This window comes from Semicossyphus pulcher, unplaced genomic scaffold, assembly GCF_022749685.1.
Source record: "Semicossyphus pulcher isolate SPU_LCO1_2020_fin unplaced genomic scaffold, fSemPul1.0.p SCAF_28, whole genome shotgun sequence".
NCBI classification, from domain to species: Eukaryota; Metazoa; Chordata; class Actinopteri; order Labriformes; family Labridae; genus Semicossyphus; species Semicossyphus pulcher.
In genome coordinates this window covers 2,270,502-2,414,680 of record NW_027211702.1, presented here as the reverse complement: position 1 = coordinate 2,414,680, position 144,179 = coordinate 2,270,502, and the positions used below count along the sequence as shown (strand labels likewise).

Sequence of the window (144,179 nt, the reverse complement as noted above, 5' to 3'; positions counted from 1 at the left end):
CTAAGTGAGCATTTGATGCTCTCTGTACTTAGTAGTTTTTCATTCTAGGTGCTACAAACACATTTTGTTCAATACCAAAAAACTACTGATGTTGAGTTTGTGAGCAGAGGATGCAGCGTCTCACTCAGGGGCACTTAAGGCCCTGACACGCCAAGCCGACCTTAAAGAGCCGCGTAAACTGATGCACCGGCTCACATCACCTCAAGTCTTTTGTCTGAAGTTGCACTTAAAGCTGCTAGTGGCTGTCTGACCGCTGACTAGCATGTATGTCTCGCTCCTACGTGAGAGGGAATAACTTCTGAGTAATCTGCACTTACACTCCAAAGAGCATCACAGAGACATCGACCAACGCAACAATGACAAACACAATTTGCTCTGTACGACTGAACATTTTTGTCGTGCGCTCAGAATACAAAATGTGAAATATCTAATTGAAAATAAAGTTTTCGGCGGCAGTGTAAAGTTTCGCAGTGCTCAGGCAATGTCAGCCTGCGGTCTTCAGCTTGTGGAGTGAAGGAAGAGGAAGAAGTGAAAAAACGGGGAGAAACTAAACTACATGGGTGAAGTCCCTGATTAACAGAGCTGAACAACCAGAGCACGAGCTCTTTCACCTCATGTGCAGATATGTGGGAGTAAAGAGAATTGAAAGTTTAACTGGAATCAAGTTTAACTGGGATAACAGTAAAATTTGACTACGTCTTTCTTCTTCGCCTTTAAAAAAGCAGCACATCGGTGCAAGTCAGGTGTGAGTGTCTGCACGAGTCAAGATTTTGATTCTTGATTGAAGATTGATTGGAATGCGTTCCGATTGTTGAATTTGAACTCTCTTTGTATTTCATTCCCTCCAGCCCAGCTTATCTGTGCACGTCTGGAGGAAAAAAAACAACCCAAAGACAACATAAAACAGCTTATTGGTCACCTGCAGGTGCACTTTTGGAGACTCAATGGTCACTGTACCACGGAAATGTAGTTGAACAGAAATGATAAATCCTCTTGCTACCCTGAAGTCACAGGAGTAGCAACATTTTGCCATCCTCGATTGAACAGCCTAACAGTAACGTTTTATTGAGTATGTTTACACACATAAAGCTTTCTGGTTTAGTCATTACATCAAAGAGGAAAATAGTCCAACATTGTTGCCTACATGGAAATTTCACTAATAATTCTGGTTACATGCAGCCTTACAAACTTCAGTAACCCCAGCAAACTGAAGAAAACTGTGGAAGAAAACCAGACAGAGGAGCAAACTGTGCTGTACACATGTCCAAAGAATGTTCCTAAAACCTAAATAATAGCTGCATATCTTTATGCCGTAATCAGAAAATGTTACATTTATAAGTCCTTATTCTGAATATCTCCACAGAATATGCTCTTCACATGCTTTGTTGCTGCACATGTCTGTGTGCTGCTAACTGTCACTGACATGCTTTACAACATGATTATCATTTAAAACCTGTTCATTGATTTTACATCTGTAGTACCTGGTAAATTAGCCTTCTGGCTAATTGTGGCATATTTATAGTAGTGTTTATAATATGCACTGTCTGTGCAAAATACACTGAATAATAAAGACTTAGATCAAATTTGGATTATAATCTGCAAAACATTATAGAGAAATTAGCGTGTAATCACATTTATACAAAGCTGTTAGTGTTTTAAAATGTTTAAATCAAAAATTGGATCGAATTACGACCTTAAAATCACACGACAAAAGTTGTTACTCCCTCCCATTTGACATCAATCCAATATAAGAGATGCTAGCAGGCCCCAACCAGAGCCGACTCAATCAGCAGAAGCACAGCGACGGTTAGCCACAGACACTCAACAACACTCCCGGGACGATTTTCAGTTCAGCATGTCAGGGACAGTCGATAACAAGGGCTGGCACGCTGGTTACCACATGAATCACACCTGCAGCCTTTATTTACAGGACGATCTCTAACCAGTACTCCTCCCAGCTGAGCTGCCCTGTGATCTTCGACCTGCTCCGTCTTTGATCAGGAAAAGGCCTCTGATGCAGGACGAGGCCTCCGGCTCCAGCTTTAACATCCAAGTTCCTTCTTTCTCCGTCCTCTTGATGCCGTCCAGCCATTTCACCTTCATAGGAAGATGTAAAGGGATGGATGATGGCATGTTTGACAGTTCTAACATGCAACGCAGCGTCCACATGTGTGAGAAGAAAAGCACCTGCTTCACACTCTGCCTCTTGAATACACCACACCGGCTTAGCATAAGGGGAATGCCCTCCGCTTCAAAGCTGGGGTGACGTAAGCTAAAAGCCCCTTCTGAGCGTCAAGCGAAAGCCACCAATACAGCAATGCAGCGGTTATCTGTCCTCATTGTTGCTTAATGAACCGTCAATGGAGCAGCTTGGAGCAGCTTATAGACTTCTCATTGTTGCACAGGGGCTCCCGGGGTTCATAGATTCGGCGTTAAGGGTCAGGATTTGCGGAGCTCGAGGCACAATCCTTCGGATATTTCCCAGAGATCTAAAAGCCAGTTAATCAGCTCTCCCTTCATGATCTCCCTGGCTGTTCATCTTCCCATGGACGCGTTCTATCAGTCTTTTTACCACCAGCCTCCTTGCGCTTTCTCTGCCTTTCTTCTGCTGTGTTTGTGTTTGGGATTTGCCCAAGTGGCCCCCAGATCAGTTGACCTGACCCCGGCTTGGCGGAGAATGGTTTCGGGGTCTTAGCAGCAGCCTCTCTTACATTTTAATCACAGCTCTGTGGTCTTCTGTTGCTGCCACACACACAGAAACACACTGAACGTCTTCACTTTCAGGAGAAATGATCAGCGCAGTAGACGTTATGATGCTTCTCTTTAACCTGTACTTTTAAACTGCGGTGCAGATAAACTCATCTCTCGCAGCGCCTCCTGTAATTAAGCCCGCTGTCTTTATTTCTCTTGGATCACCTTGCATTAAAAATTTCCCCCTGGATATCAAGCCCCCCCCCTCCTTCTTTCCAACTGCATCCCCCCTTCCTGCGCAGTTTGTCAGCTGAAGTGATTGCCTCCCTCTCCCGCCCCCTCAGTGGCATTTAGCTATTCTCATTTGCATGTACATGCCCTCGCTGTGCGGCCCATGGGCTGGCGAGATTGATCAACAATGCCGTGTTTTATTACATGTCAGTCGGAAGGCTGGTTCCCACATGCCATGGGTACACATGCAAGTGTGTGTGCCGCTGGGTGTTGTCGGTTGTGACGTGCACGCAACGGGTACATGCTAACAAACAAAACCCACACAGAGCTCATACGTTACCTCCACATTCTGACACTTTACAAACATATATGCATACGTGCACACTTGAGACACGGTTAAAAGGTACTGAAAACACACACATCATCTTGGACTCTGCACCCCGCGGGAGTTGGTGCAGCTGAACATGTATATTCTTGCTCACTGAAGCCTGTGTTTACGGTGGTATTTTAGCGTAGCCTAAGCCTTCATCTCCTCATATTACACGCTGAGCTGACAGATATTAATATGCAAAATAGGAGGATGCTGAACAAAATGCTGATAATTAAGCGAAGATGTTCTGGGTAGAATCGCGCTTAAGAGTGTGCACGTGGGACCGAGCACATGGTAAGCCATATGCCTCCGTGCAGTTAGCGCTATCCTTTGGGGTAGGGGGGTTGGGGCCTGTTTCCACACAGGCACTGTGCAAATGGAGCCTCGGAGACCTGAACTGTATCCTTATCTCACTTTTATAGAGTCATCAGAGGAGAAGGATGCTGTTCTCACTCTGGTTTTGTCGTGGAACAAGACGCTGATGAGCAGCAAGGTCAAAGGTTAGCGGGATCTCCTCACTGACATCATTGGTGTCACTTTATGAATACTGGACCCTGAGATATATTCACAAAGAAGTATCTCCCCTCTCTCAGGTTGGCTGCCTTACCCACCAGCTCCTCCTTCCTTCCTTCCCTCCCCTTCCTTCTTCCCTCCCCTGGCTGATCTCTCCTTCCATCCCCAGAGGGGGTGAGGGAAGTGGGGAGGATTTTCGTGCTGCCGGGGGCGACAGGCTCTCTGTGCCATCCACTTACACAAACGGCAGGATCAGCGCTCCACACAAGAATAATTAGAAGATAATGGGTAGTAATGCGGCCCGATCTGTCCCGATTATCTCCTGGCACCAACCGGCACAGCGCCATCTGGTGCCAGATCTCGGGGCAGCGGCTGCTCTGCCACATGAAAAGAAGGTGGGCTTAGGCTTAATCTCACACCCCATTCTGTTATTGACTGTCTGTATGGTGCTGTATTCAAAAGTGAGGAGAGAGAGAGAGAGTGTGTGTGTGTGTGCATGTGTGTGAGTCTCTGTCTGCCCCTCTGAGATGGTCGATATATATATCAGAGAAAAAGTGCGATTGCATTTATATTACATGTGCGGCTGACAGCCGGTGTTGCTGAGTGTCTTGGTGATCGACAGTAAAGCAGAGTGTTGTTGAGAGCCCAGTGTGAGTTTCTGCAGAGCTGTTACATGGACAAGTGTCTGTCACGCTGGGCTCTTTCTCAGCTTAACTCCCACCCTGCGTCGTCTTAAACAGCCTCTCTCCCACAGCTCTGGGCCAATTCAATATGACAGTCCATTGTACGGCCAGTGTGGCCTGAGGTTTAGTGCGTTAAGGCCCTTTGTGCGTCATGTTTACAGACGCTTTACGTTCTCGGGAGCTTTCAAAAAGCCCTGTCTCACCCCACACCTTTGCACAAACCAAACGGCCTAATTCGCCTAATGCCCGGGCTATTATCAGTATGACTGAACAAAAGTGCACTGCTTTATCAAATTATCCCATCACCTATTTCACACACAGCCAGAGCCATTTAGAAGAAGTTGTGATTTCATGTGGCTGTATGAGGAAAGAGTTGATCTGCATCAGTTCTGCTTCTAAATGACAGACATCAAATGTATGTCTTACTGGTGTTAAAAGTGAAAATATTGACAGACAGACATTAACAGTGAATAACAATATTTTTCTCCATTTAGAAGTCATTAATCAAAAATGTGATTAATGGCTGCTTTTGACTAGGATTAATTAGGATTTTAGTTTTTCCATCAATTTGAAGACATCACCTCTGGCCCTGGGAAAATTTTAGAGACGAAAGATTAACTAATTGTATAAATGATTATCAAGAGTTGCATCAATAAGGGGAAAAAAAGGTTAACTGAGGCCCTGCATGGACAAGATGTTTCTGTTTCTGTGAAACCCCTGACATGGCTTAGAAAATAACATACAACTTGTGTTTCAAATACTGTTGCTGTATTATGAACAGTTTCATATAGAAAGTTATATTATGGAAATGAATTAAACTATGGCAACAATCTATATGTCAAAATATGTTCAATACAACGCAGTATATATCACATTCAGTTATGTAATCTATACTACCATAGCTATCATGCATTGCTGTGTATTAAATAATATTTATACATATATTCATTATAGTTATGTTTTAGATTGTCATTAACTACATTGTTTGTATGAATCATTTTATTATATTGGAATATTGACTAAATTATGTCCATTTAGTGGCTTTTGTTGAGCCTTCAGTCTCATCATATGTTCTCCATTGTCAGACGGCTTAGCCACATGTGTGGACCACCGAGCCAGCAGGGCCAGTAGGGCCCAGGCCCGACCACCTTTTAAATATAAAACATTGCAGCGAAAAATATGTCACCTTATTTAAAACCAAATAATTGTAAATAACTTGTGTGCTTCTCTGTTCTCACGTTCATCATGAGCTGTACGTTTTACAAAGTCGCCAAAATAACACAACTCGCATTTTACTTTTTTCACCCGTGATCTCGTTTCCACAGCAGCAGGCTCGTTGTTAAAGATGTCGCGTGTCGAAATGATCAAAACCGACTAATGAAACGGACACTGCACAGCTGCACTTTAATCTTTAAAAACAGAATAAGAAGGTCAATATTTAACAGAAGATGTCGCACCTCCAGGTTTGGGAAAGACAGAGCGTGAGGGGTGAATGTCCAGTAAGTTAATCAATCGTGTGGGGCCCTACTAATTCTAAATGCTTTCCGCGGTCGGCGGCCACATGTCATGGAATTACACTTTCAAATTTCTTTTTTTTTCGTGAACACTTTTAAGACTTCTCTTTAATGTTAACTTCAAATTGGAATATTATTAAAGAATAAACATTATTGATATGTTTAAATGTTTGGTGTTAAATGACAGTGATGTTACAGCCTTTAACATACTGACAAGCTTGTCAGTATGTTTGTCCAGCAGGTAACCCGGCCGTCTCCAAAAACTGCAAGAAATGTTGTACAACATGAAGAGTTTGGAGGCCAGCAGATACTTTTCTGTAAGATATCAGCTTTCACGTTGCTGTGATGGAGCACAATCTTCTGCAATTTCAATAAATACATGCTGGACAGTTCAGAGTTTACCACCCCACCCCACCTGCCTGCCAGCTCACAATATAATCCTCCCTCCTTCTTTCCACCTTTTCCTTTACTCTCCCACTGTCCTTCTAATTTGCTTTCTATACACAACCATTGCTGTTTATTGAAATGCTAACTCTCTTTATGAGCACCTAATCCCGAGGCAGGGAGGATAATTTATGAAGCATTTACAGGAAGGAGCCCAGCTAATTGGAAGCATGTGTCTGGGTAAGCCTCGCCAATGTACGCATACTGCAGATGAGCAGGCCAGGAATCTCACCGCTTGTAACTCGACATTATAATCATCGGTTCATCTCAAAAATAAGGAATTCTCAAATGGCTCAGCGGAGCTGGCCAGGTCCTGAAGTGTGTCTTATCGAGGTGCCATATGTCAAAGAGGCCAGGCTATCATTGCAGAGAGTCTGGAAAGCTGTCTTTTGTTTGCCTGGACACGTACAGAGGCAACATTCGTCTCCGGCTAACTGGCCCATCAGCAGAGAACTGAGCGGTCGGAGAGGCACTCAGCGCTGCCTCTCAAGACTTGACCCCAGTCTGGCATGTCTAGGAGGAGGTCAAAGGTCGGGTCAAGCCTTTGCCAGCCGAGCTAAGAGGGCTCTGGCCATTTTCATGTCAGGTGACACCTTGATTCTCCATTTTCTGCATCCGTGGCCCTATTCTCTCCAAACCCAGCCTCCCTCCAAACACCCCCATCCTCATTTACATCAGGTCGTTTGTTATGACTTTATGATTATATATGGGGCTTTGTCTGGCTGTGCATGTACCTTCACCACTCCCAGCTGGTCCCCATTAATAACAGGGCCCCGGTGTAGACAGAGCCGGAGAGACGGAGGAGCTTGTTAGCGTCATAGCTGAGCGCAGGGGCTCAGCATGTGAGAGTGGAAGGGCCGACAGGACAGGAGGGAGATGTACAGTACACACACACACACACACACAAACACACACACACAGTCACCTGGAGTATCCTCGTACTCTCCAACCACAAATTTGAAGTACATGACATGATGTCCGGCATTTGTCCTAACAATTGCACAAAGCCATCATGGCATATTTGTGTGAAACTCCATGTGTAAAGGTGTCAGTCTGCTGGTGTGTGTGTGTGTGTGTGTGTTTGTGGGCCATTGGGCATGTGTTGGGGTGAAAGCATAATGAGGCTAACTGGACGGAATGGGCCGCCATGCAGACGGGCTCCATTGTGGGTCCCAAACGGCGGCAGAAGCCCCTAAAATCTGCGTCCCTGATCTACGCTCCAGGAGTCGGTGGGGAATAAAGGCGTGGAAATAGGATTTATTTAGCACGCCTCATCAAAAGGGAATTAGCAGGGTTTGGGGAGGGAAGACGGGGCTCTGTTCAGAGCTAGGATGAATGGCAGGATCATCTCTGTAATCCCAGGCCCCCCCTCCTCTCCTCATGCACCCAAGGAAAAGGAGAGAATCACCCACATTAGCTCTAAAGGTGCCTCCTGTAGCCTCACCCCGAACCTCAAACCAAATATCCTAAAAGGAAAAATCAGTTTGTAAGATCTTGGCAGGTGAGGTTAAAGCGCTGCACCTGGATCCTTTCTTCCTCTCCAGCACCCATCTCTATCTTTTTAATTCTTCTTCTCCCTTCAAAACATGGCCGCGGAGCTGTCAGACTCGATGATAGCGAGGCTGACGGCAGAGAGCTGGCGCGCCAACATGCAACAAACAAGGAGCGAGCGTGTAAACTAAAGCAAACAAAGCCCCTCTCCGCTCCTCCAAAGGCAGGATCCCTCCCACCTGCCACCCTGCGCCGCTGATGAAACATACAGTAACAGAGAACAACCATTAAATGGGCGAGCGGTAAAACCGACTTGTACATTGTGAGGGGGGCTTGTTGTGGCACATCCTGCTCTCAGTCACACACACACACACATACACACAGGCTTGTTCATTATCATCCCTGCTCATGTTTGTGTTTTCCCGACTCCTCAGCCCCAGACATGGCGGCTGGTTGCATTGTGGGGGATTTGTTACCTGAGAAAAGGTGACAGGCTAAAGGGTGCTTGACTGGCAAATCTCTCTCAATGAGGCATTAAACTCAAGTTTTGCTCAAGCTCTGCACAAATCTCATCACCAGTCCTCCCAGTATTTATATAATCAGAGTTGGTGGGGGTATCAGTAATTGACAGGGAGCTCAATTTTCAGGAGTTGGGAGAAATAAGGTGTAACTATGCATTTTGAAAATGTCACAGAACAAAAACACCAGCTGGAGTACTTATTCCTGGTGAGCTGTAAATGTAACCCGGTCAATCTCTTAATTTCTCTGGTTAAAAAAACTACTGAGCCACCAAGGCTTAAATGAGGCTAAAGTCCACACGTTTAGACAAATGAAGTTTTAATTGTGGTAAAATATGCAACAGTATTAATCTACATTTTCTGCTCCCATGGGCTCATCTCACTCCCACTCTGCCTCTACCTCCCTCCCTCCCTCCTCCTTCGCCTCCTCTTCGTCTCAGGAGCAGAGCGGATATAATGGGCTTGGCCAGAATAAGCAATGCTGCCGTGCCTGTATATATCTCGGCGCCTGGGTAATTCCAACTCAGTTTATGTGTCCTCCAGGTTGCGTCGGGCCCCGGCAGACCCATAGCTCCTTTATGTAACACCCAGGAGAATCTGCCCCCTGCACAGGTACAGGCCTGGGAGAAACAAACACCATCAGTAACCTGTCTGCTGTACATGAGGCTGCTGGGCCCACCTTCACCCCTCCTCCTCCAATCCATCCGTCCCCTCTTCTTTCTTCTCCCTCTCTCTCTGCACCCCGCAACCTAATCATCGCCGGCCCCCATTCCCATGATTTATCGCCCCGTGCGCTGCTGAAAACCAATAGATCAGGCTTGCGGCGGGGGGCCCGGGAGGCCGAGTGGGACATGGGATGGGGATGGTTGTAGGGGGGCCAGATGAGAGGGGAGGGGACCTAAAGAAAAACCCACCTATGATGAAGTGCTCTGTGACGCAGAGGAAGAAGCAACAGCAACATTACTGCTCACAGTCGGCGTCCTGCCGTCCCTCTGAGCGCATCGCTCTTTCTTTCCTCACTTCATTTCTGTGCAGCCTCTCTCCTGTGTCCTCCTCTGTGTCTCTGTGATTCTATTCTTTTTTCTTTATGAATACCCTCCTCCCTTGTTCAAGATCTTCCCTGTTATTCTGTACTGAATTGCAACATTAGCACAGGTGTGATTTCTACCATTAGCTTTAAACAGTGGCCTCTGCTCAATGATCTCTGACATGGAGCAAAGAATGAGAGGAAATTGTTTTATTGGCATAGGCCACTCTGTCAGCAGAAGGAGAAGGTGGATGGTTGTTGGTCAGGTCAACAAAGTGTCAACCATTTACCAAGTCACTCTTGTGCTCAACACAAACCAAACCAACACCATAACAGTGATTCAGGCGATTTTGAAAGACTATAGAGAATATAAAGTAATTTCATGTATACACCAATCAGTCACAGCTTTAAAACCACTTAAACAGGAACAAAAAAACATTGTTCATCTCGTACCAATGGCACCTGTGAAAGATTGGGATATGCCTCATACGGCAGCAATGAACAGTCAGATCTTAGAGTCGATGTGTTGAAGGCAGGAATAATAGGCAACACTAAGGATGAGCAATTTTGACAAAGGCCAGTTTATGAAGGCTAATCAAATGTGTCAGAGCATCTTCAAAACGGTAGTCCATGTGTTCCTGGTATGCAGTTTTAAGTACCGATCAAAAGTAGTCCAAGGAAGATCAGCCAAAGGCTTGTTGATGTGCGAGGAGAACGAGAGGCCAGCCCATGTGATTCAGTCCCACTGAATGCTTACAGTACAGAAATTGGTGGCTATGATAGAAAGGTGTAAGAACACAGTTCATGGCAGCTTGCTGTGTTTTCAGGCTTTGCAGCTGCAGACCGGTCAGAGGGCCTATGCTGACCCTTCACTGTCAAAAGCACCTGCGATGGGCACATGAGCTTCAGAACTGGGCCGTGGGGCAATTGAAGAGCGTGGCCTGGTTTGATGAATCGTTTTCTTTTCCATAGTGTGGATGACCCTGTGTGTATGCATGGGTGAAAAGATTGCACAAGGATGCACTCAAGCCTCCGGCACTGCATTATGAAGCTAATGATGGTCCTGATGTTCATGTGGATATTACTCTGACATGGACCACCAACCGTACCTTAATGTTGTAGACCAAGTACTCTACTTTATGGCAGTGGTGTGGTGGCATCTCTCACACTCTGCACAAATGGTTAAGGAAGGTTGTGAGGAAAGGTCTCCACTTTCTGTGAGATGTTATGAAGGTCATTGCAGGTCCCACCTTACAACTTAGAGGACTTAAAGGATCTGCTGCAAATGTCTTGGTCCCAGATACCACAGCACACTTATTGAGGTCTTTTGGAGCCCATGCCTTGATGGGTTAGAGCTGGTTTTGCAATACGAGGGGGACCTACACATTTAAAGCTATGGTGGGTTTTTTTGAGGGTGTTTTTTCTTTGCATTTCTGCTTTCTGATAGAGACAGCTTGAGTTACACAGGAAAGGCAGGGTAGAGAGAATGAGGAGATCACACGCAATGAAGGGCCCTAGTGGGAATCCAACTCCATGTATCAGAGTTCAGCACTGATACATGGGGTGCGCACTCTACCAGGTGAGCTTCCAGGGCGCCCCAGGCAGGTGGTGTTATGTTGTGGCTGATCAGTGTATTTTGTTAAATGAAAAAAGGTCCAAAACATCACGTTTCTAATATTGCATCAATAGTTCACTGCACCTCTTCAGCAAACCTCACAATCCTAAAGTGGACATCACAATAAATCTTTGCCTTGGAAAACGCTTGGCCCTGGTCATGCAGGTATGACCAAAACACTTGACCTTGTGGCCACCTGGCTTCTGCGTTCTACATCGAACACATGGTGTCAGTCCTCGGAGAGTACACTTCATTACAAACATAGATTGGATTATGTCTTCCCAAACAGACTGACCGTGTCCAATCACTCCAGTGTGCCTTTGAATCAAGAGTATTCACCTTATGTCTGGACTGGTGGCTTGGTAAGGCTGAAATAGGCGCACACATACACACACACACACACTCTGACTGGCCCTCCTGGGGACTGGTACATGCGGCTGACAGGGGGAAAAGAGGGGCATAAAAAGAACCGAGGGGGGAGCAGAAAGAAAGAGAAATGTCTTTTAAATGACATCCCCATTGTGAGCCTGAGCAGGACGATGGCACTTTGCAAAACTGCTAACAATGAGCACAGGAGAAATCCCTTATCCTACAGGGGCCCGGCAGCATGCTCACCATTACCATAGTCATTTAAATACAGTAATCTCATTTTCTGCCTCAGCCGAGGGGGCATGCTAAATTTCCCAGTGTGAAGGGAGGAGGGAGGGGTGAGCGTGGCGTCCAGGGCATGCAGGATTAGTGACTTCTTGCAATCCGTGTGCACGTCTGAGTTTGTGTGGTTGTTGTTGTGGCACACTGCAAAAAAATGTACTTTACCAAGTTATTTTTGTCCTTAAAGTCGTATCTGGGTTTGGTAGAATTTTGGTCCTGTCTTATGTAGTTAACACAATCATTCTTAGGGTTGGTCACAAAATTAATTGCTAACATCTGGGAATGTACTGACACAACTTCATTAGACGGATTGTAAACAACCTGCTAGGATAGCCAAGATGATGAAATGAACGCTAACAGTTAAATTATTACCAAAAGAATCTAATTGCAGACTAATATGTGTCTCAAATTTAACCTTTCATAGTTGCCATTATGGTGCAAGTTTTCCTGTGCACAGAGACTATTGCAGATATACTTATAAGGTTTTTTGCTCTCTGATGTTGTAGCAACCAGCTGTTCATTATTGATTATATGTCATTTTCTTAATGTCTTTCATTTCAATTACATTTTTTGATGTTGGAAGCATTCAGGTTTCCATTTGTTGTCTTAGCAGTATTGACAAATCCAGTTTAAGAGCACCTTGAACAAAGACGTGGACTTAATTGGCCCAAATGCAATCCTGAAACTCATCAGCTTCATCTTTTAATTATTGTCTTTAAACAGATATCTGCAGTAGACGGGGTCTTGCAACTCTAAGGGCCCTATCGTACACCCAGTGCAAAGCGTCAATGCTATTTTCCACCTAACGCAGTCAGCATTTTTCACACCCAGTGCCCACCATTATGTGTAAACCATTAGCGCCCATGGGCGTGTTGGTCTTAAAAAGAGGTGTGGTCAGTCCAGCAGCAACAATAAGTATAGAAACATTTACAACTTACCTTTCTTTGATGGTCAGCACACAGAACTTTGATAAACATAAGATCATGTCTGTCTGGAGATTTACATTATTAATGCTGTGCCTCTTGCACAAATGTAAACAGCATAAATGTACGTCCCTCTTCATTTTGGTTTCTGTTGGGCAGTGAGATCGCTTCAGTGGCTTTAACATCAAGCTGCGTGCTTCGACATGTATCGTACAGTGACCTGCGTGTGTTCTGCATGTGCAGGCGCACAATGGCCAGAGTCCAGTTTATGTAAGAAGAATGACGCCTGCCTGCAGGCGCACCTGGCTCTTAAAGGGAATGACAGCTGACACTGTGATTGGTTTGATTCATGTTATGCCGAAAACATGCCTATGAATAATCCAAAGCCAACTTCTTGCACCTCGGTTTGTGCCCAGATTGTGCGCCGTATAACGACCAAAAGTCGGTCGGACATGCCCTATATCACTTAGCGCCATGACTGCGTGTAAATAGGGCCCTAACCGTTCTTATGCAGACAGAAGAGGAAGTCTTGGCTGAGATATCAGAGGCCAGTTATCCAGATATCCGCTGGTTAAAAGGAAGCCATCAACCCATAGCCTGAATTGTCATCAGACTTTTGTCAATTGGGTCAATTTGTCAATTTGTCAATAAGAGTGGACATTTTTTGCAGTACAAGTGCCTTGAAGGGCGCAATGGCCTTAAAAAAGAGGTGGCAAGAAAGAGAGAGAAAAGTGTGTGTGCCTGTGTGTGTGTGTGTGTGTGTGTGTGCGTGTGTGTGGGCGTTGGTCGGGGTTGCGGCAGCAGCTTTGGGGAATATCATATCAGATCGAAGAACAAAAGAGGAGCGAGGGAGAAAAAGCTGTTTCCACATAAGCTGTTCTCATTCTTCTCCGCTTCCGGTCCAGTGGAACAGTTGATGAAGTTTAAATGAAGCAGAATTAGGAGATCAAGCAGACACAGGAGCTGGTGTTGATGGTATCCGTGAGGCCCCCTATCCCCTCCCTGCACCCGGGGAATCGAACTGGGGACAGCTGACCTGGATGAAATCAAGAGAAAGCAAACCACGGAGGGAGGGAGGGAGGGAAAAAAGAGTGAAAGCGAGGAGGAGGAGGAGGGAGCTGAGAGAGATAAGGGGATGAAGTATCTCCTAAATGTGATAATCTCCAATCACCTCTAACATCAATTCTGCCAAGGCCCGGGTTAATGAGCTCACAGCCGATCAAGCGTTATGCACCACCGCCCCCACCTCCCCCCTGACTCCCCCCTTTTCTCTCCCTCGCATCGCTCTCATCATCACTGTTGTTCTTTTGATTTAATCCCTTTTACTTCAGCTGATTTGAGCAAGAGGGGAAAGAGGGATGGAGGAGAGGGAAAAGCCTATTACCCAAGCTCCTCTGCTCTCAACTATCTAAATGCTAACGATGTGAGGGGGCGAGAGAGAGGAGGGGAGGGGAAGGGAGGAGGAAAATGATGATGGGAGGAAGACACCGAGGGGAAATGGGAAAGGGAGAGAGAGCGTGTTGGCAGGAGAGGACAAGACGCAGCAGAGGGGGGCTAATCTGTTGCTGCTCGGGGTCTCGGGGAGCAGTTTGGTTATTTTGAAAGCAGGTTAGCTGAGGAGAAAGCTCCGGCCTCCTGCGCGCTGACCCTCCGTCCCCGGAGGTCAATGCACCTGATCCTGGCTCTTTACTTCAACTTGAGCAGTTTTGACTCCAACATCTCCTGCCTTGTCTGTGCTCATTTTTCCCTGCGTTTCCCTCGTATTGATTAAAACAGGAGAGGAGTGTGTCTGCCTGCTGCAGAGAATTACACGTTGTGGATGTGATTCTCTTTGGTTGGTGTAGTTGGTCGGAAAAGACTGGGGTAAAAGCTGAGGGTCACCTTGAACTGAGAGTAATGTCTGTTTCGATCGTGTTCTCGGCGGAGCACCGAGGGACCGGAGGCACTCTCGGAGAGTTTGGTTATGAGTTTCTCACTCTGCCTCCTGAACAATTGTTTTCTTAGTTAGGCTTCTTGATACAGTACCCAGAGGCCCTAAAAACAACTGAGTAAATATTTGGCAATTGCTCGAGCTGAAATGATGATTATGAGCCAAGGTTTGGCACCAGCGTGTGCGCCACCACAATTCAAACCCACCGAGCTTTAATTGGACTACAAATTCTCCAAAGAGCGCACACGCAATCCACTGTTTGCCTTGTTTAATTTCGCTTTTTGTGAACTTTGCAATTACGCGGCGGTAGGTAGCGTGGCACCTGTGTGTCACGAATTAATTGCCTTGCAAGTTCACAAGGCAGCTCGGCTAATTTACATGGCGATATGAGGGAGGGAAACATGGGCGCAGCGTGCCACTCTTTCAACTGTAACAATCATTTTGATTTGTTTTCACTGCCTGGCACTCAGCATTTCAATTCATCTCGAATACACAAGAACAATGGGAGGAATTTGCTCGAAACATGCGCGCACGCTCGGCTCGTTCACGTCTGCCTGAGAAGCACAGTCACTTATTCTGTGCATAACAAGTCTACCCCTCAGATTCTCCTTCTTCAAGAATCCCATTTGATTTCATATTGGCCAATGAAACAGTGCAGGGTGAGAGGCAAGTGAACAATCAATCTTTGTAATGTGATCCACGGATTGAGCGCGGTGAGTAAATGTTTGCTCAGGCAGCCATCCAAGCCTGCAGTCAAACGAATTCTGCAGAAAAGGAATCTATCCAGGGCAGGCCTCTCTCTTTATCCCTCGCCTGCCCGACAGCAGCAGGGTATCAAGCACATTATATTCCAGCGCTCTGTGCATTTTTCATATAGGCTCGCCTTTTATGTTTTATGTACGCCAGCTCAGGGGAGAACAGCTGTGTGGGCGCCGCATCCTCTGCAAGTTTAGAGGGAGAGAGAGAGAACTCATTTCAGCAGGAGAAGTGGAGCAGAATGCCAAACGCAGCGAGCGCGGTACCTGCGAACAAACAGGAGCTGCAGACCAAGGCCTGCCTCTGCTATTACATTACCATAATACACGGAAACAACACCTCGCATGCTGTTACTGCAGTAATTTGAAAACAGATTGACAGGATTTACAAGTTCTCAGCTTATCTTCGCTCTGACCTCTGTGACCTCAATCTTCACTGTCAACTTTTGGAGTAAAATCATATGCCGGAGGCTTATTCGCAGTTGTTGCAGACTTTCCCAGGATAATCTGGTATTATATATAATAATGGAAATTGATTTTTTTTTTTCATGTTGCATTTGTGTTCTGTGGAACTGAGTGCACACCATAACAAAAAAATATATAGTGTGATTTTATAATTGACCCTTGCTCCTTCATGTAGAGTTGATAAATCCCTCAGGCCTGTTCTGGAACTGTTGGGATTATACAACGCTGTGTGAGATTAGGCCACATTGTGAATTAGTTTATGTTTCATCCATACAAAATTTTGTTTTTAAACATCTGCTTTTTCCTACACTGATCAAGGTTTCAGTGTAAGAAACATAAAACATTACAAGTTGGTAGGTTTTAGGGTCAAACTGAGACAATTGTGATACAGTGGTTATTGATGCAGTTCAGGTTTGGGGCTTTAGAGCTTTATTAATTACTGTAAAATTGTATGAAGACAAAAATGAAATAACAGCTTATTAATTATTTTAGGAAAAAGATTTAGAAAACTACTTAAAGGTTTTTTTTAAAGGTCTATTTGAAAATATTTTGAATTAATTGAATGAACAAGACCCATAAAAGGATATCTTTACATCATACAAAATGAGTGCATCCCTTACTTTGTACAGCATTTAGTTAAGCATTTAGATAGATTTTTAAAAAAAAAATGGATATGTAAATATGACTTAATATTTTATAGTTTTGCCATGAAAATATTGGCCTCAGGAATTAATTTGCAAAAGCATTGGTACTTTATTTATTTAATCGCACCTGTTGAAGTCATCCGATTAGTTAAAATATCCAGTATATTATAAGAAAAAAGCAGACATAAAGCAGCAAGTCAATTATGATGCAAAGTCCTGTTTGGATATAAGGGATTTATATCCATTTCCCTTTAGACTGGTCAAAACAAGTTTAGGTATCCTATAAAGTAACCTCACGGACTCTTCTGTCAGACTGAGCTGAGCCAGAAGGTGATTTTTTTTTTTTTAAGAGGGACACACTGCCACCCAGTGTTACAGGCTGTGAGGCAGGAAGAGACCTTTACTGAATTTGTCCATGGCTGCTTCTCAGGTCTATTAAATTGCATCCGTGCATCCCTCACTTGCGTCTTTCACTTGCATCTTAGAGAGATGCATGGAGAGATGCAAGTAAACCAGGCGAGGAGAGACGTAACGAGGAAATGTGTATTAAGAGACGTCCTTTCCTCTGAAGCGTCACGTGAAGCGACCTACTTCCGTTTCGATCGAGGAGCGAGGAAAATAATAAATAAGAGACTTGAGATTCAGCCCATGCCTGGTACTAGCCACTTCACCTACTCTTTCTCAGCAGTAATGATCCTGTCTGATGTCTGAGGGGAAACAGATTGAGTGATAATGAGAATTATCCACTGCTATGACTGCTTTTGTCTGCTCGGAGAGATTTACTTTTCCTCTACTACATTTTTAACATTAAGCTCCCGGCCTAGAGTTCACATAATAATCTGCATAAATCTGATAAATAAATCTGTCTAGACCTACACACCTAAATGGCGAGGGATCAGTATTTGTGTATGATCCATTAATACACATGGTAACTGTCTGCTTCATTATGTTTTGTTTCACTACCAATGGAGGGCAGCAAAGTTAGACATTTTGAAATTCATCAAAATGTATATAAATTATTTGGGTTTTTTTTTAAGTTTTCCATCTAATGTTTCCTCTTAGGAAGCCTGGGATTTAGCTGAGCAACTATAAAGATATGTTTTTCATGCATGTGCTGTTTGATTTCAGGGCTGTAGGTGTACTTTTTCACCTTCACACATTGTCTATGTTGTTAACAGAGAGCCCAGCTGGAAATGTTTTCTTCTAAGAACGTTTTGAGAATGTAACGTACGATGTTCTGGTAATGTTTTGAGCGGGAAGTTTTTATTTGGTTCCCAGAATGTTGCTTTTTATAGTAGGTTTCTATGTTTTCTGAAAACATTTTCAGAAAGTTGCAATGAGAATGTTCAAATAACATTTCAGGAATGTTTTATAAATCACGTTCTGATAGTTCAGGCCGTTCTAACATCCTGAAAAGATCCTCAGAATGTTGCAGTGAGCATGTTCGACCTTTGTTTTCATGTAACGTTGAGAAAATGTTTTATAAAAGGTGTTCTGACATCCCAGGCCTCAATAACATCCTGAAAATATCTTCAGAATGTTGCAGTTAAAACGTTTTGTCTTAGTTTAAGTTTTAACGTTACAAGAACTTTATTTGAAATGATAAACATCCTTAAAACTTTCTCTTTTAAACATAATTAGAACTTGTTGGTAATGGTAGCCAATGTTATGGGAATGTTCCCTGCTAGCTGGGAGAGCAGTAAAATAATTCAGATCCAGATTTCAGCTCATCTCTGATATCTGAGATTAATGTTGAGTTTTTTGCCAAATTTTGCAAAACATGTCCTCGTTCAATTTTTCAATATCACTGATTGGCCAATAAGAGCTGCCACAACACATGGTCTGATGATCGTATATATGTAAAGTTACACTTACTTAAAAGTTAGTCAAAGCTAATATTCCATTCATAAAATCTGCAGCAAGACTGATTGGGTATTGACAACGTGTTGGGAAATGTTTTATCTCACTACTGCACTAAAACATTGAACATGACAGCAGTTTGTCCTGTGGGGAATAAACAGCTAGAAGCATGGTTTATAAGGTTGTCAGTAAACAGTGACATGGAGAAGGGATGAATTCATAAGTTGCCTGTCTAGTCATTTTATCAATCCACAAAACTTTTCACAGCATCAGCAAGCAGAAAAAATGCATCCACCATGATTTGATTAAGTATTACTTGATACACACCTCTGCACTTAATGATATTGATGCTATTGATGTCGATCACACTTGAAGCTGTTTGTTGGCACTTACTGACTTCGTTCCCCCTTGTCTTGATCGTTGCTTGTGTTGTATTAACTCTCAGATGTACGTTGCTTTGGAAAAAAGCTCCTCCTAAATGAAATTGTAACACTGTTACATTGTAACAAGAACTTATTGTCCATGTATTTATGGATTGATCACAACAGTGTAACAAACCAGAACTCTGGACAATATAAAGACGAATATGTTTCCAATTAATCAATCAATAAACAGAACAATTATCAGGAACTATTTTAAATGAAGATTTTGATATATGTCCATGTAAAAATGCCAAATATCTGATGCTTCAAACTCTGAATATACTGCGTTTATTGTCATTCATTCATAATATCTTTGGATTTTGGACAAAACAAGACATTTGGCTCTTATTCAGTATTGACAAAGCAACGCTCTCTCTCCAGACTAACTTATTAACTTAAAACTTAACTCAGGACTTTCATTGCACCAGGCCAATTCCATTTATTCATTGCTCACTGTCTGCTGATAGTTATACCATAGGCAGGGAACTCAGTGGAACAACCTCAGTGACCTCCAGTGGTCACTTCTACAAGCACTTATCAAACAACAATATACAGAGGATTTTTTTTCTAGAAAATGAAACTTAAAGTGACATTAGTGATGTCAGCCATGCCAGCTGCACTTGAATCAGCACCACATAAATTGTTGTATATGCTCTGAGCCAATCTGTGAACCTGAAATCTTCCAGGTGTTCAATTACAGCCAATCAGACTATTTACATTGTACAGAACTTCAATCAAATTCAATCTAATTATTTTTACATGTGCCATCTGCAGCCAGTTCTCCTGCATGTAGACGTGAAGCGCTGTAATAACCTGTAATGCAATATTGATTGTAATCCTTTGTATCATGACACATTAAACTGGCCTATCTGAACATTTTCAAAGATCTGAGTAGACGACGCAGACTATTTGCCTCATGATTGATTCTTTTGTGCACCTCAGTCCTCATCAGCATGAGGCTGAACCTCCATTATTTGCCAAGAAAAGAAGGAGGGATGAAGAGACGGACAGACAGAGCATGAAGAGAGATAGTTAGGGATGGGCTGAGATAACGAGGATGGCAAAGTACCCTGTAGGATTAGCAAAAAGGGTGGATAATAGGGAGCAAGCGTGACCGCAGATACAGTAGCCTATCAAGTGAGAGTGAAAAATGGGCGAAGGATTGGAAATGAGCGAATCATATGCTGTAACTTATCCTCCCATTACACCATGGACCAAAGACACTTTGGTGCATGGAAGCAGAAAGATCAAACTTCAGGTAGCCGCAGGGAGCTGAGAGAGCGTTTCTCTGCGCTTCAGAGGATCCTCGCCTTACCTAACTGGCCACACTGGCCACCAGTCCTGTACACTGGTCCCAGCTTGGTGCTTTGTCAATTTGCTGTGACTAATCCAGGAGGGGTTTCGCATTTTCTCTCACCCTAATTAAAAGAGGATTAGATGGGATGGAGCTCTGGGCCACTCTAACATGCATAGACACCGTCCCTTCGCTTTTCCCGGGATAATCACACTCACTTGAATCGCCTGGATTTTCTGTGCAGACCACCACCTGAACTCAACCAGAGGGTCCCTCGCTAAAATGGTTGGATAGAAAAAGGAATGGTCCGAAAACTGGTGTGTAGTGATATACACACTCCAAGTGAAGTCATTTCAACATAGTATCTTCTAACATGATAGTAATCTAATCATAAATTCTAATCCTGATGGCTTTATTCCCGTCAGGTGTAGGCCTATTAGAATGTGTGCATGACCTGTAGGGATATCTATGGTTATTAAAATGTCATAGGCCTGTTTATTCTATTTCTGAATATGCCCACTTCTTAAAATGTGCTGCGGTTAGATATTGATTGTAATTATAAGAACAGAAAATTAGCAAAACTGTGTTTTGGTGTCTTCACGTTCCGCTACCTTAAACCTTAATGGACTACACAAATTCTACATCTTATCACAGGTGAATAAATCTGTTTCCATCTCTTCTAGTTAATTCTTTAAAAAGAATGTTAACTAATACAAAATATAAAGTGATCAAATCACATAACTTAAGTGTTAAATAAATGAACAGACACTTCAGCAAGTAAGCATGATAGGCTGCTTCTGGCATGAAAAAGGTGCAATGCAATGCCATAACCTCTTGCCCATTGTCACTTGCATGACTAAGGTACTGTACGTGTATACAAACTATAGGCAAAGCCTTCATATGTGCATCTTACAAAACAGGATGTTTTTCTTTAGCCTAACCACAAGGGAAGTACCCAACAGAAAGGCATGTCCTTCGCTGTTTCTCTAAGTTTTCTCAAACTTGCTGGACAGCTGCATAGAAACAGGCCTAGTTCCAGTTTGCAGGCACAGTGTTTAGAATAACACTAACCCTGAGCATTATTTCAATAAAAATAAACTCACAAGTGGCCTACAAGCTAAAAAAAAATGGACAGACAGAGCTCACAGAAATACATTAGAATTTTAGTTTGGAATGTTCTCCTCAGTTGTTAACTTAGCACTGTGAACTATAAATAGCCTGCTGATATATGCTTGTTTAAAGTGCCGGCTAGTTTAGATGCCAGCTGCCACAGAGAAGGCATTTATATTCCCTCTGCACTGTTGGTATCTAGGGGGGCTTTAAAAGTCTCTGAGGTGCTGACCTCACCCCAGATCTTTGCATAGTGTCTGCTATGGGTGTAGCCTACATTAGGCCTATATTATGAAGCTGACATGCAGCTTATAATGCCAGTCACAGTTTAAATCTGGACAAAACCGGACTGCGGAATTTCTCTTGTGTTTTTCAATGAAGCCTCACATAAGCTCCCATCATTAAGCTGGTTTTGTAAAATATTATAGGCTATTATAGTATTTTTATAACACATACAAGAAATTAAAGAAAATCGTCCTTATATTTTGAAAAAGAATGTTGAATGTTATCTACACCGCTTATTCTGTTCAGGGTCGCAGGGGGGCTGGAGCCTATATCCCAGCTGTCTGGAACAAAGTCAATCTCCCTCAATATATGATCAGCCATGTAATATTGTAGCGTTAAGGGGTAGCAAGATTAATAACTAATTATTAGCAAAAGTATTTAGGTTTACCTTAAATTCAGTGTTGGACGCCACCCAATTTTGACAAAACAGGCAAAACTTATAATAAGTTATTAATGACTTTAGGCTCATGATCTCAGGGTTGCTACGAGGTTCTTGGACATGGTGTACAGTGACTTTACCATTTCATACGCACACAAATCACATGGATCAAGGTCTTCATAAATGAGAGGTTTATCTAACTACTTTTAAGTGGAATATGAATGAAGAAATAAACAGGGACAATGAATACAACGATGAACAATACATGAATGACAACGGACCACATAGTAGATGGTATCTGTGACTGGTTTCTTTGATGTTTTAAAATTAAATGGGATTTAATTACTAATGCATCGTTCAGCAGTTGAGAGTTTAAAAGGGCACCAAGGAAGATTGTGAAGCAATTCAAAAGTAATTCTAATTTTAAAAGATTTTAGGTTTAGGTTTAATGTTAATTAATCCTAGTTAATTTAGCATCAAGCATCAACACATGGGAGATGTAATTGTATCACCTGATGATCATCTGATGGGTGTGGCAGCAGGCTCTCTTTTGGCGCTCGGGCCTTTTCAGGACGGCTTTCGTCCCTCGTGGCCGATTCGGCTTGAATCGAGTTTCTCCATCTCTCTCTCTCTCTCTCTCCGGCTCAGCAGGAAGCTGAATCATCTTCATCTTCACCCCCCTTTCTCTGGCTGGGGTGAAGTCGGTGACAGTTTTGCCAGACATCGTTCGGGAGTGTCTTTTGTGCAAAGTCTCCTTTAAAAGGTTGCTGGATTCAGCTTTTTCAGCACGTTCAGTGCAGCACCGGATCAGCACGGTGATACTGGCGGCGTTCTGCGGCCCAGTACACAATAAGGCCGTTCTTGATGGCTCAGGACTTCAGGAGAGGTTCAGCCTGCATAAACTGAAAGCAGAACCTGGGACAGGCCATGTACTCTTCCCCCCCAGGGGACTCAGAGGAGTCAGGAACAAGAGTAACAGGACAAGAGTAACAGGACAAGAGACAGGACGAAGACCCAACAGGAGAAGAGCAAGAGGAAGTTGCTTGGAGCTTTATAACCTTGGGACCAGAGGGGTCTGGTCTCTGTGGTCCCTCTCTAGCCACACCCATGAGGAGAAGGCTCTGAGATTGAGATCATGTCTTTTAAAGCATTAAAATCAATATTGCCTACTTCACATATTTAATTCTTCCATATTTAAAAGTTGGGCTCTGTCAACTAAAGAACGATACCAAACACTTTATATTAATTGTTGAATAAAACCTGTTGAAAAGGGATTAGATGAACTTGTACTTGTACTTTCTGCACATCACATGAATGGATCAAATGATCTCACTTGTCCGCATGTGGTCTTCCTTTGTTAGCAGACAGACATGAGGAGGAGGTGTGATCAGGATGAGGGGAACTGCAGTTTCAGATTCACATTAAAACAATTTTCACAGTATTAAAATATGTTAGCTCAGCATAACATTACTTTAAGTACATTTCAATTGCATAGGAGAATCAGTCACTTTAGTCCTTATATTCTCTGCAGAAAGGATGTGTCTGCATGAGAGTTATCTTCTCTGGAATGTGAGAAGGGTCGTAAACTTGGGGGATGGTTGGTACCTAAATTGACCATTTGTACCAGCATTCTTCTTACAGACTCTGCATGTGTCTGTTCCAATGATCAGAATACTTTGTAAAAAGATGCAGAATTAAGGTCAAGGCGATTCACGCTACAATATTGTATAATGTGTATTCAAGTATTTCAGTGTTGTTGCTTTTTGTCTGACCACTTCTCGAAATCCTTGTTTTATTGCATATCTTGCATATATATATTGCGTGTGCATATTTTGCACACTGCTTTGCACAAATACTGTGGTATTATATTACTACTAGTAGTGGTCATTGTATTAGCTTTTATACACGTCTGACATTCTTCCTGTGCAAATTAATCCTGCTCAATTATCATTACCTCATTTTAGAGTATAAGCCATCAATACAAAATCTCTAACTCTTCAGAGCACACTATAACTGTTTCTTTTGTTAGTAAATCAATGTGTTTAGGAAACGTACAACCTACAAAAACTTGTGGACGCGGGGATTGGCAAAACAAATAGCTGATTTCACAAGAGTTCTGTAGCAAAGATAGAAATTGAAAAGGACCTCTTTGTACATTTCGCCTACTTTTGGAGGTTGAACCGCGCCCACTTTAACTTGCCTCTGCGTGCCTTTCCCTTCTGCGTCATGTGACCTCTAAGTCAAAATTCAGGGTATCACACGCCCGAAGGAGCAGTTTACAGGGACGCAAATATTCCAGTAAACACAGGGCGATCTTTTCCTTCTGCCACCGTGAGATATCTTTGTTGGCGTTCATTATGGAACACGATAACGAAACAGCTGCAATGAAAGAAGCCAAAAGACGTGAACGTCAAGCAGGTAAAGCTTGCTCACTTCATAACTGTGTTATTACGGAGAGCTTTATCACAGAGAGCAACATAAGTAACGTTATTTATTCAAGGATAGCGAAGCGAGAACAAAGACTAATGCAAAGTTACATTTGACTTGTCCGTTAACGGTAGATAACCTAGAACTGTATGTTTTGACCGGTATGAAAATCCGAAGAAAATGGGAAAGGCGTTGTTAGTGCGCGTTAGCTTTAAGGTTTCGCGCGTTAGCTTAAGGATTAGCCTTTCCCTCTTACAGGCTAACGTTAGTAAACGTTAGTATCCGATAACGTGAAGTAAAGGTTACGTATCAGTCTTAGCAGCAGAAAAGCAGGCTTCATTTAACATTTGCACTCAAAGCCAACGGTTATTTATGCTCTGTATGTTTATTGACAAACCTAGTGTTATTATTGAAATACATCTGGGAAATGCTAACATTCAGTATTTGTAGTAAATTTACCCCTAGTCACAGGGTGGGGTCAGTTTTGTGGCCCTATTGTAATCAGCAACATTGTAATTTTGGAAGGAGCAGTAGCATCAGCAGTAATTCAGGCCTTAGCTTAATTTAACTTAAATAAGCCACATAACTATTTGTACAATTCGTTAGTGCTTAGTTACTGCAACTTTACTTAAGTAATTAATGGCTTTTTATTTTTATTCAATGTTTTTTTTGTATAGGGACAAGTATGAAGCAAGTAAACCGATGCCACATACTACAGCATTTATAGCCTTGGCTAATTTTGCAATGCCGGTCCCTAGATGGGCCTTTAACATACACACAATCAACGACAAATGCACAAAAGACAGTAAAAAAAACAGATTCGACCATAAAACAGATATAACAATAGGGGATACAAAATATCCTACACGAAAACCTACTGTAAAACAGGAAGCACAAAATCATACAAGACTAAGCCTGAGCCCTCTCCAGTTTGAGCTCTGTAGGTAAGGCATTCCACATTGATCCCCTGAACAGAAAAAGCACTTTGTCCAAGTGATAATTTATGAAAGGACACCTTATAATCTCTGTTAGATGCTCCACGTGTTACAGAGCCTGATACTCTCAGCGGAACCACAAGGTCACTGAGCACCTGAGCAGCCTGATACATGTATTTATGGACGAGTTTAAGATTAGTAAATTTAATATAATGTTTTTGACTTCTTACTCCGTCTGTAGGTCTAAGCAAATATGAAACTAAAGGTACGGATCTTCATTCATTAAAGGGTTGCATGCCATTTATCAATTTTTGACTGAAGGCAGGGCAGGTGCTGTGGCTACAGGTGTTATGTCTAACAAAAGCCTAAGAGCAGTTTGTTGTGTCATTACACCTGACTAACCGTGGATGGATTACATCAGCTCTGACGTGTGATTAAATTGGAAATTTACGTTTTTAGCAAGAATGTACTCACTTCAGTATTTGTTAATTAATCCACAGATTAAACTGTTTAATTTATTCCATTGCATGTATTTCTCTTCTTTCCCACAGCTTTGGAGAATGCAGATGTTGATATTGGCTTTTGTGGCAAGCTGTTGATTGCACTTTCTATGATCCTCATGCTGGTTACGCTGCCTATCTCCATATGGATGTGCATTAAGGTCAGCTGATGGTCCTTGACCTTTCCACTTTACAAGCAAAGTGAGCCGGTATATTAGACAAAATTTCAGGGGATGACCTGCTCTGTTTATTCACTGTTTTGTAACTGCATTTTCACAGCAGACTCATTCCCTGTATTTTTTTTAAAGATTTTTTTTTTGTGCTATTGCCATTATTTGATAGGACAGTGAAACTGGACAGGAAATGTGGGGAGGAGAGAGTGGGGTTAGACATGCATCAAAAGGCCACTAGTCTGTGCGAACTAGGGATGGGCATTTCTAGTAATCTCAATATTTGAGTAATCAAATTACCTTACCGTAAATCAACATGATAATAACTAGCTATAATGACAGAAACCATGTTTGAGAAAAATGTATTGGGCGTGTATTTTGATTTTATAGTTTGACCCATGTCCCACCTGTTAACATGGAGGAGGCAGGCTTTATGACCTATACTGCGGCCAGTCAGCAGGGGGCGCTCAAAATTTTTGGCTTCACTTTTAGGGAGCTGTCATGTCGTCCATCTTTTTATACAGCCTATGGGCGTGATGGTGGCTTGTACTCCTGCTCAACAAACGCCATCAGCTCACGGAAGCCTTCTCCTTCCACAAAACTTAACCGGCGCATATCTCCAGTCACCATTTTCGTTATTAGCAGGCTAATCTTCTCCACTCTGGTGTCATCACAACCATGTGTGCTAACAGGGCTAGCAAATTATGTGACACGAATGCCTGTTGTCCGTCTCTGCTGGCTTTTCCTTGTGATTTAAGCGCATGTAGTTAAGCATGGAACTAGTATTTCTATGGTATACAAGTTAAACACCCAATATCTTGCACAGCACATTATCGTTGTCTTTTTTGTTAAAGTACTTCCAGACATCATTTTTCACTTTCACTTTTTAGTCACGGCTGACATGGTGCATATAGCTGAGTTAAACTACTTTAGCCGAAAACAAGGTATGCGCAGGTGCGAGAGTAGTGTGACGTTACTCTAATAAGGACGTCAATGAGTACTAGAGTACTCGAATATTTCGCCCATCCCTAGTGCAAACCCGCGGCCGATGCTTCAAGAGCTGGAGCCTCTGTACATGAGGCGCCTGCTCTACCAACTGAGCTAAACCAGCACACTGCTCATCTCCTATTTTAGGGTTTGTTTATATATTAAACAGCCTTTTAAAAGCCAGTAAACCATTGCTTAGCATTTACTTAGTTACAGATATCATCAATGATCAGAAGAAAGAAAAGATTCATATACAAGCCGCTTATGCTATTTGTCTCTGTACACAGATTGTGAAAGAGTATGAGCGAGCCATTATCTTTCGCCTGGGGCGCATTTTGCGAGGAGGAGCCAAAGGTCCAGGTAAAGCAATGTTTCATTCACCACCATGTTTACTCCATTCCCATCCCCAGATATTTTATTAAAATGTTCTTTATGTTCTTCAACATGTTTTCAGTGTTACTGTATGCACTCATTGATTATCTTGCATTTATCTACATCACTTAGTTAAGACATATTAGTTGTCTTGACATTTGTTTATTAGTCTCAGCTGCTACATTATTCAGAGTCTATCTGAACAAACATAGTCACAACTTGGTTCAAATCCTAGATGATTTCCTTAATTGCAGTTTACCCAACAGCTTACTTTTATTTTGCTTCAACAACTGCTCATTAGCCACGGCGCCACCACAGAAACTTTCCCCAGGGATTAGGGACCTATGGAGGAACTTGGTGCCTTTGCGCCACAGGGACCAGTGTGTGAATTGAGTTCCTGGTCCAGTGACATTATTCCATCCAAAAAAACAACTCGTGCTGGGGGGTGTTACTTTCCAATAGTCAGTCGTGGTTGACCACTTTCAGTGCTGATCATTTCTGATTAGTCAAGTATTTCCGGCATTTAACTTTAGCCACTATTTGTTCACATTTGCAGCTGCGAACCAGGATGTTTGTTTTTTAATCATTTGGCGTTGACAAAATTGAGTTACAGAAGAAATGACAGATGCATCGACAACGACCAGGCCCTTCTGAGCATTTATGCTGAGGATGAAATCCAGCTGGCTTTTTATCAGAAGATGCCCCATTATATTGGGACAATGTTGTTGTAAAGTCATGCACAGAAATCACAGTTGCATTTTCATATGCTAGTTAACTATTTTTTGCGTAATCTTCGCAGATCTTAGACAATGGTTAATATACAGACACTGACCAGTCTATAAAAAAAGAACCTTCCTATACTGTATAATATTTACAGTATATTATTGGACCAGTAAGTTCAAATTTAGGTTCTCTGTTTTTGATAAATGTATAGTCACCTTGTCACCTAAAGCTCATAAACTGTAGGTTACCGCTCTCATTTTGGGTTGAAAACGTTTTTTAATGACATTTGGAGGAGGACTGACTAATATCTCAACCAGTGACTTAAAGTTAGCTGAAACCGCAATAGAAGGATGACGGACATAATACATCTTTTATAAGCTGGGAGGTGCATGCAGAGCACAGAAATGACGCCAGTGTTGGCAAGAGTAGGGGCCTCTTGGTTGTCTATAATTTAGCTTGGAGCACAGATCATAATTTTCCTCACAGTGCATCAGTCATCAGTTTGACCTTATATTCAAGATGATGTCATATTGAGTATGTTAGATGCACAGTATTATTGGGTTTGTGAAGTATCCTGGTTATGTGTTGAGCATGTAAGCACATTTCCTGGTGACAGAATTCTGAATAGACCATTATCCTGATTATAACCCATTAGGTTTGTGATCATTATTTGTTGGTACAGACAATGCGATGATCACAGCACAACTGCAGGCAGACAGCAGAAGCCTGGATATTATTATAATCTTGTCAAGGGCGATGTGAATACGCTTACTGTACTATCCCACCCAATCCAACTACTTAGTGGTACAAATTAAAACTGAACTAAAAATGGAAACATTTCCAGGCTTATAATAACAACAAGAGAATGCCCCAGCTCAGAGTTCAATAGAGATAAGCGCCAATGTATTTAAGTTCACCGAGGCCCCGTTTATGAGGGTCCACAGAGCCATATGTACGCTACTACATATCTGTCTGTTTTACATCTGAATGCCTTCATCGTTCCATACTCCTGATGTGTGGTCTGTTTTGAAAGGCAGCGTATTTGTTTTAGTAAAAAAAATACAGACTCCCATGAGCGATAATTTGCATACATCTCATTACTCACTGTCTCTTTATCTTTGATTTCTTGTTTTACGGGATCTAAAAACCAGGCGGTGTCCTCTCAAAATGCTGAAATGTGACTCCTCAGAGTGCCAGGGGACTCCTGTTTATGACAGGGTGGGGTAATAATAGCTCCCTGCCAGCAAACTTCACATTCATGAGAAGCAGGAGGAGCCAATAGCAAAGTTGAATCCAGCATTTGGTTTCCCGTCATGCCCCTTACCCTCATGCTCAGTCTGGCTCCGTCTCTATCTATAACAGCTGTTATATAATAGTGCCTTAGAACAATTCTCTGTATAGTTAGTCAGAAACACGCTTGTGGGGATAGTTTATCATAAAATGATTGTGTTTGTGGAACATTTTCCATCTGTAAACACGTGTCTTCTGCCATCACTGAAATGTTTATTGATGAACAAAGCTTTTTTTTTTCCATGAGGCTTATGAGTGGAATTTTCCACTGCACCATATGATGGTTTACTGAGTCTATAAGAGCAACCAAGGCCTCTATTGTCTGACAGGAAATATGATTGTCGCTGGAAATGTCATGATAGAAATGGCATGTGGAATGTCTTCATTTCCCCTCCTGAACAGATGGCTGTGATCTCAACGTTTAAATACACAATATCCTGACAGGAAATGCAGCCCACTTGTCTCTAACTGGTGTGGCAGCATTAATGTTTGCTAAATGATTGCACACCTAGCACATGTCTGTTTCACTCAGGCACATGCCTGGTATTGTTTAATGCACTAATCATTGTGACTTGAAACAGGCTTATGAAAGCTGCAAATATCCGCAGCTTTGCCTCGCTGTCAGCACAGCTGCAGTCTTATAAAGAGAGCTTGACTTGGCCCCGTGCCCGACTTTCATTCATCCCGGTGTTTTCAAACATTTGTGTAGAAGCTTCCTCATTATTGTGTTTACAGCAGCTTTAGTCTTTGTTAAAACTATTTGCATTCTTGTGATTCCACAGGGCTGTTCTTCGTCGTGCCGTGCACTGACAGCTTTATTAATGTGGACATGCGCACCATCACCTTCGACATCCCACCGCAAGAGGTATGACACGCACACTTTCAATTAGAGTAAACAAATATTTTGTCACATTCTCTGAAATTCAAAAGACATCAAAATAATTGTGCAGATTCTTTATACAGCACACCAGAAATGCTCTCTTTGGCTAATGGAACAACACAAATCCTGTGAACATTTCCATAGAACAATTAACCCTATATAATTTCCACCTTTTATTTCCTGTTCAATCCCTTTCCTGCTGTCAGGTGTTGACCAAAGACTCTGTGACAGTGAGTGTTGATGGTGTGGTGTACTACCGAGTCCAGAATGCTACTCTGGCCGTGGCCAACATCACTAATGCTGATGCTGCTACCCGGCTGTTGGCCCAGACCACCCTGAGGAATGTCCTGGGTACCAAGAACCTGGCAGAGATCCTGTCTGATCGTGAGGAAATCGCACACAGTATGCAGGTAGAGTACAGTAGCCGCTAATTTAAGCTGACATTGTGTTATTTAAAATTTGCACTGTTCCTACCTTACTTAAATTTAAAATGTACACTCTTTAAACGTAATAGACAGTTTGGAGTAGTTTGCTTTGTTGTCCAGCAGAGGGCATTCTTGAAACACCACTATGTTGTTGAATCAAGCCACAAAATAGTATCACCATAACCAACAATGCACGTCCTGCGATGTGACCATTGCACATGTGCACAACACAATTGCGATGATAAACGATATATCGTTCAGCCCTAACGCTCACAGTACTTCCCTCTAATCCCAAATTCCCATGATTATTCAAAATCAGAATGTTCTAAATATGCTTAAAGACAAAGGCTGGACCCCTGAAAGACAGCACACTAAGGTGTTATGCGATGATGTAGTCAGTCAAAATAAATGTAGGCAATAATACAAGGCTCCAATAACACAGACTGGCTGGTAGAGGAAACAGAATGAAGGATTACAGTGCCACCTTGCCTGCTTAGAGTGAGGTTTGCCTGAACTCAGAGTGAAACCAACAAACTGCTATTAAAATGTGTATCAGATGTAAACCTAGAAAACCTTAGGTAATCCTATGTTAGATGTAGAGCACAGCTGTTGAGTTCAATTACTAATTTATTCATTAAACTTTTATTTCCAGTTTTTAAAAAATATTAAATTCTAATGCACACAGTCAGAAGGTTTGTCAGTGATCAGTCCCTAGTACAATATTCTCACATAGTCTGTATCTGTTCATTATTACGGTATGAATTGTTTGCACACTGATAAGGATAAAGTTGGGGACTGTGTTTATGTGTCACATGAGGTTCTCTCCATAAAATGCAGCATTTAGAGTTCAGTTCCTAAAAGTTCACCATTCCTGCTGAAACATTGTAGTGAAATGGTTCAACCTCTTCTACCTCTTATGTATTGTGCTGGGGTTACAAAAAGGTAAATTGTGCATTGCTGCCATCATCTGGCGCGGAGTGGGGTTGAATTAACAGACTGAACATAAGCAGGGGATTGAATATGTGCAATCACTCAGGAGTCATCCTTCAGGTCAGTTGTAAAACTACCACTGAAGTTAAATGTAGGGATTTTGAATGACAGCACCTGTGAACAAACAGTGATTCCATGCTGCTACATTGAGAGCCTTTATAAAATCACTGTTCAGTATCAGTAGTCGTCTAGTTGTTGACAGCACAAACTAAAACAAAGTGACCTCTATAGACAAATCTTTACAGCACAGAGTATTGTGGCTGTGACGGTGACCACATGACTGCAATACCGTGGTTATGTGACGCCAACCCAGTGACTGTCATCACCGCTTATTTGTTTATGTATTTTAGATATCATAGACCTCTAGCTTGCCTACTTTAAATCCCAGGCTCAATAAATTAACTGACATACATGAAATAAAATGTGCAAAGGTGCAACATTAGCAGTGAAGCACCGTTTTTTCCCTTCACTCAAACGCCACACGTCACATTTACAGGTCACTGTGGCAGCACGGAGAAAACTGTAGAAATTGCATGCGGTCAGGTTTTCAATCAATCAATTTTTATTTATATAGCGCCAAATCATAACCAAAGCTATCTCAAGACACTTTCCAGAAAGGTCTAGACCGTACTCTTTCTTTATGTGAGACCCAACATGAATCCACCCTGAGCGGTACTTAGCAACATTTGGCAAGAGTGATATGGAAAAACTTGCCTTTAACAGGCAGAAACCTCGAGCAGAATCAAACTAATGTTGAACAGCCATGGATGGTCCGAAAAATCGGACAGAGGGAGATGCAGGATAGAGACAAACAGACAGAGCAACAACAACAACAACAACATATGTTGTCGCTGTAACACCAACAACGTTCTTGTTGCAGATAATACAGACTTATGGTTACAATGCCAATAATACTGGTATAAATGTGTAAGACTAGCATAAAAGTATTAAAATAAACTTGTTGAAATGTTTACAGTACTATGATTGGTGATAGTGTTTGCGGTAATGTAAATTTTTTTCAATATTTTCAATCAATATTTTTTCCTCTTTTTTCTTTGCCTTTATACCAACTGTGCTCTAAATGTTATTGGCTTAAATGAGAGATAAACATGCTGTTGAGCTCCATCTGCTGTACCATTTTGAACAATGCAAGAAAGTTTCATTGAGCCTATCTAGAAAACATGGGTTAATATAAAAGAAAATAGCAAAAAAGGTTACAGTGTTAATGAAAAGTTGCTTGTTTCTGTCAAATGCTGACGAGGTGAAATATTTAAATAAATCCTATTTAGAGAAACTTCAGAAAACATGTTGAAATCTCTCTGTCTTCCCAGTCTTCTCTGGACGATGCTACTGATGACTGGGGGATCAAGGTGGAGCGGGTGGAGATCAAAGACGTCAAGCTGCCCCTTCAGCTCCAGAGAGCAATGGCTGCTGAGGCTGAGGCTAGCCGCGAGGCCAGAGCCAAGGTAAGGTTACAGTAATAGATCCGCTCAGACCTCACAACATTATCTATTTGATGTAATTGCTGCTGTTACTGCCTCGAATTGACTAAAAAACACACACACGGCATCACAGAATGTACATATCCCAACATACTCGAGTAATGACACTTAAGAGTGACAAGGAGATCATTTGTTCATCGGCTCTCTTCCCTTCTGTCTTCCTCTCAAGGTGATCGCAGCGGAGGGAGAGATGAATGCTTCCCGGGCGCTGAAGGAGGCCTCCCTGGTGATCGCAGAGTCTCCATCAGCTCTGCAGCTGCGTTACCTTCAGACCCTCAACACAATCGCCGCCGAGAAGAACTCCACCATCATCTTCCCGCTGCCGCTGGAGATGATGCAGGGATTCATCAAACATTGAGGGGGAGTCTCAAAACATATGCTTTCACACTTACACAAAATGCACTACTCTCACACACACACACACACACACACACACATATTAAGGCCATATTCTGATCTTTTAGCCCATTCGGCTCAGTCAGCTGATCAGCTGCAGAGGAGGGTCCGCAGTCATCTTTTTGTGTCCATGAACTGACCCCTAAATGAACTTATTGCTTAATGTGTATGATATTTATCTTAAAACAGCCACAGTGCAGCAGATGGGTATAGCTCTGTCTTTTTAATGCTACAAATGGGTTGGAGAAGACCTAAATCTTTTTTTATCAGCTGTTTTACAAGCATTTTAAAGAAAAGTGCCTGCTGGAAATGTGGCCTTACACACACACACACACACACACACACACACACACACACACACACACACACACACACACACACACACACACACACACACATCTACATCTACATGCATACTTTTTTTTGCTTATATATCAAACATCTCCTATTGCGATCACTGCCATCTTTTTCATCAACGTCATATGCTGCAATCATTTGATACCTAAAACTCTTGTTAGACATTGATAGGAACCTCTAATGGCTTTATTCTTTCTCCCATAAATACACTAAATGTATTTTAGACGTGCCATTGCATGCTCATACTGTATTTTAGTGTAAAACTAATTTCAATACAATGAATTTGTAACCTTTCATTTAAACCTTGAAGGTTCCAACACAAACTAGGACAGGATGGACAGTAAATACTTGACAGTACTTAACCTGATCCTCTCTTGTTCCTTAACCTTATCTGGACAATGAAATACAGAAACACTGGCATACAAGTATGAAAACTCACTATCCATTTTTTACAACTTTAAGTGTTTAAAATATGGTGCATAAATAACATAAAGTAACTAACAAGAGGGATGCAGTGAGGTTAAAAAATACACCTGCATAATGGCCGTCTACCGGTGTGAAATACAGAATCACGCACACATATATACACATTTTCCTCTATGTTAAAAACACAGACATTTAGTCTCCTCTTGTCAGTACTTCTGTTGAAGTATTGACCACCTGCCTGACAGTCAAGCTGACAGGCCTGATGTCACTTATGTTTACACTATTCATACACTATGCTATATCTGGTGGGGTGGACAAACTATTAGGAACACTTCAGATTACCACAGTTTTGGCTTCTCCCTTGACACAGTCAAAAAGCCGACTATATCAGCTGCATGGGTATTACTGTAGCTGTTAGTTGTTCCTTTTATTTTGTCTATCCCGTCTGGCTTCACTGCTGAAGAGAAGCAGGGACTGTTGGAATAAAACTTATCGCAAATCTTTCAGCCAAAAGCCTTAACTTACTGCCATAGAGTCATTTTACAGCCTGATATTACATTTCTATGCACTCTCAAATGATATGACTTACTTTTTCTTTTTAGTATTTAATCACGCACATTCTTTATGGGTGTCAGCAAACAAGCCAAATAATTCAACATCTTTTTTATCCATCTTATAACTGACATGTAGTTGTAGTATTTTTCCTCCTTTTGACATATAAAAGACAGGAGTTTAGAAAATGTATGTTACAGTATCTAGCTTGTGCCAAAGTAGTATTAACAGATATGTATATGACGTGTGTACGTATATACACAATATATCTATACATAGCAGGATATATGTTTGTAGTCCTGTTAAGTTTGTTTTAGTTTTGCTGTGTTTATTTTTTGGTTATGTAATTCTAACGCTGTTACATTAGTTTCTATTTGTAATCAGTTATTTTTCTACAGTAAACATCTGTGTGTATGACATGCTTAAGTTGAGTAAAGTTGCTTTAAGTCTAGTTTGAACTACTACTGAGTCCGTTACAGAAACAAGAGAATAGGTCATGTATGCACAGCCAGTTTGACCATGTTGTGCCACTGATCACTGAGCAGGTGGTTGCATCTTTTTCTCGAGCAGCATTTGCGTTCACTTCTCTTGTGATTTAATTCAAGTAGTAATTCAGCTTCTGTTGTATAACATGTTACACAAATCCATATTATTTTTATATAGTTTAATTCAGAATTTAATGTTGCATTTTCTTTTTGCAGTTAATAATTTTGTACACTTTGCAACGGTTAAAGCTGTTTTTCTTGCAAAATAAACATATAAAGACTTTAAATAAAGACTACCAAAAAGCATTTTTGTCTATGGATTTTATTCTTTTCAGATCTGTGTTGCAAGAAAGTATTTTTTTAAGCAGTAACAAAAAAACACTTGACATTTTTTATTTGGTTTTATTGAAATGATGACAAGGCTTTAGGGAAACCCAGAAAGAGTCACAGGAGACGTAACTGGTTTGAAAGCAGCAAAGCATCGGTTCCCATATAAAGGTAGCTAGTAAAGCATCTAACAAGCTTCCTGGGTATGACTCTACTTATTAATAAAATAAATATCATAAGAGGCATCTTAACTAAAGGTGCAAACAACATCCTGAAACTGCAACAGTACCATTTAAAATGCAGGGTTGCTTTGAACTAAAGGAAGGAATATTAAGGCATTGGTTGTTTTGCTTTTTAAAAGCCGTGTTCTCTTGGCAGTGACTCTTCCAATGTTGCAGCATACTAAAGCTTGACAAGTTCTTGCCATAGGTTTTTTGCCATTACATTTCACTAGTTAACAGGTTTCATTGCCAAAGCATGAAAAATAAAAAAATAGCTTCAATAAAAGTTGTAGAAGCAGACTACAGCTACAACAGACAGAGATGCTATTTAGTGCAAAAGGCTGCAGAAAGCCTGTGTATCTGCTCAACTGTTCCTATTGGCTGTTCTAGTAACAGTGATAAAGGCGTCACTGTGGCCTGTGAGACAAAGTGAATTAAAACACTGCTTCATGGACCTGTATCCCTTAAAACAAACACAAGTAAAAAAAGAAACCCCTCTCATTTTTAGGGTGTATTGCAGCTAAGAAAGTCTTATGATAGGAGCTCAGTGCTTGCAGCAGAGCAGGGGGTCAAAGGTCAGAGCTACTAAGGATAGAGGGAGGGAGGGCAAGGTGAGATTTCACAGGGCCAGTTCAGCCATTGCACGCTCCAGGGGGTCACTGGTCCAGTAGTCGTGGTCCCAGCCAAGGAACCAACCGGTGAAGGTGGGCGGCTCGAAGCTCTGCTTGATCTTGACGATGGGCGTCCTGCGGTCTCTGTTAGCCGGATCTGTCTCGATGTAACGGACCGCTGAGGAAGACCAGGAAACGCTTGAATAAGTGCTAGAGTAAACTTCAATCACAAATGTACAGCAGAACAAGGTGTTGTTGCTTCAATAACCAGAAAGGATACAAAATCTTATTTGACAAAAAAGACATGCAAACTGGTGTGTGACGTAATGAAGTGGATCATTTTTCCATAGATGTCCTTACCAGACGCCATTGCTTCGGTCTTCTCTTCCTCTTGGGCCTCGTTTCCAATCCAGACGAACACCTAAAAATTGGAAAGTTTTAAGCATATTTGTTCCTTTCATTGCGTGATTGTCTCTGAATCCTCATCTTATGGCTAAGGCGTTCAAAGCTCTGGTTTCTTTACCTGCTCCCAGGTGTCGAGGATCATGACATCATCAGTGGCTAGGTCCTCCTGGGTCACCTCCCCTGGTACCTCCTCAATCTGAGAGACAGAGAAGGGTTGAGTGAAGCTGTACTGATGTATCGTGTTAACTTTAGACGAATCTCCAACAAAATACTTACGATAAAGTTTCCTGTCTTATTGGAGCAGGCGAAGAGTCTGGGTGGATGAGCATCCATCTTGTCCTTGAGTCTGGTAGACGTGCGATATTCTGCCTTTCCTCCCAGGGCCTCCCAGAACTGATCTGTGAGGAGGACAGAAACACTTCAAGTTTTATTTATTTTATCAGGAAAGAAGCACAAAAACCTAAACCTAAACACATTCATATCTGTCAGTGTTAATTAAGTAACAGTAAAGAGACACTCTAAGCTTAAGTAGCTAAACTTTAGCTTAGCTTTTTGATCTGTCAGAAGGTGGAAAACCATAGTTACATAAATAAAAATTGTCATACAGTCTACAGCAAAAACCCAGCACTGTTAAAGCTCAGTAATTAGACGTATTACCTTTGTTTAATCTGTCAAAAAACAACACATTGTGGTTCTTTGGGGACTTGCACTTGACTATTTCTAACTAGCCGACGACTAGCTTTGTATTTAGCATACACAATTAAGAGTAGATTCCATCTTTTGAACTTACTCTACACAGGGAAACAAATAATCATATTTCTTTAAGTATCAAACTGTTGCTTCAAAGCTCTTTCAATAATTTTTTGGCCATGTATTGTATGTATTGCCTTGTAGAACCATAAAACTTTGTTAAGCTAACTCACTAGCCAACAGTTTCCAACTTACACATCAAGCAGACACAGAGCAACATAAGTATTTATTTGACATGGTTTGTGACTGATGAATGCCCTATATTCACTCTTCTGTAAAGATATAATCTCGAAGATTTTCATTTAAATAAACGTCTGTTAAGTCACTATCTATCGCCGAATGAGGTAACACAATGGTGATTGAGCCTATGGCCCACTGATGAAAGCTTTTGCATTTGCAGTATATAGTATTATTACGGACTGGGTGTCTGTGGTGACATTCGCGAAAAAAAAAACACAAGTGGTGCCCAGTTAGTGAAGCGTTTTCCATCAGCCAGCAGTGGTTGGTCTGCCAGAGTGGGCAGGCGGAGCTAAGCGGCTGCTTTTCCGGTCTCTGCAAGTGTCGCGAGTAAACAGTAATCTACTATGGCTGAACAAGCAAAGAAAAGATCGATGACTACAGATACAACTTCAACAATAAGTGGAAATCCAAAGAAAAAGAAACAAATTCGACGCTCAGATGAAGGCAAACAGTCTAAAAAGGAAAGCGACCATCAGCGGAGAAAATCAAGAGTTACAACTGGAGCCAACTGTCTTTAAGCTCTGGTTTGGTCTTCATTAACTGACAAGAATATATGGCTCTTTATCTTTTAAATGTTCAACTAGCTATCTTTGTCACTTAATGTTTTAAAACAAATAATATGCTCTAAAAAGGCTGATAGAACTGCAGTTATTTCAGGTTCACAAAATCTAAAAGAAATTGCGAGGAGAAGAAATGTGAAAGGTAACTACCATAAAAATATTGACTTTACTTTGAAAACTCCTTTCATGGACAGTTAACTCTATGAATGTTGAAAAGGGTTATAAACTCAGAGCTTAGTTTCACAGGAATCCAAATGTCAAATCTCTGTTCTGTTGTCTTCAGCAGCCTGAGGCTGCCCCTTAAAAGCGGGGTGGTTATAAAAAATGTAATCACTTCTTTCGTGTTGCCACAGGTTTTATGTTTAAATTGCTAGCAGAAGATCCAGTTGAGCAATGCAACTGGTAACATCTAAAGGGGTGATGTAACCAGTCTCCCTTGTTTCAATATAGATGAACACAAGCTCTCCCTTTAACTGAAATACAAAAAGAAAACTATTAAGTCTCCCCTTTAAGTGCTATTTCAACAGCTTGACCACAGTTTGTAGTCAGCACAGTTACATCACTGAATAAACTGGTATTGGGTTTCAGTCTGACTCAAATTATTCATCACGTTTTTCCTCACCAGTCTCTCCTCCCTCAGACAGCTCTGAGGCAGACACTCCCAGGATGTCACACAGCTGCTGAGCTCCCTGCTTCTCTGTTTCACTGGCACCCACTCCCACCCACTTGAAGGAGCCTCCGGGGGTCACCAGAATAAAAGCATCATTGGAGTTCAGGTTGGATGATGTTACGTCAAGCTGCATGAAGTAAGAGATGAAGTTGGTAAAGAAGGCAGTTTTGCTTTTCACATTTCAATTGGGTTTCAATTTATACTCTGTCAACTTTGACTAGGGAACATGAGTAAATACACTGTTATTGCTTTCATGGAATAAGGGGTTAGCAAGATACCAGATTTCCTGTAAAATCATCTGTTACAGTGGCGTAGTTACACAGTAAATGATGAGTGTGTGTGTCCTCTTACCTCAACAGCTCTGGTGTGCCCTGCAGAGTTGGAGCGCACCTGGAAGAGTCGAGTCTCTGCAGGGGCGGACTGACCTCCGTCTCTGGACGTACCTCCCTTGTACACCACCATGGGCTGTCCTCCGAACAGACTCATCAAGTGGGCTGGCTCCTTACCCTGCATCACCCTTACCTAGTACACAAACAGCCAGATTATAATTAAAAAATGACAGCATGGTTGTTTCAGTGAGTCCAGTAGCAATTTACCTCATGCATTTTTTGACATTGTGGATTATTACAATGTGGTCTCATTCTCTATGTTGTGTTTTGTGAAATACGTATTAGCAATGTGTGAAAAATCTCTACTGCAATACCACTTACAGACACAAGATGGCAGCATGAGGCTGAACTACATGGATGTGAAAGTTAGTCATATAAGAACAGAGGGTTATGATGCAGTCGATGTCTAATCGAGTATGAGTCTCTGTAGCTTTATTGTAAATACTTATAGCAGCCTCTTCTTCTCCTAAAGCAGTCATCACAGCAAATTATATTAAGTAATGCAAGAGAGAATATATTGCTTTTACAAGAGAGAATGGAGGCTTTACAATCTATCATTGTTGACTATACAGAATTCAATTCCACAATACAAACATTCCCAGCAGACGTAACTCTTTGTGCATCCTTTTCTATGATTAGCAGCGGTCTTCCTGTGATTTAGCGAGATTACTTTCTTTACTCTTGCCTGTTGTTCTGCAGTTTGATAAATATTCAATTTGATTAGCTGGAGATTACTGGTAATTGAACCTCAATACTTTGGCGGATCTGATAGAAATGTGTCTGTACCGCATAAAATCAAAATATGTTCCAGATATTCACGGAAAATGCATGCTGGTATGAATAGTTTTGTACACTTATTCCTATTTATTTTGAGATATTTCCTTACTTTAAAGATATAATCTCAAAGATTTTCATTTATATAAATGTCTTCTAAAGCTTTTTCAAGTTTGTGTTGATTTTGTCGCCCCCTGTGGACAAAGCCGTACCTCTTATCTTTTTGCTGATTTTGTCCTGTACGTGCGTAAGCGGTGTCTGTTTCAGAACCAGAGAAAAACTCCTCACAGGAGCTTTAAGTCACTATCTATCGCCGAATGAGGTAACACACTGGTGATTGAGCCTATGGCCCACTGAAGCCTTTGCACTTGCAGTATATAGTATTATTATGGACCAGGCGTCTGTGGTGACATTCATGGAAAAAATCAGAAGCGGCGCCCAGTTAGTGACGTGTTTTCCATCAGCCAGCAGTGGTTGGTCTGCCAGAGAGGATAGGCGGAGCTAAGCGGCTGCTTTTCCGCTCTCTGCAAGTGTTGCGAGTAAACAGTAATCTACTATGGCTGAACTAACAAAGAAAAGATCGATGAGTACAGATACAACTTCAAAAAGTGAAAATCCAAAGAAAAAGAAACAAATTCGACGCTCAGATGAAGGCAAACGACGACCGTCAGCCAGGAAAATCAAGAGTTACAACCGGAGCCAATTGTGGACGTCTGGATATGTAGGATGTGTACTTCCACAATTACTGTTGATCGCCAGAAGGTGCTGCCAAAGAGAAGGAGACTGAAATCTTTGAGATTATAGATATCTAAGCATAAAAATGTTCTGTTTTTCTCCTATTATCAGTTTAGCATCTATTTAAAAACTCAGTATATTTATATATATAATATTATATTTTATCAGTTACATATGAAAAACCATGTCCAACCCTTGCCGACTAAATTAAAGTCAAGTTTAGTTTAAAAACTGTGAATAGAAGAGAGCTGTTCTCTTTTTTGAAAGAGAATGAGATGTGCAGCTGTTTGAGGCACTTAAAGAGTTAGTTCAGAGTGTTTCAGGTCCTAAAACAATAGTCGCATGCCCATATGAACATTAGAACAGTTCCAGTTCCTGCTGTATTTATTCTCTGTTCATACTGGCAATTCATTCTAAAGGGCTTCTAACGTTAGTGATGTGGGGGAAAATACATTCCAAAAACAGTCAAATCAAGTGAGTATCTTTTATGCAAAATACCTTCGTGCTTATCACAGACACAGTGTTGTGCCACAGCACAGACACAACATGAACATGAAGGGTGTACATGTAGAGTGAATACACACACGGTCAGTGAAATGCAAACACAGAACACACAAATAAATGACTCACATGAGTACAGAGCAAGGACTCACTCTGAATAACTCAAAGTGTACAGACTAATCTGGTTATGATCTCAACTGTTATTTCTAACTCTAACCTTAATTACAAGTGACAAGGAGCAGATTTTGGAAACAGGGCTGTTGTTTGTGGAGCAGACAAAGCTGGCGACAGAGTAGGAGGGATCCTCCCATTAGCAGCCACAGGAATGTCCTGTTTGTGTTTGGCTGAGATGCTTTCACTGTAAATTTAATTTAACTAATTATCACATTCATTAAGACTAAAAAGTGATGATAACATCCTATCAAAATCAAGATATTTATCTCTCTTTGTATGTTTTGTCACTGGCCCTTTAACAAAATCATGTGAGTCATGTTTAGGGGGTTGAGGAGCAGGGAAGGGATGGAAAATACCTGAGTGGTTATAGGAGCACCAACAACCTGAAGAGACAGGTCAAGGAGGACAGAAGCAACAGCAGGGAAACCATTAAGGAGAAGAGACAGGGTCAAAGGATTTAAAGGTCAGGAAGGAGGTGATAGCGTTGAGTAAGCCAGAGGAGGACACAGACTTTAACAACATGAATGATCAGATGAATATGAACCTATGAAACAAGAAGCCCACAGATGTCTTTTACCTGCACAGGACCACCGCCGAGCTCGTCATCCAGCTGGGCGCCGAGGATCGCAGAGGCCCCGATCTCATCCTGACTGGAGTCCATTCCCTGCCTGGGGAACAAATTGATCGTATTATTACTGCTCTGAACTGAGTATCTGCTCATAAAAAAACAACTCCATATCCCACCAAAACCAGAGCTTAAACCAAAATAAATCATGGACTTATGTGCTACAATCCTGGTAAACTTCTAATCATAACACATGGCAGTGCTAAACCAGTTCATAAGGTTGCTTAATTTGATCAAATGGCTTTAACAAAGAACACCATGTCTTCCTCTCGCTCTTATTCCCAATACTGGTAATTTCTTGATTCTATTTGTGTTTTATTTCCTAACTTGGCTTCTTTCCTCGTCTCTGTTGTTTGTTTTTATTACTTAACACTATTGGGAATTAGGATTTCTCCTCTTTCCTTTTTTTAAGGTAAAATAAAGGCTGATATATCAAAAGAGCATAAGAAAGTGCATATTTTATCACTTTTGTGGATTGGACACTTGTGCATTAAAGTCTATGTATATTTCAGCACTTGAAGGAATGTATTTCACATTGCACTTCATGCATTGTTTACCGCTTGAAGGAGCACTTTGCACCTGGAAAAAGCCACTGTCAGTCAAAGCTGGTGTTCTCTGTAATCGATAGATGCAAAAATATTTGAAATTGCCGCCATATTGTGGAGAGAGTTGTACAAACAGCTTGTGGTTTCGCCCATTCTACATTCCTACAACGCCCAGTGTGCATTGCGCCCCTCCCTCTGAAAGCAACAGCCCAGCGAGAAACGCTGGAGTCAAATAATACTGTTTTCCTGACATTGATCGCTAAAGGCAATGGCTCAGAGCGGTACAGAATCCGAAATACGATGAGAATATACCGTTGGATTGTCTGCACCTGACGATTTTGAACGAGACATGACATCGGAGGCGGGTGTCCTAGATTGAGGAAGTGTAGTTTAGCGAGCTCCCTGGTGTTTATACGTAGTCAGGTAGAGGTTTTCCAGAACTCATTGGAGAAGCGGATAATGTGTGAAATTGCAATTTTTCCTACCATAATGGCATGATAGGACTGAGGTTGAAAATCGGCGAACTGAAAATGTGTTAAGCCTCTTCCTACATCCTGCCCTTTTGCACTGCAGACACATGCACATCAGTGAAATGTCTATTTTGTCACCTATATGCAAGTGCTTCAATCGTTCATCAATCGTTGTGGACACTATAAAGAAATCTAGGACAGACTCATAAAAAACTGCTCTATAGTGCTACTAGTGCCACATGGGACCTTATATATCAAACACATACTTTATCATTACAACATATTAAAAGCTTTGAGGGCGCTGGTTTAGCTCAGTGGGTAGAGCAGGCGTCCCATGTATAGACGCTACAGGCTGGAGCCTATCCCAGCTGTCACTGGGCGAGAGGTGGGGTACACCCAGATCGCCAGTCATCAATCACAGGGCTGACACATAGAGACAGACAACCATTCACGCTCACATTCACAGCTACGGGTAATTTTAAAGTCACCACTTTGGACTGTGGGATGATGCCGGAGTACATGCATGCACAGGACGAACATGCACACAGAAAGGCCCACTATGTCCAAACAGGGATTCAAACCAGGAACCTTCTAGCTGTGAGGGGACAGCTTAATCCTAGATCTCATATTCAAAAGCAGGTTTCAAAGGTAAAATCAGTGGTTGACCTGGTTCATACAGTTTGCATTTTGCACTTCTAAGTAGATGACAGTCAACTCAGTGATTCAGGCAGGGCACATTTTTTACAGCAACACCTTGCCTGATTCAGCTTTATGTGCCATCAGACTGTTGGTCACTCGTATTCTTACCACATGTAGATGATGTGTCCCTGACGTCCTCCGTGGCGGTAGTTGTAAAGGATGATGTAACTGTCTCCTCCGTAGAACTGTCCGTATGTAGAGGGATCCACCGCCACCTTTTCGGACGCCTCAATACGCCAGATCTGTGAAGAACAAAGAAAGAAAGAGATCCAATGAGATAATTGGCTTTTGAGAATACTGTTGGCTCTTTTACATTTACTACATATGAAAAAGATGTAACATTATTTCCTTACATGATATCTAAAATATGTAATTAATCATAATCAGCAGAGATCTTAGCTTTTCCTTTATAAGTGGTTCCCCCAGGTCTTTGAGATAGTACAAGGTTTAATAAACATCACCCTCTCACCTGTTTCTCCCCAGTTCCGTCATCCACCATGCCGTGCTGAGCAGCCATGGCGGCAGAGTCGTGCAGGCTGGCGGCGTCGAAAGGCACTTTCTCGATCTTGGCAATGCTGTTAGCGATGTAGGCCACGCCCAGGCCCTCTGTCTGATCTTTGTCCCGCCAGTTTTTGAAGAACTGTTTGAAGAGCGGCGTCTCGCCCATCTCAGGCAGGATCTCGATCTGAGTGTGTTTGGGGTAACCCATCTTCTTGATGAACTCATCTCCTGCTTTCATTGCTGCCTTACGTTCGTCCATGTTGGCGTCTTTGCCTGTAAGTAGTAGAAAAGATAGCTGAATGAGAATACATATTAACAAGTATGTATACATACAAAGCAGTCATAATTTTGAAACTGCTAAGAAATGTTGTTTCTGAGTTGCATTCTAACAGTGGGTGTGCCCCATATTATGTCAAAAAGCAACCATATCCCATTCTTCAAGGTTAGCTTAGCTTAGAATAAATACTGGAGTCAGGGGGAAACAGCTAGCCTGCCTCTTTCTAAATGTAAAAAAAAAAACCTTCCTACCAACACATTTACAGGTCTCTTAGTAACACATGATATCTTCTTTGTATAATCCTTTCAAAAAAAAAAATGTAACAGGTTAACAAGTTGCCAAGCAAACTCAGACAGGCGACAAGACTCCAGGAAGTCACTGCACCCAGCCAAGAAGTAGACATAGCCCCTCATAAAAAACCACAGTGCACTGTTTTCATGCTTTAGTCTGTGTATGGATGTAACATACAGTATGATAATAAGCACCCTGCACTGACCTTTCCAAATGAAGATCTTGCCATCACTGCCGTGGTCCAGAATGAAGCAGTCTCCAGACTCCAGGGCGCTTTGAGCAAACGGGTTTTCTGCTGCAACCAGCGCGATGGTCATGCTCCCACTGGCATTGGACACCTGCAGGAGGTGGGCATGGGAAGGTAGAGTATGATTAGATGCATGACATGTCACTTAAAAGAATTAAAAATCTCAGAGATGCAGAAAGTTAAGCATTAACTTCCTCCTCCTGGTATTTTTGAAATATCTGCTGGCATGAAATCAGTCACTAATCCAGTAATTGCAAAATGTAAAGAGAAGCACTGAGGGGGAAGTGCAGAGAAGCTGCTGATGATGCACCAGAGTCCCTCTAAATAAGTAACAATAAGTGGCGTTTTTTTGTGCTTCGAGAAATACTTACAAAATCAGATTTACACATTTACTTGTCTCACAGATTTTTTTTTTCAGCTTAACTACAACTGTACATACTGTTTAACATTTTAATTATCCTCCCACATAAAAATAGTTTGCACATCACAGTTTCTTAATGTATACTCTATCTCTGAATTGAATTGATTAATTAATCTTCATTATTATATTCTAACTGCAGTGATATTTATTATAAGTGGTATGAAAGGGAAAAAGTGTGAGCCTGAGGTGTTCCCACTTCTCTCACCTTGTAGAGTTTGGCCCTCTTCCTGTTTGAAGCATCAGCCTTGATGTCATCAGCGGCTCCGGCAGGCAGATCCGGTTTAGGACCTAAAACCTGAGAAGAGAAGCAGTGATTTTAACACAAGAGTCGGTTAAGGGCTTTATTTTTTCTCATAAATTCACTGATCTCACCTCCAACATCTTCTCTCTCTCCACACCCTCCTCACAGACGTACACCCGGGCCCTCCCGCTGCGCTCGTTGTCACGGATACCCTTGGCGACCTGGGTAGCCTTCAGCTTCTCAAAGCGGTTGCTCTGGGAGCCACACCACTGATAAATCTCCTGTACAGCAAGAAAAGAGCAGATTGCAAAGCAGGTGATTCAAATCTTTCCTGTTACATTTTGTGTTTTCTTCATCAAGACCACTTTTCACATTCTCCTCGTAGTGTCTGATAGCTAAACAACTGTTAACCGTATATATTAATTAGCTTTTTCTGCTCAGTCTGACTCACCTCTCCCAGGTCCAGGATGAAGCAGTCTCCCTGGTTGAAGCTGTCCCAGCTGACTGCCACCTCTGTTGCCCGGACAGCACGACGACCTTTGACCTGGAGCACCCGCTGCATAACCACCTCATTGGTGACGACGTGCTTGAACCCAGATGCAACGCCCCCTTTCTGGAAGGTAAGAGTCGCATTTTAAATGAAGTACCTGCCTTAAAAAAAGTCTTTCTGACTTAATAATTGAAAATTAAAAACAGATAAATTACTTGATATATATTACTACAAGTTACAGAAGAGACAGGATGTTTCATTATCTTAATGAAACATCCTGTCTATGACAAAATTAAAGTTATGTTTTATGATTTGAGAATATATTTTTAGTTTTATTTTTGTTTATTAAGCTGTACATTTAACAACATATGAAACATATGTTGCAAATTTAGATACTTGCTTTGCAAAATTATAAATAAGTTGGCTTCCATTTCATGGATACAAAATAATTTAAATAATTACATTGTTTAAAAATGCGATTAAATATATCCTCAAAAATGTGAAGAAACTTCCAGTATTTACACGCCCTAATTATCATTACTTATACATGATACCAGGTTTTAGTTGCAGCAAAAAAAATGCAAAACCCTTATATATATAAAACATAATATCTTACCATGTATTTGATTCCTGACTTGAAGTACCCCAAAAAAGTTTTGGACTCGTGCCCCTGCACCTCGCGGTACTGGATGGGTTTTCCCCCCAGGAAATCGTCCATTTGGACTGTAAAGATGGCTGCCGAGCCGCTCTCATCCTGGCTGCACAAATCTCCTACAAGAAAAGAACCACAGACGTGCTCCATGTTAATCCTGGTCCCTATTTATTGTCAGCAGTCATACTGTACATCTACCAGAGAGTCGCATTATGTGTTTGAGAGATTCACCCACAGCTGACACAGTGAGCGGTGGGATCAATATGCGGACGCAGCAGGGGGTCTGTCCCGGCACTATGACATGCAACATTATTTAACTTCCTGACCCAGGGAGCTGTCCAGCACTGCGTGGGAGGGTTACATCAGATCCGGTTTACTGATAAATGATGGTACCCTGATTGATCCAGCTGAATAAATGCATAAGTAATCAATTAAAACAAACAGAAGACTGTTTGTTTTAAGCTAAATCCTAAAAAATGACCCAGCCAGAAGTCAAATACCCCATCATTTGTTAAAACATATCTACATCTACATCCCTGTCCAGTAAAACCATGTACGATCAATGGGATGTAATTATCCTACATCTTAAAGTAGAAATCATCTTAAACGCTCAAGACAAGGTGGTTTTTCTTATTTCTTATTGCAGTGGTATTCAAACCACTTAATCTGTATCAATTATATCAAAACTCGACATGTCATAAAAATGTAGGATGTTTATTTTAAAACTAGCTACAGTCAGTGTGTTCTACACCAGTGGTTCTCAACTGGTCCAGCCTCAGGACCCACCATCACCCCCTAAAAACAAATCGCGAGCCAAATTTCAGAAATTTTACAACCATTCAAATTTATTTAATGAAATAAGGTGCCGTTTGGACCTGAGATGGAATATCACAGTATGCCAGCTTCACAGAACTCAGCAGTATAATAGTCAACCAAAATGATCAGCAGGTGCTTAAGAGGAAAATATACCCTCTACAAATCATTCAACAGCCTTTTTTTAACAGAATAAACTCAAAAAGTTGCATAATAAATGCAACTACTGTAGGGCTCATCAAGAATGTAAATATAGTGTGAATAAACCAAACTACTACTGCATTGCACATCATGGAAAACGCATGTCCTTCAAAATAAAAGCGCAGCATAGACTTTTTTTCACACCTTTTTTTTTAAAGCACACTTCCGCAACCCACTGAAAACAGCTCCGCGATCCACTTTTGGGTCCTGACCCATCAGTTGAAAACCATGGTTCTACAATACTAAAAATAGTGGTAAAAAGGAATTACTGTAAATCCTTTTTTTTCTGCAGCGCTGCAGTTTTATCAGACAGATTTAGATTTGATGTTCTCAGCATATTATCAGTTTAGATGTTTTTATATAGTAACCCTGTTTGCATATATGTCCATGCTTTAAAGTGCACTTTTAAAGTAGTTTTTACCGGCTGTACATGAAATGCAGGATGAGATGCAGCAGTGAAGTAAACACAGCAGAAAATTATGTGCTTTTTGTTAACATTGTTTTTTCTCCTCCTCCTCTCAGATTTAATGTCACGGCAAATTGTTAACAGCAATTACTTTCTAGGAGCACCGACAAGGATCATCATCTGCTCTGCACGTCAAATCAAATCAAAATGGTAAAACTGGGCCCTGAAATCTGTCTCTTATTGCTGCATGAATTTAGTTGAATGTGATGCTTTGAAGTAGAATTTTTTTTTAAATATTCTTAAAACATGGTGCCTGCAAACTTTATACCTATCAATCTTGCGCAATAACTAAGATGCTTTCTGTGTTTTTGCTGTTTTAGAAGACATTTGCACTTTGCTATTAAGTGCTTTCAAAGAAATGTCATTATAAAGCAGACATTCATTTTACCTCTACTTATTTCTCTGTAATAACAGACACGCTGCACTCACCCAGCCAGAAGTGGAGGTCGAACTGCAGGTTCCCGGAGCGCTGCTTGATGGTGTTCAGGATGAGGTAGGCGTCTCCGGTGTAAAATCCCCCGTACAGTTTCTCTGGGACAGGCACCAGGTTGAAGTTCTCCACCCTCCATATCTGGAGGCCTGGATTCTGTCCGGCCCGCTCGAACTCTGGATGCTGTGCTGCCATCCTGCCTGCAGGAAAATAAAACCCTGATATTTAGAGCTTTTCGACTTGACAAGCAATAGATTTTTCTGTTGCAACAAGATGTGGTTTTACACTCCGGACTGAATTCTGGTCAAATAGAGATAAGAGTCATAGAGCTTTGCGAAGGGTGGCTGGGATTCTCTATTTCTGAGTCATTCGTTCTCAAATCCATAGAGCCACTCCCCTTAAGGCTGAGTTGTTACCATGGATACAAAGATAAAGTTTAGGGTTAAAGTTAGATATTAATGCACAGCAGGGTGAGTCACTGATGCCCTGTGCTCAGGGTGTTTCCCCTTTTGAGCAGGAAAAGGAAGTCCTGGCAGTAATGACTCAGACGTTGTCATAACTGCCAGTGATGGCAAAAATACAACGTTTATATGAAAAGACTGGTAGGAACTAGAAGTGTTTCTCTCTTCCTCTCTTCTTTGTTTTCATTTACCCATTAAACAGTAGTATAGTGGTATAGTAAAGTAGTTTTAACTAAATCTATCGATAAAATAACTAGCCTTGTTTGGATGTTCTGACACTATTGACTCAGACTTTAGAGTTGACTTGTAAAGTTGTCTTGAAGAATCCTACACTTCCCATAATGCACCATGATAGCGTCTTTCATATGATCATTTTGTAACACAGCCTTTCTGTTAAGAATTTGTAGTCCAACTCTGATCCGAGATACTCAGGCTACTCAAACACTATCAGAACGACAGATGACAAACTGTTTTCACAGCCTGAGTAGTTCTTGTGTAATTGGTGGACTGCCCCTTTAAAGTGACAGATACAGCAAAATCTACACCACACTACAAATCGCCTCGGCCTTACAAACCATAGCATTGTATTGCACTGCCCTAACGGACACCTCAGCTGCCTGACATTGGTCTAATCACCAGCAAATTCACAAACACTCACATCCAAACATTCATGCACACACATACCATACCCTTGAGCCGTATCTGTGAGCATAAAGACATGTGGCGCCCAATCAAGAGTTTCAAGTAGGTGTCTGTGCTGCATTGGATTACACCCAGCTGGCCTCCCAGCAGTGTGTGCGGATGTTTAAGATTTTTAAGATGGGAGTTGAGCATCCTGTTCTAATTGTTTTTACGAGAGTCTGGAAGCTGTTTTAGAGCGGACTTAACAACGAGACATTCAGCTGTTCTGATGGAATACACAGGTTCAGAGAATAAGAAAACTGCTATGGTCTGAATAAACACTGTAGGGTTCAACTGCTGCAAGAGGAGTATTAAAATGTATGTTTCTCCATATTTGCACAGCTAAATTATTATATCATTACAAGTCTTTTATTTGCAGAAAATGACGACTGGTTAAAATAACTAAAAGGTGCAAAAAATGTGTTTTTCAGATCTCGAATAATGCAAAGAAAACAAGTTCATGTTCATGTTTAAACAACAGAACACTAATGTTTTAACTCAGACCTTAATTCAATTGGTAGAGAATGGCTTGTGACCATCCATCTTCCTCTTGATCTCATTCAGGAGGTTTTCAATGGGGTTCAGATCTGGATTGGGCTGGCCATGACATGTAGAGGGAGATGCTGATTTAAGGAACATTTGGAGTGGTGTTTTAATTTCTTCCAGAGCTGCATATTACAACTTGAGTCATAAATTAAGGGTTCTGTCTTCTTCTTATAGAGCACTTGGTTAGCTTGTGCCCACAAGGGTGACATGCTCTCAAGTCCTTTTCACGTTATTCCACAGATTTACAGTTGGAATTAAATGTCAAACATAACTTTATTTGTTAACAAACCTCTGAAACTGTTAGACCTAGTGAACAGATCTATTGAGCACACTGACTCTGCATTAATTGCTCCCACAGCAAACACAGCAGAGTGTAAATAATGAAGTGAAGTGAAGCACTGTTCTCAAATTAGAGCCTCACCTCTCTAAAAGGGGCTTCTGGGACCTTTCAATGGTGCATTTAGTTTTTTATTTTGTCATTAATTACATAATAATATGTTTATAACACATTCAAACCATCAACATTCCTAACTATGCAGTGCTGTTTCTAATGGTCAGGTTTAGATATTTAGAAAAAATGTAAAACTGGAGGTCACGTAGTTTAAAAGAGTCCATTTTTCCACAGGAATGCTGCTTGGACCAGCTGCCTCTCAATTTGCATGACTAACCGTCCACATTGGAGCTAGAATCGACCATTCTTCTGGGCAGCCGCCTGCCCACAAACATGGCAGGAATCCGCTCCTGACCCTGAGAGAGGGAAGTGGCTCAGAATTCATGTAACCAGGCCAACAAATGTGGGGTTCTTGTTTCCCAATTTCAGCTCTCCTCTTATGTAACAGCCGGGCGCACAGTATTTTGTAGCTATGGAATGTTTCAGCATGGAAAAGAAGGGGGGTAATTTTGGCAACGGCCATTTTCAGTGAACTTCCCAGATTTCTGAATGGGACATTTGTCTGCACATGTGGCTGACCTCTTTAAGGTGAATTATTGGGATGGATTTTTTACATTGAAAGGAAAGCAAACAACACTTCTAGGTGTCTGTGTGGTGTAACTATAGAGCCCTAAACTGTTTATAACTTCAGCAGAAAGCTGACTGTATGAAATGAACACAGTCAAAACAGAAAAATGTAGCCAAAACAGCTTGGTACTCTGGAGTCATACCAGGTCATGCACCGTCTGAACTACCATGACATTATATGGTCTGCTTCCATGTTTGGCCGGAAAAAGAGAAAGCAGGGCTGCAGCGTAATTCCACTGAGGTCAATATTGCTTCAAATATGTGGGAAGCTTTAATTTTCCTACTGTGGCTCTGAAGTTGCCTGCTGGAGTTTCCAGCCTGGAGAAGTTTGAATGCCATAAAAGTCAGACAGCAAAACAGCAGCGTCTGTGGCCACACAGGATTTTTAAGTCAACCTCCCAATCCTTTTGCACGTATTAGCAATGTTTAATCTTTAATTTGTGCGCAACGACTATATAGATGATGCTTCTCCATCTGTTCCCATTGTACAGAATTGAAGCCAAAATGATAGGCGCTGCCATCTTGCGATGGTGACATCATTTGGACCCAGAGCTGCACAGTAGAGATTGGCGAGTGGCACCGCCGGAGCCACTTTCGCTAATCAAAACACACACTTAACGAAAAAACAGGAAAGATCTTGCTCGCTGGCGTGTTTAATAGCAGAACAGCTTCTTTGTGTTGGTCTGAGGTTCATGATCACAGATATGAAAACTTAATTGACTGTAGTGATTGTTTTAATTACATTTCGTCTTGCCGTTCGTCCTCTACTCTGTTAAAACGGCAGGAGCTGTATTTGTCAACAGACCTGTCAATCGTCCTTTGACAGCATCAAATAACTAATTAAAAGTAAACTTGTCTGAAAAATGAACACTTGGACATAAATCAGCTTGATAAGAACTAACTATAATGACAGAAACCATGTTTGAGAAAAATGTATCTGGCGTGTATTTTGAATTTATCGTTTGACTCATGTCCCATCCGTTAACATGGAGGAAGCAGGCTTTATGACCTATACTGCAGCCAGTCAGCAGGGGGCGCTCGAAATGTTTTGGCTTCACTTTTAGGGAGCTGTTATGTCATTCATCTTTTTATACAGTCTATGGTTGTGCGTGAAAACAAAGATACCGTCAGAAATCGATTCTGTTTTTGGACATGGGAATGTTCAAATGTGGAAAACTTTGATTATAGGCACACAGTTATCAAGTGTTTTAAGGATAGATTGAGTCACATGCTGCAGAGATTTTTACAATAACCACAGTGACTAAGCAAAAGTTTTTGATGTGGATCGTCTTGCTAACATATGATCCGCGGGTGACATGACCAAGCATATTAGATCAGTTGCCTCAGTGGGTATTTTTTTCAACGAGCCATGTTGATCAAAGAACACCCAGTGAAAGTTCCTGTTTGTTCTCTGGTCTGGTGATTAAACAAAGTGGATTGGAATGTCAAAATGAAGCAGCCCTAAAGCTAAAGCATATCGTCTGAGATACCGAGGAGCTGATTCATTATCTCAACACAAATGTCAAAATGTCAACGTCACAAATGTAATGATGATTTTTAAACATAAAGCTCCTGTGAGGAGTTTTTAGCTGGTTATTAAACGGACTGAAATTAATACTGATGCCTCTTTATGAGCTACTTAAGCAAACAAGACCATCAGCGACAAAACGGATTATACAGTTATTTTTAATTCCTGTAACCACTGCCGGGTGTAGGTGTCATATGAGGCGATTAACTTTGTGCTTTTTTTTCTATATTTTCCACTCTGAGGCTCACAGCGTATGACACGTTTGACTTTTAAAAGAAAGCAGAATCTTTTTGTTAAAAAAACACTTCTTACACATGTACTGGACAAGATCAGCAAAAAGATAAGACCACTTTGTCCACAGAGGTCGCCAATATCAACCCAAAAAGAAAGTTTCTTTCTTTAAAGAAATTTGTTTTCCAGAGTAAGATAAGAACTTTAGATTTTAAGTATCGAGCTGCAGCCAAGAAGTTATTAGCCTAGCTTAGCATAAAATCTGAAGGCAAGCTAGTTTAGCTATCGTTTTCATCCGTACAGTCTAAAAAACGTAAATCTATCAGCCTTTACTAGGAGCGAGCTGCTTAACAGCCTTACAGAACTGCGCTGTGACTTCTCAGAGTATTGTCACATTGAAGCTGCCATTTCATCAAGAAGTAACACGGAACTTCACTATAAGCACAAGACCACCATCTGTTACCGATACAACAAGATAAAATGTACTATTAGCACTTTTGCTTCAGAGTTGCTTGTATAGGCGTTTTGTTCGTCTTCTGACACAGCCAGACAAGCTGTTAACCTCTGCCTCCAGACTTTGTGCTCCACTAGGCTAACCACCCCCTGCAGCCAGCTCTAAACTTGAGGAGGTAGTATCGATTTTGTCATCTTATGCCAGAAAAAAAGTAAGAAAATAGTTAAGTTTATTTGCCAAGATAGTGAACTATTTCTTTGACAAATGTCAAAGATAATAATGGAAACTGAAAGTGAATATAACCAGCATCCCATAATCACATTAAGTGACACGTCTCCATCTCTGTAAGTAAAACACGGATGATTTGAGTCTAAAATGCTAAAATGAATACCACCTCCTCCAAACTGCCATTTCCTAAATATCCAACTAAAACTACTGCAGTGAGAGAATACAGTAACTTTATGTTCCAAAGCAATCGAGGATGAATCAGTAGCTTCAGCTTGAGTTGATATACAGTCATTCATTAACTTAAACTGACACACCCAGCAATATAAAAACAGTTTGCATGCACAGATCTGAGCTGAGCACAGAGATCCTTGTTAACACAGAGACGTATTGCACAGCAGAGAAAGTTTAATTTGAGTGTGAGGTAACAGAAGACATATTAATGTCTAAAACTGTGCAAATACACTCGATGACAGCAACAGGAAACGCTGTCACGTCTGTATTGACTTCACTTGAAGTAAAGTTTTACATCACTGCTCCTAGCTAAAGTTTCATAACAGAGTGTAACCGATTCATCCCCATGATAAATGTTCAAAAACAAGCTGCACATGTAGCTATCTGTTTGCCTGAAAATAGAGCTGCTTTATAAGAAACCAATCCTGAAAAGTTGACTTTTACAAGAATTCTTTTCATCCAAAAGCAGCTGAATACCTTTCCTCTGAAGCATTTCTCCCATTGAAAATATCACATCAGTGTGACTTCTTATTCTGAGGATCTTTGTATCTGTGGCACTAAATAAATACGACTGCCTTTGACTGTGATCTCTCTCTCTGATGGAGAGAAATACTGTGTCTCTGTCTGCACATCAAAGCTATTTTATCTCAAAGTTAGCTACTTGTACTGTCTATGACTTAATAAAGAAAAACTGTAGAGGGGATACACAGCATCTGAATCACCTTACACTTTGAAAAAACAAAGCCAGGTTTAGAAATATATTATCAACTGTGTAAAAAGGGAGAACGGTGAGATTTAGACTTTCAGTTTTGTACAAATAGGAATATTTTTGAGCAAAGTTTTCTTGAATAAAGTGCAACAGCTGACTAAAACAAACTGTTTCTGAAAGCTGAGCTTGGTTAGAGTGACTCATGGAGGGGTAGTTTCTTTGACTCAACACACACACAGCTACGAGCTAAAATAGAACAGGTCACATGATTATCGGTTGCTTTTTCACAGGCATGCTGGGAAAAGCAGATGGTGTCTGCAGGCCACCCCGCATCTCTGCAGACCCGGAGGTATTCGCAGAGTTTCGTACCCCTAACTGCTGGCCCTTTGTACCCTCCTCGCCCAAAACAAACATGGAGTGAGTCTGTCATTCCAGCCTCAGTTATGTGATCCCCTCCCCCACTTTTCACCAGCCCCTCTTTTGTCTCTGCCTTCGCTTTGGGGCTATGTGAAAACTTGATAGCCTGTGCACGTAGAAAAAGTGGATTCATATGATCATTTGGCCTTGTGATGTGTCTGCTGGTGTCCCACTTCAAAAACAAGCCTTTAATAGTTTAATCTGTGAAATCTTGTTATCTGGGATCCTGTCCTGAGTTTCCTGCAGACAAGAGATTCCTCCTTCAGGAAGGGGGATTCTTGATGATTCATTTTCTCCATGCATGCTGCTCTCGGCCTCTCGGGGGCTGTGCAGCTGCCCCTCAGCTGGCTCAGGACAGATAACACTCTGCACAGACTCAAAGCTCTTTAATAGCTACTATGCTGCCCTGTCATATGTTTACATAGTGCGAGACAAAAGCAATCGAAATGGCTGTTTATGACTTTGTGCGTAACCACAATGTTATATGGATGGTTATTAAAGGATATGAGAGGGTTGTAACAGGTACAATGAAGAACTGAGAACACGCAGATAACTGCAACGTACTCTGTCTCAAGTTCTGTTGCTGAATGAATAACATCGAGCATAAAAACTCACATGTTGAATAAAAAAGCATCCTGTTTGATTTACAGTTACAATGCAATAAGTTATAAACATAAATGAATGCATTGAACATGTGATTTAGCATTAATGCCAGCAGATAAAGCCCAAAATGCAAAGCAACTATACGGCAGTAGGGTGTGGCCTTTTTTTTCCTCATCTGGAAAAACTGGCTCAGTAGGTGTCTGTAAATACTACATAACAATTATAAAACAACTAATGGTCTAATGGTTATGGTTGCTAACTTCATCTCTTCCAATGTGTTTCTGTAGGCATTACTGAAAGACCCTGTCTCATAAATGGGAGAATAAGGCTTAAACAGGGGCATTTTTGAGGCCTTTTGCGAATGCCCCACCCAACGATGCATGTAACTGTCCAAGAAAGACTCATTTGATCTGCCAGCCTGAAGGTTAGGGTCAGGTTAATTTTCTGCAACTAAATCTACTTCATTATTTGTAGAAAAAAACATTGTGAGAGTCACTAACTTCTTAGTAAGCCATGGTTCCAATTAGGTTCCATCTTTGCTGAAAACATTGAACTTCAGATTTCTTACGGTGTTTCTTTTGCTTTAGTAGAATAAGGACCTGCTTTACAATGAAATACAGTGATTTAAGTGCTGAAACTATGGTTATAGAAAGCATATGTAGACCCAGTTTTAATTCAAACTTGCCAAAACATCTACCAAACCGAGCCCATTACACTTTTTTCAGTAGTTTAACAATGCCACGCCACCTCTTTTTTTGCTACTGAGAGAGTACATGGAGGACAGTCATTACATGACTGCATAACCACCAGAGGCTGTTTGTCAGAAGACGTCGCAAACATATGTTAACAGTTTAAAAGTTAATGACCTATGCTGTTGTCTTTTCGAGTGAAGACGGCCTTACAAATTTGGATTTTCTGGCTCTAGCAGCTGACGTAGATGAAAAATGTCCCCTTAGAAAACTCTTGGAAACTCAATTGAAACATGAAATCCATTTAACATAATTCCTTCCAGTAAAATAAAATCAATATTTCCTTTCTTTTCCTTGTTCCAAATATAGAGAATATGTTCACATACAAACAGCCGCAGCAGTTCAGTTGTCCTGCCCTCTACCACGCACATGGACAGAAAGCCTGCATGTTGTTTGAGGCTTATATCTAAATCTGAAGTGGGGGTTATCACAGTCGGGGGCATCGACTGACATCCCTTAATCTCATCTCTGTCTGACTGCTGAGTGTGGAACTGATGCACACTTTATCTCTTCCTCATAGACTTACACAACAACCACACTGTCAAACACACTCAAGTCACAGCTGCTGAAACAAAAAAAAACCACATACAGGATGTTGTGACTAACTTCCTTAGTGAATGGTCCCTCTATTGGGTTGTATGTTGCTATGGCAACCGTTGATGTCTTTAAATAGAGCATATAGGCCTACAGCTGCTGACAAGATGCTCAATTAATTTACCATGACCTTTTTCCATATTATGCATAAAATACACTTTCTTGTTTGCATTTGTTGGCTCATCCATGCGGCCTGGACTCACTCTAAACAGTTAACTAGGAATGTGTGCAGTTAAAGTGAACCAAACTGGATTTTGAGTCATCATCCAGGGTTTCCATTGCCATATATGGCAGCAGCTGCGTTGTACTTTTGACAATGAAAACTGGGTTTACACTTCCTTGAGTGGGCTGCACAAAAACCCGCACGTAGGTTCAAGTAAAGCACTTTTACATGCAAAAAGAAGCCAAACATTTCTCCTTGAGCTATCCCTTTCCACCCCTTTGTTCCTGTCTGCTTGGAAAGTAACGTTTCATTTCACTGAAGCCTTAATTAAGGTATCAAATTACCCTCCTGTAATCTGTGCTACAGAAGTGTACAGAAGTGTTTCATTAAAGGAAAGTAGGTTTTAACATACCTTAACGGTTGGGATCGGATTAGGACGGACGGACTGGTTTAAACCTGACTGAGCCGCGGTGAGCGCTTCTAGCTGCAGCGGGAGCAGAGAGGCGTCGAGTCAGCGGGGTGGCGGAGCTCAGAACCGCTGTTTGTGCGAGTGAACCGGGACACTCCCCGTTATGACACACCCCTGGTCCTGCTGCTGCACCGCCTGCAGTGGCTTGACACACATGGCACATGGGCGCGCACACGCAGACTGATCTCTTTATTAATCTGTCTCGCCAGCGTCTTATTTGGGCTACAATTAATGATGGTGAGCATTTTACATCTGTTAGTGGTGCTGGATTGAAATCCAAAGTGTTCCTTTTTAGAATATTTGAATATTTAAAAAGGTATAAATTAAAATATCTGCCCCAAAAGTTAAAGAGCTTTCGTTATATTAAAACCCAAGTGTTGCATTCACATAAAATAATTGAATGTAGGTTTGTGCTTTTAGGGGTTGTTACTTTAAGCTCTGCCATGACTAAATCTGCACTTCCGGTCACCACCTCATACAGTACAGAGTTTGCGTCATGTACAACACTGCCCCTGCCTGGTCCTGGTGTACCACTATGCTAACAAGGCAAACCTTTACTGTAATGCAGACTGTGCTTGGTGCATGCATGTTCTGTGAGCCGACCATCAAACAATACTGATCAACCCAGTCTCCATAATAAAATTATGGCATTTGGCTAGACACAATAGAACCTGTTTCCAAGATGATGCATTCATGCATGCTACTAAATGCAGCTCTTGTAATTAGGACATTTTACAACATGGTTTCTGGACATTATGTGAAGTTAAAATAGATCGACTTTTTGCATGTTTCTGAGATGATAAAAACATGATTACTAGCTTTGCTTTGTGCTGTTCAAAACTTAAATTACTATCAAACCAGTTACCAAGATTCTTTGCAACACACATGATATGATCCAACAAGGGACCAGCAGATGGCAGTATTTGCCATGTCATGTGCTATGACTCGATGACAATGATGTCTGTTTTGTTAGAATTCAGCTGCAGAACATTTCTAGACATCCAGCTGTTAACATCAGACTGGCAGTTGTTGAGAGAACTCAGCATGCCAGGGTCTGTGGATCCAATGGGCAGGTACATCTGCGTATCATCTGCAGTAAATGTAATAAGACACCATGTTTATGTAGGCTATGATGTGCCCCAGGGGTACCATTTATAAAGGGAAAATAATTGGACCCAAAAACTTACCCCTGAGGCACACCATACATACAACAAAAAAAGCCCTAGCATATTTGTTCACACAAACACTCAACCTTGACAGACCAAACCCCTACCAACTGATCACAGGCCATGGTCTTTCAACCGCCCAAAGCACTTTACACTACATGTCACATTCACCCTTTCATACATTCATACACTAATGACGTTGCCATGCAAGGCCCATTGTCACTTAATACATTTATACACAACATGTAGACTGCAGGAGCCAGGGATCGAACTGCCAACCTTCCTATTCGCTCTACCACAGCCGCCCCGTGACTGAAGTATTAGCTCCAACTACCAAACTAAAACGTGTGCATGTTATGATTTTAATGTCTAGAAACACAAGGCAACAATTGCCAAAGCTATAGGGGAGAAGAAATCACAGCTTAAAATGTACATGTTAATTTATCCTTTTAACTGTCTTCTTAAAACGCCGGCCAATTAGAAAACCCAGAAACACTGTGGCAAAGGCAAGATTATTATGTTTTACAAAAGGATTGTCTAAAGCTATAACAACAAAATGCAACCATCTGCAACAGAACCAACAGAATCCTTTTCTGAAGTCGATAGACAGTCCCAGTGGATCTTTTTGGATGACTTAGAGGCAGCCCTAAAAAAAAATAAAATAAATAAAAGCTCTAATGGCTTCTATGCAGGAGATTTATGGGTGGAGACTGCAACAAATATTTGGTCGAGGAGAGAAAAACAGGGTGAGAATGTCACTGACTTGGTCAGCTGTCAAATAGAATACACTGTCCTCCATTATCACAGAAACATAACAAGACACACTACGCTGTAGTAACTCGATTTGTGAATGTTTAATATCTGTCTGATATCTGTCTAATATAATGTCTGTCTGTCTCTATTATGTAGCAAACACAGCAAAGACAGAAATCATGTGCTCTAATTGTTAACATTGTTGGCTACAAAGTCACATGCAAGGTCCCATGCATTTTCAAAGGACTAACATCTATTGCATTAATCATTAACTGGTCTTTCTTGAATGAAAAATATGCTGACATTTCACATTTGATAGGGAGAGAATCCATTTGGCCCTCAGCATTAACCTGGTGGCCTTTTTCCTTCCTGTAAGCCCAAATTATTACATTTTGTGGGCCCTCTAGTGGACAAAAGACAGATCAGAGTAACAATGGGTGGTTTGTATTCGTCCTTACTGCTGGCATACTTACAAGACAGCGACTGTTGGCAGAACATGAAAAGTTATTACAAGGTAATGTACAAGCTGGCTTATAGCTGTATAATACAGAGTGCTTTCTTCATGCAGTCCATCGTGCAACATGTTGCATTATTGAAAGAGGAACATATTTTTACTCTCCTTTGGCACAAAATGTTCATTAAAGATTTAAGGGCACCATAGTTTGCCTTAAACCGACACTATATGTAAAATTACTCTCACTGATGTACACTGATTCTAAGATTAGAAACTGTAATTTATGCACACACTGAAGGGCTTCGGTCATACACATCCCGTCTAGTCTTGTTTTTGTGCCTTGCTATATCGGACAGCATATAAACTGCTGTCAGCCTGACAGGAAGTACAGCAACCCTCATTAGACAGAGCTGTACACTGGAGACTTGAGACGTGGACCATGTTGAACTAAGCTTATCCAAAAATCCAAGAACATGTTTTTCCCATGAACCCCTACTGGTAGCCATGCACACGGTTATGATTTTATTAGCCAAATGTAAACAAAACTGACTGTTTGTAGGCATAACAGAACTCTCTCTTTTCTCTTTTAATGCTTTTTCATTTGTTTTTAGTCACACTAGCAGCAGAACTATGGCAATGTTTTTGGATTCAAAAAATTCAGACATTCATGGTACCAAGAGAAGGAATCTTATTGACTCGTGTGATCGCCCAATGTTTCTTCTAACAAGTTTGACATTTTTGGTTTTGAATGACATGTCTTTACAACCATTAGATGGTCCATCTGGTGGTGGGAGCTGAGTCCAGCTGTCATTGGGCAATAGGCGGGGTACACCCTCAATCACAGGGATGACACATAGAGACTGACAACCACTCATGCTCATACTCACACCTACAATTCTGAATAACCACCTACAATTCTGAATAACCCACGCAAGCACGGGGAGAACATGCAAACTCCACAGAGAGGCCCTCGTGCTGCTGACTCTACATAAAATGCAGCGGGGCAACGTTTCAGCTGTTGAATTACATATTTATGAATGAAAGTGGCCTCGTTTTTCTTGTTCTACGTGGATAATCAAAAAAAGATAGTCTAAAAGCTTTTTTAGATTAATATTTAATAAAAACTATTACATGCTGTCAGAAAGCGATCTGAAGCGAGGATCCAAGATGGCTGCCTCGCCTCGAAATTGGCACAAACGGAGCCTTCTGATTGGATGCTGAAAGCTGTGTTCAAACCAGGAACCGATATTAGAACCAGGAACCTTCTAGATGTGAGGCGACAGCATTGACCACTGCGACACTGTGCAGCCCCATTAAAAACTCATAAAGTTCAGCATGTTAGCATTGTCACTGTGAGAATGTGTGTGTGTGTGTGTGTGTGTGTGTGTGTGTGTGTGTGTGTATGCATTAGCATTTAGCTTAAAGCATCATCATGCCTACTAAATGGAATTACATTTTTAGTAAAAGCATTAAAATTGCATTTGAAAAATGAACAGCAGGAAACTGTCGTGCTTCCTGATAACAGTTTTCAATAGAAACATACATAGATCTGTCCCAGTGAAAAACAGAGGATGAATACATGAAACTCAGGCTGCCAACTGGTCCATGCAAAATCTGAGGCTTTCAACCAAACTTCCCATTAGCACGTTATTCTTTTCTTTTATTTCTGTGCTGAAAGTTTTTTGTGCTGTCTGTCTCTGTGAAGACAGGCAGGTGCTGGGTCCACAGAGAGGTGCCCTGCTGCTGGTAGTATAAAGAAGATTGAGGGTTACTTGTCTTTGGAAACATCAATTGCAGGGTTTGAAATCATTGACAGGTGTGGCGGGTCAGAAAGCCGCATCCTGGAGTGGATTGACAGCTTCACCGAGTCTAATAAGATGCTGCAGTTGGCCGTTTTGAAAGCTCATCTCCAACTGAGCACGCGTCATCTCACTTTCTTTTCTCGTGGGCTTTCCATTTGATCGTATTCCTCCCATTCCTGCATTTCTCAGCAAGCTGCAGCTGTAGTTCTCTTTTCTTCAGTGGGCATACTTCCTCTGACAGAGATAAAGGATCTGAAGAGTCCATGTGGGTGGTGAAACTACCACTTACGCATCTGAAGGCCTCTGTGTGTGTGCTCTTCAATCTCCTCCAGAGTCCACCGACAGACTGTGGTTCCTTTACAGTATACATGACTGACTGAAAATAATGCAAGGAGGAGAGAAATATGGTTCAGAAACTGTGACAGGCAATATCCGAAACAAGAAAAAGCTGAAGACCCAGCTCTTTCATGAACACCTCCGCACTTAATGATAGTGATGCTGTTGATGTTGTCGATGAAGATGATATTGAGGATGTTGACGGTGATTAGGATATTCATGATGATGATCATATTGACTTTGTGATGATAATTTCCAAAGGAAAATTGTGTGGACTTGAAATTGGATTTGAAGCTGTTTTTTGGCATGTACTGACTTTGTTCCCTCCTGTCTTGATCGTTGCTTTTGTTGTATTAACTCTCAGATGTACGTCACGTTGAAATTGAAACATTGTAACAATATAGGACGTGATGATTTTAATTTACATGCTTGGATATAATTGTGAAAATGCGTTTATTTTAACACTGCTATTTTTAGGGACACAGTGTATGCATCATATCACCGACAGTCCTTATAGCAGCACTTTTCAGTTGTGTTTTTTTAGCTTCAACCTGTGAACAAAAAGTCATCTTGAAATAAGAAGATTCAAGCCTATCCATGTCTGTTCTCTTGCAACATGTTGCTCAGCCCCAAAGTACACATAATCGCTATGATTGCCTTAAACATAGTATTGCTGAACTGACAGTTGTTGCGAAGTTACGAAATAATGAGTACTGTATCTTACTTTTTGATAAAATCGTGAAGTTAATACTGAGTGAAACAAGTGTGTAATCAAACTGCCTCACATATACACCTGGGACATTTATGTTTAAAACATTGTATGTCTTTTGTTTTTACTATAGACACAGTACAGAGTAGACACAGTGCAGTACAAACTAATCTAGGCAATTGTTAGAAAAACTCAACAGCTACGTATTTTAATTTCATTTTAGTAGGTGTGGAGGGGAGGAGGTAAAATGTTGCACAAAAAAAAGCAAACCAGCTGCAAAATCGTATTTTGCTGAGAATCTTTCTCCTGTTCTTTCACTGTTTCAGTATATAAAAATAAAATCATTCAATCAAATCATTCAAATATTTTTTTGAGTATCTTTCTACTGCTTCTGGAAAGTCAAGAATGAAAGAGTATTCACTTTGTTCAATATTGTCAGGATGATTTGCTTCTCAAAGTTATTTGTTAATAATTCAGACTCAGAAATAACTTAACTCTTAGAGTAAGGCAAACAGTAGGCCTATATACACATCAGATTGTTATGGTGTATACAGCAGGTTTGTAGTAGAGTGCATGGAACTGCTAAGCAAACTGTAATATGTGTATATGGATAAATAGTTACAATATTTAATTGTGGTTTATGGATATTGGTGGAGAGAGTAGCCCATGTGCAGTATATACAGTCTGTTTAGACCTGACATACTTATATCCTTTGAGAAAGCTTTCACACTAAAATAATATGACCACATCTCTCCAGAGCACAATTGAATTGGAGAGGGTCGTTGATATAGTGTAGTCATAGTTGCAACATCTGCAACTGAAAATACCTAAATAGTACTCATTCTTGAGCGCTTTTACACACAATAATTATATATAGTTCAATAAAGTTTCTATCATGCAAATGTGTTACTACTTGTAAAACCAAATAGGCTACTGCAATAATATCTCCAATCGTACTGGGCACTCTTAATCTAGGTGCACGCGCATGGCTGTGCATCTGCCATTCCGTGTGCCCATTATAAATGTATTATTATGCGCACGCATTATAAAAACCCTTTGGTTCCGTTTGGTTCACGTGCGGAAAGAGACAAGAGAGGGGTGGGGAAGAAGTGACTTGTGGGATGCGGCAGGAGAGATAGAGGGGGAGAGTGACTGACACACAGAGTGATACAACAGCGAGAGGAGCGGGAAAGGAAAGGAGGAAAGCAATAAAATAACCGGTGTTACGGTTGATTTAGCGCCTGACATTCAGGTTTGCGCAGACAGACAGCGGGGATTAAGCGGAAGGAAAAGTTCAGATCCCACGAAGCAGCGCGTGGGAGTGGGAAGCAGGATCGTGACTGACTGAGGCAAGCTCCACTGTCTGTCTCGTCATGGCAGGTAATTCAATTTAACCATTGCACACTTAAACAACACAAACAGACCGGCTTTTAAACTACGCGACTCTACCCCAACAAGCTCTCTGTCCTAAATATTGCAGTTTTGCGTTAACACAGCCCTGAGTGTCAGTTTAGCTAACGATAGCTAGCTAACAAAACTTAGCTATTGCTAACGTTAGCTAGCCAGCAAACTCTAGTGTCATCGCCCATCTGGCCTGTTTGTCGGCTAAAGCTAGCTAGCCAGCTGCGGCTAGCAAACGAAAGCTGTTTACCATTATCACCGGCCCCGGTCCAGTATGCAAGCTAACGCTGCATACCGTGTTAGCCAAACATAGCTATCCGCGACAGTATCCTAAAGCCAACTTGTCGTAGCTGTAGCGGCTGCGTATTACACTTGTGCACGGGACTCATAAACTACTAATTTAAAATATTTGATCTGTGGTTCATAGAAAGCAGATGGCAAGGGGTGATACAAGCGGTTTCCGCTTCAATGCACATATTTCTCAAACATGCCATGACTGGCTTGACAAGCCAGGCTAGCTAACGCTAGCTCAAACTTTGACATTGCCCACATGCAGGCTAGTACTTCAGGCCTGCTGCAGACTAAACAAGCTGTCAAATAGCTTGTTCTTTGCATTTTCTGACTAAAAGGTGTAAAAAGTCCAGTGAGGAAGTGTTGGGGTCCACAATACACGACTGTAAAATCCCATCCCTTCAATAAGACCCAGATAGTCAATGAATTGTTTAGCCTAACGTAGCATTTCTCATTTCATTCATCGGCTGAAACTTGTGCAGTAAATGTAGAAATACGAATAATGGTATGCGACTTAAGTTCGCTGAAGCCGAATGAGGTTGATAGCTATTTTACTAATTTAGCAAATATAGGTCACTAATAACATTTAATACGTGCATTTAGTCTATTTGGGCGGGGAAAAAACACTCGTCTTTGGGCAGAGGCATTGCACATCCTCTCAACTAAGATTATTTTGACATTAACAACAATTGACTGGTCTGTGCATTTACTTCTCCAAATAAAGCATGTAATCCATGGGAGTGCTACATTTTGATATGGCCAACACCAACCAAGCCGGTCCTGGCTTTTTTGTTTAAAACCATGATTCATTTCAGAATCCTGTGTGTATGATGAAGCCTGGGTGACTCATAACTGTCCTTGATTATTCTGCAGAGCTGTTCCACTAGGTGTTGGACATTGTTATCGACAAATCAGACCAGTTTTTCTTGTATAATAACAGAGATGGTCACGTGTAAAAATATGCGGACTTCATCGAGCTCTGTTGAGCAATGAGCTAAGTTGATTGAGAACCTGTTGAGACGGGTGATGGAGGTCATAATCGACTGAGGCAGCATGTTATTTCTTGTTGATGTATTTTTAACATAGGCGCCTGGCATGAGAGCATCTCCTGCTGATATAACAGTTGCCCAGGCTTAAAAATAAAAGATGTTTCTAGACTGAATTCACCTACTGTCACTGTGACCAGGTGTTAAGTATTTATAAACATGATTTCATGTTCTTTTCTCTCAAAGTGAGAAAACCCAAGCACAACAAATGCAATTTTTTTTTTTAACTTTGTGGATGCATTTACACAGTGATTGATTGAAGATGTTTTTCATCCAAGTGGCCTGTGTCAAAAAGATATGATCTCTACAAACCTGTTAATTATAAAAAATTGGTTGAATAAATACTTTGGATTTAGATTCAGGAGAAAATGCAAGATCTTGTATGATATCTAATTTTTCTTTTTTTGCCTAGACTTGTAGATGTTGTGAGAGGATATGTGCACATGTATGACCACATACATTTTTTGCAACAGGTCTGCATATGCGGAAGAAAAAACTCTCCTTATTGAGAGGTTGCACCTCAGATCTTCTTCCTTGTGTGAGCAAGTAGAGTACAATTTTTTATTTTTCAATCTCTGCAGGACCTGGAGGTGACATGCAGTGGTGCTTCTCTCAGGTGAAAGGAGCCATCGATGACGACGTAGCTGAAGGTATGAGCCCTGCCAAAAACTATTAATAACAAAAGCAAAGATGGGGAAATTAAGAAAATATTACAGGGACACAGAAGCTTGGAGTGAGTAAGCAGAAAGCAGCTCAACTTCTTCCTTATTTGTTCCATTTCCACCTGCTAGACGATTAAGCTTTGTCATGGTGTGATACCATGCATTTTCTGCAGCCAGACAGTATCATCATTGGAACTAATCCTATGATCCTACCCTATGTCAAGTGGCTGTCTTACCATGTATGGTAATTATGTAGATTAGAGTTGAGAGAAAGCACACTTTTACAAATGTCAGTATGATACATTTTCAGAAATTTGGTAGCTCCCATGTGACACGCTTCTGTTTCTGAATCCATAGCTGTATTGAAGATCTGTGTTATTTTGTGCGTATTTTACACTTCTTCTGTTGCTGCCTCACATTAAACTTTTTATTGGCAGGCCTTTGGAATGCTTTTACTGCTACAGGAAGTATTTGATACTGAGGTTGGTTACTGACCACTAAGTCCATGTTTAGATCAATTTCAAACCCAACAGCAAAATAGGCTCTAAAGCTTCATCGGCCACAGTGAGCTTGGTAGATGAAGAGCTGCAGATGACAGGCACCTCTAGTGCTGTGCATGCATCATTGACTCAGGTATTGGTTGCTCATGGTGCAGAGCAGGTGTCTCAACTATTGGGACATTCTGCAACTGAGCCTTTAGCAGGCCCAATGTCTGTTAATGGACAGAATTTGAGAATGATTACTTGTCAGACTGCAGAGTAATTTATGCTTCCAAGAGACATGATTTTTGGAATGTCATCGTAGCAGCAGTAATTTCCCCCTCTGGCTCAGTGCAAGGTAAACGGTGGCACAGTACTGAACATTGTAAGGTATTTTAACCTGAACGTGTACTTGCACATATATCAGACTGGCCAGTAGTCACTGGATATTATTAAGCTCCAATGTGTCCAATGTGGGTTGTAATAATAAACTTTAGTAGAAACTGCTTTGGAGAGTTTATCATTAATGTAGGTATGGTGGACAAAATAGTAAAAACACCTTCCAGTTTAATGCTATGCAGTTCAACTGCACCATAAACTACATGCTCATAAAGTTGAATCAACACCTTTACTCATAGTGTTTCCCAATCATAGACATAATTTGTCTGGGCTGGCCAGGTATGTAAACATCCGCCAAAGTATATTTAATGACCTTATTTCTACATATGTTTTTTTATATATATATATATATATATATATATATTTATTGCTTTAAACACTGGTATACAATAGGATAATCACCCCACGCTCTACTGAGAAAACTCTGCAGAGAACAGAGAGAGAGCGAGAGATGCTCTCTTGTACGATGTCTCTCTGGTTAATGCACTAAATGTGGGCTGACCTGCAGTTTCCTGTTTAATGTAGGTGTACCTATGCCTTTGTTTATAAAAGCCTTTATGATGTCATTCAGTATTTTTACCGTGTTAGTTGTTGATCTTTTTGATACTCAATGTCATTAACAAGCCTCCTCCACGCCATTCACCTGTTTTACACTTGGTCTGAAAATGCGATCAAGGTGGCTGTGTGGGTGACAGTTACACTGTCATTCTGTGGGACGCTGACTCATACTTTATTCCCCTTTAAGAGAATATTAAGAATGTTGAAAATCTCTTTACTGTAATTTAGTAGGTGTTTCAGTGAGCCAGCGAGATATTGTAGCTCATTTATTTTTGTCCCCAAAAAATCCTTTTCGTTCCCAGTGCTGTGTGTGTGTAGTCTCTCTTTAGATAACACACTTGCAGGGCCATGTAGCTCAAATCTAAAGACTGGCAACATCCTTTACTGTAAGGCAGTAATGGTATCAGTTTATGTAATCCTTTAGCAGTCTGGCATGGGTTAGCCTTATAACACATTTCTGCAATAACAATAATAATTTTAGCAACTTCACCAAGTTTAATTATGGTGCATATTTGTGCAATTTATGTAAAACGGTAGTTGGGGTAAAGGGGGTAACACCAGCAACCTTATTAAACACATAAAAGTTCAACAGTGTATAAATCTGAAGCAGAGCAGCCTGTTTGACTGCTTTAGCAAAGCGGCTACTGCTGTTGCTAGCGTTACTGCCAGTATGTCCTCAGTGCTGTTCCGAGCGCCGAAGGCTCCAATGGCAATGCTGCAGATGGGATTAGTCAAACTAAAAATGCATTCAAAATGCATGGTCCTTATAATTAAGCCTGTAGTTATTCAGTCACTGTTGTTAGCTAGCATCGATTAGCACTTCTATGTTATGCTACAATTTAATCCAAAGACAGCGTCAGTCAAGCAGCAAACCCAGCTTAATCTGCAGTAGGAAACATTAGTAGAAGTCAGACACCCAGAGTTAAACTCATTCTCCATCGCTAAACGAGGGAAAAGAACAAACTGCAGAATGTCACAGAGCTGTCACCAAGATTATTGTAAAAGACTTGCTGTACTTCACTACAGTGGAGTCCAGTTGGTTTAGGTACGTTTGTAACTGATAGCTCGCCTAAGTGTGAATTTTGAGTTGCCATGACAGCCAGAAAACTATTTTTGTATTGCTTATGATTGTTACTGTTGCTGCATTTACTGTTAATGCTAACTGTTGGTACTGTAGGAAGATGACCACAGCCCTTAACCTCAGTTACAACCCCATGCCAGAGGCACATTATCAGACAACATAATAAAGACATGTCTTTATTTTTTGCACTAAATAATGGAGAATAGAACCGATAAGAGTATCAATAAATAACAGTATCGGTATCGATAAAATCCTAATGATACCCATCCCTAGATATTAGATATTATTACTAGTGACGAAGTGATAGCTGTTTTTTCATTATTTTACACGTTAATGGCTAAAATATAAATATTAAATTGATGGGTGAAAAAATGATATGATAGCAGATTTATAGAAGAGCAGTTTTAAGTATGTCCTCTAAGTAAGCCTTGCTTTTACTACTATTGTATTACCCCCTACATTGGGCCTCAGGGAGCACGGTGTTCACAAAGACCTCCTACTACAACCTTTTACATCATTGTCTTTCTGCCCCAGTGGGCAACAAAGGGTTAACTAAGTGTGTAAGTGTGTGTGAGACGGATTTGGTTTATGTAGCAACATACTGCTTCTGGGTGAAGCTATAACGCTGTCTGAGCGAGCGAGGAGGGAAAAACTAGGTTACTGATCATTTTTCATCTGCTCTACATGCTCTGACATCCTTCTGCATCTCTGGCCTACACGCTCGCTTGTCCCTCTAGTTTACTCTGATCCCTGTACTGATAGTTCCAGGGTTAGATGGGATGGACTGAGTTGCCCCTTGTTCTCTTGAATATTGGAGACTAGTCTTTTTTTAATTTTTTTTTATCTCTGTTCACCTTAATTAAAAAAATAAATTAATGTTTGATGCAAGTCTAAATGTCTGTTATATGTATATTTTTGGTTTCTTTTTTGCAGCGGACATCATTTCCACAGTTGAGTTTAACCACACAGGAGAGCTGCTAGCCACAGGAGACAAGGGTGGACGTGTTGTCATTTTCCAGCAGGAAATAGAGGTACTGCTGCAAATAAATCTTCTGTTAAGTTATGATCCAAGACATTATCTATTTTAGACAAAGTCCCCCCATGAATATCATCAGTTATACTTAAAGTTTAAAAACATGATTATTTTATTCTGTAAACTATCAAGGCAAAAAATACTACTACATCCATGGCAGTGTTGTTCCTTGTTAAGTTAGCTGTTGCTTGTTATTTAAAAGATGGATATGTCTTTTTGGAATGAAACTTCTCATATATACGACATAAATGATAATCATTGGCTTGTTCTGTTGTAATGTGCTGTTGCTCTTTTTGTCTTTGTCTGATTTATGACTCACAACAGAATAAGAGTCAGCCTCAGTTCCGGAGCGAATACAATGTTTACAGCACTTTCCAGAGCCATGAGCCCGAGTTTGACTACTTGAAGAGTTTGGAAATAGAAGAGAAGATCAATAAGATTCGCTGGCTTCCTCAGAAGAATGCTGCCCAGTTCTTGTTGTCAACTAATGGTAATTTAGTCATTTTCTTTGCTTGCATAGCCAGATATTTGTTAACAACTATCTGTGGTTACTTTGACTTTAAATATGTGACATCAAACTGGTTTTTACAGACAAAAGTAATTATACACTTTAGTGGTACATGTACATGTACAAGAACAGCAATTAATATTTCAGAAAATGTAAAGCATAATGTAGAAGTTTACAGGTTTCTGTTCTGCACATAAAATAAACAGTACTAGGGCTGTCACTTTTTAATTGAAACTTGATGTATCGTTCGAACCTGGTGAAATATTAATAGTTCGAACTGTAATGATGTGATTGAATTCAAAGTTGAAGCACAGCAGATAACGCTTGCCCACTAAAAAATTAGTTATCTGCTTTCCAGAGTCCCAGAATGCTATGACGTTTAAACACTGATAATGCGCTGCCTGCTACAAACCATGGAAGAAACTAACGAGCCAAGCCGTTAACCTTTCCTGCCTCAGCGCCCCGACTGTAGTCAGAAAGCACAGGGAGGATTAATGTCCTTCTGCTCCAGGGCCAAAGCTGTAGCTAGCTTCGGGGCTAACTCCCGTCAATTTAATACACCCGTAGCATGCCTACTCTGTACATTAGTTCTGTTGTTTATACAGCTACTGATCACTCTTTTCTCTTCTCTTCCGCTGCTTCGGTCCCGGAAACTTCACGTAACTGGTGCACACAAACTTCGGTTCTCTCTCACTCGCTCTACCACCTCACTCTCATGCACTTAGCTCTTTCCAAAACAGAGCTACGCTTGTAGTATTAAGACCGTGGTACAAAACTGATCTCATCACCAGTGCACCTCAGAAGCGCTCTATGTACCTCTACGTACCCAAAATGTGGTGAACCACTATGTACCCAATCCCCCCTTGTGTTCGATATAATTCGAAAACATCCATATCACGTTGAATCCATTGGAAAGTAATCAGTACTGGTTCTGTGTGTAACAGTGACTTATGGATGGATTAGCTTAATGAAATCCTAAGCTGAAGACCTCTTTAAATGTTTTTAGATATTTTTTCTGATAATGCTTCTAGGTACTAATAAAAAAACTAAAGCTCTTCGACAGTCGTGCATAAAAAAGCAACTATTTGGGCGAGAGCAGAGCCTATGATTTTACATCTTGAAATAATATTTTACCTGAACTGTCACTTTTTTTTTTTTTTTTTTTTTAAACCTCTGAAATGTTAACAATCTTTGAGCAACACATCCAAGTTGTTTAACTCCTTTCCTGTATGCTGTTGTCCTGATGTGTGAGTTGGTGCTGTTATATACATTTAAATTTTATTTTTGACAGATAAGACAATCAAGCTGTGGAAAATTAGTGAACGAGACAAGAGACCAGAAGGCTATAATCTTAAAGAAGAGGATGGACGCTACAAAGATCCAAACACTATCACGGCACTGCGGGTTAGTCTTTCAGTCAAACATGGGATTATTCAACTTTTTTACTTGCATGTTGGAACAATTGAGTCAATGAGATTTTGGTTTTTAATAAATGTATTTTACTTAAATATAAATCACCCCTCCCTGGGTTCCTTTTTTTTTTTTTTTTATGAATAGCTTCGTGTCAAGAAATGTGCAATGTGTAGTTCTTAAATTGAAAATTCTTTTCTGCCTGGAGTCCATATTTTGTCCTGTTTGATGTTATTTCAGGTACCAGTTTTAATACCCATGGACCTCATGGTGGAAGCCAGTCCACGGAGGGTGTTTGCCAATGCTCACACCTACCATATCAACTCTATCTCAGTCAACAGTGACAATGAGACCTACCTGTCTGCAGACGATCTCCGCATCAACCTCTGGCACCTCGAGATCACTGACCGCAGCTTCAGTATCCTTATCTTTCTACTTTGGATGATTCTATTTTCAAATAAGTGTTTCACAAAGTCAGATTGATGAGCACATAAACCATGTAATTTTCCTAATCCCCCAAAAAGTTTCTTTTGCTTAACCCCTTTGCTCTTCAGATATTGTTGACATTAAACCTGCCAACATGGAGGAGCTAACGGAGGTGATCACAGCAGCAGAGTTCCATCCCCATCAGTGTAACACTTTTGTGTACAGCAGCAGCAAAGGAACCATCCGTCTCTGTGACATGAGGGCTTCAGCGCTGTGTGACAAGCACTCCAAATGTGAGTACCTACTTGCCTCGCATTTAATTAGAGTTCCTCCACCTTGTGAGCTAATTTTAACTACTGAAATCATTAAGCAATGACCCCCCCCCCCCCCCATTCTCACTGAACTATACTTGTCTCCAAATGTAACTTATAAGTGTAGAAAGGGGTTTCGGCTGAACAGACAGACTCTGGCACCCTGTTTGTGATGTACCGTAAAATCTGGAATATAAGTTGCATCGGAATATAAGACGCAGTCTGTTTTTGGGGGTATCCCCGAGGGAAAAAGGGTTTTCTAAAGCCAATTATTAATAAAAACATGTATACAAGTTATTTCAACACTATTTCAATTTATTTTCATTTAAAACATCAAAACACACACAAATTACAGCCTACCATCTGTTTTTTTGCAATGTCGAGTTTACAATCCTGCTAGCTACCGGTGCTGAGGCTAGCAGTAGCTGGCAGCCTACGGTAACGCAGCATCTCATGTGTAATCTGCCTCTCTTATATCTGGTATACATAAAAAAAAAAAAAGACTAGAGAGGTGAAGTCAGACATGCTTGTTGTGCCATCTCTCTGCTTGTTTCTCTTACACCCTTGTGGCATTTAAATCATGTTTAATTGGTTTTAAGAGGCCCAAAGTGTGCCAAGAAAATATCCGCCACATCAATACACCACCACCAGCCTGATTCATTGATACGAGGCAGGATGAATTTGTACTTCTGCTAAATCATCAATTTACCATCTGAATGCTGCAGCAGAAATCGAGATTCAGAAGACCAATCCTCCGTTGTCCCATTTTAGATTGCTTATGCCAAGTGTTGCATCAGTTTCTCATTCTTAGCTGACTGTATGGCCTTCTGCTTCAAGGTTCGACTATTTGTGCATGTCTAAGGTATGCTTAAGGGGCGGCTGTGGCTCAGTGGTAGAGTCGGTCGTCTTTCAGTCGGAAGGTTGGAGGTTCAAGTGTCGAAGTGTCCTTGGGCAAGACACTGAACCCCAAATTGCTCCCGGTGGCAAAGCCAACAGGTATAAATGTGATAACTGATTGACAGTTGGGCACTTTACATAGCAGCCTCTGCCATCAGTGTGTGTGTGTGTGTGTGTGTGTGTGTGTGTGTGTGTGTGATATGTGTGTGTGTGTGTGTGTGATATGTGTGTGTGTGATATGTGGTGTAAAAGCAGGTTTGAGTGGTCTCAAAGACCAGAAAAGCACTATATAAGTACAGTCCATTTACCATTTACTTGTTCGGGAATATTGTCCGTAAATCTTGGAAATGGTTGTGCGCGGAAATCCCAGCAGATCGTCAGTATCTGAAATTTCCAAACCACTCTGTGGTACAAACAACAATTATATATTCAAAGTCACTTTAATTGTCTTTTCCTACAGCTGGTTTGACCTCAAGCAGTTTGTCTTGACCATGTCAACATATCTGAATGCATTAGCTTGCTCCCTTGTGATTGATGACTTCATCTTACTTATGTTGTTTAATCCATCTCCCTTTATTTTCCAGTGTTTGAGGAGCCTGAAGATCCCAGTAATCGCTCTTTCTTCTCGGAGATCATATCATCAATCTCAGATGTTAAGTTCAGCCACAATGGACGCTACATGATGACCAGGGACTACTTGTCTGTGAAAATTTGGGATCTTAACATGGAGAATAGACCAGTGGAGACCTACCAGGTGAGACTGTAAAACAATTACACCAGAGGACCTGTAGTATAAACCCCACAATGAGTAAGCAGAAATATAGTCCAAAATGTTACTTTTAGGTTCTTGTCTGTGCTTTAAGTCTTTTAGTAGTGTTGTTATCACCTAAGAAATATGGGATTTTCAATGTGACCTAAACCCAAAAAGCTTGGGGGCTAAACATTTTCTTTAGGGGAAAGAATTTGCCTTGTTTGACCAATTTTATGAATAGTTTTTAAGTGTTCAAAAGTCAGATCTCGAAGTCTAAACAAAATTTAGGGAAAAGAAAAATGTAGTATTTTGTCCAGACCTCTTTGTATCCTATCATGTATTAATAAGCTAGACCCAATATATTAACATTTGCCTTTTGCTCTTTGTTCAAATATACATTCAGTGGTCAGTGTGCATTAATTCCAAATTGGGTTACTGATATAAACTCAAATGTAAGGAAAAAAATGAAAGAAAATCTATTTTTAAAGTGGGTGGCCACACCTTTTTTTGTATCATTCTTTTGTAATTCTGTGTAGTCGCCACCAGGAGGCACCCTTAATATTTGGATGTATTGTATGTCTGTATGTCTTCATCTCTCTATAGCAGGGGTCTCAAACTCAATCAGAGACACAAAATATATTTATAGCAAGAAAATCTTAAATATTGTTTTTTATCGTCAAGCAAAATAAGCCATTTTCAATGTGATCAATCTGGTGAAATTGTGCAAATATTTGAACCATAAGCAGAATATCTTGTGATTACAGGAAAAGGTGCAATAACAAAACGCATATTTAAGTGCACTCTGCTCTCATGCCCATTCGCCCAAGCCAGATGCTTGGCATCTTTTCTTGGCTGCAATTTCATTCATGTTTGGGGTTACGTTCTGAGCTGTGGACACTCTCAGGATGGAGTGAGGGTGTGCATCAGTCTCTTACACAGGTATTGTTCTTCCAAACATGCAGCGCATTCCTGCAGCTTGTAGGCGAAGTTCTGTCGGCTCCATTTGGATGTTAACAGGTGCTCTTTCCACGTCAACTACAAACGGATTACGGAGCAGTTCAAATTTACCAGTTATGATGGACATATGATATTATCTCGCGGGCCAGATTTAATTGTAAGGGCCTTGAGTTTGAGACACCTGCTCTATAGAGAGAAGCTTGTTCTCCTGTGATAAGCTGCTCGATTATACAATTGGGCACATCAATGGCTTATGTGTAGCTTTAAGTCTTATCTAATTAGTAAATCCAAATCTACAGTGGTAATTAAGGTCTGTCAAAGTGGATGTGGGAGTCTTAATGTAGCCCCTTCAAACCTGTCTCTAATCTCTTCAGGTGCATGAGTACCTGAGAAGCAAGCTGTGCTCGCTCTACGAGAACGACTGCATCTTTGACAAGTTTGAATGCTGCTGGAATGGCAATGACAGGCGAGTACATTAGGGAGATAAAATGACACCTTATGAAAATATTTTACAGTGCCACTGTCTCTATTAATGCCTACCTTGTCCCAAGATTATATGTTTTAAAAGCCTGCGCACCTTTTTCATATCGCTTCCTCAGTGTGGTGATGACCGGCTCATACAACAACTTCTTCCGGATGTTCGACCGTGGCCAGAGGCGGGATGTAACTCTGGAGGCGTCCCGTGAGAATAGCAAGCCCATGCAGGTCCTAAAACCCCGCAAAGTGTGTGCAGGAGGCAAGCGCAAGAAGGATGAAATCAGCGTGGACAGTTTGGACTTCAACAAGAAGATCCTTCACACGGCCTGGCATCCCCAGGACAACATCATCGCCGTGGCCACGACCAACAACCTCTACATATTCCAGGATAAAGTGAACTAAGTGCGGGGTGGGCTTATGTGAAATCTGGCACGGGTGATGTCATGTGTACCACCTGCAGCCTTGCAGCCTCATCCAGGGTGATCTGTGGTAACCACGACAACCAGCATCCCTGTCCGTTGCTACTGGGTGACCAGACTTTGCCACTTTGTTCTAGATGTGGACAGAGGAAGCCTCACTCTTGCCCATCATCAGCCTGTCTGTGGCAGAGAAACACCCGCCTTGTTGTTTAAGTGATGTTGTGCCAATTTATTTCCCCCCACTTTTTTGTTTGGTTTCATTTTATTTTGTTTTTGCAAGGCCACCTGCCCTTTTCTTCTCCTGGGGTAACATGGGTAAATCAGTTTAATTTCCTTAAAATTATGAATACAGACACACTTATTTTTATAACTTTCCCCCCAATGGCTCTGTGGTAGAAAACGAAAAACACTTGTTTAGTATGTCCCCTTATTTCCTGTGCCATTCTAGTGTTTATTTTTCTAAGAAAAACATTTTTTTGTGTGTACACCTTTTATTAATTCATCTGTCATACTGTCATAGTATTCTTTTGGTCTCTTTACATGTCTCCCCTCTTTAATTAAATCATGCAGAGTCAACAGTCACAAATGTATGCTCACAGTTTTCTTTACACACTCACTGCTCATACTGGACAGCAAACTTGCCTCCAGGAGTCTGAGAATTAGAGTGTTATTTCACAGATTGAAAGCCCGGCCCACTGAGGAGTTACCTGACTCTGAGCCGCTGTGCCTCAGGCTCTGGGTGGTCAAAAAGGTCCAGACTCCCGATGAGATATCTTTTTTTTGATTGGCTCTGTTTTGACATCTTTTGTGCACTGGTTCCTCTTTCTCCTTTTCTTTGTGTTCAACAATAGTCAGGTATAAGAGATAGCCTATTCAAAGATAATTATTATGATTGTCATATTTATATTAAAAAAAAGTTAAAATGTCACCAGATTCGTTCCGTCCTATTTTATGAAATCATGCTGGACCTTACACATAACTTTTTTTTGAGTCATCTTAAGTATTGTCTTCCCATGGTGTACCACAGCTCTGAAGCAAGCACTTCACAACAGGGAAAAACCTTTGATTTGACACTGGACTCTCGTATTGCACCAACTAAAGTACTTGGATGTGTTGAAAGACTGCAGTTTAAAAGAATAACATTATTTGAGGCATTAAGTCGCTTAAAAGTGTGTTGAAACTACTGCAGACATTATTAATGCTACTGTATGTGATGGTACAATAAGCTGCACAAGAATTTGCAGCAGTTGATGTTTCCACACCGTATTTAAAATGTGGTCCGTTAAGACTCTATTGATGCCTCTAGTAATGTATAACTACAATTTTAATCTATGACAGTGAAGATAATAAAGGAACTACTTTTTGCATCCTTGTTATTGAGTGTTCGTTGATGGGATCATATCAGTGCTTTGCTCTCCTGTTATATAATGTGTTGTGTATCGAAGGACCCGTAACGTTGTACATTGTTGCTAAATCACTGTTCACATATGCAGGTAAACAATTTAAACAAACTGTTTATTTAATTCATTACACCACCTTCAGCTGAAGTAGAAGCCTGTTCTTAAACTTAGTAGTATACAGATTGTCATTTCGATTTTTGCAGGTTAAATGATTTTGTGCACCAGGCATTTCATGTATAATTCCAGCTGTGAATCTGTCCCTGGTTTGATCAATGAACGTGTAGAAAACCAGCCACTAACTGGTTTATTGAAATCAGCCGATGTGGTGTGTGATGACGGTGAGCAAGACTGGCACACGTCTGCCTCGTGTCTGCACTAGCGTGTAGAGTGTACGTGGTTGCAGGCACGCCTCCTTCTGCATTGGAAATTGGGTTAACACCAATCATTATGTGCCATTTTTTTTTTAATTTAATATTTTCGGTCGAAAATAGATGATAACATGTCATGAATCGCGTAGCCTTGGCTGATGTGTTTTTTCCTTTGCTCGTTATGTAATTCGCCGTCCTCTGCCTCTTTTGTTATCAACGGGACAGTCTGACGTCATCACCCAGCTGCTAGGAGGGGGGTCTGAGTGGCTCGCGGCTGCTGCTTCCAGACTAGCTTACGGACGGAAAACAAACGGCAGCGGTGCTTTAGCTTAGCTAGCCGCTCTCTGGAAAAAAGGGCAGGAGGCCACCGGAGTCAGTCGTACTCTCACACGTCTGAATGTGTGATAAGGCAGTGCGCGTTTTGCACTGACTTGAGCCTTTTATGCAACCCGCCCTGCTCACCAGGCACCACCATGTCCGACGCTGCTAACACTACTTCAACAGACAACAACGGAGACTCCGGGCTAAACGGTAAGCTAAATGTTAACACATTTTTTAACTAGAGCAGCCTGTCGGTGTTTTCTTTTTCTGTGGAACGTGGCGGGTACATGTCTGTGTTTTTAAAACAAATTTATGGATTTGAATTGTCTACTCTCATTTTTTTTTTACCCTTTTTTTCCGCCGTGAAGCTACACTGAAGAGGGAGACGTAAGAACGCTATGTACCGTGTGTTTATTGACAGTAGACGTACCAATGGGGTTTCGACATGCTTGACTGACAGGCTAGTAAGCCAATCAGCGATTCAGGTGCATGGACGGAGGTGGGTTTAAGCGTTGTCAACAAGGCGCGATGGAAGAAGGCAGAAGTAGGAAAAATGGGAGCAGAGAAATGTGGGCAATTACACGTAGCGTTAAATTCCCTGTATTTTACTGTTAATGAAGTCTTTATAAGTAATATAAGCCAAGGTAGACATTTACAGATATCTTAAATCCTTTATGTATTATGTTTTTAGATTTCAGTCTAAGTAAGTGTACTACAATACATTTAAATAATTGTAGCTTTCTTAATGTTGCTTCCAAACTCAACTAACATTTAGCAAATAGCATACTTTCACAGTGTGTTCATTGCAAAAATTGAGGTGTGGGGAAAATGTGTCAAAAAAAACTTTTAAATAGGATAGGCTTCATAAAGACCTCGACTTGCATAAGTCGTTAGAGACGTAAACAAAGGCATGTTTATTGCACTGCTTCACTGACTAAGGGGCCTGCTCAATGAGCTGCTGTGGTTACCACACTATGGAGGGCCGTGACTTGGCAAGTTATTTATGGCATTGGTGATAAGGGGACAGACGTTTTGGACGTGCGGACAGAGGGGAAAGTGATACAGCTTACAGCAGTTTATGAACATGCATGCTGATGGATGCTGATGGATGCAAAACGGGAAGTAATCAAACTTTCCAGTCATTTTTTTATTTTTAGAGACTATACGTCTTTTAACAGTATTAGAAACCAAGTGATGGATAGTAAGCAAGTTTACAGCAATTGGGTGGTGGGTTTTAGAAATGTTTAGAGCTGTTACTTGTGCATTCATAGGAGTTGTTATGGAAAGCAACAAGTGTTGCTTCCATCAAAACACTTTTTTAATGTTGTTATCTTCAAGTTTGTTGTGTAACTTTTTGTTTGAATACAATACCTTGAGGATTTTGTTCATATAGCTTTGCCTTCATCAGGAAAAAAACAGGAGAAGGCCTGCAGACATTTCAGAAGGATCAGATGTTTCATTCGTTCTGTCTGGGGCCCCATAATCCCTTGCTACCACAACATTAACTTGTGTTTGCACTTGGCTGATAAACTCAGTGGTCATTACAGCTGACAAGCCAGAATAACTGAATTTATGAATTATTAAAGTCACAACAGATTTTATTGATGCACCAGGACATATTAGACTGTAACATGACATGCTGCTGAGACACAGCTTAAGGGACAGTAAGCCTTGTATGTATCAGATGTACAGGCCAGCAGTGTGATCTGTTATCTGAGACTATGTTATTTTTGGCATTTCCTGGAGCTCCCACACCATTGTCATAAACATTTTTTTCCTAATACCTGGGATCTTCAAGCAAGATGCAGCCCTCTGCACTCCTCCCTCCAGTCTGAACCTCAGCCTCAGTAGATCAAAGAGGTCAAAACGTGTCTGCTTCCTCTAAACCCACCAAACAGCTGATAACTGCTCTGTGCCCAGAATGTTCGGGAGCGTCGGAGCCATGGTGGTTTTAGTCCATGGAGTGAAGACAATGGGCTGTCGACAGTGGCTTGGCCTGCTGTCCGCCGTGTAATCTGCAGGATGAGCGCTGGTGCTGAGTTGAGGCCTGTGTAGGAGGGGGAGGGGGCATAGTTTGGGTAGGGGGTATAACTGGCCTGATGCCTGTGAAATTCAGCCCCCTGAAAGCTCATGTGAACACGGTGTTTACTTACGGTTATGAGGTCATGTGACCTGTCTGGTATGCCTTCCTCTTTTTTTTTTTTTTTTTTAGTGAGCACACAAGGAGAAAGTGCTTTATAAAGCTGCATGACAAGAGACATTTTCCAGCATGTTTTTTTTCCCAAATTGTAGGCCAGGGCAACTTACCCCTGCTCTTTATTTTTTCCCAGCTCTGACACGCTGTGCTTCTTCAGATGCCAGTCCATGCCTGAGCTCACGTACAAGCAGGGACAGCGTCATATATCACAGTCAAGGTCCACAAGAAACCCCAGCTCACACACAGACTGGCATTTACAGGCCTTTCATCACACAGCAGTAAATAGAGCTTTACTCGTGAACTTCTCTGACTGACATGCTCAGGGTGTCTGTCTTGTTGTCCAATCACAGCTTAGGAACAGGAAATCATTTTCAAGTTTCTCATTTCCCTATTTTTCTCTTTGGCTTTCAGCGAATAGCCCATTCTCGCTACGGTTTGTAGGAATGTAGTGGCTTCTAGAACATTCCATATTAGTCAAAGACCATAGTAAGATATTAAAACATGTCATGGCAGGAAAAGCACAGGTGCAATTACAAACATTAAGCATGGTTGCAAGTCCATTTAGGGGTTCCAGTTTTTCCTCCATATTATTTTTGCATGCTGGCTCAACAGTCACTCATAATTTGAAAAGAGCACTCCTTAAATTGTATTACTTACACCAGCACCTGTTCTGCTATGAAAAGTCAAATACCTTTCTTTTCAGCAGTCTATCACTCATGAAATGAGACTACTACTGACTGACAGAAGAAAATAGCTGGTCTCTTTACAGAAGAAACCTTGACTAGAAAGCTCATGTGTTATGAAAAGTTTTACAGTATTTACATTTCAATTTGGTGTGACAGTTTCAAGGTTCAGTTATTTTGCAAGTTTGCTCGCTGTCCTGACTTAAAAAGGACAATAAAAGACACTAAAAATGAACAGAACCATCATTGATAGTCAGTTTAACCTAAGTTCTCCTAGTATGACAATTTACAAATCAATGTGTCAAATATGTAAAAGGCTTATTGGCGGCTCATTGATTTCATGAAGTGAAATTATTTGTCCAAACTTCTGGTGTGCATAATCAAAAGTGCAACTTAACTCATAATTTGGCTGTACCAAAGCGTGAGAATAGGTTGGCAGTGCCTTGTTACCAGCTGTAGAGGTAAAGGCAGACTGTTGTTCTGATAATGTTTCCGAATGAAGTGGTATTATGCCCTAAAATAACAAAAAGGACATGCTAATGATTTTATAGGCCATTGTAAGCATAAGCCTGCTCCATGGTGCATAAAGAATCCTGCACTGAGAGGGATATTGGCCAATTAGTTAATTGACTTGAATCTACACTGGCTGTGGTTTATCAGGAGATCCTGAAACTTGTATCAGGACATGCTTAAACAAAAAAACTATTTGAAAAGCAATGTAAAATTTTATCTAATATTTACATTATAAAATACTGAGGCAGTCCAGCTCTTTTCAAGCTTAAATGCCAAATATTTAAGTTGGATATTCCCAACAACAATTGGTTGAAAGTCCTGTTTCGTGTTTCTTTGTGACATTTGAGACTTGTTTTGTTTACACTTGATAATTTGAATTACAGCTGATTATTTTTATGAAATAATCTTGTTTGTTTGTTTTTTTTCTCCATGTTTTTCTGTTTCTTTCCACAGGGTCCTGGGTGGAGTTGGAGATGAACAGGCAGCAGGCCACAGGCGGCGCCACCTCGGGCCTGCTGCCTCTCCCTCAGGTGGAGGAAGAGGAGGCCATGGTGGGCGGGCTTGAGCACGTCCCGTCCTCATCCTCCATCCACAATGGAGACATGGAGAAGATCCTGCTGGACGCCCAGCACGAGTCTAGCCGTAGCAACTCCTCCTGCGACAGGTATTGTGTTGCTGAACTTCACCAAGTTTACATATCTGTTTAAGGGGCTGTTAGTACTACTGCTTAGGTGACAATTTTTAAAAATTCCTAGTGTGGCTCTAGAGGAAGCTGTGTGAAATCTGTGTCAGTGCCTTACCACAGATTGGGGGTGTGGGGTTGTCAAGAAGTGAGCTTAGCAGACTTCTGTGGCCCACTGCTCATCTCTGCTTGAGGCATGTGGCTTGAGGCTACATTAAACACTACTGGCACATCACACCAGAATCTCCAACTGATTTGTCAGCTATCAAGTTACACCGTGGACAAAGTAGGCACCTGGTTTTAAACAGGGAGTAAGATGTGTTGAATGCAAGAAATCTGTAGCCCTTTTTACACTGCGGTTCTGCCTCAGCGCCATAATGAACTCCGCCATCCTGCAGCCTTTTTACAATGGATCAAGCGACGCCAGCGTAAAGCTGCCCCAGTGTGTGTTTTTACATAGTGTTCCGGCATTGTGGAAGCAAAGCGTGCGCAAGATGTAAACAAACACACACGGCACTGTTCCGCCCTGCTGGCTCCGCTGTTTACACAGAACCTGCTCCGCCTATGTTACGCCTCTGTTACAACCTCCGATGCCGGCTCAGAGGTGGAACGACTTCGCCCCACCATTCCACCACAGTGCGTTTTACAATGAAGACGGAACTTAACCAAGGCGTAATAATCCCGCCTTGAACTGGCAGTGTATAAGGGGCTAATGTCTCTGGTTTTGCTGCATAGATAGATTTTAATCCAACTGTTCGTATAACAGTCCAGTATGAATCCAAGAGTGCAGTGCTAAATAGAAGTGCAATGTTTAATCAGTGGAGTTTCAGAAGGTATTTTAATTTTACTTATGAGCTACATTGAAAAGTGTCTTCTTGTAACAGGAAATGACAAAAAATAACAACCCAAAGAACTTGTGGTTGTTTGTGGACTTAAAATCCAAGGGAAAATCCTCTTGATCCAATCTTACTTATCCTCTTGATCCAATCTGACTTATTTAAAAACAGCATTAGTGTTACAATTAATTTTTAAATAAATTCTACAAACATTATACAATAGTTAAAATGTTGAGGAACTAGCAGCCACCCGTAGCTTTATTTTGCTATAACTGTGAGGCCTCACTGCCCACATAACAATCACCTGCTTAAACACTCAAAATGTGATTTTTAGTTTTTAAGAGGATTTTAATGTTGGACACTGAACTTCTAAAAACCCTCAGCTTTTCTTCTTATTCCAGTGGCTTAACAAAAGCAGCACATAAACCAGGATACGCTTCTCATTCTAATTGTACTGTCAACATGTTGAGTCAGCATTGACTCAAACTCGACCGCTGCTCAGGACCTGAGTTGGCTTCTATAAATGAAATGACGTCTCCCCCATCTCATTTTATCAAGCATGTTGGAAAAGTCCTGACCCTTCAACTCCCAGCCATATCATGTGCTTGTGTGTTTGTGTGATCGTCAGGGCTGTGATAAAGCAGTGCTTATCAGAGAGCCGGGCAGGCAGCTGTCAGTGAGTCACCTGAGGATGTTTAGGAGTATTCAGGCCAACAACACTGTGTCAACAAGATACTCTGATATAAGCAGGAAGACACACAATAACACAGTGACACTGGCTTTACACATTTGGAACAATCAAGGTGTCCTATTACAAATAGTTAATAAGTGTTCTTTCCATGTCCTCCTCTGACACACTCTGCAGAACACATTTTATCAGAGCACAGAGTACAGAAAGAATAGCACTGTACAGCCTATTATAGGATGAGTATACATTCTGAACTGTCTTAGTCCGGGTGTTATAACGTTATGATGACAGCTAGCCAATTTCTCTCATTTACAACTGAAGGGGCAAAAACTTTAAAAGTTTGGTCTGTCCTTTAACCTCTCTTCCACCATCCTATGTTTTACCACATAGAGAGTACGGGTGCAGTTCTTGTCAAACGCGCAGACGTCTTTCTCCAAAAATATATCCAGTGAGATTGAATTGACTGTTCACAGTTGATATATATTTTATTGCAAAAAATAAACTGAATATGAAAAATAATAAGCATTGGTTTAAATGTCCATACTTTTAAATATAATGTTGCAGATAGCTATCCAATCTGCTGAGCCTCTGCTCAATGACGGTATTGGCTGTGAACCATCTTCTCTCATGATGCGCCATGCACACCCATTTATAGATTTGCAGACACAAAATGCAGAAATATGTGTAAACAATGTAAATAAATAAAAATTCTGCTTGTACAGCAACAAAATTAAATGTAGAATCATTAAATGAAATCAAAAATCCAAAAATAATAGAAAAACATGTACATTTCCATCAAAGTGGCAGTCAGCAACATGAACATTCCAATGTAAAAAACATCCCGGTGTTGGTGTTGGTGTGGACCACCTGTTTACCTCTAGGTGTTGGAGCTTAGTGCTCCCGTGAACTGTTACCGTAAAAGCTACCGTTACCCGTCAGGAAGGAACAGGGCAACCTCTGCATGGCTTCGCTCTTTCAGCCCCTTACACTCCCACTCGTCTGATCCCTCTTTCTTTTTTTTAGGGCTCACTTTGTAGCTTTTTCTAGGAAGTCCTCCAAGGTCTCCAAGATCTTCCTTCTTTTTGCTTCTTTTCCATCATGTGCCTTTGTCGGCAAAGGAGGAACAGGAAATTTACCGCAAGTTGCCATAGCTCCTGACCGACACAACCTCTGCGTGCGCGCTGCTGACATGAGTCACGAGGAAGCCGGATGCCGCTAGTTTGTACAGAGTCGCTGTGATTGGCTAGTTATGTGGAAGCTAATTCTGATTAGTTGTTTGATTCAGACCGGACACATTTTTTAACAAACTAAATACAAAGGGGCGGGCGCTCACAGTCACAGATCAGCAATCAACATCATTTTAATTTAATATTGTTAGCGAAATGCAATGATCAAAATTTGTTATTTTAACCTTATGAAATATATGTGTTGATAATATTATAATATTACCTACTGTAGCTTAAACAACTTCATAATATCTTCATGAACAGTAATATTTCAAGTTAGAGGCACAGGCTTTCTTCCTCTTTGCACATTCATTTAGTGAAGTAATTAAGCTGCTGACACAAGAACCAAACAGAGCACGGAATAAACACACAGTACATGTCTGGAGGGCGGAATACATTCAACTCAAGATGAGAAGCATTAAAACATGAAAGGAATGTTAATGATGGAGCTGCAAGATGTCAATGGTTATTTTATGTTTCTTACTGTTTAGTCTGAAACATTAAAAGCCTAGGCAAGTTAGAGAAAAAAATACATTTATTTTTTTTGATAAATTGCCAAAGACAATTGTCTCATTTAATATCTGTAGACAGATTAAGAGGAGACAGAGAGTAAATGTGAAAAGAATGTAGACAGACGTGTTAATAAGTAAAATAACAGCTATTAACATTTTTTTTGTTCAGTCTTATATCAGATGTTTTTTTCTGTCTTTAATACAAAACATCTTAAGACCATGCTGGAAAATAAGTGTTCTTCCTTCAACCTGTTATCACTGAGATTTTGTTCATTTTTACATCTATATAAACAAAATGGAAATTTAAAACAAATAACCTTGGCATGAAAATATCAGAAAAGCAACTAACCCTACCAACCTGGGTATTTACAAAGGTCATAAAGAGGAGCTTAAAAGGTTATGTAACTACACTGTTGCTCCATTTTCCTGTAGCTTATGTCAACCTTGTTGATGTCACATGATGGTTTAAACAACTGCCAGTCAATCAGATAAACTATTTTGTTTTTATATTCCCACAGAAAAAGAGCCTGTTGACTCTCATGAGAACTTTCCAGGTGGATATGAGGTTCATAAGGAGACACAAGTTCAATGTCAGTTTTTACTTTTCCCACAGCCCTCCACGGCCCCACAGTCCCCAGGATGACGGACAGATCATCTTTGACGTGGACCTGACCGGCAGAAGAGACAGCCAAGTAAGAGCTTGTGTTCCTCTCTCAGGTTCTCCATCAGTCTATTGCCATGGCAACATCAACCACTGGCCTTGAATTGGTGTGTGTAAATGATATGACAACTCCTTCCTGCCTCCAGTTTCCATGGAGACGTCTGCCACACCCAAAATGGATATGTGCTTGTTTTGCGCTGCATGTGTTGTCACCAATATTTTCACCCCCTTTGTCGCTCTTTTGCTCTCTTTCAGGGCTTTCTGTTGTATTTTTCTGTAGTCAAACATTGATTTGAGGCAATAAGATGAGTCTCTATGTCCATAAGGCAAATATTTATTAGTTTACCGAACAAGACTTTATTAACTTAGGCATAAAGATGGTGAAGCCTGAGGTTACTTAATTACTCGTGTTTGTGTCTTCAGTCAGAAGAGGACGTTATGGACAAGGACAGGGACATGGACATCCTGATGAAGGACGCAGATTGGGTTGCGGACTGGTCTAGTCGACCGGAAAACATTCCCCCCAAGTAAGTCTCAACTCAGTAAACATCAACCTTATGTTTCCATGGGAACTGAACACACTCACAGCTGCTTGTTTGTCCTGAGTATGTGGTTAGTCATTATGGCAATAAGCATGGCCTCAAGCTCAAATACAAAGTCAGCTGCCAGAATAAAACTGTTGATGCTGATGTGACTTTTAAAGAGTTTAGAAACATGTAATACAATCGATTCATATCGTGCTCTTTTGATGTTTTACAACATCTGATGTGTCTGTAATTGATCGCAGCTACAATTTTAGCTTATGTGCAATCATACAGTATAACCTCATATAATTATAACGATCCTGTAAAATAGCTGAGTTAATCATTTATAATAAGTCTGTCTTTATTATGCATTTTTATTTATTTTAGAATGTATTTTTTTCAGCAATTTTTGTAAACAAAGTTAAAGTGACAAAATAATTTAGATTTATTTTAATTTGAAAATGGGAAATAAATGACTGAAACTCCTGCAGAACATTTTTATGCAAAATAAAATAATTTAAAAGATTTTAGGACAATCCAGCCAACCTCTCCAAACATTTAAACCCACTGTTTTTTTTTAGCATCAGCAAAAATGTCCGATCTGTATAAATTTCAGTTTATAACCTGATGGCCAAACATAATCCTCAGCGCTATAAGTGTGTATGGGTCTGGAGGTCTGGAATAAGAAAAAGGTTCTTCTCAACTGGTCAAGCAGCTCTTGCAATGACCCCTGAATTATGTTCTCAAATTTAAAGATATAATCTCAAAGATTTTCATGTAAATCAATGTCTCTAAAGTCACTAATTATCGCAGAATGAGATAAGACACTGGTGATTGAACCTATGGCCCACTGATGAAAGCCTTTGCATTTGCAGCGTATTGTATTTTTATGGACTGGCTGTCTGTGGCAACATTCGCGGAAAAAATCACAAGCGTTGCCCAGTTATTGACACGTTTTCCATCACCCAGCAGTGGTTGGTCTGCCAGAGAGGGTAGGTGGAGCTAAGCGGCTGCTTTTCCGGTCTCTGCAAGTGTTGCGAGTAAACAATAATCTACTATGGCTGAACAAACAAAGAAAAGATCGATGACTACAGATACAACTTCAAAAATAAGTGAAAATCCAAAGAAAACAAACAAATTCGACGCTCAAATGAAGGTAAACAGTCTAAAAAAGAAAGCAACTGTCAGCGAGGAAAATCAAGAGTTAGAACCGTAACAAAGGGAACCAACAGTAGAAGTCTCGTTATCTCAGACGTATGCGTCCGCAATTACCCTTTATCGCCATAAGGTGCCGCCAAATAGAGCGAAACGGAGAACTTCAAGATTATATCTTTAACTGCAAATCAAAAAAGAGACTAAAAAATCTAATTTAGTATTTCAAGGTAAGAGTTAATGTCAGCTCTTTTGATTGGTGTCTTGGTAGCAGCTTTGAAAACGACTCCAGGGCTTAAACAAAAAAAAAATTTAATTTCCAATAATCAGTTGCTCTTTTACCGTCACCATTTCCCAAGGTGTAATATCTCCAAATTACTTGTTCACTTGTCAGAAAACCTCCTGTCCAAAACACAAAGGTATTAAATGTACAATGATTGGAAACAGAGAATAGCTTTGATAAAAATCAGTTTGCCATGTTTACTTTGTGAGTGACTCAAACAATAGCTGTTTGGGGGACGTATTTTCTGTGATTGACAGGTGTCATGTTGTCAATCAGCTGGGCTATGTCTAACATGAATGTGTTTACGCAGGGAGTTTCATTTCCGTCACCCTCGGCGTTCAGTAACACTCAGCATGAGGAAGACTGGAGCCATGAAGAAAGGAGGCATCTTCTCCGCCGAGTTCCTCAAAGTGTTCATCCCCTCGCTGCTACTATCACACATCCTCGCCCTGGGGCTGGGGTAAGAACAACACCACCACAGATCACACAATGAAACGCTCAGACTTCAGTGAATGCTTTTGTAGTCAAAATCTAATTTACATATTCATAAAATTCAGATATTCCTTGTTGTCAGGGTTGAAAACAAGCATTTTACACTATAACTCAACACTCAAACTGTCAACTGAAGCCTTAACTAGTAAACTCCAGTAGGGGGAGCTGTACACCCGCACTCAGCTGTGTCTCTTCCTTCTTATCCCTGACAAACATGCAGAGCAGCTGCTGACTGCAGGGCTGCACACCTGCTGTCTCATAGCGAACTTCAACACTCCCAGGGGCACTTTTGTGTTGTGATACCGCATGTTACCATAATCCCTGCTCCTCAATCAGATAAAGTCCTGGCAATGATACCTCAGACACCTCTTGTACGTGATGTGGCGTGCAATGAGTGTCATTAACAAAGCTGTCATAAACACAATGTCCCTGTCCACTTTTCTACTTTCTACTGTTGCATAAGGAGTCACTGTGTTGTTCTCACTGGACTGAAACTGTTGTTTATGAAGAGCTTAATGAGATTTTTATTGGTATTTGTGTTTTCCCTGTTATATTTCTCTTCATATACACAATGTTGCTTACCTGTCAGTCTATTGTGCCATTGGGATTTTGTGTTTTTTGCTTCTATGCAAAGATGATCAATATTTGCGTCTTAGCTAATATCAGCTGCCAAGACGTATATTGATAATATTTCAACAGCAGTTTTACTCATGATATTTCTAACACTGGATTTTATCTGACTTTAAAATGAGAAAATCTATTCTCTAAAGGCATTGTGAAAGGATCCTGAACTTTTCAAAGAAACGTCTTAAGCATTAAATGTGCACCTGTTTGTGCTTTGTTTGAAAAAGAAAAATCCAATTTAATTAGATCAGTGTTATGGGTGAATTACTGGTATTTATGGGCTTCTAATAATATACATGCTTTTAGGTTCCAATCTGCACGTGAAGCTTTAATATAGTATGATGTATGATTACACAATATATACAGTATGGGTGGCTAACAGGAAAGCAACACATTTTGTTATAGTCTGCTTTTTAAGATAGTCTGTGAACAAAAACATGGTACATATCCAATCCAAATGTATTTATAAAGCACATTTTAAAACGACAAAAGTACTGTATTCCCAGTTGGTTTGGGGAATCTAAACTAGCAAAGGGTTAGCCCATGTATCGGTACGAGCCATAGAGGAGAGAACCAGAATAACCAGAATAACCAGAATCTTCTATAATCCGAGCGACTAAGTATTTCCTCGTAAGTGTTTCTGAATTCATCAGATTAAAATACCTTCATAGACACTTCTCATAGCTGATGTTTTGTCAGTAAAAAGCAGGAATAGCACGGCTATGATTCATTACATTGATGATGGCCGCTTTCTATTAGGTCAGTGAAATCCAAATATTTTGTTATTATTAATGATTCCTGCAAACATGACATTAAAATCACTAGTTCCATCTGTGCCTTTCCTAAGTAAAGTCTTGATCAGGGTACTGACAAGAAGTAAAGCTTCCTGGAGACGTTGACTCTGTTGACTCTGTTGACTCTGTTGACTCTGTTGACGAGGAGTTTTACTTTTCACATTCACACGCCGCTATGACAATGTTTGTTGGATGCTGAGTAATCTCTATAAACAGATATCTGATATGAATCTGTAGGCAAGGGACAAGGTTGCTGTGCTATCGTCCAAGCAGTATTGTCCAATTGCATTTGAGCAGTGTGAGGGAAGACATGCACCAAATTATCGGCAGACCGGGAGTCGAACCTGCAATCAGTGTATTGAGGACTGTAGCCTCTGTAGATGGGGCGCCTGCTCTACCAACTCAGCACCAGCGCCCTGTGCAATAACAATCTGGTCAAGGATATAGCCTCTCCACTCCAATTCTTTTCTTTTCCGATGCTGAGATTGGATGGTGGATTCTATTTAACCTCCTCCTTGTCTGTGTACCTTCTTGTCAACAGAGTCTACATTGGAAAGAGGTTGACCACGCCCCCCGCCAGCTCTTTCTGAACCTGAAACTGAAGAAGTGCCTGAGAAGTGGCCAGGAGCTGTTGGAGAAAGTTTTGCTCTAGCGAGAAGCAGCCCATCTCTCCTCCCTCTGCCCCGCCTGCCCCCGCTTCCCCTCCTGAGATTTGACATGTTCTCAGGAGAAATGCATCCGCCTTCTCCCCTCTCTCTCTATCCCCTTCTTCCTCCCCCTTTCTTCTTGATCGCTGTTCTCTGACTGTCTGTAGATATCCCCCATCTTTCCTCCCTCATATCCTTCACTCATTTGTATAAGCTTTTCAAAGAACGAATAAGGTCATATTTCCCCTGCAATTGGGTTTAAATGTTTATAATGGGTGGGTTTTCAGGGAGGGTCACAGCATTAAACCAAACTCTTCTACTTCCACCCTGGTCCCTTTGATCATGTGACAAGAAGGGGGGGGGGGCTTCCAAGTTTTAGAAATGACCACAGATTGTGCCACCTTCATCAGTAGCCCATTTGGATCTCGATAAGGGTTCGACCAAATTTAGAGTCGGCTACATGAACTGAAAATGCGATCATGCCTTTTTGAAAATACCCATTTTGTTAATTATCTTTAGCTAATATCGTTTTTTATTTATTTTCCAACAGTGGTGGTATATTGAAAAGTTGTTATGATGAAAGGAGTTACCATAGTGGCCATCCCAAACCACAAGTGCTCATGAGTTGCACTGCGGGGAGTCTGCACGAAGAGAGAGATTTATTTACCTTTTGGAGGTTACATTTTCAATCTATTCAGAAACTGGAAACCAGGGTGTAGTGTGATGTGCAGTCATTGTGTCCCTCTCAATGTGTACGCTAACAGTATTTTGTGGTTGGGTCTTGGGTAACGGTGCTGTACGGTCCGGAAAGGTTCAGTCGTCTGTCCAAACAGTCTGTGTCCACGTTGTCTTTTCAGTGAGCCTCCTGGTTTGTCTGCAACATATCATAGAAACCGGTCAGTTTTCACTTCCTCTTACTCCAGATTGGGCTGGATATTACCTGTGATCCTCTGACTGATACTTATTTTAGATTTGAAGGATTATGTACCAAAAAGATTTAATAGTGAGATTTGAAATTAAGAGAATTGAGGATGTTTGAATAATAAGGTTATTTTGAAAACTAAAGTATAAATTTGAAATCATTTAATTTTACTTTTAAGATATGGGTTTGATAAGGAGAATTGTTTTAAAAGCTTTCTTTGAGGAATAAAGTTCAGCGGTAGCCAGCCCTGCATTCTTCTAACACTCCAACAATACGTTATCAAGCAACAGAAGAAGGGAGCTGAGTCCAGGGTCTGAGTTTGACAGGCAGGTGGTCCTTACTTTGACAGTTGCTCGAGTGACACTGCAGATGTGCAGTTGACTGACGGGAGGTGTGTCTTTACCTAAAAAAGGCTCTACGTTATGTGTAAACACAGGTACCTGGATAGCATGTCTATTAGGTCTACAACATGATTTAAAATATCTAAAGGCTTATTGCAGTAATCTGCAGTTGGACTGTGATCAGTTTTGGCTCGAGTGGCCAGACTTGGGTCAAATAATATTTGATTTAGATGTTGAGTTCTTATCAAATGCCTGATCCCCAGTGGTTATTGTTTCTGCACGGTTAAAGAGTGTTTCTCACCCTGAGGAACAGTAAATAATTCCCAGATATCTGGTATTTCATTCATTCAGTAGTAAGTCGACTGAAGCATTTCAAGCATTTGCAATGTATTCTTCTGCCACATTACTGACTTCTTTGTTGACAGATGTTCAGTTTTTTTTACTTGAGTTCCAGTTTTTAATATGAACCACACTGGAATTGAATTTGTGGGAAGGACCTTTTGACAGAAAAGGATTGATAGACAATAAACCTTTAAAAAAAATGGTGAATCATTTGTTTTGTCATATTTCACAGAGCAAGACAAGAGTAGATCAAAAGAACAAAAGAATGAACTTCGATGAGCTCAGGCAGACCTGTGTCACAACTGTAAAAATATTCAGCAAAGTCTAAAAACAATGACTCTACTCTTTCTGCTCTTGACGGGTACATAAGGTTAAAAATGAGGGTCTCAAGTAATTTTGCTGCAAATATTATTTGACCCAGCAGGGCTGGACCTCTTTCGACACACTCATGAAGAAGCAGCACTGACGCCACTCCAGCCACAGAGGTACTGCCCTGTCGTTTAGTGCCACCTACAATGCTCTGCCTGTGTTTGCATATGCAGCCTCAGTGATATTTGGATTGTTCTTTGGTGTTTGGTTTGTTCTGAGTTGTCTTGTTGTGTTTTGTTTTTTCCTGATGTTGCAGAAAGATTGTGAACGCGCAGAGCGGGAGTCGAGTTTGACACTGATGATGTTTAAAAGTGTTAAAATAAAACCCATATTGTTGATGGCAGGGCCTAATGTGAATAGGAAGTGGAAGGTGTGGTAAGAGAATTCCCTCAGACTGTGACAGTCCAACAGTAGATAATGTTATGATGCATTTGCTTTGATTTTTCTTTTTCCCACTACATTGGAAAAATTGACGAACATTTTGTCATTAAAGATTACCTGAATGAAGCTATTCAAGGAGTGGGTCCTTTTGTAAGGGTTCAGAATAAATGACTGTTTTAAAAAGTGTATCTCACAGGAAACCTTCAGTCATTTATTTTTTTATATTTAGATTCATTTCTATTAATATTTTTGTAGGATAAGAAACAACTGAGTATTACACTTGCTATAACACAAAACACTGGCTGTGTTAAACATGGTAGAAAAATAAAGCATCTAATTCTGCTCGATAGTGCTCCAAATGTTTTAATTGAAATTAGATTTCCCTTGAGTTGATGCTAAGTATAAGCCATCCTTAAAGCCTTAAACTAACTTATTTTTATTTTGTATTCACTCTTTTAAGGGTGAAGTCATGTTTTATCTAGCTTCAGGTCAAAACATCTCTACTATTCAATTTACTGGAATAAAACAGAGGCAATCAAATCTCAAACCTTTATATCAATATTGCCTAGAATAGTGCTTCTCAACTGGTCTAGCCTCAGGACCCTTCACCACCCCCAAATTTCTCATACGGAACGAAACGTCACAGTATGCCAACATCACAAAACACACTTGTATCACAGTTGATTAAAATGAGCAGATGGCAGTGCAAGGAAACTATTCCCTCTACAATTAATTCAGTTAGCAGCCTTTTTCAACACAAATAAACTAAAAAAAGTGCAAAATAAATGCAACGTCTGTAGGGCACATCAGGTTTCAAGAATGTAATGTAACTGGGATTAGTCAGTGGAGACATGGAGTGTGAATAAAGCGCACTTCATCATAGGAAAGTCATGTCCTTCAAAATAAAAGCGCAGCATAGATTTTTTTGCCACACCTTTTTTTTTTTTCAAGCACACATCCGCAACCCACTGAAAACAGCTCCGTGAACCACTTTTGGGTCCGGCCCCCCCCAGTTGAGAACCACGGGCCTAGAAGTCCTTTTAGGTGGGAAGAAAGTGAAATTTTAACATTTAATAATCCCCAACAACTGGCAAAGTCCATCTGTTGAAAAAGAGTTTAAGTTTGGATGAATAACAAAGCATATTTTACCTTTCAGATTGTCATGTCATTTGGTTCCACCCCTGTCTCCCTCAGCTGCAGTCACATGTCACAATAGTTCTTTTTGGACTTGATTCAAGTCCAACACATCAGCAGAAACTTTGTGTATTGCTGGTGTATTAGTACACATAGCAGACACCAGAGGCATCAGGCATCTCTAAAAATTGCAACATGATTCCTAACTTGCTTAAAATTCCTACAAATTTAGCTTTACAGCTACAGTATGAAGACTGAGGTGAGTAGATGCTGGACTTTTTCATTGTTAATTATAAAAGCACAAAAAAATAAACTTTTTGTTTCTTCTGTCAGAAAAATGACCAATGCTAAAAAACATGCTAGTTTTTTTCTGTGTACTTGGTTTCACTCCACGCACTGAGCTGCTGTAACAGGTCACAACTGTTTTTAACGTGATCGAGTCAACAGCAGCAGCAGCTTCATGTAGAGACCAGAGGCATCAGGCCTCTCGAAAAATTACGTGTTTCCCAACATGCTTGAAATTCCTGCAAGCTCTGCTGGACTTATCTTTTATTAAATGTGTTTATTAGACAGTGGAGTGCTTATAAAGGCCAAGATGTGAGCTAAGTGGACCACTTGTCATGTCTGAGATTGTTTATCCTCCCTCACTCTCTGGGTCCTCGGTTGCCCTGCTGTAACAAACCTGTTTGTTTGTCTGTTTTTTATAGCCCTCCTGTCAAATCCAACATTTCTAAAGGTGTCAAGTTCTTCTTCCAAGAACCCTCGACCAACAGACCTTTTACCCCATGTGACCTGTGTCTAAGCTGCTGGAAACCAGAGCAGGAGGACCTCCAGGAAGACAACGTGTCAGCCCTGATTATAACGACATATTTGAGACAGCTCTCCCTGCATGCTGTCTCTGTCACAGAAGACAACAATTAGTAAGCTTCATGGAGCTGACTGGAGAAGCACTGCACTCCAGTGGCAGACACCCTGCAGTGCTGTTGGCCACTGGCTTCCTGTTTGTTCCTTAGAAATATCTCCCAACGATTTCCATGAGCTCTGATGACTGAATGGTATATTTGCATCAACAGGCCTCAAAGTGTAGTCGTGTTTTTTTTCTTTCTTTGAGTTTTAGTTTCATTGTATTACTGCACATACATAAAGCCTTCACCCCTTCACTATTTAACCCCTGTCACTATGTGAATGCGATTTTGGATCTGACAAAAGCCGACACTGACCATGACACTGTGGATTTCCATCAGGGTCTTCATCATGAGAGCGCTACATCCCATCCTTTAAAGATATTTAATTTCCTATCTCTCACAAAACTGACAGTCTACAACCATCTTTCCTGTGGACACTGACTTCAGAGCAGCCAAATGACAAAACAAACAACAACAAAAAGGGCATGAATGGTGTTTTGTACTATTTAATAAACTACCCATTTTGGGTAATAAGTGACCTTGCTCAATTGTTGAAAGCAAGATGAGAGAGTGGTTCCCGCTAACATGTCTGTTAATATGAAACTAGAGCTAGCAGCCTGTTAGCTTAGCTTCGCATAAACAATGAAAGCAGGAAGAAACAGATAACTTGGATCTGTCTTACGGCAATGAACAGCTCACTAACTAGCATCTCACACTTGTTTGTTTAATCAATATAAACTGAAGTTTATGAATAATATCTTGACTGAAGGCAGTGATGTTTTTGCAGTTACATAATTTTTCAACTTTTGGAGTGGGCCAGGCTAGTTGTCTCTTCCTGTTTCCTGTCTGTATGTTAGGCTAAGCTAATGGGCTGCTGGCTCCAGCTACATTTTAAGCATATAGACTTCAGAGAGGCATGCTATCTGCCTTCTCACCATACTCTTGACAAAAAAAAGCATATTTATTGTCAAAGTTCTTTCCTTTAAAATGATTTTTTGTGCAAAGAGGTTAAATGAAACTAAAAACAATGTCCTAAAAAAGTCTCTAGAGCAGTGGTTTCCAACCGTTTTGACGACACACACCAGACAATATAATATTTCTGATGGACTGGTAGAGGGGTTGAATAAAGTCTTTGGTCCTCATTGTTTTTTAACTCCAATCATTTGTCATCTTGGTCTTACTGGTGTGAGAGATGAAGGTTTGGCAATATAAGGATTGCACATCTCATTCCTGATCCTTGGGTCATTTGCAGAGGGAAATATCTCTCACACTCCGCCAACAGTGGAGAAACTTAGTGGGTTTTCAAGGCCCGGTACTAATCGTGTCAAGACCTGAAACCTCTCCCCGACCCGGTGGTTGGGAACCCCTGTTCTAGAGGAACGGTTAGATTCTTCTTATCCACATTCAAAAACTGTAATTTGTAAAAAAGTACAGTCAAATACAGGAGACAGTCTAAAAGATATTTTAAGGGTAAAGTAATAGAAGAAATGAATGAAGGGTAATGCTGTCATAACATGTCAAAACCCTGCTTTGTTTTCAGATTCAAGCTTCATGTACAAAGTACAATAGATATCAATGTCAGAAGTTAACAAAACAAATGCTACAAATAACATGTCAGTGATGTATTACATCACAATGTGAAGTATTCCTCCATTTAACAATAACTGATCTGAAAGTAACCCCCCTGTTCCTCATCAATAATGCCTCCACCAGTCCTCCTCCATCCTCCCTATATGGAACCTCAGCACACCTGTTCCTGTCCAATCAGACACACTGAGACGCAGGGCTCCTCCCACTGCAGCTGATGGCGTTACCATGGGTTACAGGGTGGTGGCCAGCTCAGTCTCCATTCTTCTAGTGAGGAGACTCTCCTCCTTTACCTCATCTCAGGACCGACTGCAGCAGCTTTCACTGCCAGATACAGACACCCTGTGTGATCAAGTGAGAGGAAGAAATCAGAATCAATAATCAGTAATAATTCAGTGAACCCAGGCTGGTTATGAGCCAGATTTATACTCAGGATGCTGCGTCTGCAAATACGGACAGCTGTTGTGTGTTTAAATGTGAAACATCAGCTGAGTTCATGGTTTATTCATTATGTAAACACAACTGAGCAAACAGGTTCTACAAATTGCAGACACACGAGGCCAGTAAATACAGAATCATCTCTGTTTTATAAATAAATATAAATTACTAAAGTCAGTGACTTACAATGTTTGACATATTCCTGTTGGCAGGCCGGTTTGTCCTTTTTTTCTTTCCTTCTTCTTGTTTGCTCTCCTCGCTAACTTTCACTGATCTTTCACAAGAAAGCTAGGAGGTCCAGCCAAAATCCTTTGCAGTTACAAATCTGTGTGAAAACTGTGAGACTCACAAGGTTGTGTGGTACATGTTTGATTTACAGCAGAGCCGACCAGAGCACCACGTTAAGTAACACATGCTGGTTACTGTAGTCAGAGATGGACGAAGACAGCACACTTGAAATAAATGATTGTTAACTGTTTCCCCTGGGTTTCTGCAACTGCCCCACCTCTTTAGGAGACAAGGAAGAGTGGAGGGCAGACAAGAGACCAAGCCCACTTAGGATGCATGAAGTCTTTACCATCTCCTACCACTGACGTAGCTTGTAATGCGTCATCTTTTATTTCACAGAGCATCTTTGCTGTAGTTTGCAAGAAAGTAATTGTTAGCAGCACTGATCACAACATTAAGCTCTGCACATTTGCAGGGAAGTTGTTGAGCTCTTCAATGGGCTATTGTCAGAACCTTAGCTAACTAGTGGACTTTCCCCTGGTGGATGTTGGTTTGGTCACTAGTTTGGCAGACCAAGGTGCAAAACACAAAATCAGATGCTTTTTGTGTGGTGTCTCTGGCTGCTGTCTAAATGTAAGTTACCGTATGCCAGTGACATAGCAGTGCTTCTGTACATTAAGGAAATTATTCCACTGGTTATATGCAAACAAGCTTTAGTTTACATGGAGAAACAACAACATTCAGACAGGGAAACAGACAGGCAGAAGGGTTTTACATGAAACTAAGAAGAAGTCTACAGCAATTGCAGCAGCTCTGGAAGTACTAAGGCAGCTCTGCTTTAAGCAAAATGTTAGCTATAGTATCCCAGCATATTGTGCACTGCTGCATGGACAATGCTAACTTGCTGATGTTTAATGTTTGCTCTTAATTTTAACCGTAATTACCACCTTAGTTCAGCAGGTTAGCATGCACATCAAGTTCAGCTGAGGCTTATGAGGATTACATACGTTTTTACAAAATTGAATTTCAGGTATTTAAGTTAAGTTAGATTAATAAAGTAAAGCATTATCCTGTTGGATGCACTAGAGACTAAGTTAAAGGATAAACAAAGTAAGCTGGATTCGTCCCTGTGGGACTGTGAATGTCTGTACAAAATTTGATGGCAATGAATACATTATTTAGATTGACCAACCACTAGAAGGACATTAATATACTGTATGTAGGCACAAGTTGTACATATCAGTTGAAAGTTAATTTACACAAACTCTGTTCACAACAATACTTTAGCTTAGCAGTCCATCATTGATCTGGCCGACTTCTCCAAACAGGAACATCTGATGTGGTTAACAAACTCATTGACCTCATATAACCCCACTTCTGCAAATCTAAACTATCCCTTTAAATAGATGAGTGAACTTGAACTCTTATTTATCCCAGTAACTCCCATTGAGCTTGAAAACCTCTAATGCAAGGGAGGCCCGCCAAGATAACGGCATTAAAAAATGCAGATGATTCATTGGGGGGCCACATTTTTGCCCCAGGGCCCCAAAGAGGGTTAATCCGGCTGAATTCAGGGAGGAAATGAAGAGGGCAAAGAAAAGACTGCACACTAGTGGATTGTGTTTTTCTTGTTTGTCTCTTTATTTTATTTTATTATGTCAAATCTTTACTTGTCTTGGTTTTTGCCAATTCCTGCCGATACAAATTGATTGATTTCAGTTTCTTACATTTTTTTTCCCTTTCAAATCAAACATATTATAATTGACTTTCTTCAGATCGATGAGCTGCTGTGTAAACTCAACACAACCAACCTGATCAGCACTTCTTGTATGTCTTCACAGAGAAGCCGATTACAGCGTCCACTCATACTGCTGATCTCAGTCCTTGTCCTACATCTGTTGCTGGATGCCAGGACCGTGCCCTTCCTGCACAGTGTGCAGACTCCCCCTGACCCCCCCCCCCGCCTCCTCCAACTGTTTATCGGGCATGATGCCAACTTTCCCCTCCTATTATCTAACACTCCCCCTCTCTCTCTGCCCTCAGCAGGGGGACGTTTGTTTTGCTTTGTGCTACGACAGTTCAGCATAAAGAGGGGTGGTGTCAGTGCGCCGTGTCAGATTTGGGCGTGGCTGCACTGCTCACATTTTTACCTCTGACATTCAGACTTTTTAACCCTCTCCTGCAGAGATGACCACCCACACACTCACACTCACACACACACTCACAGAGCGGCCCTCACAGCCCTCTGGGAGAGGAAACAGAGGCAGCAAAGCCATTTGCTGCCCACCACGTTGTTATGGAAACTGGACTCAGTGCTAAAATGTTTTCCATGGCCGCTCGTTCAGGAGGGTTCAGTCTGGTATGATGTAAGTCAGAAATTAGCAATGTGTGTTAGAGTAAGCCTGCCTGCACTTTATTGATCACTATGCAGCACTGAAGTATTTATTTATACCTCACAGCCATCTATTCTCTGTGAGGTTCAGCTAAAAATGGAAGAAATTCCATTACAAACAATGATTAATGTAAACACATATTGCTTAAAATTACTATCTATTTCTGCTACATGATAAGTTTGTGGTGGTAAATCCACATATTTAGAGGATATTAGTGGTTCTCCTAGCTCTTTGCCTGTGACTTTACAAGCATACATCACTTACATTGTGGCACTTTAATAAGCTTTTTCTAAACTTATAATGAATATAATCCCCAACATAAAATATTATGAACCTATCCCAGAGGCTAATACACAACTTAAAACATCTTAGAAACTATAAACCGTGATATTATACCATATACAGTATATCTCCATCAAACCACACTTTAAGTCACTAATGTTTTTGGATGCAGAGCAGAAACCGTTTAAGAGAAAAAATAGAGAAACAATAACCCCAAGTAGAATATGTAAAAAATAGTTGAATCAGATGCAGTTTTCTCATGGGAAAGGGGCAATTAAAAGATGTGCAGGGGCATGGAAATACACACTATCTAAAGCCACAGAATGAGTACATTAATTTAATTTACACTGGCCGACTGTGTGGTTGCAGATGACTAACACCGACTGATGCATTACTCAGCAATACCGCAGCAGGAAATAAACAGCGTCAGGTTGGTAATATCCTTGTGGGAGACGATCATCTGATGCTAAAAAAGTGTTGGGTTTGCAAAGTGTAAAAACACTGTCCGAAGCAGATGTTTGCAGAGCGGGAGTTTGTAGGGGTAACAATCATTATCATTAAGTGTAAAGAGTTTTTCAGGACAGTGACAGATTTTTCAGTGGTGCTTTCAGTCATAAGTCTCTGTTGTTAGGGTGGAGATCAAACTAAAAAAATATATTAAATAACAATGAAGGGATGGTTAGTAGTGGCCTATATGGCAGTATATCGCCTACTAGAGGAAGGTTTACAGGCAGAATATTTGGCCTATCTACAATAGACGTATGTTGACTACTACAAGGTTGGTTGATAAACCTCAATGTGTCAAAGCATTGGATCCCTTAATGCAACCTGTGGCCCTGCCTGGTTTGTTTGTCCTTCAAAATTCATGTCCACACTTTTTAATGCAACCCTTCTGATGACATCATAATGACAACATCAGGGTAAAACAAAGTTATCAATCTCATTTTGTCTTGCTGTGATGAGAAGCTTCATCTGATACCAAGCAGCTACTATATTTCTTGGTTTAATGTTACTATAAGATACAAGACTTTTTACTAAACTATGAGTTATATGGCTTCTAGCACATTTCATTTCTTAATGGAGATCAATATAGCATCATCATATCATACAACAGACTGGTCGGATTCAGAAAATAGGTATTAGCCTAATTGATATATCTGATTAAAAGTTTATTTCTAGGATACATTTTCAGTCAATGGACTCCTCAACCGTCTTCAGGAAAAGGACTGCAGAGCACCTGGACCCAAATCAATGTATTCATTTAACAACCACAATCCCTTATTAAAGGCCCTGAAAAATTATATTCACAATTCACAATAAAACTTTTAATTTGAGTAATGGGGCCCTACATGAAGGTAAAGCTGTTTTTTATTGATATATCTTTTTAAATTTCTATATTCCCTTTATGCCACTTGCGTTGGTTTCAAATGGGCGAGGCTCTGTTGGAAACTTGTAAAGTCATGCTCCGTGCACCAAGCAGCAACAATCCTGATGACTATTGTGTGGCTGTTTGGTCACTGTCAGTCACACCTTATCAAACCACACTTACAGCTCTCGTCAAGCAGATTTGTTCAAGTGTTAAACTCTTAATAGATACTAGAAGCTCCCAGTAGTGCCATGTAAAAGGAAGAAAAATCATCAAGTCATCAACATTTTGACTTTCTCCCCTTCAAATGCAAAAAACTAAAATTATTTTTTTAAATCTAATGTTACTAAGAAATAATTAAGTACAGTTCTAACTGCAGATATGATTGGTTAGCCTTTAGCAGTTGTAGTCAATCTTAGGACTAATACAATAAATTATAACGTAATAAACTAAAAGTTGTTAGTCATCACTATCAGTCTTACAAATTAGAGAAGAGACATGAGTCTGTCCTGTCCGATTAAAAGACTTGTGGCTTGTGGATGCCTCTTAATGTCCCAGTCTGGGTTGGTATGTGTCATGTTAGAGCTGCCAGTAGACAAACAGCTGACGCTCTCAGCTGGTAGACTAAATATGAAATATTCAGAGGTATGCGAGTGTGGGAGCGCAGGGCGTGGTGCTGAACGGACAGCGCCCTTCATTGTTGGACTGGGTGTGACTTTTGGGGGGAACTCTCCAAGGTGCTGATCCCCTCTTGACCTCCAACTTTCCATCAGACACGCCCCTCAGAGACACACAGACCCAAAAGTATGAAATGATCCACTTCTCAAATAACTTCACAGACAGGCTGCTCGCTGCACCCTGAGACTGTACCCAGATTGGAGTCTTTTAGTTTGGACAAGAAAGAAGCGATCATTTCCGGATTGATCACATCTAATGCGCTCGTGCCACGACCAGTCTGTCTCTGCGCGGGTTCACACAGGTTTCAGGTAATCCCTCACTGGGGAACATCCTCCTCCTGTAGCCTATTGGATCTTTATTGTGACAGGCTCCACTGTGGATCTCTCCCTCATATGCTGACTTTTTACTCGTGAAATCGCACCCGGATATTGGCTGCAGGCTAGGGGAGCTAATGTAGACTCATGAGTAAGCAAATCAAAACTGTTTGCTGATCTGTAGGAGGATCATAGACTAGGAAAGTGGACAGTGGATACCCTCCTAATATCAGATATTATTACGCAGATTTACGGTGCATTTCTCTCTACAGTGGGAGTGTTTTCATGCACCATTAGCCTTACAGATTTTTTGCGCTTTTGTCACAGTGCGACCACCTGCGCTTGAAAACCACAAAAGGCGGTGGCTGTCCAGGAAAAAAAAACAAGAAGCTGAGACTGAGCATCTGTGCAGCTACTCCCCGGGAAACCTCTCAGCCTCCCTCCGAGCCAGCAAGGCATGTCGACCGCCGGGGAAGTACCAGCTTTCTTTAAGAGCATGGGCTCTGACAGCCCCGCCAGGCCGAGGCAGCAGTTCTGTGGCATGTTCTGCCCGGTGGAAGGCTCCTCGGACAGCAAGACGCTCGACTTTGATGCGCTCTCGGCGTGCAGGGGGAAGAGTGACGGCCGAGTCATTGACCGGCAGACCGACATCTCCCAGCCGAGGAAGGTGGAGATCCGGGAGAGCACGGGGAAGGAAGCCCTGCAGAATCTGGATGATAAAAGGGTAATTTTCTCTTTATTTTGCATGCTTAATGTGTGCATGCGTGTCAATGCATGTTTACAGATATATTTCTCTTTCATTTCTTTATTTCTTTCCGGATCTATTTTCTGTCATCTAACGTTCATAATTTTGCTCAAATCTGCGCCATTGTCATCTGAAAGTGCTCTAATCACAGCCCCTGCCACTCATTTGAGTTTATTACATTCTAACAGCCAATGTAAACCAGACAACTTGCTCTGACTACATTTCCCAGAAAGCCCTGTGATGTAACAGAGTAGATAGAGGGCCCACCATGCAGAGCTGCCAGAGGGAGTGGCTCCTGTTAGTTTGTGTTGATTGTATCCCCTCTGCTGTGCAGTACAGATGGCTGGCTGATGTAGACTGTGTCCATGACCTGTATTGGTCGGCTGCCCTTGAGCCAAAAAAATGCAGTGTTAACAGGTCTGAATGAGAAATAAACCACAAGGTTAGCCTGCTTATTAATGGGGCCTCAGACATGTGCATGGTTGCTGCATCATCGTGCTCGTGCATTTAGGCTCTTTAGCAGCAGGTTTCAGGGTGTGGAGCTGGAGGATGAGGGCCAGCAGCTCCGACTTGCATGACTTGCAGGAAAATCTTGTCAACTTAACTTTTCGACTTCTGGTTCAAACTCATTGAGGTTTTATGGTTGCTGCATGGTAAACAGTGGCACTCTCTGTCTCAATTCACTTCCTTCACTTCATATTTACGCACTCAGGATGTTGTTAGAAGCTTTGGGTAGTGTGTTGAACCCTGGTGTCATGTTGCATTATTGATCTGGAGCATGAGCCACACAACACACCCTTACTCTCTCCCGTTTCTTCCTCACACATATTTAAGTCTTACATGTGTATTAGTGTGCTCAGTCCTCTCTGATATAAGAAGATACCTCTGATATGATTGGATTGGATTGAATGATGGGATGTTTAAAAGCTCTTCTACATCTCAGGACCATGCCTGATAAAAGATGTGACGTCAGCAGACTGCAGTGGTGGGAAGTAATTAAATACTCCAGTACTGTACTCATCTGTACTCGCTGATACTTTATACGTCTGCTCCACTATGTTTCAGAGGCAAATGTTTTACTTTTTTTTACTCCATTACATTTATTTGATCATCCTCGTAACAGATTCAGATTACTGATACAAAATATAATAAACAAATCAATTATTATGGATTATTGTTGGTTAAGATAAGACTTTATTGACAACCCAGCAGTATATAAATAATATAAGACCCACCTTTAAACATTAATGTATCAATGATTATAATTCACTCACATAGCCTAATATATTTTATTTTCAAATGGGCCTCTTTGCATAGCAACTACTTTTACTTTAAGTACTCTAAGTATATCTTGATGCTCGTCCCTTTAAATAGGCCTGAGTAAAATATTGGATGCAAGTATTTCTCCTTTGACAGAGTATTTCCACTACAGTGAGATTGCAGGGCTCCTCTGATAAAGTCATCTCTTGACACACAGAGAGATGCACAGCAAGAAAATAGGCCCTCAAAGCAACACTGTGTAACATCTTAAATAAGAAAAGCGAGGTCTTTTTAAAAAGAATCAACACATTGTTCTTTAAGCAAATGCACAGTTGAATACACAGGAAATAAAATGCACTGTTTTATATTCAATACACTCTTACGGACTGAGTTGGTTTGGCATGACCTGGTGTGTTAGCGATTTGGCTTTTGATTGCTCCAAGTGATAGTCCTCAGTTAGTTGCCTGACTTTACGACTCTTCCCTACTTGTGTACCATGAGTCAAGAAGGAGTATAGTTGCCTACATAGTCTGCCTTTAAATGCAGAAATCATGGCGGTTCATTTTTTTGCGATTGGAGCAGAAGTCCATAAAACATTAGGATCCTGAATTTGATTTGCTTTGATTTCTGTTATGTAACACTCACAATCATCACAATTATCCCTGGCAAGTATCCCTGGCTTCTATAGTGTATGGAAAATATTTCCCATCATGCAAGTCAGCTTAATTTCATGTTACATTCATTGAAATAACTTTTTTCCTACAAAAAGTAGAAACGGTAACTCCCTCTCTCCTTTCCACCGTCCTTCCTGCATCCAAGCAAGTGTCCCATATTATCTCAGGTGAAATCTTTGAAGAAAAGGAACTCTTTAAATCACTTTAACAATATAGTGGCTGAAGAATGAATGCAGGAATAAGTCAATTAGAGGTGGAAAGTGAGCTGGAAATGTCCTCACACTGTGCTCTGTTTAAGATTTGACTTGTTTTAATAAAATCCAGTGCTAAAAAGAGAAACCAGGAGGAGTGAGAGGAGGTAAGATGGCTGCTAGCTGTTTCTTGGTTTGTTCACTTGCTGCACTCTCTGCCTTCACTAATCCACGGAGAGCAATTGATGGCATTAGTGGCTCTCTCCTGTCAATGGAGCAGGGCGAGGCTCTGCGCATGCTCCGTGCGGTTCTTTTATGGGGAAGAGGCTCGCGAGTGGTCCCTCCCTCCCCTCTTGTCTGACTCCGTCTGGGAAGGAAAGGTTTTGGTGCATCGGCGGAGACCGGGAGGCTGCCAGGACGCGATCCGGAGCTGAGAGTTAGTTTGATTCTGTACGTTTGTGGCCTCCCAGAGGATCAGCTGTGACCTTCCCGGCTTTTTCTTCATCTTCATCATCCTCGTTTCGACCCGGCGAGCGGCAGTAATCCGCACATCCCGTTGCATAGATTGCGGTCTCACGGCGCAGCGCAAGACGAACACCCGGTGAAGATGTCTGGCTACCAGGGCAAGAAGAACATCCCCCGCATCACAGTGAGTGTTGGGATGCTTTTATTGTTGAAGTAGCTGAGATAATATTCAGTCTGGTGTCCGGTGTCTGGGCGCGTGGGCCTGCGGGTGTGGGTGCAGGATGTCACCGGGGCGGCATGGTTTATGCGCCGCTGCGCTTCTCCATTAATCTGAGCTCCAAAGTAGGAAATCACTGCACAGAGTTGCTTTGATAGATGCATTTTGGCAGATGCACTTCGCTTTACTTTGAAATCTCCTTCCGGGAGACCAAACCCACATACGGATCGATAAATCAGTGAGGCCACAGAGGCTATAAAATGTGATTTTTGCAGCATCTTTGCGACAAGTGCTCCTCTCCGGATTAAACCGAGCTTTCACTTGACCTCAAAATGTTCCTTTTTGTTGAAGACTCAGTCTCAGTCCTCTTTGTCTTTGGTATGCCTGCATGACAGTTGAGATTTCACGCCGGTGGTCTTTGTTAGGCGGTGTGTCTGGTGGCCGGGTATCACCGCACAACAACTGCTGGGGCAAATGCTTTCTCTGCATCCGCTCTAAACGCGCACTACCCGGCTGGGTTTTCCCCCAATTCCTCCTTTCACTTTGGACAAGCTGGTTTTGATTATTATTTAATTTTAAGTGGCAATGAAGCATTTGAGATGTCACTGAGGGGCAGATTATTTCCCTGAATTCATAGCGGAGCTGCAGGGATGGTGGTGGTGGTTGTGGTTCAATGGAAAGTAGAGAATAGGGAGGGGAAGGGAGGGGGCCAAGGAAAGGGAGGGGACAGTGGGTCCTATTTCCTTCCATGCTTCTCTCAGCTGTGTAATGACGGGAAGATGCATGTGCAGAAACAGAGCGGATAAGGAAGAAGGTCCGTCTTAGAGAAATAAATAATAATTGGGTAAAAATGTTTTAGGACAAAATCCAGATGGATTTGTGTGTCTTGTTTTTATGCTTTATGAGTAAAAGCTTTGTGCAGATAAAAAAAACGCCTGACTGAATGATTAGTGACCCGTACTCACGAGAGAAACAGGCGCTAAAGTGTTCTGGAGGGCTCCAAATTATAGCCTCTGTTTAAAGTCACTTCATTCAAAACTAATTAGGAGTGGGCCGACCCAAAGTCGTGCATTCTTATCTCTGTACTACAAACTCTCCAGAGGAGGCCTTTAACTCCTTCCTTCCTGCACCTGGTGGACTTCATGCAGCCTGATGTGGCCACCAACTCATCTCAGATAAAACAGGACACATTTTTGCACCAGTATCCATGCTCATGCTTAATTGTATTGTTCTGCAAAATAATATGTGCACATCTCTGTGTATCTGCTCAATAAAGGGTTTTATGGGTAACTGTGGGTGGCAGAGACTCCCAGAGGAGCTGATGTGCACACCTCCCAAATCTGAACAATGTATCCTGCGGCCTCGCACATCGAGCAGGCTGATTGCTCGATCTACTCCTCATAAAAACACTCACTTCACTACACTTGTGTATCCTGGGGCTGTTCCTGCCCAGGATTGGTGGAATGATTGAAAATTAATTGACATTTATTTAGATGATTGGATAGTTGTTTGATCAGGCAAGGAGTCCAAATATTCTCTGCTTTTCAGACGTGACATTGGGCCATTTTTTAATTCTTTAATATGATTGTATTTGAATAGTTTTGGGACTCTTAGTTAGACAAATCACTTATAAGAATTTGAGAACTGCTAAATGCTAAATGCTAATCATTATTCCTCTATTTCTACCAAAATATTAACTGATGAATTGGGGAAAACAACGAATTAAAGAAGCAAAGATGAAAACTGTGATTATTTATAGACTTCCTGCATACTGCTAGAAAAAGACTTAAAACATGAACTGAGATCTGTCCACATGATGATGTTTATTGTCTGTTGCAGACTGTCACTTGCTAGCTTAATTTAAAATCCCCTTAAACAGTTGCACATTTAAATACTTCACAAAAATGAAGGATATTGAGTCATAACTGATAATTGGAAACATATTTTGGGCTGTGGTGATGACATGATTGGTGTCTCTGGTGAAAAACAGGCAGCCGCTCAGGTGAATCATCCTCCTCTCAGCTCTCAGGAGAGTGCAGGAGGAGTGATCAGAGGATTAGGAGGAGGGTTGTAGTCCCTGCAGCGATTAAGTAAGACCTAAATAGATAGACTTCCTTTTCTCAAAGAGTGCATGAAAGGAAAAGGCGGTCAGAAACAGGATCTCTTAAATGATTTAAAGTATTTAGCATGCTGCGTGAGATTGACCCTGCTGAAGATAGATGCATCATGGATTTCATTCTTCCAGCTGCAGAGTCTCAACACTAACGTCCCACTGTACTTCACTGTACAGACTCGAGTGTGAATAGTGGCTGAGCTTATTAAACCAAACAGAGGCTGGAGAGGAAATGAGGGTAAATTGAATAAAATCTGATCAGGACTGGCTTCAGCAGTGACAAAGGAACTCTGTGTCTTCTGTTCCTTTCTGCATAAACCTATCAAATGAAGAGTTTAGATTGTTTTATCCATCCATCTCCATCGTTATGGGTGGGGTTCTGGTGGAGCTGAGTGTGGGGCCAGATGGAGTCGGGTCAGCTGCACAGGCAGGATGTACTTGCAGCAGCTCCCATCAAATATGAATGAACCTTCACGAGATCACCCCCTGGTTCGGAGCTTCTGTGACTCAGGACTATTTTCATCATTCTAGCTGTGTACAGCTAAACCAGAGCAGACTGGCTGCAACTAATCTCTATTTACAGATTCTACATAGAAATGTATGTTGTCATTTTTTTCTTTAAAGATGATTTTCCTGGCCTTTTAGGCCTCCATTGAGTGAGATGACAGTGGATAGTTTCGGAAACACAGAAAGAGAGATTGGGGGATGACATGTGGTAAAGGGCCGAGGGCGAGAGCCGAACACGGGACCGCCGCATTGAGGACTGTAGCCTCCGCACATGGGACGCGCAACCAAACCACTGACCCAAACTGGAGCCCCAACAAGTAGTCAATTAATGAGAAATACAATAAACAGACTTGATCAAACATCATATAAACAAAGAAAACAAGTATATATTTGTAAAGCTGAAACCAGGGAATGTTAAATGCTAAAAGATTTCATCAAACTTGTTGTCATTTAGTTCTTTCGATCGATCGATGAGTACCGGTAATTGGTTGATGATTTCTCAAAGCTCAAAAGCTCAAAAATAGAGCTCGACTTCTTTGCAGGACAGGGGCGGATATAAAAACAGTTGAAAGCAAAGCAGAAAACAAAAACAAAGACAGTTTTAGTAAAGTAAATGCATCTCTAATGTCCATGTCAGGAGATGGTAAAAATAGACTGAGGCTATAATAAGACCGCCCTGGATTAAAGTCTCAGTGACTACAATCCCCAGAGGATGAGGGATCATTAGGCAGTCTGCTAGTAAACCTGTAGTACAGTAGTTTTTCCCCGGGGGAAGCTCAGTGTGTTGGTACTTACTGTTAAGGTCGCCTCAGTGTGTTCATGCTGTTATCTCCGGGTGCACAGCAGCCTGGGGCCATGTCTGTGCACACATCACACATCGCCATGCTGCTCACCAAATCACCCGCTTAACGGCACTGCCCCGCTTTTTCACGCTCAATATCATCCCAAATCGCCCCATTCATAGAGTAATCAGTGTGTGTGTGTGTGTGTGTGTGTGTGTGTGTGTGTGTGTGTATACAGTAAGGGAACTTTTTTATCAATCAGCACATGAACAAAGGAGAATACTGTTTGGTAAATCTGTAACAGGATCGTGGTGCCTCCAGCTGCAACACACTGCAGAGAGAGGTCAGTGACAGGCTTTTCCTAGAAGAACAGAGAATTTATGTGAAATTTCCATGTAAGAGACAATTTTAGGTCAAGATTTTAAGTCAGGGGAGTAATGACTGAATTGTTAGGAATGTAATATTCATTTATAATCACTTTAAATTAATATATGTGTTTTTGTTGATGTATAATGAGCTCTTTTTATCTACAGAGGGTGCAGGTCTGTTCAACAGAGTCCACCACGTTACACAGCCATGTCATACCGCCCACATACTGCCATGTTATTTCCACCATGTTATAAGGCCATGTCATCTTGTTTCTAGTGCAGAATGGACAAACCAAAAACTGTCTGTAGAGCAGCTTTTTGGCAGGTCAGTTAAATGGAATGGATTGCACTTATATAGCACTTTTCTAGTCTTCAGACCACTGAAAGCGCTTTTACACTACATGTCACATTCACCCTTTCACACACACATTCACACTCTGATGGCTGAGGCCTAAGTGCCAATCTCTAATCAGTATCTATGCACATTCATACCCGATAGCTATGCCACCGGGAGCAATTTGGGGTTCAGTGCCCCTAAGGACACTTCGACATAAAGACTGAAGCAGTCAGGGATGGAACCCCCAACCTTCCGATTGAGAGACGACCGCCAGCTACCCCTGAGCCCCAGCCGCCCCAAGCTTACAACACCTGATATTCCCAGGCGGTCTCCCATTCAAGTACTAACCAGGCCCGACCCTGCTTAGCTTTCGAAATTGGATGAGATCAGACATGTTCAGGGTGGTATGGCCAAAAGTCATACCACCATGTTATATTGCCATTTTTCTAGTGCAGGATGGACAAACCAAACATTGACTGTAGATCAGGGTGTTTTGGCAAGTCTTGGCCCCTGTAGGTTCTCCAACAAGTCAGAAACGGGAGGGTCAGTACGTACAAAACATCCCCACTAGAGGCCCCTAAATCCTACGCACTTCTTCTTTAAGCCTCAGTGTTTAAATTCCAAGGTAATCATTTTATACATCTTAAATTAAAACACGTTTAAGAGAAAATTTAGGGGAAATTCTCTATGTCAAAAAGAAAATTTTACAGAAAATGTTGATCTCAGATGTAATTTAATCAGTCAGTCAATCAATCAATCAATCAATCAATCAGATTTTATTTGTATAGCACTTTTCATACATTTAAAACATAAAAAAATACATAAAAGCAAAATAAAAACAATCAACATCCCCTCCCCCCCAACTCATGCACAAGGCTAAATAAAAACATGTAAACAGAGAGCTCATTAAAAACAGGAACTGACCAAAGTGAGGAAACGCTATGAATTCATAAAGAGGAAACTCTGGAGGTAGGATTAAAATGATAAGACTCAAAATAGCAGAATAAAATGGTGAACACAAATAAGACAACACTAATAAAACACTAACAAGTAAATCAATAATCCAGAAAACTAAAACTAGAGTAAAGTAATAAAGCACTAAAATAAGATAATAACACACTCAACGAATCTATATGAATCACTTAAACAAAGATGTTAAAGAAACAAGTTAATAAATAAAGTTAAATAAAGTAAAATTCAGTTAAAAGCCAGACTAAAAAGCTAGGTCTGTGTAGCTCGCAGGTCTTTAGGTAGGCTGTTCCACAGGCGGGGGCTGTAATGATGAAAAGATGCCTCATTTTAGGTTTTGGTTCTGACTTTTGGCACAATTAAAAGCCCACTACCCGAAGACCTGAGGGTTCTCACAGGCTCATAAGTTAATATTTAAGTTAATATTTCTCGATGAAAGACAATTTAAGTTTATTAGGTAAAGTTAGAAAATCATAAGGGAATTTTAAGTGAATTATCAGAGTTGAGGAATTTCACAAGTAGGTAAACAAAGGAGACTGTTTAATCCAAATCTCCGAACATATGCTTGATACACACACACACACACACACACACACACACACACACACACGCACACGCACGCACGCACACACACACACACACACACACACACACACACGAACAAGTCACTTTTCAGATGTATTTTTGTTTTCAGTTTCTCCTGTTTGGATGATTTTCCAAACCGAGGTTTCAGGTTTCACATTTATCCCTCTGGGAAATAGTTTTATTCCTGTTTGGCCGTCCAGCCAGCCGGTCGTCTGTTTTAAATTAAGCAAAAACAATGAACATGGTTGTACAGTAGTTGTCTGAACATGAACTGAGATGATTGTGGTGGCAGGCTGGTTTTTGAATAATCCAGGACACACATAAATCACAGTGTTGAAAGTCTGACCTGGCAGCGTTCTCTACCTGACTTCATGAATTTTCCCAGGATATTTTCCATTTGGAAACAACAACAACACATGACGTTGCCGGGTTACGTCTAGCACTGGCGGACGTTTTCACTAAGCCCACCAGTTTTTCTCCTGAATTCACGAAACTCTGTCTTCCCAGTCACCAGGCGTCTCTTTTCCTCTGTGTGGTGTTTTATTTTTCACCTTTGAGGTTCTGCTGCTTTGTTTTTACACAACACGGTTTAATTATGCGTAATTAACTACAGAAGTCATATGATAGGAAAGATTGATCTCACTGCCTGCAACAGAGAAATAATCAATATTCCCAGACTCATTCATCAGCTCATTTATTTTATACTCAGCAGCCTTTAGCACTAGTTTACTATTACCTAGGACCATGCATAATGTAAAAAGGGGCACTCATTATGATGAACCAACACAGAATTTTTACCTAAATCTGCAGATCGTTTTACGGATTTTAAGCATCCTTGAGATCTTTATTTTATTTTATATATTTTTACAGCTAAATATTTTACAGCGTGGGTTTGACTCTCAATGGCTCTCACAACTGTACATGACCTACCCAGTAGACTACTGAACGACAGGGAGCCAGGTGGACTGGTGACTAGCTAGTGAAGAGAGGAGCATTTCACAGCTAAAGAGACTTCATATTTTAAGAAGTGGTGGAGAATAAAATGGAGCTAAAAAGAGAGTAAAACTTAAACTTACTAAATAGGAAACTGTTCAGCGTATAAACTTTGTAAGGCTTTCAGTAGTCCTTTTACACATTCTGCAACAATAACAAAGCTCCGCCGTTACTCCACCTTCATTCTTTACACTGAACCACTTGACGGTGTAGTATTGCAGCCTCTGTGTGTGATTTTACCATAGACTGTATAAAAAGATGGCCGACATGACAGCTCTCTGAAAGGGAAGCCAAACCCTCTCTATTGCCCCCTGCTGACTGGCTGCAGTATAGGTCATAAAACCCGCCTCCTCCATGTTAACAGATGGGACATGAGTCAAACTATAAAATCAAAATACACTGCAAATACATTTTCCTCAAACATGTTTTCTGTCATTATAGTTAGTTCTTATTATGCTGATTTATGTCCAAGTGTTAATTTAAAAAAAAAAGTTTTTAAATAAAAGTTTATTCTTAATTGATGCTGTAAAAAGGATGATTGACAGCTCTGTTGACGAATACGGCTCCTGCAGACGATCTGTTCTGGATTAGCAGAGTAGAGGACGAATGGTGAGAGGAGACGTAACTAAAACAATCACTATAGTCATTGAAGTTAACATATCTGTGAACGTCAAGAAGCTGTTCTGCCGGCGTGCGGGATCTTTGCTGCATTTTTTTGGTAATTTAAGTGTGTGTGTTTTGGTTTGGCTGCTAACCAAAGGCTGCTGGTTACGGCTGCTCCACCCGCTGATTGCTGCTGCTCCACTCTGACTCTAAGAAACGTCACCAGCACAAGACGTCATGGGGGTAGTTTGGCTTCATCTTCATGTGTCTTTCATCTTTTTTTTTTTTTTTTTTTTTTACAGTCAATGGTTCTGGCATTCCTGTAGCAAAAGAGGCGCAATGCATTAACAAAGTGAGCTTCCCGCACAAGCCGTTTTTCCATTCTTTTAGCCTCTGTTAAACATCTGTTACATCTGCTGCTCAGAGGTGAAATGGATTCATCCCACCATTCGTTGTGACTTTTACACAGACGCAGAAGCATAAGCGAGGTGTAACAGTCCTGTCTTTAAAAGGCTGCACAAATGCAGGTAATATTTACAACTTGTTGTGCTGCCCCAAGAGGCCAAAAGAAAACAACAACCTAGCAGTGGCTCTTCAACTTTTGCCCAAAGATTTTTAAAGTCAGTTAATTTCTTTGAACCATGTGAGTAGCAACAAAACATGTCAAACTGTATAATAATTCACCAAGTTATAATTATCGAGATGAAATAAACTGCAAGAGGTTGTTGACAACTGTCACACAAACCATAGAAGAAGAAGTTAACCCAACATGTCATCTTGCAGTCTAAATCGATCATGCTAACCTCATTCTTGCTAGCCTTGATAGCATCAGAGCACACTTGTTTTTGCGTAGTACATTGTAGAAATAGTTTTGCTGGTCTGACATTTACATCAGCGAGGTTAACTATTCTAGTGTGGAATGAAAACACAGCAGTTTAGCAACAGTGAACCCATTGAGATTTGTCCACATCCTGTTTGGGAGGCTGGAAGAGGTTCCCATGAAGGAAAGGTCATTGTCATGTTTGGCTGTGTTCCAGTACAACCAGACACTCTCTCCAAAACCCTGTAACCTCCGAAACAATTAGATGACTATACAGCCAGAGTGGATTCAGGGCATGTAAACACTCTGCTAATTTCCTGCAGCTGAAGCGTAAAAACTCAACCCTGAAGACGACAAAAAGACTACTTTTTAGTCAGACTTTTTCAGAATCATCAGCCTCTCTATCAAACAGTAAACTAGCCATTTTTTATGGATCAATAATAAGTGATTCTTTCTGAAAAGTACATTTTTACCTCTCAGGCAGAAAAGTGTGCTAGCCAAGACTGTGTGAAAATTTGAGTGTTGAATCAAGAACCAAAGTCTGTTGGCAATCCTCAGTTAGTAATGTGATAATGACGGTCATGATGAGGCACATGATGTAACGACATATTTCAAAGCAGTTGTTGGGTTGAGAGCAGGCCAGCGTTGGGCTGGAGCGCGGCCAGTCGCTCCACCAGAGCAGTCTGCTGCACATAGATCGAAGATTACCACATAATCTATTTGCATTAGTTCCATCAGTGCTGTCAGAGCGCCGCCACACCTTTCAGATGACAACTGCAAAGCATTTCCAGATCTGCTGCAGTCAGCGGAAGTCCTCGTGTGTGTGTTAGTGAGGGTGTGTTTGTGTGTTCGTCTCCCTTCATTGAAAAACCATGAGTGCGTGGTTTAAATTTATGAGCAAAAAGCAGAAAGGATATGACTCTATGAAACGTCATCCATGTGTTTGTCTGGTTGCTGTACAGTTGTAGTAAAAACAAAAAGAGATGAGATGTGCGTTATTGCAGCCCTTTACTCAGATATGTCTTCTCCTATACAAAGGACAATTTAGTCTTTTAAAATACCTGGGAAAATGAGTAAAAGAAATAGCTTTTCATATTAGGAACTTTGGGTGGAATTGGCCCTTATATAATTACATGACAAACCCAAAGTCAAAGCTTACGTATGAGAGTCTGTGGAAAGGTCTTGGAGAGTACTTTCTCTTTGAGAAAGAGTTGTATACATACCTAACAGGCTCCAGACGGACCTGAATTAAATCTGACATAGTGTGTCATATTGTGTCATATTAGCCGCTATTAGCATAACACACCTAAAACTCACCTGCACTGCACCTTGCATTCATGTGGTGTCAATGAGTCAATAAGTTACCAACTGTAAAAGTTCACCTGAATGCCCCCTCAAGTCGAAACAACAACTGAGAAAGTAGGAGAAAACATTGGTACATGACTTAAGCAAAAAAAAAAAAAATGGTGGGCAGTGTTTTTTTTTGATGGCGATACACTTTTTTATAAATCTTAAAATATTTATTTGACTAACTTACAATATGGTATAATTAGTTGCTTTAGTTGTTACCCATCTAGTTCTGTTGTTTCCACTTAAAGACTTAAAGGGGCCATATCTTTTTAATGGATATTCTCATGTTGCATGGGTTTCACATGTTTGGGTGTTTATTGTTCACAGTGAAAAAGTGAAAACTGCATGATCCCGTGTTTTTCCATTATTAAAAAGGTCGCCTCTGAAATGGGCCGTTTCACAACAGCTGCAGGTTTCTACGTAGAACCTTGCTTTCACTGAAATCGACTTATCGTCATTCACCTCAAGCTGCCTTCTTGCACTAGCTTGTAGTCAAGTCGTTATCAAGATTTCAACTTACCATTCCGATACCTCCTGGAGATTCTGGCTCGTACATATAAGCCAGAATAGCCGATCCTAGAGCAGCCATGTTTTCTACAACTTCGGAGTGAAATATACAAATACTGTCAGCCAATCGTGGCTAAAGTCTGACCTTTGAATGGCAAATCAGCTTGTTTGTTTCAGGAGGAAAAAATATTGAAATTAAAATATATTGATTTTTAAAATGAAACAAACTTTACCAATGTGATTCAAAAACAGATTAGAATAATAGAAGATTGATTACATAGCTAAAATATGTCCCCTTTAAAGTTCAGACTGAACTGTTGCATGCTGAGTTGTATTGTGGGTAATGTAGGCGGGATGGTTTCAAAGGGCACCTCTGGTTCTGCTCCAAGTGTTCTCCTCACTTATGCAACCCCAAGTTATTAAATTATTGATTTATCTGTTGATATTTTTCTGACCCATTCTTAAATCTATATAATTAGTCAGAAAATAGGGACAAATGATTGTCACATTCTTCCAGAGCTCTAGGTACATCTTCCTATTGCTGCTTTTGTCTGACCAACACCGAAACAGATAGACAAACCAGCAAATCTTGACAATTGAAAAGTTAGGTTTGGAGAGTTTATGATATATCTGCTAAAAGAATTGATATTCTAAATTGTGAAAACCAAACCACAAAGTTCATGTGACAAAAACAATGACAAACCAAACACCTAAAACAGTTTAAAGATGTAATATGTTGTCCCGGCTGCTGTATAGTACATAGTACATAGTACATGCAGAGTGAGCATCAGGTACCACCTGCCCCTGCCTGTGCATGCAAAGAGGTATTTCCATTACATCCGTGTCTGAGCACTAGCCATACCTCTTCCTTATAAGAAGGAGTCTGAGAAGATAAAGAAGATGAATGAATGAAAAGTATTACAAGAAGCTGAGTTCTGCAGGGCAGTTGAGACGCAGGGCAGGGCTCTGACTGGGAGCGTTTGCAGAGCAGCAGTTGTGTTTGGGGCCAGAGCTGCTGGCCCGGCAGCAGCTAGCGGCAGCGGCTCAAACAGTGCAGCCTTTGTTAGCCGGGATGCTGTAGTCCTTGTGACCAGAGCTGCCACTCCCTTTTTGGACAGAGAGCCCGAGCCGCCGGGGTGAGGGACGAGGGTGAGGGGCTCCTGGTGGGAGACTGTGGAGGTTGCAGACCTCCCCCTCCCCTCCACTCCTCCTCTCCTGCACAGAGACAAGTGTCCCAGCAGCAGGCGTGGATGATTGATTACACAGCTTGTGCTCTGATTGGTCCCCTCTGATGTCATTACCGTGACAGCACAACATATGAGGGGGGGGGGTGTGTGTCTGGAGGCGGTCGTCTGTTTTCATTGTTGCAACTGTGAATGCTTCCGTAGTGTTGTTGTTCAAGCAGAGCTGAAAATTAACCAGCAGAAAGAGAAACAGTGAAGGAAATTTAGTTTCTGTTTCTGCTGTGAAGCACGCAAAGCTGTTTTGGTTGTTTGATTTAGGGATAATTGTCATGATAAATAGATGTAGCCTTTCTAAGGTATAAGAAAAAGTCTTTTATGGCCTTTAGAAAGCAGATTTTGTTGGATCTTTACATCTATCTATCTACTAAACTGCTGTTGTTTTGTCAAAAAGGTCACAGGTCACGGGCCAGGATAAGGCCTGATCCCCACTGACTTAACACTCAATTAAAAACACTTTTAAAAATGGTAAAAGTCTAAGTTCAAAACTCTTAGAAAAATTTATAAGTCTATAAAAAAGGCTCTGAGAAATAGCAGGATCTGATGCAACACAAGTTTATTGTGTACAGATGGTCAAACACAGCAACAAACTCGGAGCTCAGCCATGGTGTAACTGCCTGCACTGTTCAGAGCTTTGGCCTTATATTCTCTGTGGTGGCCCGCCTTTCTGTGGAGCTTTCTAACAGTCTGTTACACCTCTTTTTGTTATCCACATGTCCTCTGCTCATCTCTAAGTGTGTCTGAAGCGGGAAGAAGAGGGATGATTTTTTCCTAGTTTGGAAACAAACATAAATCGTCGCCTTTACATCCATAACCTTCCTTGTTTTGTGTAGCTGAATGTAGAAAAATGGACACTCTCGTTTAGTTTGTCTCTTTGGTCACGGCAACCCCGCCCCTTGCCCCTGACGTAAGTGGTTCGTGGTTCTAGACTAGCAAAGAGTTGGGGCCGCTCTGGCCGGGAGCCGGTTCATTTTCAGTTGAAACACAAAAAACTGCTTCGCAATTGAGCACCGGCAACAAACAACTGGCCCTGAAACTGCCTTGGTGGAAAAGGGGTAACAGAGACGCACTCAGCTGATTGTGGCTGGTTCCCACTCAGGATTCAGGAGTCTGACTCAGTTAAAACAGACCACAGGGCTGAACAGATTTTGAAAAAACAGCAAAAAGAAATATTGTATGCTTTAAAGCATATGATTTTAAACACATTTTACCTGAATACATGCATTTCACACAGAATATATAATCTTCACTCAGGTTACATGATGTACTTCACACTCAGGATCAATATGGTTTTTCAAAATTCCTTCAACACTGTTACTAACCAATGTACACATTTGTGACTGTTTACCTAAACATCTCATTAACATGTGTTACTCATGTTGGACAAATCACTCAAGGATGCTGTTTACAAATTGTTACCAAAGGCAGAAAAATGATCAGAGACAAGCGCCATAAATATACTAATAGTTTACGCCACAAAGTGCATGTTGCACGTAAAGAAAATTTTACACATTTCTTTGTATACAATACAGTTATTTAAACTAGTGCAGTAAAGCTGACAAGTATGTACAATATACATATACTTTTTTATTATGAGACAGTGTTTTAGGAGTGTGTACAGTTTGTTATTGGTAAATGGACTCAGCGCTTTCACACACATTCACACACTGATGAATGCCTTGAGGAGCAATCTGGTGTTCAGTGTCTTGCCCAAGGACACTTCAACATGTAGACTGCATAGTATCAAACCGCTAACCTTCCGGTTCAGAGGCCCACTCTACCACTGAGCCACAGCCATCTGTGTGAGAGTAGGAGAAGAAGAACAGCCAGTATCAGTTGAAAGACATTTCTCAGCCATGTGTTCCTTATCAGAAGGCATCCTGAAAAGGCCAAGCAGAGGCTGCTCTGTAAGCACGGCAGGTTGTTTATTTTCTGCAGCGTGTCCCAGTCCTCCCTTTTTATATGACATTTCCCAAAATGTCCTTCATCAAATGGACTTAATCCTGCATCTAATGCAGCCAAATCGGATACTCACACTCACAAGCGTTTTTTTATAGGCATCTATAAAAGCCCAGACTGGTCTTAACCTGCTCAGATATTTAGCGTCTGGTTCCCACAGTTTGTCCTGATGAAATAATTAATGAGTTTAAATGCAGTTAAAGTTACGGATCTTCTTTTTGTTTCCCAGAGCGACCGTCTCCTGATCAAAGGGGGGAAGATCGTGAACGATGACCAGTCCTTCTGTGCTGACATCTACATGGAGGATGGAGTCATTAAGTGAGTTTACTGATTTTTCCCCTTTAAGCCATTTATGTAAGTACCCAGAATTCATTGTGTTTATAGAGTTATAATGGATCCATTTGTCTTACTTCTGTTACAATACAAACATGCAAAAATAGGGTTATAGTGAAAACACTAGTTACATTACATCATATCAGTCTACACCTTCAATATACCACTATTCAACCCAGTGAAAGATGGTCTGTATGTTAATTACACAAATAATTAGGCAAAAACAAAGACAATCTGGCTCAGATTATTGTTGAGGTAAGATTCGTTTTATACCAGAAACAACTGTTAGCTACATTTCTGACTTGAAAGCCACCAGACTCCATTTAGAAAACAGTCATTTTACCTGAACACAGGAGTTGTTGTTCGACTGTTTGCCTAATAAATTGACTTTTAAACAAAGTGGGCAATTAATTCCAACACATCACCAAAGCAGAAAACTAAACACCTCAATACCGCAACAACAAACTACGACTGTTTTGTTTATTTTATATAATTGTTTATTAGTTTTTCTTTTCCGTTTATTTTCTAATATTCTTTTCCTCAGACAAATTGGAGAAAACCTCATTGTTCCCGGAGGGGTTAAAACCATTGACGCCCATGGCCGCATGTTGTTGCCGGGCGGCATCGACGTGCACACACGTTTCCAGATGCCTGACCGAGGTATGACATCCGCTGATGACTTCTACCAAGGCACCAAGGCGGCGCTGGCCGGAGGCACCACCATGATCAGTAAGTGAGCAGCAGACAGTTCAGTCTGATTGTGACTTTATGTTTCAGTCTCCTTTCCAGTCCTCACTGTGACCACAGTGTTTACAGTGCCTCTTTCCCGGCTTCTTTATTCACTGATTGGCTTTAATTGAAAATATCTCCATGAGAACAGGCAGGGTGCCAGGCCTGCTCATGAGGAGGCCAAAAAATGAAACCATCCATCTGCTGTGAGGACTCACGAGCCACAATGTTCAGACTGAGCCAGGAAGTCAATTAACTTTCCCTTTGGACACACAGACTGCAGATTTGAATGAATAATTATTTTTAACTTTATTTTAGGCTTTTGTTTGTCTAAATTTCCTCTTACCGTCCAAACTCTTTTTCCTCAGGTCCACAGGGATCTTTCTAATCCAAAGACGGTGCAAAACATCTACTGGCATATCGACTGCTTCCTTTTCATGGTGTTTACCTGATATCTCTCATTTGCTACTTTTAGTTGATATTTAACATATATTTTATGCTATATCCTGGTACTATTTCATGCTACAGTTGCTAGAGTTGGATTCCAATTGCCAGATCTATTTTCATGTTGCTAATAACAGATTTTATCTCTTTGCTTTGAGAGCACTACTCTTAAAACACTAATAGCTCCTGTGAGGAACTTTCGGTTTGTGTTGATTTTGGCGCCCCCTGTGGACGAAGCTGTACCTCTGATTTTGTCCTGTACATTCTGAAGTGATGGTTTTTAACATATGACTGATACATATGACTTTCTTTAACTGTCATATATATCACTCACTTTAAATTTTTGCCCTGGAAAATATTAACAAAGGCAGCGTGGAGCTAATCGCTTCGTCTGACACCAACCCCCCGCCAGCAGTTTCAGGCATTAAAAATAACTACATAGAAATAATCAGTCTTGCTGCTGATGGTCTGGTTTGCTTTTGTAACTCATAGAGAGTCATCAGAATTAATTTCAGTCTGTTTCATAACCAGCGAAAAACTCCTCACAGGGGCTTTAAGTTATTTATGACTTGTATTATGTAAAGTTGTTGAAGCTACCTGAATTTTTTATTACTTTCTTTTTGTTACTATTAAAAAAGGTACAGGACTGTAAAGATAAAAATATAATTAAGGTAAATGTAGCTCCTCTCTGCCTCTGGCCCTCCCTGTGCTGACTCAGCAGCTGAACTCTCCTATCCCTCACAGTAGAACAAACACTCGCAGATGACTCGTGTATCGTTGCCACCTCGGTTATAACGCTGACTGCTCAGTGTCAGACAGGTCTGAAACAGTGATGTAATGGGTGGCAGCCTGGTGACTGAATGTCAGTGGACTCATTTACAGCCAAAATGGAAAGTGACAAAAAACAATTTGAAATGCTATTTGAGAGGCGGGAGACAAACGTCGAGACTTTCAGGGATTCATGTTTTTAATATCTGTCGATATCAATTTCAGATTTCATGTTTCATGTGGTCCAGTTGGAATGAAATTAATCTGAAACCACTCAAGATGTGACAGGAAGACAAGACAGGAAACAACATAATAATCCTGATTGATAGATAATATCACAACAGGGTCTCACTCACTGTGTTTGTCTCTGATTGTTTGTTTGTATCCAGTTGACCACGTCATCCCTGAGCCCGGAATCAGCCTCATCTCGGCCTTTGAGCAGTGGCGCGAGTGGGCCGACAGCAAGTCCTGCTGTGACTACTCGCTGCATGTCGACATCACCGAGTGGCACAAAGGCATCCAGGAAGAGATGGAGGCGCTGGTGAAGGATCACGGTGAGACCACACCCAACATAAAGTCACATTTTATATGAGAATCTGTTTTAATCCTCTACTTCACTCATGATTTTAACACGTTGACGTTCTATGTTGCCAGGTGTCAACTCTTTCCTGGTCTACCTGGCTTATAAGGATGTGTTCCAGCTTACTGACGCTCAGGTGGGGATACTTCTGTCCTCTTTCATTCTTTGTCATGCCCTAAAACAGACAACTTTCGACTTTAAAGAGTATGCATTTTCTCAATTCAGCTTCAGTTTAAAAGCCTTTTCTGAATGAAGTTTTGAGGAACATTTTTGCCAAAGCATTAAGTAAAAAATGCTCAAATGTTTCAACAACATACAAAAACAGTGTTGCAGCATTTTAGAGGTAAAAAGGTGAAATCACAATCAAATAAAACATCTCAAGACTCCTTGTTGAGTTTAGATGAAACCTTGAGTGAGGTAGGTATAGTGTGGAACATTATTCTAGACCAATCAAATCCAAAGTATCTATAAAGCAAACTTAAAAACAACAATAGTTGACCAAACGCTGTACAATTACAGATAGGCAAACCCTAAAACAATACAATTTCACACAAAGACCATTTTTTAAAGAAACAATGACAATAACTTAATAAAGTTAAGACCACAAGAAAAAAGAAAGATAACATGCTGAGCTAACAAATTAATAATAATGTGTTTCATTTAGCCTTACATGCTAGGAGTGCAAGAGTTTGGGGGCTTCGACTTCAAAAATATATCCCCTAATTCTGATTGGCTTCATTGAGATGCATACTCTGTTACACTAAATCTAATTAAACTGTAATTATCCTTTAACACAACAGTTGCTGCTGCACATTAATACAGATCAGATCTGTACCAATTTCAGTTAGCTGAATGATTATCAGTGAGATATGAGATGTGACAGCGCACAAAGGAATCAGCAGACGATGATGATGCTGTTTGTAGAAGCATTAGATGGATTTTCCAAATTAACAGCTAGATTATAACTTTATCCGGCGGACTAAGGGCTCACCCAGAACTGTTGAAAAACATTAAAAAAGTAATATATTCTCACATTAGGCTTTTTTTATTCAGGCAATGTCACATTCAATGACGTTTAATTAAAACCTGAGCCAGTGGGCAGAGAGATCTGTGGCCTACAATGAACCCGACATCATTACATCGTAGATGTGATATCACAGCTGTGATTCTGGCTCCTGCCCTCGGCGAGAGTTACTCTGTGAGGCTGTTAGTCTTGGCAAGACGTCATTTCACCCTGATTGTCTGTGTGCTTCTCTTGGGAAAGTGACTGGATAATGGAAGCCACGTCTCCGTCCAAGTTCTCTTTGTGACTCATGGCTAAAATGATTGAATCCCACTTGAAAGCAGCCTTGAAACAGATCTGTGTCACTCTTTGCACCTGTGCGAGGAATGTTCGCAAACCAGAGTCCATCTTCTCCGATGTCAAACTTTGACGGCTCTTTGTTGTTGCTTGTTCGGCAGCTGGGAGGTGATGACTCATTCAACACATCAGTTTTCCTTCTGAGTACACGTCTGAGTATGATCTTGCAGCTCAATAAACAATCAGAGGGTGGGAGACTCTCATGTTCTGGAAAATCAGGGTCGATGTTTCATATCACCACTAAAGTGTTTTTGAACTTTATAGTAATGATTATCCTCTTGAGGTTGAAGAAATCAATCTCCCTCAAAAAAATATCATACATGCTCACTCGTTGGAGAGCCAAGAAGCAAATCCTGATGATCCACGGTCTCAGACTAAATATAGGCTTTCTCAAAGCTAACAAGTTAGGTTTTCATTCAAACAACCTCCTGACCACATGCTCCTTTGACAGAATTTACTTTTGTACATCACTCAATGATACCTAACATGTCAGGGTCAAAGTTAAGCATGTGAATCCTAGATCATCACGGTACATTCCTCTTTGCTGCAGGTGTACGAGGTGTTCAGTGTGATCCGCGACCTTGGAGCCATCGCCCAGGTTCACGCTGAGAATGGAGACATTGTCGCTGAGGTATGACACTCGCTCCATACAACAATTGACCCATGATTATTTGCAAAGCGCTAAGCCTTGAGTCGATGCTCACGGCAGACAGCCTTTACTGCCAAGGCTGACCATGTTGAACATCTGCCTATGACTCAACATCTTGCATTTCCACTATGATTTATTTAAGTGTTACTGCTGTGTGTGTTTAGGAGCAGCGCAGGATCCTGGAGCAAGGGATCTCTGGGCCTGAGGGACATGTGCTGAGCCGTCCTGAGGAGGTAGGAGAGACTTTTAGCACTGAGGACACCGACCTGTCTGCTTTTGTTAATGGAAAGTTTGTTTTCACACTGGAAAGTGAAGAAGGAGTCAATCTCTGTGTTGTATTTACAGCAGTCATTTCCCCGCTAACCTTGTGGCCTTCACAGCTGCTGGTGTTGTGTCATTTGACAGTTTAAAAGTGAACCAACGGGTGACTCACTTCATTTGTTTATGTGGTTATTCCAATTGGGAACCACAGAGACATAATAAAATTAGAGCACTTCCTTTAGATAAATAGCTGTTGTTAGTCACAAACAGCCAGATCTGGCAACAAAGTAGTGAATGAAATTTCAGGAATGACTTATGATTATTTTGTTTTTTACTAAAATTTGTTGTTCTGAGACAGAATTCAGGCAAAAAAAGCATCAACAGGGGCACATTGTCCAAAAGGATTTACAGACAGGACGACAGTGTTCTCTCTTCGTGGAACACTTTGTCGCTGTTTGTCAGTGAAAAATCACAATCCCTCCGTCTCATTTTCAAAATAAGCTGCCAGGGAGCTCTTAAGTGTTTTACCTTCTTATTTGTTGCTATGGATGAAAAACAGAAGGAAAATAAAACTTTGATATTGTGGGAACGGTGGGAATTATGCTTCTTTGCCTTCATGGAGAGATTTAAATAAGAAGATTCGAGACACAACAGATTCCTGTGTGTGTCTGTACCATAAATGTGAAGCTACAGCCAGCAGTTGGTTAGCTTAGCTTAGCAAAAAGACTGGAATAGGTAAATAGCTAGTCCCCTTTGAGCAACAATTAAGATCACTTAATAAGCTGTAATATCTTGTTTTTAATTGTGCAAAAAAAACAGTTAAGACTTGGACATAAACCCCACAAGTTATTTATGTTCCTTAAGCTTTTCCCCATGTCATTAGTCTTCATGCTAAGCTAAGCTAATTGTACAAATTAGATTGTTTTTTCAAGATAATTCTTAGAAAACAAAAAGTGCACTGCCCAAAACGACAAACTCAGTTTATTCGCCCACTCAGTTTAGAATATTTTCATCACTTTATTTTAAAGTTGATGTCTTTAACTTTAAGCTATTTGTCTATAATTGAGTTTATCTGTAATTTTCAGGATAGTCTGAGAGACCATTCGCTTTTATGTGATCAAATAAACCCACTTTCTTTTTTTTATAAATTGTCATATGATGATATTCAATTTGCAAACAGAACAGGAAGAGCTGTGGAGGTTATTTTAGGTCATAGGGAAATGATGGGCATGTGATGGTCAGCAGTTGGTCACTCAGCAAAACATCTCTTCTCTAGGTGGAGGCGGAGGCTGTAAACCGCTCTGTGACTGTGGCCAATCAGACCAACTGCCCCCTCTACATCACCAAGGTGATGAGCAAGAGTGCTGCTGATGTCATCGCTCAGGCCAGGAAGAAGGGTGAGAGTCCAGTAGTGGAGATTCTTCAGATCTTAATCGAATTAAATCCACATTTTCTGCACGATTAGTCACCAACTTAATGTCTCTTTTCCAAAAGTAGAAACCACAGAAATAAGGCTTACAACAAAACCTCAGGCCACACCAATAACACAGACATAAATATTTGACTTTTGGTTCTCCACACTTAGATTTAGGTTTTGGACTAGAAAACAGTATATTAATACAGCAGATATGACAGAAAACCAACACAAGTCACAGAAAGATTTGCAACAGGAAACATTGACATGCATGAAACAAACTCCGGGATTGGAGTGTGAGGTGTTGTAATGGATTTGGACTTTCAGGTACTGTGGTCTATGGCGAGCCCATCACTGCTAGCCTGGGAACAGACGGATCTCACTACTGGAGCAAGAACTGGGCCAAAGCAGCTGCCTACGTCACCTCCCCTCCCCTGAGCCCCGACCCGACCACGCCAGACTATCTCAACTCCCTGCTCTCCTGGTGAGAACATCCAAACTGGAAATACTGTGATGCCAAATTGGACTTTGTGTTACTACATTTTTCAATACAACAACAAATAATGTCCCCTCTGTCCTCTTTTTACACCTTGACCTTCTGTATAGTGGTGACCTGCAGGTGACAGGAAGTGCACACTGTCCCTTCAACACTGCCCAGCGTGCTGTGGGCAAAGATGACTTTAGCTTGATTCCTGAAGGCGTCAATGGCACTGAGGAGAGGATGTCTATCATCTGGGACAAGTGTGTGGTATGTATTTTACACTAAAGAGGATGAAGTGTACTATGGGTCAGCATTTTGGGTACACTTCTTGCTCTATGTAGCTGTATTTCATGATATCTTTATATATAATTTCATAGTACTTTTCAGTTAAATCCATTGAAAGACTGTTTGTGCCTAAATAACCAGACTTTTTAATGAGCAGCAGTGTCCATCACTCGGTCCTCCACTTTGTTCCACAATAAAATATCTCAACAACTTGTGGATGCATTGCTTTAAATGTGGCACAGATAGTCGATATCCATGAAGGATGAATCTCTAATGACTTTTTATTAAAGATATAATCTCAAAGTTTTATGTTTCGTTCTCTTTGGCGGCACCTTATGGTAATATGAGGTAACTGTAGGAGTACACTTGCCACATATTCAGACGTCCACGGTTGGCTCTGGTTGTAACTCTTGATTTTCCTGGCTGAACGTCGCTTTCCATTTTAGATTGTTTGCCTTCATCTGAGCATCAAATTTGTTTCTTTTTCTTTGGATTTTCACTTATTTTTGAAGTTGTATCTGTAGTCATCGATCTTTCGTTTGTTTGTTCAGCCATAGTAGATTACTGTTTACTCACAACACTTGCAGAGACTGGAAAAACATCCACTTAGCTCTGCCTACCCTCTCCGGCAGACCAACCACTGCTGGGTGATGGAAAATGTGTCACTACTTGTGATTTTTTTCTGCGAATGTCGCGACCAACGCCTAGTCAATAATTCTGCAAATGCAAAGGCTTTCATCAGTGGGCCATAGGCATGGTATACCTGGTATACCAGGATGTTTGCATTGTAATTCTGAGCATGTTAACATGCTGAACTTAGCATTAAGCTAAAGAACCACTGTCCGTAAATGACGCCTCGCAGGGCTGTGAGCGAGGCTATAGATTCTAAGTCTTGTTGTAATTCAGTGAATTCAACACCTCACAAATCATGTACTTTCAGTATGCATGAAAAGGAACGGCACAGAGAAGGTCAGGACAAGCTTGAGTAAATGAAAGTACGACAGTGACCCCTGTGCTGTTCTCACTCTCAGCTTTGACTTATTTCAGGTGACGGGTAAAATGGACGAAAACCAGTTTGTAGCAGTGACCAGCACCAACGCGGCCAAGATCTTTAACCTGTACCCTCGCAAGGGTCGTATCGCTGTGGGCTCAGACGCCGACCTGGTGCTGTGGGACCCTGACTTCACGAAGATTATCTCTGCCAAGAGTCACAACTCGGTAAGGACTTGAAGTGATAATATGTGCGATTGTTCTCTAACTCAGTGTCTTTTGATATTACCACAGAGGGACACTAAAGTCTTTAAGGGTTTGAATTAGTCAAGTCAAGCCAAGTCAAAGTTTATTTATATAGCACATTTATAATAACCATTGTTGACCAAAGTGCTGCACAATGTTAAAACACAATATCAAATAAAAGACAAAAAATGAGTAAAAAGGGTCATAAAAACACATTAAATAAGAGTAAATATATGGTTGTCAGGATGTCAAGCTTAACTGGAATCAAAAAGTCAAGACAAAGAGGTAGGTCTTAAGCAAGGATTTAATACTTTCAAGGGTCTGAGTGGTTCTGATATTTACAGGTAGACTGTTCCACAGGTTTGGAGCAGCCACCGCAAAGGCTCTGTCTCCTCTGGTTTTGAGCCTGGATCTTGGAGCACCCAAAAGCATCTGTTTTTTTGACACCAGTGCTCTCACTGGAGCATGTTGGCGCAACTCAGACAAGTAGCTAGTGCATTTCAAGTTTTAAAAACAAGTAATGAAATCTTAAACTGGATCCTGAAAGTGACAGAAAGCCAGTGATGAGAAGCAAGTACTGGTGTGATGTGATCTTGTCGTCTATTCCCAGTCAGAAGATCGGCAGGTGCATTCTGAACCAGCTGTAAGTGATAAAGAGACAACTGATCTACACCAACATACAAGGAGTTACAATAATCTAAAAAAGCTAATCTTCAATGGTTAAGAACGCACAATGAAAAATCATCAAATAAAAGTCAATTTTTAAAATCATTTTTGTCTGTAAATGGGTCCTAAACACTTGGAGTTATTTGTACTGAAACAATTCAACAATTAGAAACCATCTTGTTTCAAGAATTTTTTATAGATGCCAAGAAACAAAAAACAGATGTGAGAAGAGGAAAGGTTCATCTTGAAACTGCTGCCAAAAAGTTTAAAACACAATGTTTAAAACACTATAATTTAATTCTTTAACCTTGCATTAAGATTTCACTTCATTGAAACTAAAGGACCCAAACCGTAGAGGTGAAAGACGTGTCCACGAACCTTGCCATGACGAATAATGACAAATGGCATCACTCCAGATTAACACTTAGATCAAAACAAGTTCTTTTTACTTTCTTTGAAACACCAAACAATCTTGTGACTCTACATGAAACACAACTCAGATTGAAACAAAACCGAATATTTATGATTACTAATAAGAATGCAGTGAATGTAATTGAGCATCTGGTTTATTAGTCCACTTTTTGTTGGACGGCCTGAATGTTGAACAGGGTGTGGGCCTCAAACAGCATCAAGGGAGTGATGTCATCCTTAAAATCTGTCGGAGACCTGGAACACATCGATTCTGATTGTTAACAGGCAGAACACTGTACATCTGTGTGTTTTTGTGTGTGTGTGTGTGTGTGTGTGTGTGTATTCTATTGCCTGTGTGTAAGTTCTTGGAATATGTTTGCTTAAGCCGTCATGTTCTTCGGTTTCCTTTTATTCCGCTTAGTCAGAAAATGACGGATTTATGTTCATGGGAGAAACCGCTCATTTGGTTGGTTTATGCATGAATGTCTGTGTGTGTGTGTGTGTGTGTGTGTGTGTGTGTGTGTGTGTGTGTGTGTTACAGGGTAGTCTGGCCTACTGGTGATCTCATTTAAGGCTCTTTGAGTCCACCAGATTGCCATGACCTCAGCTTTAGCTCCAGTAGCTTTTAAGAGAGGGTAGTCATCCAGCTTCCAAATTTGTCACATGGCAACCTTCGCACACTAACTGTCCACACACACACACACACCCAAACACCCAGACCACTAATACGACCTTGGCTTCTTTTCCTTCTTCTGGCTGGAAAACTGAGGCCTCTGTGCCACCTTAACTTTGTTTACTGTTTTACCCGGTGATTAGCTTTTTCTTTCCTCATTATGTCTCAGCTCAAACAAAAGCATGCTGCTTTCTGGTTCTCTGTGCGTCAATTTTCGTTTGTAACATTCTTGTAAAAGCAAAAAGTCAGGAACACTGAAGGAATTTCTTCTAAAATTTGGCACAACTAGCCAATTGACCCTTAGGAACCGTAACTAGGCGCAGGAGGCCTGTCAAGCTTTCAGAACAAGGAGAAATGCTGAAACGGTGTGCATGTGGTATCTGCAGGTCTGACAGCATAAGTATATCCTCAAAGTGTAGAGGGGGGTGTCATATTTTTCGCTTTTCCGAAGCCACAAACTCAAGAGGAGAGATGTCGGACATGGATCAAAAATGTTGGAAGGCGGTCAACTGGTCTCCACTTGCGATCCTGTCTGGCCTTTGTTACCCCCACTGATGATATCGGCGCAGCCTTGTACAGGATTTTGTTGGGCTTTCCTGTTGTGCCTTTAGGAGTGTATGGATCAAGCCTACAATATGCAAGCCATATTCTGATGCACTATAAACAAAATAAAAAAGTGGGATAATTTTGTTTTGCTAGCAAAAAGTTTGACAGGCAACAACAGTAACCAAGGGGACAGGACTTAGAGAAGGGTCAATTGGGCTACAGGCTGTGGTGATAAGAATTTAGTGGTCACTATGATCTGCCAAAAAACATTTTCTGTCAAACTCGAGGCCTCATCCTCTTATTGTGACACAATTTCACACAAATGTCTAAAGTTTTGAACCTAAAGGTCAAAGGTCAACTTAATCTTGACATCATAATGCCCTGGAAAAAACACTTCTTCCATCTCCGTTCTTGTCTCATCCCTGTTAATGTAATATCTCCAGAACACCTGGAGGGCATATCCTCAAATCTGGCAAACATCCAGTATGACTGTAGAGTCAACTGATGAGATTTTGTTGTCAAAGGTCAAGGTCACTGTGACCTTGTGTCCTTCCCATTTGCTTGCATTCGATATCTAAAGAATGCTGCAGGGGAATTTAATTACATCTGGTTAATGTATAAACTGGGGAGAGAACTGGGCTAACGTGCTTGCTTAGCTGCCACCACAACCATTGCCCCGGATAAGCGGAATGGATTGATTGATATATTATGTTTATTTTTATATACTATATAAATCTAAGTTATTATTATTATTATTGTTATTTTTATATTCGTCCAAGAGAAACATGCCATCTGCAATCGGTTATTTGCCCTCGCCTTACCCCTTGTGTACCTGTTCTGCTGTCACGAGACGGGTCTTCTGACAATTATATGCTGCTTGGTTGTTTTGCCTTTATGGTATTGTATTCTCTGTGTGGGAAACACTTACAGATGTGAACTAAAACTTGAGTGGTCTGCAGAGGCGTACAACCACAAGGTGGTAATTCGAATTAGCATTAGGCCAGAGGGAATGCTTTTAACTCTCAGCGAGTTAAATCAGTTAAGCTCCTTTCACAAGTGCACTTCAATCCATAAACATTCTGGCAATTTTACATGGTGGCATCACATGGGAACACAAAGTCCGTCCATATCACTCTGGCAATTTTTCAGATAAAGACTGAGCGAGACTTTCATAAATGTGTGACCTTAAGCAGCAAAGAGCATGTGGTGCAGGGAGGTTACATCATCATTACGATAGGAAAAAATCAGCTGGAAAAGATGAATCACTTTATCTCTGCTTTGAAGGGTTTTTTTTGTGATGATTTAATATATCAGCATGAGTGTTATGAGATACAAGGAGCTGTAATAAAACATCACATAAGCGCAGCTGTTGGCTGTCAGACAAGAAACACGAAATGGAAATCACAGACATTCCATCTTCTTGACACGTCATAACTATGGTACAATTTCATAGATGATGTTGGAAAATCTTCAGTGCAAAAAACGCCAAAAAAGTCCAAAATAATCATATCATTTAATGAGTACAGTCAGATACTAAAGGCCAAACACTTTGGGTGTATGTCGTTACAAAATGCACTTTTGAAGGTGTTAAATATGAACAGAACTTTAGCCTGCCAAGTGTTTTTGCTGGAACTGCATCTCCGATGGGCTAACAACCGCCTTTAAAACAATATCCAAAAGAGGTGAACATTTGCAAAGTGTGTGTGAGTGTGTTTAAGTTACAAAATAAATAACAATTAAATAACATTACCAAGTGTTTCATTAAGTCCTTACAGCCTCTTCCTTCCTCATAGGTTAAGGGGAATGGGACAAAAGACAACTCTGATCTGTACACGTGATAGCTTATTTTACTTGTGAGAACCAAAGCTATTCATATATTGATTTATAGTGTTACACCAATAAGTTCCCTTTAACCAGGGGATGTCTTTGGGATGTTGGCACCCCACTGGGACTGGTAAGGTTGAATGAGAACATTTTGACATGGAATTTGGAATGGGACAACTTTGAACAGAGTACTATGACTTATTTTAGTCAGTCCTGTGAAGTTGAAGCGAATATAAGCAATGAGAGATGGTTCACGAGGCACTATGAGTTCACAGCTGGAGACAGCATAATGAACAGTCAAAAGATGGGTTCTTGTCATGTATATTTTTTGTGTTATGTATTTGATAACATAAATGTTGTTGACAGACAATAATCCCCAACCGTCCTTTTCTTTACTTTCATGCCATTGCTCTCCTCTACAGACTGTGGAGTACAACATCTTTGAAGGCACAGAGGTGCGCGGCGGGCCTCTGGTGGTGATCAGCCAGGGCAAGATCGTCTTGGAGGAAGGGAACCTCCATGCCACTGAGGGCTCAGGACGCTACGTGGCCCGAAAACCTTTCCCCGACTACGTGTACAAGAGGATAAAGGCTCGCAGCAGGGTACAGTACTCTTTTTTTCTCTTAGGACGTAAATGTGAACAATGACCCAAAATGTGCATGGATCCTTCCTAGTGTATGGGGTATTTTCTTATTTATTTAAACTGCCATGACTGTTGCATGTCTTTCCTTAAAATGCAGTTGGCTGAGCTTAGGGGTGTTCCCAGAGGACTGTACGACGGTCCGGTCTGCGAGGTGTCAGTTACCCCAAAAACCATGACTCCTGCCTCCTCTGCCAAGACCTCACCTGCCAAACAGCCAAACCAGCCCGTCCGTAACCTGCACCAGTCTGGATTCAGTCTATCCGGTCAGTACACACATTAGTCCTTAATCATTGTTTCTACTCTTGCACATGTCTACTCTGGAAACTTAGTTCAAAGCCAAAAAAATGTTAAATGTGTTCAAACATCAGCATTGAAGGAGGATGTCTACTCCTGAGTAGTGGCTCCATGCTGCCATAGACATTCATAAATTAAGCTAAGGTATGCTTAGGTCACCAGGTCACCATTCAGCATGTCTTCAACCTGCACGCAGCTGCATAAAGAGCAGGATTCATAACATTTTTCACCTAATTGAATCCATTTGAACAGAGTCACAGGAAACAAATAGATTATCTGTTGTAATAGTAACGTGAAATCCCTGAAGAGTTCAACCTAGGTAAACCTGTGAATTCACATTGTTGATTCTCAGCACACTGGACTCTGTGTTAATGTGTCTGTACCTGTCTGTTCACAGACTTTAAGTTCAGATTTGGTCCAACATATAAAAATAATTTTCAAGGCTTCTGGAACTTACAATAGACATAGTAATAGTCACATTCAATGTGTAGAGTGCACAGTTTTACAGAAGTTTCTTTAGTAAGGAGCCAGCACTACTGCAAGCTAATCTGTATGATCTCATAACTGTAGATTTGACAGGGCTGTTTTATGAGCTTTAATGTTGCATGTTACAAATTCAGTGGAAATTCATTTTTTTATTTTGTTTACAACAATGGTATTGAGCTATACACTTCTTGATATCTCTACTGATTAGAACTGGTATAGCTGGGTGACTGAGCGTATATTAAAAAGAATTAGGTATAATTGAGGGCAGAGGTTCTCATACTTTTTAGGGCCAGGAACCTCTTACAGGGACCCCCTCATAATCGTTACACTGATTAAGCATATTTTTTCTACCATTTGTACTCTAAGATGCTATTGGAACTATTTGTATTGTAAAACTTATCAACCTCAATACTTCAGACCTGTTTCACAGTGATAAACAGAAACATCTGAATTTGCATCATGTTATTACCACTTATATTCTTTAAAACAGAGGCTCATTTTATTCAAATTCAAACAGCATTTATACTTCTCAAGTAATTGATCTTAAAAACTTTCAGAAAATGAACAGTAGCAAGACAGCCTCAGGAACGGTTCATTGTGACCTGAGCTATATTGAGTGATTCATGACAGATTGACGTGATGTGTGATGATCAGTTTCTATTGATCCAAAGCTAACGTGGGTGGGACTCATGGACACAATATGCTTGTTTCATTGGTGCAAATGGTCCTCATCTGTAGACATGCAGTTTTTAATGATATAGCACGATTTTATGATTTATCATAAATTTATTATAATTACATCATGGACCCTCAGGCTATGGTTTGCAGACACCCAGGGGTCCTAGGACCCCACTTTAAGAACCACTGATTTAGGGATTGTACAACTGTTCACAGGATGCTAATATTAAGCTTCATATTTCACTCTGTGACACCTGTGGAGTAGCTTAGCATAATTTACAGTTTAAAAAACTCATCATTTTTCTCACAATGGTGCACTGCAGGATCTCATACAGCCTCTGCCTGAAACCTCAGCTCTGTCCCTTTAAGAAACCCCGCCCCTACAAGCCCACTTTCTTCTGATTGGCCCTGCCGTTCACAGCAGCCTGCAGACTGGGCTGAGAAGCCTGGGGATTACTCCAACATACTTTTACCTACAGATTTTAAACTGCATCCACATTTAGTATGGACATCCAACATTGCAGGATTATACATCCAAGCTTGCTTCAAGTTTTTCTAGTTTATTTCTCTAATCATCATTATTTTGGTGCTAATAGTCAAACCTTAATAGAGGTAGGTTGACTAACAAGTCTTCATTTTCTGTAAGTGAAAATAAGCTAACAAGGACTAGAAATGAGCCTTTCATGTACAACATGTCTTGCAGGTTGTTGTGGTCCACAATAGAGGAGGCTATCAATTTATCTGATCTCCTTTCATACACCATTTGTTTGTTTCACCAGCAAGCTAACCAGCTTTGGCTACTCCCTTTGATTTCAGTCACTTTTTTGTATGAAAGGCCCAGTGAGTTACTTAGAATAATAATTAAATTAAAGTTAATAATTATATCAGGATTCTTTGTATTTTTCGAGGGTATAAGCACACACTTGAATAGCCAATGTTCGATTTTCTCTCACAGGTGCTCAGGTTGACGACAACATTCCTCGCCGGAACACTCAGCGCATCGTGGCACCACCAGGTGGCAGGGCCAACATCACCAGCCTGGGTTAGAGTCTCATCCTCTGCCGCTGAGGAGGAAACAAAGATTTGAGGAAGGACGTCCAACAGGAGCTGAGGGGTCGCGAAACCACGCAAGAAGACCGGGAGCCGAACCCTTCACAGCACCTGAGCGGGCCGTCCGTCAGCCTCAATCTTTCACCTCCTCTGCAGCTTTTTCACACACCCACTCTCCTCCTCCCCGAAACCTGATCCTAGAGGACACAGTTAGAAACAAAAACAAAAAAAGGTCTGCCTCATATGATGGAAAAAGAGAAAAAAATGAAAACACTTCTTATTTGAGCACTTTTGATTGCATTATTTTGTTTTTATAAACTGTATGTTCCCCACCATGTATCCTTTTGATGTTTGTTTTACTGTTGTTTTGATAGAGGGGTTGAGTGAGACTAAATTGAATTATTACAGTTGAGAAAAGTGGATCATTGTCATGCAGGATGTCTGTTGTATTTACATTATTTCCTTTCATTTTGGGAGCAGTTTAAATGGAGCGTGGGTACAAAACCAGAATTGTTATTGTTGCTTTTCTTAAAAAGGCCAAAAAGCAGGTTGAATAGCTTAAAATTGAAACGTCTTACAGTTAATTCAGCCGAGAAGAATCTAAAACTTCCTTCAAGTTGTAAACTATCTGTGATTTATATGAAGTTGCATTTCAGTTGCTTCACTTCCCAGTGTATCGCCATCAGTCGCACACTGCTATATAATCTATATCAAATTGACTATTCGCCTCGAGGACCGCCTTAAAATTTCTGAAAAATTGAACAACACAACACAACTTTTATTAGGGTTATAAACTCTCACTGCACTGGCTCTCAATTCATGTTTCCCACCTGTGGATTAGCTAAAGTACATAAGTAAAAAACCATCCTTCATATTTGGCAGCTGCCTTAGAGCTTGTGAGTCTCGTAGAGCAGAAGGTCTGGCAGGTAGTAAATAGAGCTTTATGCCTCATCTCTGAGCATCAGGCTATAGTTAAGTGGGAAAATTAAAGGAAAGATTGAGGGAGGAAAGAGAAAGTTGTACTTGCTGTCACTTCAAACTCAACCTTTCCTTGCCTTATGGTCTTTAATGCCGTCCGTTTAGACAACTTTTAGAATGCGGGAAAGGTGCCATTCACAAAGCAGCTACATCATTTCCAGCTTGTTTGCATTCCTGTGAATCATTAAGGTCCAAATTTGTGATTGACAGCTGCTGAAGCACCCGATAACCGTCCATCACCAACCAGTGCATTTACATACAGAATGTTTCTCCTCCTCCAAATGTGACTGTTTTATACTCATCTGAATCCCTCTTTCCTTTCTACTCTTTATGTGCCTGAACCCACAGAAGTTGTACTGATAGTTTGATTTTTCTTGTTTTGTTATTCTTATTGAGGTAAGTTGAAGGATGTAAGATAAAAAAGATGTAAAATAGCCAGGATTAACCGATTCAAAGGTGCCAGATTTTGCGCTTTCGTAGGGCCTATTCTGTCGGTAGAGCCCCTGTAAAGACGAAAAATGCTCGATATCTTGAAATGTTCTAATGTTTTAGAGTTTTTAACTTGTTGTCAAACTGCTTTTTAGTGTCATTCTGTAACTAGGTGCCTAAGGGCTGAGCACTATTGATTTACGCTTGAAAGTAGACATGAGCTAATGTACTTCTGACTAGTGTGCAGTGTTGATGTGTGAGGGATGGGACACGCACAGCAGGCTCCTGTACAGCACTCCTTACTGTTGTGGACGTGACGTCGCTCCCGGCCGTGCTGAGCGCTCATAAGCTCGCGTTCCTTTTTGAATGATCTGGTTTTCATTTAGCCAAGCAACTGATTTCCTCTGTTAGCTCTTATGTCAACAATTTCTTGGCCACCACTCACCTTCTTTCAGAACCTTTTCTTCCCCATGACTCAACACCGCGCAACAAGCTAACGCTAACACGGACGCAGCCAGGGGCCAGTTACATAAATGTAGATCAAGATAAGACTGTGTTTTTGACTGGTCTAGCATTCTTTAGACCTGTCTGATGAGAAACAGCTCCTGCATTAATATTAGCGGACATACTTGTAGTCGAGGAATTGTTAAAGACACATGAAAGATAGCTTTAGCATTAGTTAGCTTTAAGACAAATGAATCAGTGTCACAGTCCTAGGTTTGGGATGTGATGTAGGCATAGAAGTCTGGCTTTAAATTGACTTAAATTTGAAAGTTAAGAGACTCGACTTGGAAAGTTTAGGTCTGTCTTTATGCAACTGGCCCCTGACAGACTTACATACACATACATACACAAAACACACTGAGCGTTTGTGCTTTCAACGCCAGTTTTTCCTCCGCTCTGATCTAACTGGAAGCCTATAAAAGGCAAAATCTGTCAGCATTTCAAATGGTATATCCATCCAAAGCAGGGGGAATGTAACAAAACATGTCTCTGAAGCTCTGAGGCATTCAAAGGTGAAACGAGATAGGAATGGGAAATGGAAAGTCGATCCCCTCTGCAACACACACATCGCACCACAAGGTTTTTGGTGAATTCAACCTTCATTGTTTTACTAATGTTTCTCTCATTCTCCTGATTAACAATGTATTGATACTTGTAGCTAATTTAAGCTTCACTCACATCTTAAAGACACAACTTACACTCACTACTACCACACTTACATTAGGCGGGAGTGTACGTCTGTGAACGCTAATAGAATTTGGCAGTGAGCGCAGCTCTCATGAGAGTAATGGCATGCTTGTATTTTTGTATTTTCCGCGTCACTCCTTCCTTTCACTTTCTGTCTCTCCCTCCCTTTCCTTCGGCCCATTCTCTCTTTCATTCATTCCCCGCCTCCCTCCCTCCTTCACTCTCCTCGCTCTTTTGTTGTTTCTGGTTGTTGCCATGGCGACAGACCCCTCCACTCTCACAGGGTTCTGCTTTTTGTTTGTCATGGCAACCCGTCCTGACCTGGTGCTATTAGTACAGCTTAGCGCCTGCACACACACACACACACACACACACACTTGCACACAGGTTTTAATAATTATTCTGTGACAGTGCTGCACCATTCCTTTATAATCCTGTGCTGAGTTGCTTGATATTCAGAATCCTCTGCTGCTTGAAAAGAATCTATTAGCGTTGAAAGCACACTACAGACTGTATACACACTCACACTTTCGCACACATACTTTCAAGTACACACATCAAACAGCCGTTGCTGTGATGCAGCACCCATGCTTAAAGAATTGACTCGGATATTAAAAAACTTCTTGCATCCTCACCGTGTCCCATACCTCCCCACACACTCAAACACACACTTATACTCCTTTAACGCTCTGTCGGCTTGGATGCTTTTTCTATGCCATATTATGCTAATGATATATGAGTGATATGTATGTACGCAACGTGCTGCAGACTGAGAGGAGCTTCCTTCTGTTCTGAGGTTGTTGATGCTGATGTCGAACACCTCCTTGCCCCCCTGAACCTCTCGTCCACCCCTCTATAAGCCTTTTCCCCTCTTTGTGAAAGTGAAACTGTGTGATGGTATTTGTCTTGGTGGCTGTGGGGTTTCTGGGATGCTTGCTCACTATGGAAAAAAGTGTCAAATCCCACAAATGGTGATGTTAAAAAAAACCAACAAGGACTTCAAAGAATAAAAAAAGAGAAAAAAAGGAACAAATCTGTGTTTGTTTTGTAACGACCTTTACGTTTTGTGTGGGAAGAAAAACATGACAACTACACTTGCAAGATGATTTATATTGGACTAAAACAAAATCTGATACTTATTTAAGATAGCTTTTGGTTTGGTTGAACTTGTTGAAGGAAATGTGGTTTAGTTTAGAGGTGTTTCACACATGTACAAACAATCCTTAAACACGAAAAACCTCGCACTGAGTGAATCATCATTATTTTTACTGACTTAATTAGTTGTTTTTTGGTCAAAGAAGCTCCAGACTTCATTGCCTGGAAACACAATGTTATGCTCTGCTGTGATGCTGTACTTTACCTCACGGGCAAAAGCTCATTAAAAGACCACGAGAGCCACGTGAAAAATCATGAAAGGATAACTATGTAGTAGACAGATGATTGCAAAACCATCCTCATTAACATTACTTACATAGCCTTAAGGCCCCAGTATGCTTTGGATTACCTTGGTTGATGTGTTGTCTGACCAAAGGCAAACTCTAGCAAAGGTACCAAACTTTAGTATTCTTGATTAAATGAAGTGTACAAATGTTAATAATAGCGCTCACTTCTCTTTGAAGGGATTATAGGTGTTGCGATTGCTTGACGTAATGAAAAGTGATTAAAAAAGGTAAATGTGAAGGATAATAAATAAAACATAACAAAAACATGCTTACTTCTTTCTCACCTCTGCACAGCTTGGATATAAGGCATCCAGAGAGAGCTTTCCAACACTGTCAGGCCAAACAAGAAGCACTTTGTTGGAGCATACTAAGGCCTTTATTTTGGCCCTGAACTGAATGGTTTATGTTTCATACTGGCTACAAAGAACTTACTACAGAACTGTGATCATGAGAAACAGTCTCATTACATCATAGTGCTGAAAGGTGATGCCAGATAATAATAATAAAAATACATAAGTTAGCAAACAAGGAACCTTTGATCCGAACATCCTGAATCAGACAAGTGATCTGTAATTTCCACCTCTACTGGAGTTGGCTGCTGGTAGCTGAGTGGTTCTCTGGCGTCCCTGAGTCAGTGTCCTGTGTTGAACCCGACCGGGCCAGCTGAGACTTTCTGCGTGCAGTTTAATGTGCTGTCAATGTGCAAGTGTTTCCCTTGACAGAATAAGACATGAAGGTTGGGTGACCTGGGAAGGCTGAGTTGCATGTAGGTGTGAATGTGTTTGGTTTTCCGTCTGTTAAACTCCCTGTGACAGACCAGGAAACACACACGCCTTTTTCTTATGTTGTTTTATCCACTTTAGTCTCCACGTCTGTCTCAACCCTTAAGCAGGGTGGTAACACAACATGCAGTTATTTGGTACTGCACCATGCATGCAGTAAATCACTGCTAGGAGGATGCATTAAATGTTTTTCCACTAGGTGGCAGTGCTGTCATCTTGTTCATGTACAGCTCTTGCCTTCCACTGCCACTGTCTTGTGGGATTTGTTCATTACAGTATATCAGTAGTTATGTGCTCTCTGGTAGTTCAAAAACTGGCTCAATAATAAAAATGCAATCAATAATTACCCTTTTATCTCAGTTGGAATAGTAAATAGTAACCAGCTATCAACCTGCAGTACCTATTCCCAGGAGCACTGCATGAAAATCTGCCATTTCCTGCAAACCATTTCCAAAATAAAAGCGCACTTTTATGTGTCTTTGTAGCACGTGGGAAAAAATAGAGAGAGGATAATAAAATATTCACCAATTGAACCATTCTTTATTTAAAATACACTTTTGTTTCATCATTCTGGAAAGATTATCTCATTTATTTAACCCTAGCCGGAGCTTTAAAAGTAAATGTGATAGAGGCATTGCAGTTTGCTGGTATATTCCCGAGAGAAGATTGGCCTTATTTCTCATACATAAATCATTTTGTATAACTGTATACTATGATGTATTTCAGGCAGCGCTCCCTGCGCACAGGTAGGTTTTCACAAAGAGCATTCACAGCATATGAATGTGTGTTTTTGTCTCACAGCGGTAAATCACCACGGAGGTTATTCTTGTGTATAGTAAAGCCCAAAGACTGTATGGTAAAGCCACACAGAGCCCTCTAGTGGTCGCTTCGTGTCAACACAGTTATCTCCATGGCACAGCGACAGTGCACCAGTTGCAAGCTATTGTTTCTATGATCTGTCCTTTTTCTGAGAGGCTTCCATCCATCCATCCCCTCTGTATACCCGCTTATCCTGCTCGGGATCATGTCGGGGAAGGTGTATACAGCACACATTTGGGTGAGAGGTGGTTTATCCCTGCTCAGTCAGACGGGGCTGGTCTATCACAGGGCTGACACACATAAGCAGCCAACCATTTACAAGCCATTTAAGAACTTCTTAAACCACTCAAACTGAGTTCATCCACTCCTTTGCTCCTTATTCTACAAACACTATACTGTCAGCATTATACTAATTTATGCTCTTTAATGAAATTGCCTCCTTTGCTGTACTAAAACGATGTTTTAGCAGGACATCAAACACACGAATACTCTGTTTGAGAGTGGATTAAACAAACTGCTTTGTAGTGTTTACATTATTAATGAAGGATTTTCTGATTCTCAGTAAATTAATAAATAAACGGTTAAGCTTTTAAATGCCTACAGGCCTGATAACATGAGCAAAGTTTCGACAATTGTATCAAAGCCTCCAACTTTGCTCTTGCAGATTTTTGTGTTTGAATAAATATTCCTCCGTGTGTGGGGGTTAGTCTGGAAATGTTTTCCTCTTCTTCAGATTCCCCGAGCACAGAAAAGGCCCGTATGAAGTGCTAATGATTTTGACACAATGTCAAGGTGGACATGAAATTTATACAGACACCAGCCACTGCACGGTTAGCTCAATTTTGATTTAAGTGGAACACTTAAAGCTGTCCTCATTCAGTGTGCACTTTAATACCAGATGGGGCCACTGACCTTTGGACAAGTTAACTGACCTTTTCCAGCTCAGAATGGCTCTTAGAAATGAGTCCAAACATGGCTTATGCTTGTTTGTTGCCTGAAATCAAACTATGGCTACAATAGAAACCACAGCATCAGTTTTCTCTTTGCAGGAGAAGAAACTCAGCTAAGTGGAAGAATGTTGTTTTAGTTTGACAGTCACAGAATAAAGATATTTTACCCCAGGCAGTATGAGAATAACTGAAATGTAAAAGATGATGAATGAATGGACCAGGAAAGAGAACTAAATGTGCCAGATGATATCTGACTGCTTTTAAAAAGCAATATTTAGTGACATGAGTAACACAATTGTAATCACCTTGTCCTGCATGCAGATGTTTTTTCAAATTAATGTACATTCATGGCTGTCAGCATTCAAATCAGTCATTTAATTGAAGTCCTTGCACACACAACGTGAGCTTCAATAATTCCAAATGCCTGCACTGAAAAGGTTTATAAAAGAGGTGAGTTATTTGTATATTTTATAGGGTGGGTGTTGTGAGTTGTTCAAATACTCTCAAGAGTTGTTTTTTTTTGCATTACTTTTATAATCTGCTTTCATTTTCTCAGCAACAAAAGCAACAACTTTATTTCTCTCTTTTACCTCAATGCTAAAATATATATCCAGAAAATCACAGTGTTCAGTGAATGTCTGGCTCTGGCGTTGAGTCTGCAGGTGTAGTTTATGCTTCACTATCAATGGAACAGCTGCAGGGTTTGTTCTTCTTTAACATCTTCCAGGAGCTGCAAAAACACAGGTTTTTCACGCTGATTAGACCTGTGCTCAGATTGAAGTTTGGAGGAGCCGTGCGTTGTTGGAATCACAGCACCAAACTCAGCTAACAAATGGCAGTGACAAATATGTAAATTAGGTCTGAACACAAAAGGTCTAATCAAGCAAAATAAGTGGGAACACCTGTGCTATTATGTTCAAAAATTAGCCTTTCAGTGTTATTCCTATAGCCCCATGAATGGGACTTTTATTTCTTTCTTTCACTGAACCAGCTAAAGACGCAGAATGCTACACGTGTGCTCCGTTTTCTGAGAGCTTTTCTGGTCATGGGAACAGAGCCTGTCAAACCTAAAACTGGATTAAGCTAAACTTGATAATATTTAGCATAATTAAGCTAGTTTAGCCAGAAGCTTACCTACTTTAGCTAAATATGCTAACGAGTATTAACTCTTTTAAATGGTGAATGGACTGCACTTATATATAGCGCTTTTCTAGTCTTGCGACCACTCAAAGCTGCTTTTACACTACATGTCACATTCACACACAGATTCACAGACGTGGGAGCAATTTGGGGTTCAATGTCTTGCCCAAGGACATGTAGAGGGAGTTGGGGATCGAAACCACCAACCTTCCAATTGAAAGAGGACCGACTGAGTCACAGCTTCCCCATAATTTATAAAGGAGCTTGTCTGGATAAAAGCAACAATTGTCAGGTATTTTTGTTTATTTAAGTTGTTGTTTGGTAAAGATAGAAAAAACGATTCATCTTGTTTTCAGGTTATTGTTCGACACACTCTTGTTTTGGGCTACACATTATAGTTTACATAGTAGCGCTCAGATGAGAAGCATAGGTTTTCTTGAATTCTGTATCATTTTAGCTAATTCTAAGCTAACGCAGTTTGTCCCTTCCTTCGAGGGGAATCTTTAGGCTATCCTGCCGCTATGTAATATTTTAAGGTATGATTAGGATATGAGAGGGGATGTTCTGTCATCCTTGTTATTTATGCTCTATACAAATGACTGCCAGAGTAAGTTTGAGTCAAGGTTCATAATCAAATTTGCGTTGATAGTCAGCCTCTTACGGGACCACGAGATGGGCCACGGCCCAGTTCTGGACAATTTTATTAAATGGTGCAATGACTAATATTTGATTTGCAACTCATTGGGCCTAATTTACAAACAGTGCGTAAGCACGAATCTGTGCTTGAACTGTGCGTACGCATGTTTGACGCACAAATCTGGGATTCATCTAAATTTCTTCGTACTCTGCGAACAAATTTAGAACTCCCTCAGACCATGCGTACGCACAAATGATGAAAGAAATGTCCTAGGAAATGTTAACACACACCCTTTTAACTAAATGCATACTATATTAAAACTTCATTTATTGAAAAAAGGCTTTAATAGACAACAAGAATTGAATTTACTAATGTATGGACCAAACGTAAATACCGTGTCATCCTCATAATTTATTGTCATATAATTAAAATCTTCAATTATAGCAGTTGAATTAGTTTATTAAGTTTACAGTAGAGTAGATCATATGAAAATGTTCATATTGAAGTGTAACACTTTTGTTATAATTGTTTCAATCTCTGCTAATGTGAAATTTTTATTTTTTCCTTTTGAGGCCATCTTTCACGTTCTTTCAGCTTCTCCGTAACACCGCTCTCTTCATGCGGCACCAAATGGATGTCCTTATATAGAGAAATAGAGGCGTGGC

At 40.9% G+C, this 144,179-nt stretch overlaps 5 protein-coding genes and 1 pseudogene across 7 annotated transcripts; 4 read left to right on the top strand and 2 right to left on the bottom strand.

The window, feature by feature from the left end:
- Positions 1-24,049: 24,049 nt before the first annotated feature.
- On the top strand, positions 24,050-35,538 carry stom (stomatin). The gene is made up of 7 exons (XM_069677356.1): positions 24,050-24,233; positions 25,729-25,838; positions 27,122-27,194; positions 30,002-30,084; positions 30,306-30,509; positions 32,846-32,980; positions 33,186-35,538. The coding sequence occupies exons 1-7, from the start codon at positions 24,173-24,175 to the stop codon at positions 33,372-33,374; spliced, it is 855 nt and encodes a 284-aa protein (XP_069533457.1). The 5' UTR covers positions 24,050-24,172; the 3' UTR covers positions 33,375-35,538.
- On the bottom strand, positions 35,525-58,126 carry gsna (gelsolin a). 2 transcript variants are annotated; one of them, XM_069677354.1, is made up of 17 exons: positions 57,984-58,126; positions 48,958-49,158; positions 47,013-47,167; positions 46,358-46,519; positions 46,038-46,187; positions 45,871-45,960; positions 45,203-45,335; positions 44,398-44,702; positions 44,037-44,170; positions 42,167-42,257; positions 41,946-41,972; positions 39,368-39,538; positions 38,969-39,143; positions 37,073-37,194; positions 36,915-36,992; positions 36,752-36,812; positions 35,525-36,569 (listed from the first exon to the last, which is right to left on the bottom strand). In XM_069677354.1, the coding sequence occupies exons 2-17, from the start codon at positions 49,151-49,153 to the stop codon at positions 36,400-36,402; spliced, it is 2,220 nt and encodes a 739-aa protein (XP_069533455.1). In that variant the 5' UTR covers positions 49,154-49,158; positions 57,984-58,126; the 3' UTR covers positions 35,525-36,399. The 2 variants fall into 2 exon arrangements, with proteins under 2 accessions (XP_069533455.1, XP_069533456.1); XM_069677355.1 differs by lacking the exon at positions 41,946-41,972.
- Positions 58,127-64,334: 6,208 nt separating this feature from the next.
- ppp2r2ab (protein phosphatase 2, regulatory subunit B, alpha b) lies at positions 64,335-77,738 on the top strand. Its single transcript, XM_069677206.1, has 10 exons — positions 64,335-64,640; positions 66,580-66,648; positions 70,111-70,208; positions 70,535-70,700; positions 72,010-72,122; positions 72,369-72,546; positions 72,683-72,847; positions 74,347-74,516; positions 75,845-75,936; positions 76,070-77,738. Exons 1-10 carry the CDS (start codon positions 64,634-64,636, stop codon positions 76,347-76,349), a joined length of 1,338 nt encoding a protein of 445 aa, XP_069533307.1. The 5' UTR covers positions 64,335-64,633; the 3' UTR covers positions 76,350-77,738.
- Positions 77,739-78,394: 656 nt separating this feature from the next.
- bnip3lb (BCL2 interacting protein 3 like b) lies at positions 78,395-93,454 on the top strand. The gene is made up of 6 exons (XM_069677293.1): positions 78,395-78,665; positions 82,302-82,512; positions 86,406-86,484; positions 86,877-86,980; positions 88,723-88,872; positions 90,864-93,454. The coding sequence occupies exons 1-6, from the start codon at positions 78,608-78,610 to the stop codon at positions 90,910-90,912; spliced, it is 651 nt and encodes a 216-aa protein (XP_069533394.1). The 5' UTR covers positions 78,395-78,607; the 3' UTR covers positions 90,913-93,454.
- Positions 93,455-103,020: 9,566 nt separating this feature from the next.
- dpysl2b (dihydropyrimidinase like 2b) lies at positions 103,021-139,450 on the top strand. Of its 2 annotated transcripts, none has more exons than XM_069677124.1 (14): positions 103,021-103,373; positions 119,565-119,653; positions 120,213-120,397; positions 121,999-122,163; positions 122,264-122,325; positions 124,100-124,180; positions 124,363-124,431; positions 125,736-125,856; positions 126,201-126,357; positions 126,480-126,621; positions 127,687-127,857; positions 132,418-132,597; positions 132,736-132,901; positions 135,052-139,450. In XM_069677124.1, the coding sequence occupies exons 1-14, from the start codon at positions 103,107-103,109 to the stop codon at positions 135,141-135,143; spliced, it is 1,947 nt and encodes a 648-aa protein (XP_069533225.1). In that variant the 5' UTR covers positions 103,021-103,106; the 3' UTR covers positions 135,144-139,450. The 2 variants fall into 2 exon arrangements, with proteins under 2 accessions (XP_069533225.1, XP_069533226.1); XM_069677125.1 differs by lacking the exon at positions 103,021-103,373 and adding an exon at positions 105,918-106,168.
- Positions 110,608-110,726, bottom strand: LOC138605239 (5S ribosomal RNA; annotated as a pseudogene).
- Positions 139,451-144,179: the final 4,729 nt, after the last annotated feature.

Bases quoted from the DNA above. Each gene is read 5' to 3' on its own strand.
- ppp2r2ab (XM_069677206.1), top strand. The intron at 66,649-70,110 runs GTATGAGCCCTG...TCTTTTTTGCAG, and splicing joins CGATGACGACGTAGCTGAAG to CGGACATCATTTCCACAGTT. The intron at 72,848-74,346 runs GTGAGTACCTAC...TTTATTTTCCAG, and splicing joins GTGTGACAAGCACTCCAAAT to TGTTTGAGGAGCCTGAAGAT.
- gsna (XM_069677354.1), bottom strand. From the start codon at position 49,153: ATGGCAGCACAGCATCCAGAGTTCGAGCGGGCCGGACAGAATCCAGGC. The intron at 46,188-46,357 runs GTGAGTCAGACT...CTTGCTGTACAG, and splicing joins TCATCCTGGACCTGGGAGAG to GAGATTTATCAGTGGTGTGG. The intron at 45,961-46,037 runs GTGAGATCAGTG...TTCTCTTCTCAG, and splicing joins AGAGAGAGAAGATGTTGGAG to GTTTTAGGTCCTAAACCGGA.
- stom (XM_069677356.1), top strand. From the start codon at position 24,173: ATGGAACACGATAACGAAACAGCTGCAATGAAAGAAGCCAAAAGACGT. The intron at 24,234-25,728 runs GTAAAGCTTGCT...TCTTTCCCACAG, and splicing joins AAGACGTGAACGTCAAGCAG to CTTTGGAGAATGCAGATGTT. The intron at 30,510-32,845 runs GTAGAGTACAGT...CTGTCTTCCCAG, and splicing joins AAATCGCACACAGTATGCAG to TCTTCTCTGGACGATGCTAC.
- bnip3lb (XM_069677293.1), top strand. From the start codon at position 78,608: ATGTCCGACGCTGCTAACACTACTTCAACAGACAACAACGGAGACTCC. The intron at 86,485-86,876 runs GTAAGAGCTTGT...TTGTGTCTTCAG, and splicing joins CCGGCAGAAGAGACAGCCAA to TCAGAAGAGGACGTTATGGA. The intron at 86,981-88,722 runs GTAAGTCTCAAC...GTGTTTACGCAG, and splicing joins CCGGAAAACATTCCCCCCAA to GGAGTTTCATTTCCGTCACC.
- dpysl2b (XM_069677124.1), top strand. From the start codon at position 103,107: ATGTCGACCGCCGGGGAAGTACCAGCTTTCTTTAAGAGCATGGGCTCT. The intron at 120,398-121,998 runs GTAAGTGAGCAG...GTTTGTATCCAG, and splicing joins CGGAGGCACCACCATGATCA to TTGACCACGTCATCCCTGAG. The intron at 122,164-122,263 runs GTGAGACCACAC...CTATGTTGCCAG, and splicing joins GGCGCTGGTGAAGGATCACG to GTGTCAACTCTTTCCTGGTC.